We start from the raw sequence: 144,179 nt of genomic DNA on the forward strand, positions 1-144,179 counted from the left end.
TCAGTGATGAGTATAATATCTCACTTCTGTATCACCTTTTCAAATTCTGTGTTTGTCCCCGTCACTTTAACTGTCTCAGGTTGATTTTCTGTAAACAGCTTCCACTGGCTAAAATCCAGAAGATCAGAGCTGATCAACATGTTGAGACGCTCAGTTAGTTCCGTGCTCTCAGAGCAATAAATGTGATGAGGAGGTGCAATTAGGGCTTTGAGGACTTTTTTTGTCTTCAGGTTTTCACTCTCTGGCTTCATTCTGTGTGGCCTTCCTTTGTTGGGAGTTTGTTCTGGCAGTATGCATCCAAACATCAGAGGCTTCACAGGGCCTATGAAAGTGCTTCAAATATTTCATGTTTTTTTTTTTTTTTGGGGGGGGGGGGGGGTATATTTTCTTGTAATAAAAACATGAGAATTACAGTATTTATATTTATATTATTGTCATCATTATGCATCTATTTATTTCAATCTTGATTCATCAACATTTTACCATTATGTATTCTATTATCTATTTTTATTTCATTAACATTTTGCTAGAATCAGTTTATTGTGATTTTTAATGCTTGAGTATTAAAATACATTTTATTATGGTTTCTAATCCAAAAACTTCCTGCTTCTAAATTCAGACAAAATGGAAGTTATTGTACTTGGTCCTAAACACCTCAGAAACTCTTTCTGTAATCACTTAGTTACTCTAGATGATGTTGTCTTGGCCTCCAGCAAAACTGTGAGGAACCTTGGAGTCATATTTGATGAGGACTTGTCCTTTAGACACCATGTAAAGCAAATCTCCAGAACTGCCTTCTTTCATTTACATAATATTAATAAAATCAGGAAAATCCTTCCTCAGCGTGACGCAGAAAAACTCATTCATGCATGTTTTATCTTCTCCACTGGCTTCCTGTGAAATCAAGAATATAATTTTAAATTCTCTTGATGACTTACAAAGCCCGACATGACCAGGTCCCATCATATCTTAGAGATCTTATAGAACCATATAATCCTAGCAGAGCACTTCGCTCTCAGTACGCTGGTCTACTTGTGGTTCCTAGAGTTTCCAGAAGTAGAAGTAGGCAGAGCCTTTAGTTTTCAGGCTCCTCTCCTGTGGAACCAGAGAGGGATATGAATGGTCTCTAAGCTGGTGTGAACTATATAAGCACTGTGATATACATTAAAGGAATGAAAAAGAGTCTTGATCTCCACTGTTATCAATGGCGCACTAACTGATAATGAGTTTTTGCTTATTGTCTGTTGTCTCCATTAAGTTCCCTCGCTCGCGTAGTTTCTGTTTTTTCTTTTGCAGATGTCCCGTCATGGAGCTGCATGTCTCTGCCCTGCGCTTGTCGTCTCCACCAACAGTTCTTCTCTTCTATCTCAGCTCCTTTTCTCTCTCTGCTCTCCTATCACCCCAACCGGTCGAGGCAGATGGCCGTCCACCCCTGAGCCTGGTTCTGTCGGAGGTTTCTTCCTGTTAAGAGGGAGTTTTTCTTCCCTCTGTTGGAGGTTTTTCTCCTTTAAAGAGGAGTTTTTTTTTCCCTCCTAGCTTATGTAGGAATTGTTGAATTGTTGGGTTTCTCTGTATAATATTGTAAAGTCTTGCTGTAAGGACTTTAATGTGTTAAGTGCCATGAAATAACCTATGTTGTGATTTGGCGCTGTATAAATAAAGCTGAATTGAATTGAATTAATCCATTTTCAACATCTATTAAGTCAATAACTAATGACTCACTTTGAATTAAATTAAATTATTTTTGAAGGGTGCCACTTCCTGTGCAGAGGTGGCCTTACCTATGTTTCACCTGTTTCAAATGAAAGGGACCCCTCAGGGAGCCCCCAACCATCAGGGAGTCCCCAACCGCTGTGCAAAAAGTGATAACTGCACCCACTTTTGACCATTACAGTGATGATGACTCCGTTTTAAATCTGAATTTGTCTTTGTTGAAATATTCCAACATGTTTTATCAAAAAATGAAAGTAATTTCTAACATGGTTGCTTTATTCTTATAGGTTACGATGAACGGGGCGTGCTGGGTAATGACAGGGGAGGAGTACAAAGGGGACTGGGGGAGTTACCCAGCATTCTCTAAGATAATGCATTTGTGTTTAAATACACTGTTTCTGCCCTGTGATGGACTGGCAACCTGTCCAGGGTCTAGCCTGCCTTCGCCCTAGGTGAGCTGGGATAGGCTCCAGCCCCCCGTGACCATGTTCAGGATAAAGCAGGTATTGATAATGGATGGAATACACTGTTTCTAAACCACCACAGATGTTATGTGGAAAACAGTATTTAGTTTATTGGATCTCAAACTAACCACACTGAGTTTCTAGAGTTGCACTTTGAACCATTAGTGAAGTTAGTTGATTAATCATTTAAAAGATGGCACCAACCTTCTAAGTCAGTAGTTTTTGTGACTGTATAACGAAACATGTTCAAAAGAGCAACTTGGCAAAGAATGCTCTACATAAGATTGGGTGACAATAAAGCAAAACAGAGATTTTGAAATGGGGCCCCAGATGGTGCTGAGATCAGTTGGCACTATACAATACACTGTTAGAGTGTTTTGCACTCAGGAGGGAAAGTTCTACTGGCAGCCGTTCTCAAGTGCAACAGGTAGAAGTGTCGGAGAAAAGAAAAAGTCAAGAGTGACAAGTACCTGAAATTCCTGTTCAAGAGACCTAAGAAATGAGGCACTTGAACATAACCCAGCTGAACTGCACTCCACAGTGTACTGCACGTCTACTCAACAGGGTGGATGGGTTGGCAGGGTCGGGCCACTGTCATGTTCTCCTGACCTTTTGGAAAGTATCAAAAGCAGCTGGAATTCAAAAGCTGAAAAAAATGAACAACACACAAAGTGTTTCTGTCTATTTTCATCTCCGAGGGCACCAGAAGGATTTTTGTTGTACAAGATTTTGGACCTGTCCTTTTTTTCATCCCACTTGAGTTTGAAGGCCAGTGAGAAAAACAAAAAAAACATATTTTTTTTGTTTGTTTTCTCTTTTTTAACCAAACTCGACTACAGTTACAGCTTTCTATGAGGAAGATAAAATGCTGAATGGAACTAGCGGCATTTGTTTTGTATTCTTTGTATGTCTGAAGTACATCCTCTGAATGTCACTGGGAAACTTTCTGAGGGTCTGAACTGAAAATGTCTTTCTATTTCAAATCCAGACATGACAATCTTTGTGACAGTGCTGACAGCACCACCGGGACTGCAAAAGTACAGAGAAAGCAAACTAAATTTTTAAGCAACAATATAAGGCCTGTGGTCCTGGGTCACGTTTGCATTAAAAGCAGAGCAGACGGGTAATGAAATACATTGTTGAGGAAATGTGTGCTGTAAGATGTGGAAAGACAGTTTGAAAGCTGCTGATTATTTTATGGAATACCATGTCCTCGGCCAGTTTCCTGTTCTTCCCTCCGCTTGAGTTGCCATCTTACCTCTCACACTTCAGCTGCTCTCCCATTCATAGATTCTTTTTGATTGCAGTCTCATATTTTCATTTAAATGCTGATGGGCTGGTGGATCACTATAAATTGGAAACCCAAACTTATTCTGCGCTTTTCTTGTCCTTTTATTTTTTTTCTTGTGTTTTTGTGGAGGCGAATTGCAGGCACCATTTGTTTGCTGTTGTTCGATTCCCATGAATTTAAAGAAGGTTTGAAATTGCACTGAGCAGTATTAAAATTAACCATATTAATTCAGATGTCAAGTTGAAGTACAGCCCAGGCCGGTAAAGACGCCATACATTATACTTAAACTGTCAGTTAAATAAATGGGCTGGGCTGTGACATACTGTCAGATAAGGTGTGTGACCGCCACCGCTGTACAATCAAACCTTTACAGTTGGAAAATTGGACTGGTAATTACACAAAAAATGTTTTAACACAGAGCTGCTCCGGAGGTAGAAATAATCTTATAGGTTGTTACACCTCAGTGGGCAGAGACAAAACGGCTGTTTACATAGTGCAAGCTTCTTAAGTGGAGGCTACAAAGAAGAAACTATCTTGAAGGTATCCACACTAGATAAATTACAACATTGGTTGTTTGTTTAAGCTTCTTAAAACAACCTCATTTATATTCTGCAGCACAGCAAGTAGTAACTTCACATTTTATTCAAAAATCGATTAAGGGTGCTCCAGATGCTCCAGTGTCGCCCTTCCATAAGGCCTGGGACAGACTGTCTGAATGCATGTGCATGCAGGAATGTCTTGATTTTCATTTTGACACCCGTGTTAACAGGTTAGACGTTTTTGTCACGCTCGAGTCGTGCCTCGCGTCATCTTGACAACACGAGTCACCTTGTTTTCCGTGTGTCACGCGTGGTTCCCAGCAGAACTAGACAAGAAAAGTGATTACACGTGTGCTATCGAGTCACAGCAGAAACCCAGTGTAGGCTCTGATTATAATATGGCATTAATTTAACAGGTGAAGGTCAGTGTTTTTCTGCTGCGCTTTCCCTCCCGCTATCTCTCCATCTGCCTGTGTGTTCTGCTCTGAAAAAGGGGAAACAAATATTTTGTGACTGCTTTTCGGTTACAACTCTTCACTTGTCAATCCTCAAACATCCAATTACTGATATCCCGTCTTCACATCCAAGACACGCAAGCAAGCCGCAGCAGTATACAGCAGGTAGCTGTAACGCACCCGCCATGCAGGCAGGGTGTCCCAGATGTAAAGTCTTATGAGAGACCAGTTATAAGAGAACGGTCCAAGTTAAAACAGCAGAGCCACAAAATCCTTTTCGTCCCGATGGCTCCAGCTGCAAAATACTACGTTTCCCTTAATGCAACTCAGTAGTAGAAACTCCCATGTCCATGACTTTTCATGTCCTGACTACATAAAGCACAATCCCTGACATGCTGTTGAGACAATCTAACAATCTTTCATTTTTCAGTCAAACCAGATTTTAGGTAAAATGGTATTCCTATATATTAATTTTGTTGACATCTCTTAGCTTGATTTTCAAATCTGCTTTGTAAAGTCGTAATAAGTAGACGGTAGTGGAAAGAAGAGCATCCCCAAAAAGGCACATTCTGATTTACCCGCTGATTCAGTTTTATAGAAAAATTTACTTTTTCTTGAATTGTGTTGGTGTGACTCATATACTGCTTGAAAAAGTGCCAACTAAGACGCTGGGGTGGATAAAGGAGCATGTCCTGCAGGCACTGACTGTGAGATTTGTAAGACAAAGGAAGTCGAGACGTCTAGCTGAGATTTGGATGCCTGGTAGTTTTCTTTTTTGAAAAACCTTTGGTAGGGGGAGCGAGGTGTACAGATTACAACCAGTCGAAACTGATTAAAAAGTGTTCAGCTGTCTGGTCTACATCCAGTATAACATATTTCACTGACATTAGAAAATTAATCAGTATGCTCTTAAAGAATGTGAGCACCATTGAGGCCTTGTGCTGACAGAACCAATTCCCCTTTAATAAGCAAATACAGAATATGAAACTAAATGTGAAGTGAGCTGCACCAGCAAACTGCAAACTTAAATCTGTATGAGCAGAGCGTGAGACACCTGATGTTACACATATTTGCAGCAGATAATTCCATTTCACAGATGCAGGCCCCACTTTAGTGCTCTGCTTGTCCTAATATACTCTGTTTTCAGCAGGTTCATATATAGTTTATAAAATGCTGTGAAACTAATGATTACATGCAGTAAAAACATGGCAGATGTGATATGTACTTGTAGCACAATCGCTTTAAACACATTATTTTTTAGCTGCAAATAACCAATCAGTGGCAACAAGAAAGTAGCTGACTTTTGTCAGCTTGTTAACTAATAGTTTTCTTTCATTTACTTGAAACGAAGCAGTTTTAAGGTCATTTTGGAAGGCACTGAGCACCTCTTTTGCCATTTACTTTTAAGGACTGTTTATTGTTTCTGTGTCTGCTGCAGACTCACTAGGGTTTGTAAAATATGTCCTTCATCACCTTGAGCCTTATTTCAGAGTGATGAAATCAAGATATATGTTACCCAGGAAAACACCTTCTTTGGCTCTACATGCTGAAATTGAATTCAATCACGGAGGTTATTTGTGCCTCCGTTGCACACCTCACTTGACGAGCACTCGGCTTCAAGAAATACGACTTTAGAGCAGAAAGTCACAGCGATAATGTGGTGTATCAAATCTTTGAAGCAAATACACAACACAGACATCTCCCAAGAACAATGGTGCATGTTTAGAAAAATATGGATGGTTTATTTGACCCTACTTTGACAAGCATTATAATCCATTTCCATGATGTTCAAAGTCTTCTGATGTCAATGGAACACAGTCTACATCCAAATATGAACAGTGGTATATCTGTTATCAACAACACATTCATTCACTTCTCGTCCTACAAACATTTTTGCAAAGACACTCACAGTATAGTACTAATTTATCCTGTCAAATACTTGGTTAAGTGGGTTTCTATTCTGAACTCACGAAACAGTGATGATTTATAGTTGTTTTTTTAAGAATCTATTGAAAACAGACAGTCTAATACAAAGTCCATCCAGTACAGACTTCTCCATAATACTGCTTCTAGGATAGCTTATTTACAATCGTCTACTGGAAGCAACAAAAAGAAAAACCTGCCATTGCTTTAAGAACAAAACAAGCTAGCCGTCACTATTCAAAGTCAAAAATCAAATCAAAAACAGAACAGAATATTATTTTATTGATTGTGCTTGTAACCCACAAAACCACTTCATTTGTAGAAATGGAACATCAGTCAGAGGCACCAAATAGAAGTGCTGAAACCATCCATTTCAATTTCTCTCATTGAGATTCTTTAGAGATATGAGTAGAACAGGGCGTACAAATGATTGTTTTTTTGTATTCATTTATTTATATATTTATAAAGTTATTACAGGCTCATTCTAGCTCGTCACCTGTAGTGGAGTTGTGTTGCACAACAGAAATCACGCAGGAATTGGTTCTTGTGTTTAACCATGCAAAGCCCTTTAAGATTTGCCAGAAAAGGTCACAGAGTAGATTTGTTAAACAAAGGGGGCTGATAAAGGCTTAAACAGACACGATCAGTGTTTTCCCACTAAAACATACACAGAGTGAGGCAGTGGCCTGTAGATGAATAGGATAATCAAGACGGTGGAAAAAATAGTAGGCAAGTTAGCTGGATAATACTTCACCTCCCCCATCCACAACCCTCTCTGGCTTCAGATCTAGCTGGGCCTGTGTATGCAGTGTACAGTGTGGCTTGTTTCCCGGTCTCTCAAAGTAAGCTAGTGGATGTTCTTGGTCCTGGAATCTTTGACTTAGCCTCAGTCAAAGAATGTGAAATCGCCACAATCCCACTCTAAAAGAAGGCCAGTGTACCGACACACCTTGATCAACCCCAAACTCTGGCACACAGAAGTGCCTCTTTCTGTGCAGTTCAGGTAGACCCTGGCTATCGTTACACAGTCACCTCGGTCTTGCTGCCTGTGCGGTAGTGCTGTGGCTGTTGTTGCTGCTGGTGGTGCTGTGGGATGTAGTGGAGCTGTTCCACAGTGTGAGTCCGTCTGGAGGCAAACGCCTGCCTCTTATTCACTGTCTGGTTCATGGCTAAAGTATTGGAGTGCCCGGTTCCTCCTGCTCCCGTTGCCCCGCCACCACCGCCGCCGCCGCCGCCATTGTTAGAGGCACTGGGATGGGAGTGCATTTTGGTCATCTTGTAGCGATCCATAAGAGGCGTGGTTGGTATGAACACGTCTGTGTGTGAGATGGCACGCGACATCGACTTGTCGCTGCCGCGAAACCCACCAGAGGTGCTGCTGACCATGCTGCGCTTCAACGACATCACAAGCTTGTCTGGCGAGAGCAGAGGATCCTGGGATAGGAGGCGGTCTTGTGAGTAGAGGCGATCTTGTGAATAGAGGCGGTCTTGTGAGTAGTGGCGGTCTTTTGAGTAGAGGTGGTCCTGGGACAAGAGTCGGTCCTTGGAGTACATGCGGTCCTTGGAGTACAGGCGATCTTGGGAGGTGTGGCGGTCCTGTGGAAGAAGACGCTCCTGGGATCGAAGACGCTCCGCAGACAAGAGCTGTTCGTCTGAGAGGATCCGTCCTCCGTACGGAGACATACCATTAGAAGACATGCTGTAATCCTCTTCTGGGGCCCTTTGCGGGGACAGGACGCGGTCCTGGGACATGGCCCTCTGGACCCGACGGGGCCTCTGCCTTTGCTGAGACTGCTGCTGTGAGGACTGGGACTGGGGAGGGGCCTGGGCCATGGAGGACTGCGGGGGTTGGCTCTGGAGCTGCTGTGGCTGGTCCCGGTGCTGTTGAGCAAAAGATGAATGAGGTAAGTTTATTCACAAGCTGTAAAAACAGTAAAAGGCTTTGCCACCCACTACTGCAGAATGAGGTGAAAAAAAACCAGTTATAGCTTCGAACATATTCAAATCCGGAAACTCAGAGATAAGACTTACGCTTTGCCTCATAGATGCTGAAAATTGCAAAGAGCGTGACCTCGTTTTGAAACCTGCACACTTAAACTGAACACTTGTGTACCCACCTGGTCTTGGCTTATTTTAAGAACATGCAAGGGGAGAGTGCTTCTTGCTGCCAGGTCGGGCAGGTGACGCTTACGAGTGTAGTAGTCTTCGACTTCTTTATCTGCTGCAGAAGAGATGGAAATAAAAAATAAAAAAAAAACAGAAGCAAGAAGTGAGGAGGAGATTTAGGGAGCGAAAGAAAGAGAAAACACGGGTAGGTGTTAGAATGCAAGGGGAGAAATCGGATAAAATGGAATCAGAGAACATTGCACACAATGCAGAGAATGGTGTTGGCGGACCCATCTGTGTTTCACCTTTCCAAGCTCATGGAGGGGAATAGAAAACAGAGGCAGAGGATCACAGTCAGACCGTATTACATGCTAGGCACATAACATCCACATATCCAGGCTTCATCTGGAATTCTACAGGCAGCTCTGGCTGTGAGGGCAAACTTTCCAAAGGTCATGTGAAAGTCTACAAACAAACATCGTCATATCACATAGATATGGTGGGAAGCACGCAGGCACCTCATATACGCATGCTGGAAAACGCATCGTATTATTGCATAATCATGTCAACACGGAGAACAGCAAGTGTTTTAATATCCTTGAGTGGATGTTGGATTCTTATTCATGTGTGCAACCAAAGGAAATAAATAAATAAAACATGCATTCAGAAAAGGATCATAAATACAAGAATACATTTCCAGAGACAACAGAGTGTAAGAGTGAATGTAGCATAAAATTCATGCCACACAACACAAACCCATGCATAAAGAATTGTCTTTGAATAGTGATGCACATTTACAAAAAACTGTCAGACAACTTAAACCATTCAAATATGGAAACATTTAGAAGAATGAACATCTATGAATGAATGTTTACCCATCATATTAAGTTAGAGGTGAACACTAGTCATTTACATTATGGAGAGCAGACTTCTCCACCTTATCGAAAATTTGTAGATGACTTTTGCACGTGAGCCTGTCTCGTTCAATAATGGGGTGCAGCAGTGTTCACACTGCCTGTCCAGATCACACGCCACCAAAATCCCCTTCAGCAGCGAGCCACGGGTGCTTGCTGCAAATCGATTCATTATGAGAGATAATAAAAACAAGATGTTCCTCTCTCAAGCATAATAGTCTTCAAGCGCTGGGCAGGGCAATGCAAACTCATCAACCATATTACCATAGAGTGAATGAATAACTCTTGATGGATACTGTCCTGCACTGCAATGGGCTAAATGCTTTTTCTTCAGTTTGATACCAATTTGCATTAATAAGCAGTAGCATTCTTCCCTTTTATTATCTGAACAATGAAAACGCTGCTCTATCTTCCCTCCAGCACAATCCAGCATGATCTATCAGTGCAGACACTGGTTGAGCAACAAAAAGAAACAGAAGAGCCTTTTTGCTATTTTCTGTAACAAATAATTTGCTTTGGAAGCAAAAAACAAAGTTGGGGAGACTGAAGGACATTGCCTGAGGGTATTTTCCATTTTAACTCGTTGTCTATTTTGGGGGGCTTCTGTCTCTGACAATTTAAATCATTTGGTTTTATTTTACTGCCCATCAAAAACTAGTATATTAGTTCTTACAAGCGTTCTTCAATGAGAAAAAAAAGTAATGATTTTTTTTTTCTCTCTCCCAATACAACTGAGAACCGGTAAATAGCACTGCATCCTGAAAACCCATTTTACCATTTAGTTGGAAATGGTGCCTGACAGCTACAAGTGGGAGCCAGTGTAGAGGGAGCCTTGACAGGATGAGTTGTAGATCGTCATCGTTCACTTTGACTGCAAGCCAGCAGTGAAGTGGGGCAGTCATGATGAAATTACACAAGCCTTAGGGAATATTTGTGTTTCAGTCAGAGCTGCTGCTACGTACGTGGGCATCACGCACTGTGTGTAGAGCACCAAGTGCTGGAAGGGGCTCCAAAAGGGTCTAATTATCATCATAATAATTATAATGATGAATTATTTAAATTTAAAATGAAGCACAACTACAATAGGCACCATTAGACCATTATACCTACTGCATATTTGTTCAAAATAACCCGATAAATGATGGTGCCCGCGGTAACAAAATCAGAGAAGGTGCACAAAGGCAACAGGTCTCAGGGCACAGAGACGAGAAAATAGAGCAAACGGATGATGAATCACTTGAAAGTACGTTAAATACTGTTAATTCTTAAAATACTGGAGAATTTTCTCAAACCATGTAGCATAATATTAACAGCAGAAAACATCTTCAGTCAGTTAGTTGTTAGCAAGCTGGTGTTTGCATAAGCTATTATGATTATGTTGTGAGCAGAATGTAAAAAATGTATTCTCTAAATGCTCACGCTTGTTTTAGTGGGGTTTTTGTAAGGAGGGAGGGGGGGGATTATGTTTAGGGCACCTAAATGGTTACAGTAATTCCACTTAGAGAATATCATGAGAGGAGACCTCGTTACGCAGCAGATATCCACCGTAGCACCACTGAATCGATACCGAGCCGGTCCAGGCACAAGTAGCCGCTTTATACGCTCCAAGAGAAAGAGTGGCTGGAGCCTTTAAGTGGAGATCGGATGAATGGATACTTTCTCATTTTGATTCAAAGCTCTTTCCATCCACTCAGATGTTTCAAGCGCTACTAAATCTCCACAAAAAAGTGTCACTTCTTTTTTCTATGGTTTGGTGTCCTCAGTATGGCAGCCCCTCAATAATTCCCAGTCGGGAGGCAGGAAAGCAGACTTAATGCAGTATTTTTTTTTTTATCATGCAGGACATCAGGGCAGGGAGCCTACTCTTGCATTGGTGCGGTGAACTTAGACCTACTGAGTTTCTTCAGGGATGAGAATCGGTTGAGGTCGGCTTTGACGGCCGCCTCGTAGGAAGGCGGCAGGTGTGACAGGCTCTGGAAGGAGCGTGAGAATGACAGGTCGTAGGGCTCCGTCTGCGAGGTCAGGATGCCGCTTATCCGATTTTCTGGAGACACATAGGTACATGTACAGACACAGAAGAGGGAAGAGGAAATAATGGGCAGACTGGCGTCTCCTACCCCCCACCCCCTAAGAAAAAAAACGGGCAAAAATGAGACCCCAGGTAAGTATCAAAGAAGACCACCTGCTAAAGTAAAGAAAAAATAATACGCTGGAGTTTTAGTTAAGCAAATACTTCCTGGAGGCAGAGGTGCTCAAAACAAATCTCTGAAATAATCTCATCAGTATAAAGTAATCATCCATGGTTGGAAGCTTTTATTGTAGAAGTAAATTCAGTTGAACAGGGAGAGGTGTGACTCATTTATTGTTGTTACCAGGACTGTAGACGTTGGGGGTATGCTCTTTATATTGTCTCTGGGAATTTGGGGGTTGTAAGGAGAAATCTACTTTTGTACAAATACACGTAAACATTTAAATAGCTGATCTTGGTTTTGTTTTTTCACTAGATTGGGTCAGTTATCAGGATATTGTACTATGTCATCATGACATTTCAATATATGTAAATGTTGGAAGCTTCATGTGATGCAATAAGTTAGAGAAGTGGTTGTTCTGGCTGGTGGGCCCCATGGTGTGTCGTAGATAGGATACACAGGGGTGGCTTAATCAGTGCATAAATGAATATGACCAATATTGTGACCAAAACATACTCTGACACTTGTACCGTTATCTCACTCATCCAAATCTTTGTCTATTTCAACAAAATGTATCTTGTTTATATTAATAGTTGCCCTGGTATTTCCCCTGCGAATAACTGAGACATTTTCATTTTTATTTTTATTTTTTAAGTTTTAAGCTGCGGAAGAACCACATAGTTGTTTTCTTCTTTGCTTTTTAGAGTTTTAAGCTGCATTTCTACATGCAGAGATGAACTGTGTTCACAGACAAAGGTTTTCAGAAGTGTTCCTGAGCCCATGCTGTGATTTGTTCTCCAGAATTGTGGAATTTTAATGCAGTGCTGCCTGACGGCCCAAGTATCCTCGCCATCCGATATTGGTTTTCAGGATTTCCCTTGTATACAGAGATTTCTCTGGATTCTCTGAATACAATTATTTATCGTACATGTTGAAATACCCAAATTCTTTGCAATTTTACATTGAGAAATATTGATCTGAATTGTTGCACTATTTGCCCAAACAGTCTTTCACAGAGTGGTGAACTCCTCCCCAACTACACTACTAAGAGACCTTTCTGGCATGCTCTTTTTACACCCAATCATGTTACTGATCTGTTGCCAATTAACCTAATTAGTTGTGAGATGTTCCACCGGATGGTATTTTTTAGCGTTGTACAACTTTTCCAGTCTTTTGTTGACCTTGTCACAACTTTTTTTAAACATGTTGCTGCCATCAAATTCAAAATGAACTGAAATATCTGACCAGCGGACCAGTAATCACAAAAGCATGTGTCACTCAGGTGGTGGAGTTGATTAAGTGATGAAACTTGGGATACTTACTCACAAAGCTGTTCTCTGCTCCATGCACGTCACAGTGCAGCACACAAGAGGAGCAGTCTCCACCCATGTAAATTGAGAACGTAATGTGACAGTTAAATAAAAATATATAATGTGAATAAATAATTAAACATGTTATTGTTGGTTGGGCCTTGAGGAGATTACAATCAATATTTTAAAAATCCTTCTACAGCCCTGGTTTGTTGGCTTTTTTTTTTACAGTCAGTTAGTTTCACAAGCACCAAGACTCAGTGCTTATCATCTTCTCTCTTACCACTTGCCATTTAAGTTCTAAATAACTTATTTAAGAAAAACCACTCAGCCGATATGAGTTAAGAATCTGCCTTTGAGAAATGGTTGCATATCTAAAACTCCAACTTGCTTGTGGCAGTGATGGGAGAGTATAGGCACTCAGTGAGGGTTTTGTGTGGGACTGACTTGACAGGTGACGTGGTGGTTTGACGGGAGGAAACGGTGGTCCAAATAAGACAAGCAAAAAAACAAGACAACACGCCAAACAACAGATGTGTGCTGGAGAGTGACCCTGCACGTGACAGCGCATGATGTGATCTGGGACAGGGCAGGGAGCAGTGCCTGGACTGGCTGTTGTTGATGTGACCTGATATGATGCCAGGAAGGCACACGGGAGGGGGAAGGGGTGTATTTTATTCTCACTCTAGTCTTTCTCTTTATCTCTCTTTCTCACACATGGACGCACACAAACATCCTCAGTCTGTCCCATTCACCGCTGCCTTCCTCACCCTGTTAATCTTATCTGTACTACCATGCTGCCACCCACTTTCCTTCACTCCTTAATTCTTTCTTGTCCATTCAGTATTCCCCTCTCTCTCATTTTCTCCAGCTTGCTTTCCCCGGCGAGCTGTGAGTCTGTCACGCAGTGCAGAGCACTGGGCATGGGTGCGGCTCTAGACCAGCCTCCAACGGACAGATAAAAATAGGATTTGACAACTGCTGCAATACAGAGAGAAGGACAGGAAAGAGGAGAAGAGATGGGAAAAAAAGGAGAATCTGAAGGGGACAAACAGGAGAGTGAAATACAAGTAGGCCAAAAAAATAGAAGGTTGGAAAGGTGGAATCTCAAGAGAGAGAGAATAGGACGGAGGGGTGGCAGCAGGGCCGGACGACTGCAGGGGGTCCTGGGAGCTGCAGGGAGGGGGTTGGAAGGATGTGAACAATTTGTGAGTGGACTGTCTGCCACACTGCATCAATAAGGGGAGAATCAAGTCAGACTGTGGCATGCTGTTAGCAATCACATTGCACTTCCTCAGCACGATGGACATCACAACCTCACAGACCTGGCTCAAATAGTCACATAGTTGCAAAGTTTCCATTTTTACAGGACAAAAGAGCTGATATTATATATTTTTCTTTTTGCCAACAAATCCCAACAAAAGGCCAAAGTCAACAATTAATTGATCGTACTAACAAATATTACATTCTTTGATCATCAACAGGTAAACAAATTTCAATAACCTAAAGGTTATTGTGGCATTCTGTAATTTAAGAGGTCTGGGACAAAACTAGATTCCTCTACCTTCTTGTGACTCTGTATTCTGGCTCTTGAAAATCTAGCCTGTAATGGAGACTTTAGGCATATATGGCTTGTTTCAGAGAGAGGGGAGTCTCAATTGGCTGTTCTACAAATGCAGATGCATGTCCATATCCCTTCAGATATTAAGCCTGGCACCCCACTGAGGTTCCAAGTGGTGGACCAGGTGTTACAGGGACCGCACTCCAGCCTCCCAACTTCAACTTTGTCAGTCTTCGAAGCAGGCCACTCGGAGTGCTATGTGGTGGTTAAAAAGGACACAGGGTTGTCCTATGTTGTCACTAGTTGCATTATCCATTTTAACAGCTGGAAAAAAAAAATCAATATTACAATATAACTTTAAATATATCAGGGTATTTGAAAGTTATTTTAAGTCTCGATTCACAACATCCTCCGTTGTGTAAATCCCATTTGCACTTGTTGTCATTTTTGTGGCTGTTTTTCTGTCTTTACTTTTGTGGATGTATTGTAGCTGCATGGCAGGCCGGCAATGTGGGAAAATGACATCCCCATTCTTACTGCCACCAGCAAAGCTTCGACTTGGTAATTGTTTTCCCCAACCATCGGGAACAGCGTCTTGATGAAGTCAGGGTGCATAAAATTGGCCCAAGTTTCCCTGTTGCAGCTTTAATTTTGGGAGCCTTTACAAATGTAGCATAATACATTGTTGATTTGGTTTTGGTCTATTTGTGGTATTTGTTGACAAGAAAAATATATTTTGAAACAAATCATACTTTAACTTATCAGTTCACATCAGTTGACTTGCATATACTTTTCTTGGCTCCAAACAATTCTGGGACTGTTTAGCCCCACTTTAGAAACCACAAACTTTCTTATCAAAGCAGGATCAAACAACACTGCAAAAATACTACTTGCAAGATTGCTACTTAAATCAGGTCTGAAAACACACCAATTTTAGTGGAAAAAAGGAAGACACAAACGTAGAGGTTGGTTCGTGGTGTACGTGTACACAAATGTGTGTTAGAATGGAATGAATGAGTGTTCACACTAAATAAAACGTATGTATGTATGACTTACCACGTCTCAATGACCGGTGAGCTACCAAACCCAAATGAAAAACAAATATTTCAGAGACATGTTTGATGGTGAGAGAAACAGAACCTGCTGTACACAAACTCACTCCATATTCATCATGACAAGAAGAGAAAATCCCCCCTCAAAACATTATTCAAAAGAAATCAGCTTTTACTTCCGGAGGCATGTGATCTACACTTCTGTGTACAATTGTTCATTTTCTGTGTGATATGGAGCGATATCTCCTTATTTAGGTTGCAGACCGCTAGGAGGGTCTGGCAATGGGTTTTATCTAGAAAATGCACAGTGTGCTGAAATTTGAAGGATTTCAGGCAGCTTGTGATCAAAGTCTCTGTGTTAGATGTGTTGTTGAAATGGATTTTTCATGTTTCTCATAGATCTCCAAGGCATATCTTCCCAGTATGTGGCTTGCTTATCTGAGTGAGTGTGTTTCTATGTGTGTGTGTGTGTGTGTGTGTGTGTGTGTGTGTGTGTGTGTGTGTGTGTGGACCACATGGTCAACTAAGTCCACAAAGAAAGAGCATTTATGGCTTCAGCATTTCAAGTAGTTCAAGTAATTCAAAGCTAGTAAGTAATTTTTTTAATATTTGTGTTTAAAACAAACAGAATATAAATCAAATGGCAAGATCAGAGTGATTTAACAAGTACAGAAGGCAGTGAATATTCAGCTTATGGCCTCCTTTTCTATCCTTTTATCTCTGCTGTCTTTCCTCTCTCCAGCCTCCATGTTGCATCCTTACGCAACCACCACTCACACCAGCCGGTCTGTGACCCCAGGCCAGCCTTGACTCCCTCATAAGAACTATTGTGAACAAACGGCTGACTGACATCAGTAATAATAGCCGATTCACGGTGATGCTCCTCTGAGGCAGCATGAGGTTATGGTAATAACTTTTGTTACTCAGGATAACAGCAGGGAACGTTGCAGGTTCCACGCGGTACGTCAACCACAGAACTGGATGACCTTGATAGAACATTAAATTGATCCTCAGCCAATTGTATTCTCTTAAAAAAAATAAAAAAAAGAGATGGACAGCAACTGTGGCCTGATCCCGCTCACAGAAAAATGTTCATGACTGTGGGTTTTGACACTTCTATGATTCAATCTTCAACATAAAAGTCTAATTTTCAATAACAGAATGGATTCGCTTTGGGGCGAATTGAAAAGAGGACCAAATCAAGGGTTTTTTCACACATCCATGTCAAGCACTATATTCTGTCTGGATCCAGACTGCCTCTCAAACACTGAATTGAGCTGTGAAATATTCCACTTTCTCTCTAGTTTTTCTTACCATTCTTAGGTGTGCGTGTAGGGCTACCTAGAGCCACATGGTTATAGTTGTGCTGATGGGTACCTGCAATGACAAAAGCAATGAAAGATCCTTTGAGTGTCCACAAGGAACGTTCCGTAGCAGCTCAAATACAGATTGTTAGCAGTGTGAGTGTGACAATTAAAGAGATAACTCACTAAAAATGCTGACAATGTTGTCCTTTGGTGGCAGTTTGAGATATGCTTTTTATATAATTCACACAATACCGTTTTATGAAAAGAAATGTGTGCATTTTAAATTGACTTTTATTGTGTAAACAAGACTGGTTGCCACATCACCATTCTTCAAATGCTGGTAAATGTATTTAGTGGGTGAAATATCCCTTTAATTTTCTCAAATTAACACATTGGGCGTAAAACGAGATGAGAGAGATTGTGGGATGAGTGAGTCTAAGTGGAGTCCACTGTGACCTCAGTGTTACCCCGCAAAACATGTTCACATCAAACAGCATCCAGAAAGTCAGAGGTGACCTTAAAACATTCAGGAAGAAAAATGTAAGTATTTAAAAGAGGGTTGACACACAATATTTATCACATCCTGTTCTGGAATACGCAGACACTTGTGTTCTTTAGAAATTGTAGTGAAGGCACTGTGATTACATGAATCGACATTAAAAAAAGATAAATCAAATATAGAGTGGTCAATGCATTCCAATGCAATAAACCACCAGCAGATAAATGAGACTTGGAAACATCTTCACTTTGACAAAAGTGACATTGTATTTTGTAAAAAACACAAATATTTGAACACAAATAGCCTAGTTGAGAAACACATTCCGTAGTTCTATATCACATCGGCAGTATGCAGAAAAAACAGGAGGAAAGGTTTTTGGCAGATGCTACTAAATGCTAAGTCTATAGTGTTAACTTTTTAGTTTAAATACTGCAATGCTGAAATTGGATTTAAATCCTAATCTAAACCTAAATCTTTAATAAAGATTTCTTTAATTTGAGACTGATTACAGTGAACATTGTGCACATAGGTGAGCAAATAATTCTGTTATTTCGTGTTGCTCTGCTTCCTCTAGAGGTGATCGGCTTGATGAGGTGATGATGCGTAAATGTTTTGTTTCCTCCAAATAAAGCAGCCTTAAGTCAAGGTTCACTTTGTATCTTTTTCCAGAGCTTTCCACCAAAAAGTTGTCATGCGTTAAATACAACTTCCTCTGGTTAGTGTTTTACATAAACACAAACTAAACAATGACTCTGGCCAAAAGGATAACATTACGCAGCTGCATTATCATAACATTAGTGCGGCACACAGGGATTACGTTAGCGTATGACGGTTCTCTGCTCTGTTATTCATTTGTCTATGTAGCGCTAAGATTCATAGCTGAATCTGACACACCTCAAACTGATATCGTACAGACTCTCAGATTAAAACCAAAATGTTATCTTCTATCTTTTATCAACAAAGTTACAAGATTTTTGCCATTGCATTGTCTAAAAACACCTTAAATGACATAATAGCTGTAAACAAAACACACTTGTTGTTTGCATGATACATTTTTTTTTAAACAAAAGAATCTCATTAAGAGCTGCACAACTGTAAGGTCAAAGTGAACAGCATTTGGCTCTGTGGCTCCTGGGGAAAAAAAATTCAATTCAATATTCGAAACTGTAGCTCTAAAAGTCAATAACGGCCTTATAACAACGAAATAATGGCATCGATGTTATTGAACCGGTTCTAAGGCAACTCTCTGAAATTGAACGCAACAGAAATGAACCACAAAAAAAGTTACATCCATTTTAGTCTCACTAGTACCAGGGGGCTGTGCCATGCTCTGGAACCTCTAAAAATGAATGTCTGTCAGACACACTGGCATGGTCCTGCTAAAGGGACCAGGGGGAGAGTCTTAAGACTGAGATGTAGTTGAAAAGCTCTGAAAAAAGCTAGCGATTGGAACGTGAGAAAAGACGATCTTATCTAAAAGATATACTTTGCTAGCTCAGTTTTCAAATCAGACATGTTTTAGGGAGCACCTAAACCATTCTATTGTGTTATGCATGACTTGAATATTGGATCATTTGCTTGTGTCTTCTGTAGTTGTGCTGCACATCCTAATTATGAACATGTGTCGAAGTGGTGAATGTCTTTCTTCATTTGCTTGTATTGTCTCCCCTACATTTTTGAAGTTGCAGTCCTTTAAGCTCTCTCAGCTACGTTCACATACACCAGTACTCATCTTCTGGCAAGTGCCCTTCTTTCGTTTCTCTGTACGTACGAGAATGGTCCAGTCAGTGGTAAATCTTTGTGTTGCCATGTAGGTAAGCAGAGCCATTTCAATTTTCAACTCAGGGAATAAACAACAGTTTCACATCTATCCAGCCTACTGTGATGGAGTGTTTGCAGATGACGGAGAATGTGATGCAGTGGTACAGTGCTCAGCTGGGCACTGCACTGTGGAGGTGCTTTAGTTGAAAGATGGGACCTTTACTGAGCCCATTGTACTGAGAAAGCTGATGAATGACAGCTATTCTCAGCATTGTGTAGGGACGTGTGTGAGTGTGTGTGTGTGTGTGTGTGTGTGTGTGTGTGTGTGTGTGTGTGTGTGTGTGTGTGTGTGTGTGTGTGTGTGTGTGTGTGTGTGTGTGTGTGTGTGTGTGTGTTTGTGTGTGAGGAAGTGACAGCGATAGATAGAAACCCTGTGACAGAGACCCTGTGGTAGAGTGTTGCCGTCGTGACGCGTTCATTTGCTGTCTGCTGCTGTGCCTGTTTAAAAATGCATTAGAGCCAACTGCTGAAACATCCATTTACATCTGTCACAGAAGTGAAGGAGGAGAGCGAGGCCCAACACTCTCACATCATGGGTTTCAATATTTGCTCGAGCTATATAGATAGATGGGATGTGTCTCTGTGTGTTCCTCCACTGGCTTTCTCTTTTTTCATATCAATGCTTAACAGTAACTCACAGACGAGATCATTTGAGGGGCTAAATTCACACACATCAGAGACTATTTCCCCTTCATATATTAAATAAACAACATTGTAATATGAATCAATTTATGTCCGTTTAGCAACTATCTGTGGTGTAACAAGAGCAGATTTACCTATAGCTATATATTTATATCAATCTATTTATCTATATCTATATATACTGTATATATACAATCACAACTACTTTACTTTGTATTTCCAGAAAGTTATAGGATATATAGCTGCAAAATGCACTAATGCATCCATCTCAATTCAATTCAATTCACTTCAATTCAATTCAATTCAATTCAATTCAATTCAATTCAATTCAATTCAATTCAATTCAATTCAATTCAATTCAATTCAATTCAATTCAAGTCAATTCAATTTTATCTCAGGGCACTTAACATAGTGAAGTCTTTCTAACAGAACATTACATCATCATTATGTCTATCTAAATCCATCCTGTAGCCCTCATGTTGTTTGTAGGTATAGGTTTGCAAAAATCTTAGATAATAACAAAAACCTGCTTTGGTTGAAAATGAACACGTTTATTTCAGTCATGTGCTTCAAGCCAGTGTTGCCGTTGACAACTTTTAACCAAGACCACAATCCTTCCATGACCATAACCAAGAGCTTGAGTGACCCAAACATGACTATAAAATGTCATGCTTCAATTGCCAGGAGTACCTCCTGAAGTAAAATAAACAAAAAACACAAGTGAACATATTGCAGCAACAAATAATATGAACATTTCCTCATTATGGTGTTAAAAATACAAATTTGGGCAGCATCACATTTCCTCAATTTCAATACAGTTGATTATAAATGCTGAGTTTTTGTAGAATGAGTTGTTATTTCCACATTATCATTGCATAAATATAAAAGCTGACTAGAAGGCAGAAAATATGTCCAATTCTAATAAGCATGTATTTGGTGAAAATGGACATGTCATCAGTCCATCAGCAGTCATGTCTAAATACAGATGATACAGTATACTGTGTGCAATGTGTTTCTTCAGTACACAGTAATTCATTTCAAATCGCGGCAAATCACAAAACGGGTTATTTCAGGGCATTTAACACAACTCAACAATTCAACAATTCCCATGTAAGAAACTAGGAGGAAAAACTCTCCTTTAACAGGAAGAAACATCTGACAGAACCAGGCCCAGAGGTGGGGGCCATCTGCCATCCATGTACCCAACATGTTTCTAGTAAAATGTATATAATCCTTAAACCTATGACTTATATTTGTTCTCTTCAACTACAGAATACAGACTTTACTGTAACAGAACAGGCCACGCTCGCAAGTGAGCTCATCATTCATGGGTCATAGTTCTTGAAAATCAGTACAGCCGCCCGTCTTTCCCTTAAAAGTCCATTTAGAGAACCCAGACATGGACCAATACAATGCGATTTCCTCAAAGTTTTATCTCAATCTGGTGATTTCTACTAAAAGCTTGGTCTGAGAGGTCCAGAGAGACGGGCCGGGCCGAACGACCCACCGAGAAGAAGGAGAACACTGGAGCTCATTAAGAGCCCAGACAGCCGTGTTGAATGATCCCACCGTAATCTGGGGACCAATTAAGAGCGTTCAAGAAAGAGTCCCAGCACAATTAGCACCGCCAAACTCTCAGGGCCATGAGGCTGCTTATCAGCTCGGAACACCCCACCGAACTGTCACCCTCCTTGAGCTGACATCGCACAAACCATCTGCACACCGCGTTACTGGGAAGTAGCCCCACAAACCTGTGTTTGTCGATGATTAAGGGAGCTTACAGTAGAGGGCGAGACCTCCAGGATGCACTGCTGTCCATTAGTTATTGCCTTCATCTCCTTTAATTTGCATTTTAAAATAGATTCAAAGACAGTGCAGTCTAATCAATCAGTGGCTTGATTATTTGTGATTGACATGTGCTCCAGATTGCTGGGTTGAACTGAGTCCCTATCTAAATTGCTAAACGGCGGATTTGCTGTCAGTACGTTGATGACGCAGCTGTGTTTGTTAGATGATATCAGTCACTTTTAATGGCTGTATCAACCATATGCGCATTTCTATCATCAGTGGGACCAGTCTTAAATACTTTCTGGATACAGTCACCCTCAACTCCGGGAGAGGATTACTCACATTAGATTTCCCTTTGCTAATACAGTAAGTGATCTCCGGAGAATACCTTCTTGGCGAGTTGCATAATAACATCCAGATGGCACGCGAGTGAGTCAGTAATCTGACATTTGGCATGACATTTTGTTTCACATCACACTTTCAAGCACCACATACAGCACACAGGGGAGGTAAGAGAAGGGAGCCGACCACAAAACTCCTTGAACCCCTTGCCAAGGTTAAATAAGCATTTGCAGAATCGATTGTAGTCACAGACTCTGTGGTATCGTGGAAACCATCAGAACATTGATCTCTAAGAATTTGCATTCTGTCCAACAACTGAACAGCCAAGTCATGATGGGGTTTGGGGTTTGTGTGTGTATTTGGCCACAATCTGATGTATTTCTATGAATAGTGAAGACATGCTCAGAGAGGAGATGAGTGGAGCTCTGCCAAACACATCTATGTGAGGGAATGAAAGTGGACAAAAATAGCGAACAAACAAACAAGGTTATCGGAGTGCTCGCCTGAACAATTGTTCAACCTGCAGAGGTGAGATTCCCAAGCACCACGCTAAAAAAATAGACACTTTGAGGCACATTAAAGCAAAATGTTCAGACAGACGGCAAATTTAAGGAAACTACAGTTTATTTACTGTCATCTAAATTTTGCCTTAGCCTTTACCGTAGCCAAGTTTAGAATTGTTCAAAGAGTGAATTCTGAAAATATTGGCGCTGAACAAAAAGCGTAATACAGGATTTAGCATCCATCTAATATCATTGTTGTTGTCTGCTAATAGGCTGGGGCCCATTCATGGCCATTATAAAGATGCAGCATTCTTGAACACCAATGAGAAAAGCTAGAGTGATGCGTTAAACAACACGCTCCACTGTCATCAATGATACACCAAATGAGAGAATATCTTTGGAAAGAATAAGGCTGTTCATCCCTCCAATAGAGAATATATGAAAAACTTGCAGTTATAATGGTCCAACACTTTACTTAAGGCAAGAAAATGCTTTACCAAAAAACTAGTTCATACGACACGCCTTTTCATACCATAAAAAGGTGAGTTTTGCCCACACTTGAAGGTCTGTGATAACCGATTAAGACATTTTAAATTGTTCTTATCTAATTTGGCAATTGTTCCTTTCACTATGACAATTTTTGTTTTCTTCCTTTTGTCAGCATTATGTGTAACTTCCATTATCTATATCCGCTTCATCCTGAACAGGGTCACCGGAGGGCTGGAGCCTATCCCAGCTTACTTTGGATGAAGGCAGGGTGCACCCTGGACAGGTCGCCAGTCTATCACAGGGCTGACACTTATAGACAGACAGAAACAAAGACCATTCACTCACTCATTCACCCTGAAGGGCAATTTGTAGAATCACCTATTAGAGAGGCCACAGGCCGGGATCGAACCCAGAACCTCCTCAGTACCAACCACTGCACCACTGTGCCCCCCATTAGTTGTAACTAGAGCTTTGTAATTAAATTTGCAAGTCTGATTTCAGAAAAAGAAATCATTCATAAGTGAAGGCTTTATGCACCAGATGAGAAAAAGCACCTAAAAGCAGGAAACCCTTCCACTGCTTGAGCAGATATGGTACAATATAGAAATCATGGTGGACACAGACAGTCACTGTGATACAGACAGTCAAACACAACTTAATGGAAACCCTAAAGGCTTGGTATCTCTCAACAACACAGAGGAGGAGGGAGGGGAACGGGAGGAGGCGTAAGTAAAGAACGAGGGACACAGAAAAATAATGGAAACATGAAAAAGTGAGACTGAGCGTGGAGAAGAGGAGGAAAAGTATAAAAATGGACGATATGGTGATGTGCTGGGATAAAAAGAGGAGAGAAACAGGAACATGGGCCAGTGATCACAAGGCTTCCCTCCACCCCTCCACCATCGGACTTCACACCGTCTACCTCTGATATTAGAGAGCCAGCCGGAGCTCTCTGCTCCACTCTCCTCATGACATCCCTCTCTAAAACCAACAGCCCTGCCATCCCATTAGTCCTGCCATTTGGAGCTACAGGACTTATGAAAGGTCTCGAGGAGGTGGCCTTGGTGGCGGTGAGGGTGCAGAGTGCACTGTGTGTGTGTGTGTGTGTGTGTGTGTGTGTGTGTGTGTGTGTGTGTGTGTGTGTGTGTGTGTGTGTGTGTGTGTGTGTGTGTGTGTGTGTGTGTGTGTGTCTGTGCAGATATCTCTGTCCCACTGGCTTAGTTGACAGCCCGGTGCTACCAACACATCCCTCCTCTCTCGTCGCAGCAAAGGAAGCGGAGAAAAGGGAAGCCACGGTGGGCTTGACATTTAACAACTGACAAAGAGTGTTCACATTTAATCGTTAAATGTTAACTGCCATAATAGGTCCACTTCACTCGGATAGTAGGGGACAAAGCTTTAGGCCCCTGGATAGAAGTAGCTCCCACCTCCTCATTGATTTTACTGGCAGAGCAGGAAGCTTAACTCTGACCCAATTGCAGCACTGTTGATAATGCTTATTACTTATATTTATAGCACTTCTAGCTCTGCTAATTTTAGATTCCACCACTCTCTCTTAAGCGAATGGCTACTGTGAGTCAGAGTTTGGACTTTAACTAAAAGCATGATTTTAACTGACAAAAAACTTTGCATACATTTTTCAGTAAAAGTCCAAAAGAGCCAATACCATTAGAAGAAAAATAAGAAATGAAAACTTTATCAGCAGAAACAGCACAGGGAGAAACATCAATTCCATAAAAACAACTGAATTTAAAAGACAGCACAACATCTGTGTAATATAAATCTACTGTAGCAGTGCATTGCCTGCTGATAGCATCACTTTAATTCATCTGATGGTATTTCTTTTGTTTGCAGAAATATGAGACCATTTTCAATAAAACCCCAAAATCTGGAAAATCACAGTTGTAAAAATCTTCTAACTTCACAACAGTGTTATGTGCTGACAGGAAGAGCAGAAAAGCCAATGTTAACAAGACTGAAAATAATGAGCTACGTGGGCTGTCCATCTATCTCAGCTACTGATAGTTTGTCAAATTTCAGTTCAGCTCCCACACGTTCAAATCATGTTTTTTTCCACCATAGCTTATTTACAGCTTCAGTCATTACTTTTTTTGGGCAGAACATGGGGCAAAACTCCAGGGTGCCCCACCTAACAGTAATATGCTGCTTTTAAATGGAAGTTGTAAGCTCATGGTTACGAGATGGGAAATCGTTTGTATCAACGACCACAGACGCTAATAATTTAGGCCAGCGGGCGGGTACGTAATTTAGGAAATACAAAGTCATAATGGCAGAGGGAAAAGATGAAGCCTTGGGAATATTCACCCTTCATCCATCATTAAATAAACTCTGATGGCCTTTGCCATGTCTGGATATGTCCACAAACATGTCACAACTGAGCTTTCAGAAATTCTGAGGTCCAAAGTTATGCATGCCCAAAACATGAGCGTTCATTTGGACTCTTCTCTTGAACTTGGTAAACATGACCCCCTTTTGAAGGCAGCCTTTCTCACCTGTTTGACTTATTATGGCCTTGTAAAATCGATGGCGAACCGCTTTGTAAATCAAGTTTTCATCTAAGTATAGCCAAATCAACAAACATTTCCATCCGGTTAGTGAGACTAATTCTCCAATCTGTTGCTATGACATACTTTATTTAAGACATTTATTCGCTACAGAAACTTTTCCACCTCAGCCGAGTTAAAATATGTAATTGACTGTTTTCATTTCCAGCATATCCGCCATGTTTTTAATGTGCAAATTGAAAATCTGAATAAAGACGGGTGGATGGAGGTGCACTTAAAAAAAGCAACATTAGCTGAATGACCTGATCGTACCGAAATATTTGCTCCATTTTGGGCTTTCTTATTTAGCTTTTATAGCACTCCACTGTGTTCACAAGCTGACAGCCAGAGTTGTTCCTTGGCATGTGGTGCAGTGCACTGAAGAGCTGAGTGGAACTGAACAACCGTATAGGTGTGTTACTGCACCTTTTTCATTATAAACAGTTAGGTGACCTGTTATTCATGTAAGTATTGTGATTAATGCAACTTTTAATAATTCTAATTCTTATGTATAAAATTACAACTGATGTGAAAAAGTTGCATTTCTGTGGAATGTACGGGAAACACGACCAACAAGTACTGGAACCTAAAAACATGACAAACTGGATGACCTCAGTATATCTGCCATTCCCACTGCTTTACAATAGTATGCCGTCTCACAAATGTAGTTCTGCTTATCTGATTTTGTATCTCCGCTATAACCATCTGCAGACCTGAGGTCCTACAGATACAGTGTACTGCTAAATGGCTGTGCTTGTCAGTGGATCTCCATCTCATGTTGCCTAATGAGTGAAAACTAATTAACACGTGTTTTGAATTGGTCAAAATGAATAGCTACACTGAGATACTCCGATATCATTATGCATTCATAGATAAATCCATTAATGAGAATCACTTGAGCAGCAGATTGCAAAGTTCCTGTGTTCTTCCAAGTGCAATACAATCCCAGTCCAGACTGTTTCTATCCACACTTCCAGTAAGTATCGCTCTTTATCTCATAACTCACAATCGCCCCCAAGACACCAGAGGCCAAGTAGTTACTTGACATGTCACTGCCTCCCCTGCTTGATAAATGTGCCATGATATTCTCTGTGGGAACAGGGAAGGGCAAGAGGTTGAGATGGACTTCATATCCAGTTCATTTTGAGATGTGATAGACAGTGAACCCACTGTGGACTATTTTGACCCTGTGTGTTAAAAGGCAATAAGAGATCCATTTTATTGAAGAAGTGCTTCATGATGTTCCTGAGAGCTCTTCTGGTTTCTTTCTCTTTGCTCTCTCCCTACAAAGCAGAAGTGACTCTGTAGCTTTAAAGGTAATCTTTCCTGAAAATCAAACAGAATGGCATTTTCATTGCATGTCACATTGTAGGAATATTACTCCTATAAAAAAAACAAAAAAAACAAAGCCATTTCTCTTCTTCTCAACAATTGATTGACATACCAACCGACTCCATTTGCAGGCTGTTGAAAAGCAGACTTCCTTTGAGAGAAGACGGAGGGCGAGGAAGAGGTAGAGGAGGAAGAGGAGGGTCCGTATATTGCAAGCAAGGATAAGCACAGATTTATCTGATGTCTTCTTCAAATAAAAGAAGTAACATCATCAAAACTGCCTTTATCCATGCCTTTATAGACCAGCCCTCCTCTCCACTGAGACGGACAGTGTCGAAGAGCACGCACACCATACAGGTTAGGACATTAATTTCAATAAAGAGGACAGCACATAGAAAAATGAAACAGTTCAAAACATACATTTGAAAGGGTTAGGAATTAGAACAGAAGAGTGAAATGAGACCAGTCGGGTTTAAAGGCACAACACGTTCAAAAAGAGAATTAAATGTGGGCCAGCTGCAACAAACATCACGAGGTACACAATATTCTTGTTTACATACAGTATGTCCTACTTTGGTTTGTTTTGTTTTTCATTAATTAGACCCAAACTGTAATCATAGAATAGACTTTTTAGTAAAAAACAAGAACTGTGCTGTTGTAAAATCTCCTCTTTACAATGTTTCCTTGTAGGTGAGCCCACATTATCACACCAGTGATTTAAACAGAAACAGATAGGGGTGTTACGGTACGTGAATTTGACCTGCTACACAACATTGGGTTCATACTTTCAATTAGCTGACTACTGTCCACTTTAGTCCTAGGTTTTAGTGCAAGGCAAACATAAATGAAGGTTGAGAGTCCCACCTGTAAAGCTCTCGAGAACTATTTCTGTTAGTGAGACCATTTGAGGTGGTTAGACTCTGGATGTACAGCTCGTAACACAAATGAGAGACAGTTGTTAAAAGAGCTTATGTTCGTACGCATCACGGCTCAGCTATATCAACACTGGACAAAGATTGGTAGATCGGACTGAAACGATGCTCTAACAGACAGAATCAGTTGTACTTGGTTAATGTGATTATTTTTGACAGCACTGGATCTTCGGGGCTGCGGAGGGACATTTAACTGTGTAAAACTAGTGGGAGTTTTACTAGTTGCTGACAAATACAGTTCATTTCTCTTCCCAGCACCTCTATGTAGCATCTGCGCTAGTTTTCTGGCAACCTCACAGACAAAACTGCATATTCGTCATAACATTACGCTTATTTATAAAGTCCTTCACTCTCTCTATTTAAATCATTATTGATGACAATACCCCTAAATCCATCACATCCTTTGGCGTGTTGTCCTTCCAGTCAGCTGCTAAGTTTTGGATTCTGTTAAAAAAAAAAACACGAACTGGATAAATTTATCTCAATCAGTTTTTGCCTATTTGTGGACATTTTCATTGATTGTTTTAATTAATCAGTCATTCTCCTGTCTTTTCTTTGTCTTGTTCTTTTTTTTCTGTTCTGCCTCCCTCCCTCCTCCTCTACAAGTGTCTTCTGGCACCTGTCAGGCTGTCATTGTCATCTCAGTCTTTATGATTAGCTCGGCCAGTAACTTCCTGCTTCTCGCTCTGTACTTATCGGCCAGAAACCAGAGTGGGATTGATCCTTTAGGCAAGAAAGTGACATACCATATGTTCAATGTACATATGTACAATATGTCTTAGTCTTCCTTTAAGCTATTTATAAATGTCCTATAAATATGTCTGAATGGATTTTTTTTTTTTTTTTTTACTAAACCAATGAGTTTTTGTACCGTTACACCCCTAAAATCAGCACAAACCAGACTGCACATGTGTATTCATTACACAGACAGGATAGCTAAATGTCAAGGGGAGAAAACATGGGTTAGGTATATAGACAGGGAGAGGTCAACGGGAAGGCACTGCACTACGATTAACACTCCAGGTATAAGCTGCCTCCAAACACTGATCAGGAACTTGGTCTTTTTTTGTGTTACCATTGTTAATCCTTTTACAGGTTCATAAGACAAATACAGAAATCATTAGGAAGTGGTTAGAGGCAACTTTGACCCTTGAACAAAGAACAGCCATCCCTACCATGGTGACTCTGGGAGCGGACCGGCCAATGTTTTTCTCCTAGAAAACAAGACCGAGTGGTTATTTATTAGATTGTGCTTCTTGCATGGTAATATAACAGAAAATGCAATCACACTGAACAACCAGCAGTTACTGTTTTTGCATTGTAAAGTAGGGATCTGGTTAAATTCACAATATCCGTTTTGTTTATCAGTGAAATTGTCCATTTTTGTGAAAATTGGCATTATTTGTGCTGCAGCTTTCGACAGAAAAGCAGCACAACAGCTTAATTTCATGAAAACATCTCTTTATAAGTCAAACATTGCCCACATGTTACAGCAACAGAGATGGTTGACACGCAGTGTAGAAGGCTGCTGGAAATGAGGACAATTTTAGTGCTACGATATCGATTGTGTTGTATTTTATCTTACCATCACCTACTGGCTGATGCCACCTGACACCATGACACAAAGCATCAAGTCACCTCGCTCTCTCTTACGTACACACACACACACACACACACACATGTACCTAAGCGTAGATAGAAGAAAGAGAGGAGTCTGAGATTTCAAGATGAAAAGAGAGAATTTGGGGTAGGAGGAGAGGGGGAGAGGATAATGAGAAGACGGGAGGAGGTGTAAAAGTCACTGTTGTTCCCCACACCCTGACACCGCAGGGCTTCAGCCATGCGGAACTTTGATCCATCACTATCGATTTACCATCAGCTTCTCATCGCTGCTGCCTCCCACACAGCAACACACAGCTACGGGGAGAAGTTCCTCAGCTCGGGGTCTGAACGACCTTAAACCCACTGACCAAACGAACCGTTCTTGTGTGATAAGAGGTGGGATTGTTGCTACACTGTAGATACACTGATGAGCATGAATTGCAGATTTTTCCACAGAAGTGCACACTGATAACAGTAGGAGGTTTACATGAAATCCCCTATGAGAGGAATAAGCAAACAGCAGTTCTTAGTACTAAAATGCTAAAGTACACATACCCAGCAGGGTGAGGACACACACTGCAGACTGATGTGCTCTATCCAGTGTAGTACACACTGACTCTTTCCTGCATCCCCTCCCTCCTTAATTCAGAAATGTTATTCTCATACAAACAAGAAATTGGACCATATATTTAACTTCAAAGCAACTTTGCAATGAAGAAACGAATAATTTGTTCCGTTACAAATATAACTAACAAGGCAAAAGTACTACTGGGTCTGGTAAGATAAGTAGCTTATGGTTATTAATGTTAGCTAATGTTAGAAAGCTTGTTGTGTAACTGACATTACCGAGTTTACCTAACTTTGTGACTCTTCTTTACGGATGTTGCTGATTAGCCTACTCATAGCCAATGGTTTTGATGTTCAGCAAAATGTATACAGTCATTCTGTAAAGTTACTACAATGTGCAATATGCTTCATTCCTTTTTGTTTTATATAATTATATACCAATGAAATAACATTATTTTGTTATATATTCTGTGCAAGTGAGTATTTAGAATTTTAAGTGACTTGACCTGTTAATTTTTTTTTTTTGGTGTGTAAAGCACCTCGTCAACTTGTTTTTTAAAGTGCTGTTAAATGTAATCCTCATTTAATAAAATCTGTGAATGAACAAGAAATAGAAAACACATACAGCGGCTCACATATAGATGACATAAGCAATGTACTTGTATTTTCATAAAAATAGGAAATAAAGTAGTTGATTAGAGCAAACATCTGCCAAAATGGTCGATGAAAAGATAAGATATCACAATGACTAATATTAGAAGGGGATGGGAAGAATTTTATTGTGAAGGTTAAGACATATATTTTCATTTCAATTATTTTGTCATCTATTTCTACTAAATGATCTAATTTTAATATTAGCCGCCATAAGCTTCCATACAATGTTATTGATCATGATAACCCCTCTTACATTAATTATGGTTGTTTTTACCTTATAAGGCAGTTAAAGCTGTTGCACCTTAGAGGAACAAGAAACACCACTGACATTAACCTCTTCCTGTTACTGGACAATCCTACATGATGACCTTGAGCGTTTTTCCAGTCAATAACTAATCGGTGGATTGATAAGTCCATCAGACATGTCATGCAAGGCTGACGTATTGATGGTGGTGGATTGTTTCCTCAAAAGGACACACTTTGTCATCTGCTCCATCCTGATGCCCTATGTGGGGGGATAACGAGGGAGATGCAGACATATTCCTGTCCCGTGGGTCATGGTGGACCCAGTGAAGCATATTCATGGTTTAAAGCCTGGTAAGATTTGTAGCAGCTGTAAACCTCCATCTTTAGTAGTTGCAGGATCATATTTCCTTTGCTTTATTAGAGGTAATGCAGGTAATCCATCTCTTTGTGGCCCTGCTGTAAAAGCTGCAAAATACCAACCTGATCTATTCGTGGTCTTTCACACATCAATTTGCCGACCTTAGTTTTCCTATGCTGTTATTTAGAAGACAAAATGTGACAAGAACCCTTGATGCCCTCGCATTAGTTACATTTCTCCTGACTCAACAGTATGCAGTGTATTTTATGATGTGTGCAATGTTTTAGTCAACAGAAACTTGTAAGGCTTAGGAGTGCTACAGGAAGCCTTTCCCTTCAGCATTGCACAAGCAAACAATTGTCTCATTTTACAGCGTTGCCACGTAAAGCAGTCAGTGATTGTGACATGCAATTTTCTCGCAATACGGGAAGGGAAGATAAATCAAAAGGTTTAAAACTGCCTTTCAGTGGATGGATGGAATCTTTAAACATTAGACTTTTAAAGCAAGGTAGCAAACAGCATAAGAGTAGGTGGCAGCGCTACAGTAAACAGCACTGGTTATGCTCCATAATTGGGATATAACTGCCTTTACAGTCAACTGCTACACTTACATTTATTCAGCAGGGGTGATGACGGCGGTAACAGGCAGAAATTCCTGACTTTCTGCTGCATCTCCATTCAGGGCAAAGAAAATTGTGAGTGAAAGGCTGCAGAGAAGTGGGTGCACTGAGGAGACCTCCTTCCCAGGGCAAATGTACTTGCCAGCATGCTCACCATCAGCACTTAATAATGTTTGGTCAGATTTTCAGCCCAAGGTAACTCGTTCTACAAGGGCTCTGCTACATTTGCAGCCACCCCTACCCCAGCAGGCCTTGACATATCAGCGGGACTATCTCTGAAATCAATGATGTGGAGTCAGCCTGCTCAAATGTCAGCCGCAAACGTGGATGTGTTCATAATGTACACAGACCCAAGGTAAGAGGACTTTTGTGAGTTTTCAAAAGTCAAATTCAGCCAGATGAACTGAGGACAACACTTCACTCTTTTGTAGGAAACTCTTTTGTAAATACAATTTAAGTCACATTGACTTTCACTGATGAGTGTAGAATTTACACATTTGTGAAAGTAAATCCATTTTGCTAGAACTTCAATGAACGCTGGTAGTTTCATTGATAGTAATGTGCATTTTAGTGATATTGAAGCTACATGATGGGAATTCTGACTCCCCAGGCTGCTGCCGTACTGTGATGTATGTTTCAATAAAGCTAAATCGTTTTTTATGACTGCAAGACTTCGCATACTCTTGTATTTCATAATAACATACGATGTCGTGTATGTAATATCTCATAAACCATGTTTGCTAATGGTGCCATAGCAGCCTGGGAGCTGAAAACACACTCAAACAAGATGATCATTAATTCATTGCCACAAATGGATCATTGTAATATGCTAACTCAGAATTTTCTGTGTAGCACGCAACTTGGTTCAAGTTTGACACACTGTATTTTTGCTAACTGCTCACAGTTTCCTGTGTGGAATAAATACCACATTTGAGTGTGCTCACTTAATAAAATGTTTTAGATAGCATGACTAAACTGTAAGCTTGATGAAAAATTCAGTAAACCTGAATGATTAGCTGTTGGTGCTCTGGTCCCAGATCACAGCATTTCATTTGGTGATATTTTAAAACTGAATGATGGCTAAAACTACAAAAGCTCCTAGCAAGTTAATAAAGGTAATATTAGCTCAGCAATGTCTGTTTGCAAACTTGTTTATTAACAGTGTTTAGTCGCGACAGCGTGGAAACTACAAGGCAGTTCGCTTAAATTGAAGTTCTTTATTTCAGGATTTTTGAAGTGAATTCTAAATAGTAATTTATTTTGTACTCAGGACTAGTGTAGCACAAGCTAGTTGTGTTTATGTGTTTATGTATTGGTTCTCCCATACAACATTCTTTAAAGCAGTACTTCTTCATCTTTATTATTACAATCTTTTTTTTAACTATCATAACTGCTTTATTCATCCTTATTATAACAGCAGTTTGTTTAATTTCATTTCAACTTCATTCAGTTGCTGCTGAAATAAAATTAATTTAAATTGCAAACATGACTCATGGTATACAAGATATGTTTTCAAAAGACTGAACATTTTTAGAGTATTATGATGCAGGACAGCGGGGTAGAGGAGGAGGAGACACAGAAGAGGCACGCAGACGAAGCCTCCAAAATCCAGCTCGACAACGACAGCATACTTAAAACTACAGTATACTTAAAGCTACAGTATACTAAAAACTACAGTATACTTAAAACTACAGTATAATTAAAACCACAATGTTAAAAAAAAAAGGTCACTAAAATTTTAATAAGTGTGAATAACCTGTATTTAAAAGTGGCAATCTGTAGTGAATTGATGATAGTGTGGGGGAGATAAACATATCATCCCAGCCCTATAGGAAACAACCACATTATTTAACTAGCTCTGTCTGTTGAAGCTACATTAGCTTCTGCTACACTTTAGCAAAAGGACTTTGTCCATCATTTCCCAAAGTGTATTCACAACACGGAGATACTGCCTCATGGCCAGTATGGAGGACTTCAGTGGAGATATGACTTGTAATTATTGTTTTTAAAAGATGAAGTCTATTCTTGAAGTATCTTTGGTCTCTGATTACAAGAAAGAGTTCCAGTTTTGATTTCCAAAATGTGTTTTTTTATCTCTCATCCGCCACCCTGGTTGTTGATTTCTTTCAATCAACACCTCACTGAGCAAAGATGCGCTCAGTTTCTAGCTTTGCTAATCATAGTGCATTAGCATATTAACAACTCAATTGGCATGAAGGAGTGAATCTCTCTGTACCTGTGGCAAAACACTGGGTGCAATATTATGTAGCGTACTGAATGTGTGATTTGTTTCACACCCCCCACCCCTCACCCGACACACACACATACACACAAACACACACACGCCACTGCTCCCCTGCTGGGTGTGTTGGATTGCTATCAGTCCCTGAGAAAGCTGCTTACATAACCATGCTGCCAGCACCAGCCCACGTCAGCCTCCATATTAGATGATAGCATCTTAAATGGCTTTTTGACAATGTTGCAACTCACTTGCAGTTCATGAAGACAAGGCCACTTATGAGTGTGTGCGTGAGCATGAGGGTGTGTGTGACTGCTTTTTTTGTAAGTGATGTAAAATAAGACGGTGTGTCATGAAAAGGAAAAAAGGGGAGATGATGTCATCGGGATTGTTTCATGAAGAAAGACTGAAGCTGTGCTTTAGAAGCAAAAAACAGTTGATTCATTTGTACAGCAGCTCATACAATTGTTTAAGACATATTCTCGGGGGCTGAAAAATAACGATGTTAAATATTCATGCTTAACTGGTTCAAGGGTTGGGATTGTAAAGCGTGAAAGCCAATCGCGACGCGATTAACAAAAGCAGAGTACAAAGTTGCCGGAGTTTACCAGTCTTCTTGCAGGGGAGGAAAAAAAAAAGCTTTCTTCATTAACTCTCCATCTCATCCAGCAATCCCCCAAGCTCAGATAGAGCAGGGCGAGTGAGCATGTGAAAGATTAAGAGAGGGAGAGTAAGAGCGAAGATTTGATAAAGGGGAGAGTCTTATTTCAGTGCTTCACACACTGCAGGATGATCAAAGTGGAAAATGCTGTTTTAATTCCAAGAATCATATCTCATCTCTTGTCCACAAGCTCATTTTAGAGAATTATGATGCAGGACAGCGGGGGAGAGGAGGAGGAGACGCAGAAGAGGCACGCAGACGAAGCCTCCAAAATCCAGCTCGACAACTTTTAAATACTTAAAAATACATTATACTTAAAGCTACAGTATACTGAAAACTACAGTATACTTGAAACTACAAAATACTTAAAACTACAGTATACTTAAAAGTACAGTATATTTGAAACTACAATATACTTAAAACTACAATATACTTAAAACTACAAAATACTTAAAACTACAGTATATTTGAACCTACGATATACTTAAAACTACAGTATACTTAAAACTACAATATACTTAAAACTACAGTATAATTAAAAACTGCAACATACTTAAAACTATAGTATACTTAAAACTACAGTATACTTAAAACTACAATATACTTAAAAATGCAATATGCTTAAAACTAAAATATACTTAAAACTACAATATACCTAAAACTACAATATACTTAAAACTACAGTGTACTTTAAACTACAGTGTACTTTAAACTACAGTATACTTTAAATTATTTTTTCCTTCTCAGCACTGATGTACAGCTAGCAGTTCTTGACCTGTGATGAATATCGTAAAGGGGAGAGAGTGACCTTTGCTTCAGCAGTCAGGTAATTTTGAGTGATACAGATCCAGTAGGGCGTCAAACAGAGATAAAACATCCATGTTGGTTTCCAGTAATTCTGACGCCACTGGACACCCACAATCTACTTCTTCTGTAGGATGGACAGTGATACACTGATTTAAAGAGCTTGGGTTTGGAGGTGTGTATTATGTTGACCAGGCATTCGTTCAGGGATTTTCCCAGTGGGCTGCTCTTCTGAGGGTCAATCTTTATTTTACATTATATAACCTATGCACAGATATTCAATAGATCATCTTAGTGGCAGCAACATAGCTGGTGCAATCTGTAATAGCAGGTTGCAATTACCATCAAAGCTTAAAGTATACAGCAATTGTTTAATTTGTATCTTGGACTCGTTCAAAGATCTACCACTCGTGGAATTTGACAGCAAATTCCCAGACTGCTTTTTGTTGCCAGTTCGTTAATGACCATCAAAACAGAACGTTAGCATGCAAAGCAGCCATCAATCTTCACACACCCTCCAATTTATCCCTGAATGTTTGCTTGGCAGTGGTTAGCTAGAAACAATGGTAATAACACAACGAAGGAGTTTCTGGAAGCTCCTCATTAAGTAGACAATTCTACACTTCCAGCTCTGTCCCAGACCAGTTTACATTAAAAGCTGTGTGCTCAGCGACAGAGATTAAACTCCTGAAAAAATAAACCCCCAAAATAAGGAAATAATGTGAATTGACTGGAATAGAGTGAAGCAATGCTAAACTGGAAGACACGTCTTTTTCTTCTGTCCAGACTAAAACCGTGTCTACACTGAGGGTGCAGCGCGGGCAAAGCAGCAGCTCCAGTGCTCCATGCATCTGAGACATAATGTGTGCAGGACTGTGGTTCAGCCTCAGTATTAATACATCCATATAAAAAAAAAATTGACTTTTTAAAAATTCTTTCCACAGTGGATTAGTCTAACAACATGTTTCAGCGTAGATAAAGAAAGCTGAAAGAAAGTGGTAAAAGTAGGGATGATGACAATTTTTGTTGCTTTTTTAATCTGCTAATCTGCTTTTTAAATGACTTGGTCATCTTAAAACAGTGATGTGACCAATGTCCCTACACAGTAATTAATTAACCAAAGTCAAATCACGATTAAATGGTTTTTTTTGTTGTTGTTGTTGTCTGACAAGAGAAACAGAAAATGAGAAGTAGAAAGTTGTGTAAAAACACCCTGAAAATATTAATTCAGTTGCATGTTATTTTCGCTTGTGAACGAAATCAGTTGTATGTAAATGTTATCTGTAATCACTTCCTCTTCCATTCGTTACTGAATCGCTAACACAACAAGGAAAGAAATTGTCGGTCTACTCTCACGTCTATAATGTTTGAGTGCCAGGAAAATGTCTGTGAATGAACTACTAGCCCTAATTCAGAGTGTAATGAATTAGATTGGACAGTGTCTAATGTCCTTATGCCTGCCTGATATAAAAAAAATACCAATACCCTGAAGTAGATGAATGGCCACCAGATGACACATGACGTCAGGTTTTACAGCAGCGACGAGCGCTGATGCACAGACTTCCTAAAACCAGTGTTCTAGCAGCGATTGTATTCTAACCAGTGAGCCAGCGGTAGACACAGTTACCTGCGCACAGTGTGTGCACCTCCATCCATACATTACTCCTCCAGCTTCCCATTCAACGGTACAATCAGGCTCAGCAGGGGCTCCAGTCTCCAGTCATTACGGTCGGTTAATTCTAAACTCATTAACAATGGAGCCATAACAATAGCGCACACAAAAGCGAAGGTGTGGGTGGACTGCCTTCACGCAGGAGAAAAAAAAAAAAAAAAAAAGAAATGCTGGGTTTTTCATAATCAACTGTCAGTCATTTGCTAAGATAAAGGCTTCTTTAAGTCTGCATAAGGGACAGAAGCCCACTGTTGCAATTTAATTACCATTTTGCTGGAGTTCTACAAAGGAAACATAAGTATGCAGTGTCATGACTACGGAGGATTGGCTTCATGAATAGAAATGTGTTTCTACAAAAGACAGAGGAGAGAGTTGAATTAAAGCCCTGACATATTCATTGAAAGTTGCAATTTTTCTGTCTCCTCTGGCCTCCTGGTTGAATAAAGAATAAAATGACAAAAGATTTGAATGAATATTAACCAGTCTTCTCTGTACTGGGAGAACGTATTGGTCACCTTTCATGCCCTCCAGGATTTTTTTCGAACACTTTGTTTGGCTTTTAATTATTTCTTAGTGACCATAAATTAAAAAGTCCATTTTGTTTTCACCATTAAAAATTCAAACAAAACCGTCACAGGTGTCTCATCTTGCGAGCGTATATCCTGCTTCAACAGCAGCCTGAAGCGCACAAGCAGACAGCACTTGACAAGGCGTGCACATTTGGCTTCAGGCATGAGGTGTGAGTGAGACAAATCTGAATATTGACTGAGGCCATTTAATCCACCAAGGCACCTATTGATATGTCAATCATCCTGCTAAATCAAGTAAAGCGTAGCAGTCTTGCGAGCTGAAGAGTGGCCCAAGGACACCGCTCTTCTCTGTCGTGTTTTAATTGCTGTTAGCACTGCGCACCGAGACTCATGGTAATGAGTTAATGAAGTCATTGAGATTTAGTGAGCAGCCACAGGCGATGGACTTCCTGCAGAGAATAGTGTACCATTCAATATGGCTTTATTAACATTTCAGAAAAGTGCCACTGGTCACATCAGCTGCACTGATCACAGCAATAGTGATTAATTTCGTGGCCTGGCATATCAGACTGGAGGGAGCTAGGTGTGGTAGCTTGGGAAGAGATTTATGGCCATATGAAGGCATTTTAACATTATCATGATTGGATCTCACAAGGAAGTAAATCCTTTTCTCTTTAGGAGATTTTTTTCTTTACAATTAAAACACACCACACCATATGCAGTTCCTACAGAAGCACTCACCCCCATTTAGATGTAATAACGTCGAAGTATTGTGGCTTTTTATCCATGTCAGCAGCAAACTGTACTGATGGCAAAGTCAGAAATATGAAAAAAAATCTTCTGACCTCAGTGATTCCCTGATTTTAACCTTCGTATGAATGTTTCCAGTTTTTCTGTGAAATGCAGAATGTACTTCTTGGATTGGTACAAAACTTGGTACAGTTATCCATGATACCCGGATAATGTACCTTAATGACTTCGGTTGTTTCCCAGCTCATCGTAGCACCACCATGTCGCTGACACTGCTGGTTATGAATGAATTATTTCAACATCTATTGGCTGGACTGCTGTGATTCCCATGTGAAAAAGCATCTGTTGACAGTGGGGAGGTAAAACTTCCCTTTAATAGGAAGACACCTCTGACAGAGCTATACTCAGGTGGGCTACCATCTGCCCAAACCAGCATATTGAGGCAGATACGTTGAGAGCTTGGCAAACATTGTACCTGCTAAACAGCCTATTAGCATGTCAACATTGTGATTTATCTTAAGCCCCGGTGTGCTGCAGGTCGTACAAAAATGAATTCCAGGTATTTCTAGCATTTCCCTACCCCCTTGGGAGAAGGGCTTGGTGCTCAGAAGGCTGTTGCTTATGATTTGTCAAACACAAGTCATCACATTTCAGTTACAGCACGACTAGGTCAAAACCGATGGCTGGACTGTGTATCAAATGCTATAGAGGAATTTTAATTTGAAGCGTCAGTAACACTGCATTCAGTTGTTGAATCAGTCAGTCAGTCATTCACACTCACTCACTCACTCACTCACTCACTCACTCACTCAGTGACAGACATTAGATATTGTACGGCTGGTTTCTAGACAACAAACACACCATAACAGTGACCACCATTTCACCTCCGTGTGCTCATCAGTGAGGACAGTGAGACTGACAAACATCTAATCCTTCCCAATTTGAATAGTGAAATACAGTGGAAAAGCAAAGCAGAACCAACTATCTCTCCAAGTTCTTGTGAGGTTAGGGTTATGGGAAGCTCCAGGTTACATGTCATTAAGTTGCTGCTGTGGAAAAGCAGGTTAAATGCAGACTCACAGATGTGTGAGCATGGCTGTATGCTGGCATTTTAAATTAATCAACTAAAAAAGGTCCTTTCAAGTCCGAGAAAAACAAAATCTCAAACTAGAAAGTTTAAAACCAAATACAAGTTTTAATAAGTAGGACACACATAAGGTATCACTGTTGAAGCCACTGAAAAGCACTGAACGTCTCTTTGTGGCTTGTAAGAAGGAACACTAAGAGACCTGTGAGAACTGTGAGAGTTCCTAGCTCCAGAGGCTCCGGTTGAAGAGACTGTTCAGACAGCAGCAGCTGAATCTGGTGCTTCACCAGACTTGGATTTAAGGGAGGGGAGCAAAGGCAAAGCCACTTTTCAAAATGCTCACCATATGTCAGCTGTACGTAGTTTGAAAGATGATACGTAAGACTCTCTGAAGTCAGCAGGAAGAAGCTTCTATGGTTTGGTAAGACCAGAACTCAGCTTGAACTTGACATAGAAACTCCTCAGTGGGTTATTATAGGCACTATAGTTTCTATAAAAACTTGAATTTATTTTACACAGATAACGTGATAAAAGTTATGAACGACAAAAAACTTTTGTTTTAATTAGATTTTTTTTTTTTTCCTGGGATAAAGCTTTAAAGACTGTAAAATTCTGTTAATTCTGCCAGCACACAATCAGGACATCATGAGCATTGAAATGTAATGTAATGCAGTGGGAATCCTTCCTTTGTACAATATTTAGTTTTAATCATAATGCCATTTCAATTCAAATAAAGTTTGCTGTATTCTCTAATAAGCTGTAAAACTTGAAGATTAAAATTCCATCTAATCTTGAAAAACAGTGACTCAGCCAACAACAACACAGGCGGAAAATATAGTAGAAACAGGCTTTGTGGTTATGTACTCATGTACTCGTGTATTGTTTCAGATTTGATGTCAGGTAATTGGATAAAGCGTCTGCCAAGCGATCAGTATTCGACATGAGTGGCTGAGGTAAGGCGAGGCTCAGTCTGAGGCAGGGGAGATATCTGACAGAGCCTTCCTCCCATCTAATTAAGTAATAACCCTCACTGAGAGAAAACCAGAATAGGCTGAGAAGAAAATCCATACTATTCATTTCCAGAGATGCAGCTGCAATTTGTTTTAAAAGGACAAATATTGCATTTGTTAGATGTCCTAAACATAAATCATCTTCTGAATTTGAGTGAAAGACACCATTTGACATTGTTGGTCATGTTGCTTTGTTAAACTGGCACATTAGCACTCGTTGAAATAAAGTCTTCCTGTGTGTTCTTTTCATTCCAACTCTGCCTTGAGGTCGCCGACTAGCTTTAGTTTCCTCGTCTGGCAAAAGTGGGGCTCCATGTGCAAATATTTTGGACACTTGTTGAGACTAACAACATGCTGCGTATAGGTATTTTGGAGACGAGGGACAGAAGAGGCCAGCCTGCAGATTGCAAGGTGATGGGACCCAGGACTCCTGTGGTTGTAGTTCCCCACTGTGTAAAATCACATCTCCACAACCAAAACCTGTAACACAAGCAGGTTTAAAAAACAAAAAATCAGGGACTCTCTCTCTCCCGTTGATAAAGCAAACTGTCAAAAAGATCTGACTTTTGTTCCTTCCCGACAAATAGTTATTTGGTGGTGTCCAAGCCAGATATTTCTCTCTCCTTTCACCATTACTCAGTTGATATCATGTGGGGAAACAAATTGAAAGATGGCTGAAGTGGAAAATGACTGTTAGTATGGAGTATTGTAAGTGTATAAACTGTTGAAGCATTGTAATTATGCAGCGGAGCAAAGCATGAAATGTTTACCCAAGGAACCGCTTCAGAAATGCACAACACGTACATGTCAATAGATGAAATACAATGGGTCTTTATGGGTCTATTTAATTATTACATTCTGAAGCTCTGAAACCAATGCGCTCCCTCTGCCTTTGACAAAGCTTCATATTTCACATTGGCATGCGTTTCAGTCAAATGAGAGCGCGTCAGGTTGATAGATCGGGGGTCTGCAGAGATGATGCATTTCTACTGTGATTGCTTTCATAGCCATTACTCACAGCATAGGGTGATTAGTAGGCCTGTGTCTGACACCCCTGCTTGCGCCTGCGTGACAGAGCCGTCTCATAGGAGGGTCCAGTTACCTCTGCCACAACACTGATCTTTGATTGCAGGGCTCAATCAATGGGCCAAAATAATGGATTATGCACATTTCTATCAATCAGCCTGTCAGGGGAAGGAAGTCATGAAGGACAGACAGCAGTCGGGCTATTTATGAAACAGGCTGGAGGACTTTTAGAAGTATCACTCAAATGCTGTCACCTGGAAGTCATTATGTTACCTGTCAGAAGTATTTTGGGAGGAATATGTCTGTGCTGACCTTGACTAGCCTCTGCAAACAATGAGCAGAACAGAAACAGTGACAAACGGTGAGATGAACCCTCTGTATGAGGTGACATCAACTGACACTGGCCTGTTTCACTCCCATGACTGAAAGATTTTAGGCTGCTTGGCCGATGCACAGCCTGCTGTGTAAAGCCAGCACACTCTTAAACATATATCAAAATTTTAAACTCATTTTTATTTAATTTGTGTCATTAACAAACAAGTTCTCAACACTTTCTAAATTGTCACCTATTATGAATGCTTTGTAAGTTGTAATGAATGGATTTATTCATGAAAAATAAATAATTTACTTTATAAATCTGTTGTATGTCATTAATTAGAGCAACTTCTGTTTTATGAAGTGTCTCTTACTACTGAGTTAATAGTCAAGTCTTTTGTTTGTTACTTTCTAACACAATAATATAAGAAGGTTATATTAGTACGTTCACGTAGAAAATAATATATGAAAGACGCTGAATTTGTTTGTTTTGTCATTTCTTTATTGAGTGTCACTGCTTTAAACTAGATGGGTCCAGTTAGAAATGTTACATGTTGATGTTACATATTTCAGTGCGTCAGTCAGAATTGAGCAACATTTTCGATAGCTTCTTTTTTTGTTGAAAACATCGTAATTATTCAAAAAATGTGTCACTTTGATTTTTGATTATTTAGTCATGAATATTACATGTTATAGAGCTATAATGTCTTATAAGTGATTCTATAAGTAAGTTAATTACTCATTAACCCTTATTAAAGTTGTTTTTACAGCTTTAAAACTCTTCATAAAGAGTGCCTTTTCAGAGTTTGATATCCTATATGGAGATTTTCAATCTGAATAGTCACTCAAATGTGCAAATTATTGCAACCCATTCTGACGCTGATGCCTAAATTTTCTTGGATAAAACAAGAGATAGTTTTTCTTTGCACAAATGCATCTGCTCAAGTCAAACTGCAGAGTCAAATTAAATTAGAACAAATTAGAGTACATTAGTGATGCCCTATTAAATGATTAGGGGGGAGTTACTTCAAAGAACACTTACATAGGACCTGTTTATATATATATATATATATATATCCCTTAAATCTACTACCATGCAAATGTGTGAGCTATGAAATTGAGTAGATACATTTTTTTGTGAGTGGATTGGAAAAATGACATTTCCTTAATTAGTGTTCTAAAAATAAAGGCCAAGATGGCAGCCCAGAGGTTATTGCATTGGATAAAATCGTTAGCCAGCTCAGCTACATGCCCTCAGAAGTAGGCCATGCCCTTGGCTGGTCGCTTTCCTTAGTTGGCTCAGCTAAAACTACCAATTCAGACGCAAAGTCTTTCACGTGACCCTAACTCGGCATGAATCCCATTCGATGTCACAACAATTAAAATTGTGGATTTTGATGTCACCTTTCAGGACATTAATTAAAAGCAACGCCAGTATAACGTCAGCATAACCATAAAGCTACCGGAGTCTGCAAAATCAGTTATAGCCAAAAGGCTATGAGCTAGCTAAAATATTTTATGCCAATGAGCCGCCAGCGCTGTAGATATCATCCACTGGAAACACTTTCCATTTTTTACTAGATTTCCCATGGGGCATTGTGGCAGCTGCATGGCTGATTCCTCCTGGTTTAATTAAATATCTTCATGCTTCCCTAGATTGCTGTGTCTGCCAGACAGACCACTGTGGTCAGGAGAGAGATGGAGGAGGCAACAATGAAAAGTCCGATGGAGTTTGGGCCAAAATCTTGTCCAACTGGGTTCCTAAGGACATGAGCTGGACGCTGTGAATTCCCCGTGCTGCTCAGGTGGGTTTGAGCACTCAGGAGTAATCCTTGTGATACTTCAATTTAACTTCCTGCGAGCAAATATTGACTCACTCTCTTGTAAACATTTAACCTTCTTAGAACAGTCGATTCTGGGTGATGAAAGGACCAAATTCTAATTACCAGGATTACTAATTAGTATTTGAGGCGATTAATAATGTAACAAGTCACATTTGGCCTGTATCATTTCAAGACCTCACCTCTTGGCACTGTCTGAATTCTTCTCTCCTCTTATGTAAAAAATAAAGCTATAATGTGAGATCAGCCGACATGTGATTTGCTTCGCCTTGGGAAAGAAGACAGACTTGAATTTGATTACCTCTCCCCAGATGCACTGCAAAAAGAGTTCTGGGCTGTTTGGACTGAACCTGATGCAATATTGATGGTGCTGGTCAGGCTGGCAGAGACAATGCTCTGAGTAGATGGATCAAGGGAATAGAGGCAGTTTAGGGAAGGGAGCACAATTGAACTGGAGGCAGATCTACTTTGTTTGGTTTAAAAAGGGTGGAAACTGTACACATTAGGCAACAACGTAAAGCCTCAGCGGACCGTGTATTATCAGGGGAACAACATCCTCTGTGATGATGCCGAGCGGACATGATCAAGAACACTTCTTTGAAATCCAACACGAATCCACATATTTATGTGGACAACCGTGCTTTGCAGTGTCACAACATCTCCCATCAGTGCCATGTTGCTGCTGCATGGTTTACCCTCAATCAGCTGACTATTCTACTTAAAAGACTGAGCCAGCAAACACAGGCTTGGGTAGCAGAGTGTTTGTAGCTTGGATACTGGAACAGGTTTTTCACACGAAAACCTTGAGTGCCTCGCTGTCAGCCTTTACGGTTCATCGCCTGCGGCTGCCGGAGTCATCTCTCTCTGCAGGGTCCTTTTGTGCTTTTTCCACAATCAACTGACTGAGAAAACACTGGCTGGAAACTACTTGGGCATAAAACGTGCAAAGTAGTCTTTTATTTCAAGTTTCTACCTAAATGAGGTAATTAAATTGAATGGAGGATTTCTTAATTGTAAATACTCTGAATACTTTAAAATAACACCTAAGTGCTCTTAAGTGATTAGAGGCTTGAGGTGTCTCAACACCAGCAACAGGAAATATGTTTAATTCTCGCAACTGTGAACGGTCCAATGTTGATGGATGCAATCCTGTAGCAATTTAACAGCCAAAGCATGTTCGTTTTGAAGGTGAGTAAAATAAATATGGTGATACTACAGCTATTGCTGCATAATGCATAAAAGTAAAGATGGTAAACCACTATTGGGCTGCTATAGAATTTTTCTTTTAACATTTCAGGAACCTTTATGGTACTAAATTTGATGAGTGCGCTAGAAAGTCTTGCTTGCCAATGTTCACACTAATTGACATTACACATCTTATCGTTTGTATGGTGTTTCAACATTTGCTGAGTCATTGTTCTAGCTGCCGTGAGCTGCTTCTTTTAGCTGATGTAATAACAAACGTCAATGTCCTGTGATGTCAGCACTCCATCATTTGAATCGCAGAACGCAGAGAGCAATGTACAGTCAGAGACGAGCGTACATACTACTCTATCAAGTGCTTTAATCAACAGTTGGTAAACATTCTGTATGGCTGTTGGAATTGGGGTGATATGATTAACTGTTTCTAATACTAAACCACCAGGCTATTGCGCCAAATAAATTGTCATACCTGGATAAGGGTACCAACCTTTCCCCTGCCCTGGAGAACACACTTGTAAGGTTTGGTTGGGACGGGAGGACGAGTACAGGGCAGTAGTGGAGGACTTTGTGGAGTGGGCTGGTAGAAATCACCTCCTTCTGAACGTGGCCAAGACCAGAGAGATGGTGGTCGATTTCAGGAGGAAGACGACGGCTCCACAACCGCTGAGAGTTCTGGGAGAGGAGGTGGACATGGTTGAGGAGTACAAGTACCTGGTGTCTCCATGACAACAGACTGAACTGGAAGACCAACATCAACGCTGTCTACAAGAAGGGGATGAGTCGTCTCTTTTTCTTGAGGAAACTTCGATCCTTCAATGTGTGCAGCAAGATGTTGGAGATGTTCTACCAGTCTGTTGTGGCCAGTGCTTTGTACTTCGCTGGGGTCTGCTGGGGGAGCAGCATTGGAGCCGGTGACACCAACAGACTTAACAACTGGTTAAGAAGGCCAGCTCCATCACTGGCTGCAAACTGGACAGCCTGGAAAAGGTGGTGGAGAGGAGGACGCTGAGGAAACTATTATCCATATTGGATAATCCTGTCCACCCTCTCCACCACCTGCTGCAGGGACAGAGGAACACTTTCTCCAAAAGACTCCTCCAGCTCCGCTGTCACAAGGACAGATACAGGAGATCATTCCTGCCGACCGCAATAAGACTGTACAATAACTCACCTCTGGTAAAATCCATCACACAGCAATAACACCATTGGTTGTCTGTTTTCTTGTTTGTAAATCTTTGCACTATTGTTTAGTTAGTTTTAATTTAATTTAATTATTCTATTTTATTTTATTCTATTTATTGTATATACTGTGCATTTTTATATTTACTATTTTACTGTTGTTTTATTGCTTTCCTGTACCTATAATGCTGCTGTAGCGAAAAACATTTCCCTTGTGGGATTAATAAGGTAGGTAGGTATTTACTTTATTAATCCCCAAGGGGAAATTTTTTAATTTGACTTTCTAACTATCTATCTATCTATCTATCTATCTATCTATCTATCTATCTATCTATCTATCTATCTATCTATCTATCTATCTATCTATCTATCTATCTATCTATCTATCTATCTATCTATCTATCTATCTATCTTAATGTAGAGGAGTCATTTCAAATTTCTAATGACAAGTTTGCCAAGTTCAAAAGTCAAAACAACGAGGATAAATATATTGATTTTTTAGCAAAAATGAAATTTCATGCAGCTTTAATATAATACAAACATCCCTCTTGCTGTTCTGTCATAGACTACTATATATTCCTTAGCTCCAACCATGTACCGGCCATGACGTTGTTGTGTGGTGTTTCTGAAACATTCCTTTACAACTGTCAGCATTTCTTTCGGGATTTTGTGTTGTGTACAAAATAAAACATATGCGCCAGTATACAATATCTCCAAAGGATGAGAGACAGAGAGAAACACTGAATATCTTCTGTTTTGTGCCAGCATATGGATGTTTCAATTCTGCCATATGTGCCTGAGAGGTATTCTCCCTTGAGCTAGCTCTTCTTCTTTCTTCTGCTCCTCGTCGGGGATCTCTGGCCCCCTCCACCAACCGCTCCTGTCATCCCAGGCATGCTAGCTGGGAGCCTTTTCTCCACTGCGTCCTCCCCTGGCTTCTGTCACCAACCGCTGTTTGAGTGTCTCAGCTGAGTCCCTATCTCCCAGCGGCCCCCGCTAGCTCTGCAGTGCACTGTGCCAAATGTAAGGTAATTAAGACACAGAAAACTCCTCCACTCAGTTGGGGAAGAGGATTGAAAAGCTCATATCAGTCAGAAGCGGAAGCATGCGGCTAATTTTGCCTGATTTGAAAGCGCTTGAAGGGTATGCCGGTTACTATGTGCATAGACTATAGACAGTGACATGTGACTGGCATAGCAGGGAGGAGCAGGGATAGTTTAGGGAGAAGACAAGTTTGCTTATACTGTATCTTGATGATGTGCCTCCTCTGCCACAAAGTACCGTGGACTACATACAGGCTACAGATTGCTATTCATTTTAAATTTGAGATAGCAGACCGGTCATGATGTTAAATCGAAGATATCAGGCATCACATTGTCTTTGATTCCGCTTTGACAACAACTAAAAATCTGTAATGACATTTATAATTATAATTTCTATTCATGTAGCCCACAGATATGTCTAACAGACAACAGACGGGTTGGGTCACACAGCTTTATGTGTGTCGTAACCCCCGATGACATTTCTAGAGGATAGGTGTCCTTGGGTTTAATGTCAATTTAAGTAAATACCAGTGCAGAGGCTGTCCCACCGCAACAAAATTCAATTCTGAGGGAAAACGTCTTTAACCAGAAAAGAAGAAGTTTAGGTAACGAAAATATATTTTTGTTTACCAACCTCCTCAAAATCAATCTCTTGAAAATGTATTTCTAAATCCAAATATGTTGCATAGAACAGGCTATCTGATGTGAAATTAACAAATTTTAGCTTTTTAATTGCAAATCATACATACATTATAGTCTGAATGACCATTTTCAAATATAATGTAAGCTGTGCAGTGCCGATGTATGGATCTACTTTATTTTAATCTTTTCAGGCATCCATTGATCTCTGTTCATTTCAGTTTGTAATCCACCCATGAACAGCAAGTATGAGTTCGCTGGTAAATTTTGATACCATGAAAAGATTAACGGAAACCATGACTATTGATGCCACTGGTTTTAATGTATCTAACTTAGTCAGACATTGATTATTTAAAAAGTCGTCTGTGAATACCAGGAAATTATCATGTGCCTAACAACCACAATGCTTGATCCTCACATTGTGTGTCTCAAAATTAATAGACACCATTGGCCTCCTTTCTGTATAGTATGGAAAGCAATTATCAAGCTTTTGAACTTTGCTTGACTTCCATAATTCATTACAGTGAACATCAAGTCTGCAATAATTATAAACCACTGGCTGTAGCACTTTTTTACATTTATTTAGGAGAAGTCTGAAAGTTGTAAAACCTGCCACAGTGAAAACAGTCCTCTAACACATTTGTATTGCAGGATATTAAATGAAAACACATGAAATACTATCGCAAGCATTATTTTCCATTATGTTGCTTATAAAATAGGCACGTTCATTTATCTGAAAAAAAAAAAAATCATTTAGTGTGTACATTACATTCACTGTAATGGTATTAATAACTTAAGCAAGGTTAAATAGTATGGTCTGGATGGCAGAAAACAGATGAAAACTAACGACTGTCTGAAGTGGTGGCTATTTGTTTCAATTCAATTCAAAATCAATGATTGTGCTTTTGAAACTTTGCTTGACTTGTGGAATTCATTCCAGTGAACAATAAGTGCCTGGTACCATTTCCATTGGTTTTACATTTTAATACTATTTCATATTTATTTTGATATATGTAAACAAATTGTTGTCTGAAATGTTTGGAAAAATACACTCAAATTTTAAATAATACATTTTGAAAATATGTCAACTAACAACGTTTTGCAAAATGGTAAGCAGTCATGTTAGGCATGCAGTGGATGTACATGGGTTATAACATGTAAAACTGCAGGTATGGTCCTTTAATTGAAATTAGTAACCCACACCTCAGATAACAGTTACGTCATGCATAGACCTGTTGATTTATAATAAAGCAGTGTGAGTGACTCCCCCTCCTGTGTTTTCACACCCGCGTCATATTCCCTCCATGTCTCGCTCTGCAGGGGGTTAACAGGCTGACTCGATAAATGTGGGTACACCTTCCTCCATCCACCACACTCCCTTCCCCAACCCCTAATGGCCTCTGGGGAAACTTCATTATTTATTTCGATTGAAGGGACCTTTCAATTATAATACCTCAGCCCCGCTGTCTATTCTTCTCCAGTCTGGACTAGAAAATGTAATACCTATAGCCTCCATATGCCACAATTCAAGCACCCACCATGTGAAAAGCTCACAGAACCTACAAAATGTAGGCAAATTGGCCGTTCTCATTGGAGATGACCAGGAATGCTGTCCAGCTAATGGGATGGAGTCAGTGACAGCTATGAGATGTAGACACGGCTGCACTCTCTCTGTCTTCAACAAACAGCTCATGGGGTAGCTTTATCAGCCCAACAGAGCTCCTCTCAGCATGTCAAGTCTCTCACGTCTTGTGTGATTTTTTTCAAAATGGAGCCTAATGCCAAGCTTGACAGGGTGTTGATCCCTTGTCCCTCTAGCTTGTGTGTTGCGTGAACAATGGCGTGAAATGGATGCCCGGGAAAACACCACCTGCTTTATGAAGAGGCACGGAAACTCATCTCGTTGTTAAATACATTGCAGAGATAATAAAAAGGTAATTTTGGTCGACCCAGTTCAGCGAATTGTATCATCACTGCCCTAATTTGCTGATCTTAACAAGCCAAAGGTGCCTCATAATGGTTTATCTTCTGTGAATGCAAAATTAGCAAATTGTTTAAGGTGCTCAGTAAACAATTGCCCACTGCAAACTGATAATGATTACTGATTATCACAACAACAGGAGTCATTTATCAGCCTCTCAGACTCTAAGACTTAGACTGCTGGGTCTTGGTGTATTTACATGTAAATATGTCAATATGCATATGTATTACTAAAATTGTGGGATAAAAATAGCTTAATTGGGGGGCAAAAAGCTGGTCCCTTAAGGTCGGTGAGGTGAGGGTTTGAGTCCATCAGGTAGCAATTATGGTTGTTATAAATTAATGGATCCAAATAAAGCATTTGTGCATCTAGTAACGTAAGTGCTGTAATCAATTTACTACCTCTGCCTCAGCAGACAAACATTTTTTTTTTCTTGGAATTAGAAAAAAAAAAAAAAAAAAAAAAAAAAAAGAATGACAGCAAATTATCACCAAACTAGAAACATGTGCTCCCCTTTGCCTTTTCAATTTTTCATCTGCTGGAAATAGATTTGGAGATGGACACCAACCCTGAGCTAATACATTTTAATTTGATCCCTCTCATGCATCATTATTTGCACAATGCAACTGGCAGTTGTAGCTTATGTGCTCTGAATGGTAAGTCTACATTCAAATTCTGCACAGAATACCAAATTCCCCCCCTACTATAAAACAAAAGGCAATCACTGCATTTGTTTCCCCACACAATGGCCTCTGGATAATAGTAATAGGGAGGTGGGGGTGGATGGAAGAAGAAGCGATCAAGTTATGTGCCTTTCCTAGTCTCCGTTTCTGCCGCTTGGTTATGAATAATAGATTACAGATGAGAGAGGGAGTTTGCCTTGTAGGGAGGTGGGTATAAAGCTGCTTGAGGTCAACGCGGCAGAGCCTAGATCTGTCTTTTACCAGGCTTAACTAAAATACGTGTAGAAGTATCCTTAAGATGGCCTGAGCATGAGTATTTACAACTGCTGTTTGATCACCAAAAGACATGATGTGAAAGACATGGTTGTTCCATATATACAGTCATGCTTTTCAATCTGACAAACACCTTGGGCCAGCTGTTTTTGGTGCTTCTGTTGCCAAATATTTGGTACCCTGGGTGCTGAGAGCTTAGCTGTTGCACACGTAACACATGTTATCCCTCCTGTTCTCGGCTTAGCTGCCTTTACGCTTGCTATGTTCGATTCTGAGCCGGTGGGATGCGACAGCAGCTGATAAACAGGTTAGAGGTATTCAGAGCCAACAAAAACCCAAACAAATGCTGCTGTGTGTTTAATAAATGTAGTCAAGACTTAAAGAGGGAGTTTGAAAGACAAAGACCGTTTGATTCAAAGGCTCGACACTGTCCTTTTAACAGTGGATTAACAGCACTCAGATCTGCGCCCATGTCTCTAATGAGAGAGGTTGTTCCTTGCTCACGTTCCGTCATAAAAAAAATCAATTAAAACTACATGGATTCAATTCCCATCGCTTCTGCCTTGGAGCAGAAGAGGAAGGAAAACCCCCAGTGTAGAGAAGCTTGAAATTCAAAGACTGGGATGAGACCCAAACACAATTCAGCAGCTAATGGCAACCTCCTTTCATCTGCTAACATGTTCATGAGGGAGGCAGAGTTGTCCACAGGGCCTGATATTTGAGGTGAAGTTCACAAGTTCATTTTCTATCACAGCAGACCACGGCAGTTGAAGTCATCCTTTTAGTCTTGCACGGACATGTACAAGTGAGAGTGAAGGTGATGAAGCAGGAGGCAAAGAAGGTGTGGATTTAAAATTGTTTAAAGGTTCTTTTTATCAGGGAAATGCTCCAGGGGGAAAAGTTGGAGGGCAGATTCCTACACTCTGTTTGCTCTCCACTTTAACGGATGATAAATACTCCCTTGTAAAAATAAGTTATTGTTACCCCGCTTTAATTTGACTCAAAAGAAAAGTCTTGTTAAATAACTGAAGGAGGGTTTAAAATAATATAGTTTCATTAAGCATAAATAAAACTCCTGAGCTTGCTAAATAAACTTCAGCAACGGAGGCAATCCACAGATGTGATGCTTCAGCACATGGTGGATTCCAGATTCGTCAGGCGCAAAGCCTCCACTCCACTTTATTTGTGTACAGGACCCAGTTGATCAAAGATGATGAATAACGAATCTAAAGGAGGGAAATTAGCATGAAAAAGTCCTTGCATTCCTACTGATGCATAAAATATCTGCACTTACTTTAATGAGTGGCGATAAAAGTTGCCATGCTGTGCGGTGGGCTGCATTTTGATTGATGCTGCACATTAAGAGTACACTACCGTGCCCGAGCAAACATCACAGCAGCCCTGTCAGCCCATTGTCCCCCGACTACCTGCCTGCAAGAACTCTCTATCTCCTCTGCTGCCATTTTACCTGCCAAACTCCTGTTCTCAAAATCCCTTTTCTTTTTTTTGCTTGCTCGCCTTAAGCCACTCAGATATTCCGTCTTCACTACATTTCATGCTTATTCCCATTTCTCTCAAGAGATAAAAGCCTTCTCTTTCTTCCCCTCAAGCATACCTCATTGCCAGACAAATAGCTCCACTTGTTTCAAAGTGGCCACAACAGAAGGACAATGATAAGAGAGCTGTCTCCCAACTGTCATTTCCTCTGTCTGCCCCCACATCTCACATCACTGTAATTGACTGCAGTGTATCTAGAAGTGTTATTGTTCCTCAGGATACCCACAAGTCTTGTCAGGGATTGTAGGGTGGCTTGTCATTCACTTACCTCAAAATATATGTTCTCTGGTGGTATTTTAGAAAATGCTGCAAGGTGTTTGTCGTGTGTATTTATTTCTTAATACTTAAAGATAACTGTTAATTCATTCCTCGGCTAAAGGACACCAACAATTGCTGCTGAGTTATGTAGATTAAGATGAAGAAAAACTGCCATTGGCTGGTTGAATGACTTCAGAAACCTCTTCACATCTGTAACTGATGATTGAACATTCACATCCTGTTCAGGCTTTGATTTGTGGAGTTGAGAAGGTGACCAAAGATGAAACATCTCTCACTACCTAATTAGCTATTTGAGGTACTTTTCATGCCAACAACCAAGTGCAACCATACTAATGTGTTCAAGGAGTGACTGTACCCTCACTTAAACATGACAGCCGGATTTTCACTCAGCCTTCCATTCGGAACAACAGTAAACACATTTGATTCCTGACAAGGTCGGATAGCACATCTTCAGAGGTAGCTCTGACAGACCATAAAACCAAAAGAGTCGCTGAAACGCTCCGCAGGTCACTCGTTACCAACCAATTTCTTTTTCACTCCTCTCTGTTCAAGGTGAATAATAAAACAGGCATGTCATACACACTTTAATAACTTACAAACAGTTCACTCCAAATTGTACAGACATTAAATTTACCAGGAGCATACGTCTCCTTTTTGCTCATTACGTGTATACTAGTGCCGGACAATCCTGCATATTCAGAGGAAGAAGCTCCAAAGATGGAGACATCTGGTCATCTCTCCATATTGTGTGTAGCAGAAATAGTCTTGATCTCTTTTTCTGATAATGAGCAGCACGGTCCAAGTCCTGCTCCCTCCAAGACCTTATTAGCACTTCTTATTGGTTATTCTGCAGAGTGCTTAGCCAGCAGGTCAGTCGTGTCACCTCCCCTGAACCTGACCATCAATTTGTATGAGCAGAAACGCTTTGCCTCAATGGGGGAGCGCCGTCAATCAAAAACTGCTACAGAGCAAAAAGGGAACAGCAGAGCTGGATTTTCAGCCCCCTAAAACGGATTTGTGGTTCAGATGGCTCCTTGACTTGTGACCTGATTTTAAAGTGTTTAAAGGAGAATTTGTGTTGGTGAAGGAAAGAAAATAAGTTATTTTTGGGAAAGTAAACAGTGACGTCCATAAAGATTTAACCCTGGACTCCTTAAGAAACACAAATATATATTAAGATGATAAATTAATTGTATATTAATTGTAAAAGTTCCTTTTGAAGGACAATGATGTGATCAACGGGCCAAGGAGGCTGTAATTGTGGCAACTTGTATTTTAGTCGGGTAATCACATCTTTTTTTAATTTTGATTTATGAACTAGTTTTCAAGTCAAAAGGAAAATGTTTCTTTTGTTTCTCCTAAATTTAGGTTTTACATGAAAATCAGCAGCCTTTTTTAATGTGTTATAATCAAATGTAATCCTCAAGACAATACTCAAGCACAAAAGCAGCAATTACAAAAGAACAGAAACTATTATAGACTGAACAGGACTCCAAAATGTAACATTGTACCTTTTATGGATATTCTTGCTACAAAATTTCTTTAAAGCAGCTATAGCTGATATTTCTGTAATAACATAATGTTAAATTCCAATGTGAAAGACAATTATCTGCTGAATCTGCTGCTTTATAGCGATTTTTAAATCACTGTTTAGCTGATGTGTTTACAACTTTATTCCACTGGTTCAATCGCACTGCTCTATCATTTTTGCTTACAGCAGGCAGCTTTTCTTTTTCTTTTTTTAACATAAATCTCTACAAAGCTTCACTGCCTGCTCAGCAGTGTAAGAAGGAGCTACTTACATGTAACAGTTACATAATTACATTGCAAAATTAACATTCACATCTTCAAAATGTAAGTTTAAATAGGTTAAATCCAAATATATTCTTGTCAGCAAAATGCTTATATGGATACTATTCATTCTGTTACTTTGCATCTTTTCACTGCACAGGAAATATTTCTGAATGTTTTTGGACAAGCTCCATTCATTTGGCTTTATGCTTGTGTTTCCCCGGTATGCATTTTACAGTGGTGGTATAACTGTGCTGAAATTAGAATAGGGCTGCTGTTTTCATTTTTTTTTTCTTTATATGAGGAGAGGAGATAGAAAGTAAAGTTTGATTATTTTGCGCTACAGATGCTTTATGTCCAGATCAATTCACACACCTGTGAGTGAAGCATAACAATGACAAACTTGAGCTAATAAGCACAATGACTGGGACAACAAGCAGTGGGTAGATGTCAATGAAGCGAGAAAAGAAAAAAGTTCATGTAATTATCACAATAATGTTACAGCAAACACAATCATTTGATAGAACGAGGAAACTACAGTAAACACAACTTCAATAAAGTGGCAACTTTGAACCTTCTAATTCAGTAATGCATTAACTAAATATTGTGAAAACCCAAATAACTTTTCTATCCAACAGCGGGAAGATAAACAACAAACTACAACCTATTTTTTATCAAAATGAGCCATCATTGCTGCTGGACAAATTACATTAGTCTTTATATACAGACGATTGTGAAGCGTGTGCTCAGCAATTGTCTAAAAAGTTCAACACTGAAAAAAATGACATTTAAGAAGGAAGCCCTAGCAAAATGAATGACAGCTAATGAGCTGCAAGCCTTTGGATTTAGGATTTAGACATTTTTGTGCAGTGCAAAGCGCTTTTTTTCCACCCGTGCCATAGCAGGAGCCAATCTCAGCCATAAAATATAAAAGGCACTCAGGGTAACTACAAATAAATTGCAATTATATTATGCATCTTATTAACAATTCAAAAATCTACTCATCTGGTTTAGTTATCTAGCCAGCTGCGCAAAACCACAGAGTTGGACACGGCGACAAAAGGTGGGAGCAATTTAAGCATGGCATCATTACTGATTGGAAAGTATATGAATCACACTCAGAGCTCCCATTGCAGTTTTTTTATGAACACCAAAACATTAGTGCTTTGGAGCACCTTGTTCTTTATCTGTGTTGTTGACAAATGAATTGCATAGGGCGCTTTAAGTGTGTGTAATTTACACTCACTCTTTACCATTGTTGTAGATTTTAATATATAGGATGAGTGTTCTTCGCTCATTGTTTGATATTTAATTAATGCCAGTGTTTGGCATCTATTAGATGCAGGTTTTTACCCTTTATCATTGAACAACTTCCTACACTTGGCCACATTTCGTATAATACTAGGAGAAGAGGCATTTTAAGATATTAGCTTTGTCTGCCTAAGCAATCATCAGCCTGTAGAGGCTGACTCGTAGTACTCTAAATTCAGTGATTACAACCCTGAACCTCTCAGAAAAGTAAGTCATTTTCCTCCAGTGTAAAGTTTGGATGCCAGTGCCGGTCTGCTCCTTCTCCAGCCATTAGAAATTGAAAATCCACTGCACCACAGTGGATTTAAAGGGAATGAGAGGAGCTGATTTGATTGAAATCAGCTTGGACAGACCTTTTTATCCATTCCTCTATACTTCACCACTGCACTGCGCTGCGCCAGAGTTGCACCTGCACTTTGTGTTCACCAAAATACCAAACATGTTTGCCACACCTACTTGTGCCCTGGCACAGCATTTGCACTGCATCTAGGTGGATGAAAATAGGGCCCATAATGTTTTTATTTATATGGACCAATATGAGTTGTGGGCCAATATTGAGATATCATTTCAGTGACATTGTTTTACTTTAACAGCATTTGAAGGGCATTTTCCAATATGTGAATAAGCCCAGAAGATCATGTACAACCTGTCCTGGTACATATTGGAAAAAGTCTGTGAAAGGACATTGAAATAAAGCTTAAAAACCTATCAAGGAAAAGCAATCTTGTTTTAATAGATTGCTCGTTTTATCTGTAAGTAACTAAGCTCACTCTAGGCTGTACTATTCTGTTTTGGTGTCTAAAAAAGCAAAAGCTTGTTGGAAAAAAAATGAAGTAAATCCCAAACTTCTGCTAAATTAATCATTTATCTTCATGTATTAGTTGTTCTGTGTAAAACCAGATTTCACTGCCCAAAGTACCATCATCTGATTACAACACAAGAGAGTCATGGCTGGTAAGTTTCTTCATTTAGAATTATGAGCTAGCAAATACTGGCAGATGTACTTCCCTGCACTTTTACATTCATACTGTAGCAGTTTGATCACCACTTATAAACACTAATGTTTTTCATAATGAACAACTTTTACAATGACACAGGTTACACTGCCTGTGAGCATTGAGTTCAACTCTGCCATAACAGTAATGTCGACATCATATAAATCAGTCAACAGGTCAGTCTATATTCCACCAACTATGTTTAACATATGCAGCTAGAATAACTGACAATAAGGGTGCAGTTTAAAGGGAGAAAAAAAAAAAACACTAAACACTAAATCAGAAAATCATTTTAAAGGTTTACATTCACATGAAAAAGATGAAAAAGCTGTCATATACACATCCCTCCTGTCTATGGGATATAAAAACAGCCTGCAGTAATTGAGCTACTTATTAAAGATAATTATTAATTATAGAGCACAACTTAAAACCACTGCAAGGATGAAAGAATTCCAACAACAGGCTACAAACAATCACAGATCACGCCATACAGGTCCCTCGACTGCTGACATTGTAAATATGAAAAAGGGGCAAGCTGAATCAGTTGTCCATGCTGCAGAGTTCTGTATGGACAACAAATAATGACAAACTAGTCTAGTCATACAGCGCAAACAGCCCCCTTCAGGCAATCAATGCACATTTCATTGTATCAGTTACAAGCTGTGTTTGACTCACTGTCTATCCATTGACCTTCATGGTGGTAGGCGAAGTATTTCCCACAGGATTAAAGATTCTCCGCTACAGAGAACTCTGTTTATGTTTTAGTTAAGTGTCCAGTTCACTCCCATCCACAGGTGTTCTGACTTACTCCTCCTGGGCTCTGGTCCAGTTTTAGAGCGGCTCGTCTGCCCCAATCAACCTCAATAAGAAGTTGTTGTGTGCATTTGTTTCCCACAAAATCCACTCTAAAAGAGCTGTCAGATAACCAGTCTCACATAAAAACTAATAAAGCTAACTCTTCTCAATGACATGACTTTCTAAAAATTTCTCTCTTTTTTTGTGTCAGGAGAATACTAATCAAGAGGTGTAAACTTCTCCAAATTCTTCCTTGAAGGCACGACATGACTCCATCAATAGCAACATAATCTTTCACCACACGAGCTAACATTTACTGTACCTCACATTAGAATCCAGATGTTTCATGGGGCTCATTGGAAAAACTTCAGTATGGTTATTAGTATTAAGAATGCTGGCTCAGTCTGGGTGGTTCGCTGCTGCAGAATGTTAGAATTCTACCAGCTAAGTGGCACATTTCTTATACACAGGCACATTTTGTTAATAAAAATTGTTGCTGCTGTTTTGCTTTTCTTTCCTGGTGCTAGTGCTCGCTTGGCAACCAAGTCTCACCCACACTGTTATAGATCTGTCGAAAGAGGATAAAAAAGCTTTGAAAGTGTCTGTGATGCACCTTGAAAATTATACACAGCCTCATTCAGAGCTTGGAGAAATGAATAATCTATCATGAAGTCATCTGAAGCTGGAGTGAAAGCTGACGGAAGTAACTTCCAATGTTTGATTCACTGGAAAATGTGAATGTTGCATCAGAAATCTAATTTTACACCTTTAGCGTGGTCACCGTGTGAATCAGTTCCTGTCTTGGGTTGTTTGTCTTGTGTACCTTAAACAACACCGAAGGTTTTCACAGGCGGACTTTTGCAACTTCTGCCTCATCAGCCTGGAGTGTTGATTATACGGTCTGGAAATTATGTTGCTGCCTGTGGGCTTGTTTCACGGCATCTGATTCATTCGGAGGAACGGGAGCTGACTGTGTCACAATCAGAGGGAAGTACTGAAACACATAGAGGGGCGTTTTATACCCCGTCATCATGGACTTCAACAAAATGGTAAACAAAAAGGGAAAAATTTGCGTCATTGGAGATTGCTGTGTTAAACTTATCAATTTCCATAAGACCTCTCCCTCGACAGTCCCCACGGACTCTTAGTGCTGCTGTACAGTACAACTTGCAACATAAGGAGCACACCAATTAGTGACTCTTGCACTTGTTAATGAGCTGAAATGGCATTGTAAATAAAGGTTCTGTGATAACATTCCCCACTAATTCTGTCGCTACATCGCCACATCCACTATTCCAGACAAATCATATTCATAAAAACAATAATTGCCTGCCATGAAAACCAATTTGACTTCCTCCGCACGGCAAAATTAAAAGTTGGACTTAGCAAGGTAATGAAGTATGGCACACGCTAAGTAAAGGATAGAGGCTTTGTCTAAAGTAATCACTTCTCTGGATGCTGTGGTTTGGCTGCATTTCATATCAACAAGAGTGACATATGGAAAAATAATTAAAATGGACACATTCAACCAATAACAGCTGGCAAGCTGCATTTTTAAGACACTATCAAATGTCCATGCTGGCTGTCAATCCAGTCTCCTGTCTGAGGCAGCAAATTCCAATCAATCAAGGTGTTACTGTTGTAATCTAGCTCCATCAGTGGCAGGGATTCTCAATCTGCACGCTGGCACTCTGAGCTTTTCTCTTTAAACACACTCCAGTACAGAGAAAATATGTGCGACAGTGATTTACAGTGCAGAGTGTTGGTCTGTGACAGTGAGTGAATAGAAAAGTACACCACAGTTCTTCTGTGACAAAGTCAATTAATATAAGCCTGCAATTGCACGTCATTCAGCGTGTGGTGGCGAGGAGCGATGAAGTGGTGTAGCGTTGCATCACCACTGCCGGCAAACAACGTAAAGCAAAGTTGCTCCGGCTCCCTCTTATCTATCTTCTAAGATTATGTTTCCAGAGAACTTTCATACAATTACTGGCGACTCTCAGGCTTCAAAATGAGTTCTGCAGTTTTTACACCCAAGGCGGTGTAACAGTGCAGTCCCATCTGACAGCAGTGTACATACACAGACAACAGATCAGTGAGCATCCTCATTAGTTTAGCTCAATTTGACAGAAGCCTCAACCTCGCTGCCTTCTTATTTTGGACAAGAGTAGAGAAGAATACACAGGAGCAAAGGAATGTGTGAGGCAGTGCATCGACCTGGACAGATGGCTGAGGGGACAGGAGCAAGGTAAGCAGCTGTGCGTGCTATATAAAGTTTAGCACTAAAAGATTGTCACTGTGGGAAAAGACACAGCTTGTCTGCAAAATAATAAATGTTTTACTCTTCAAAGGGGAATGTTGCAACACATAAACGTAGCCCCGTGTGTGTAAGTCATTAAATCTTCCCCAAAAGAAGGAAAAAGAACAAAAAACATCAGTGTTTCCATCAAAATTCCAAAATATCAAAACCAGGTTTATCGTGAGTGTTTCTAGTGTGCATCAACCCGAGACGTTGAGCAAACAGAGATCATGCAGGGAACAGATGGCCACCCACCCTCATGCTACACCTGACTCTATACAGCAGCAGAAAGCTTCGAAAGGAGTTGTGAAATTGCATGATATGAAATGTTCTGACACAAAAAGCTTGTCTCTGCTGGTGGTTTGGCTGTTGGGACAAAATGTAGCACAACTTTCTATCTGAGAGGGATATGAATGGTCTCTAAGCTGGTGTGGACTATATAAGCACTGTGATATACATTAAAGGAATGAAAAAGAGTCTTGATCTCCACTGTTATCAATGGCGCACTAACTGATAATGAGTTTTTGCTTATTGTCTGTTGTCTCCATTAAGTTCCCTCGCTCACGTAGTTTCTGTTTTTTCTTTTGCAGATGTCCCGTCATGGAGCTGCATGTCTCTGCCCTGCGCTTGTCGTCTCCACCAACAGTTCTTCTCTTGTATATCTATGCTGTTCTTTTCTCTCTCTGCTCTCCTCTCATCCCAACCGGTCGAGGCAGATGGCTGCCCGCCCCTGAGCCTGGTTCTGTTGGAGGTTTCTTCCTGTTAAGAGGGAGTTTTTCTTCCTTCTGTTGGAGGTTTTTCTTCCTTACAGAGGAGTTTTTTCCCTCCTAGCTTATGTGGGAATTGTTGAATTGTTGGGTTTCTCTGTATAATATTGTAAAGTCTTGCTGTAAGGACTTTAATGTGTTAAGTGCCATGAAATAACCTGTGTTGTGATTTGGCGCTATATAAATAAAATTGAATTGAATTGAATTGAATTGAATTGAATTGAATTGAATTGAATTGAATTGAATTGAATTGAATTGAGTTCAGTCAGCCAACAGCAGAGGCTGCTGTACACTGGAATTTAGTTTTAGTTTTAAAATGTTTGATGACTGAAATCTTACATATCTTTTCAGTTCAAATATCATTGTTCCCTAAAACAAACATAGATTTGACTTCAGTGTATAATTGTTATTCCACAGAAGACATTGTTTTCACATATTTGTAAATCACATGTAAATTTTCCACTTATATATCCATACACCTAACGTTCTTGTAAATATGAATAAATATTTAAAAAAACATTATCAATACATATAATGATTAAAAACAGGAATTAATTATCTTTTCTTTTTTTTTACATTGCTACATTTAGACGAGAATCCAGTTTGTAAGATCTTCACAGCAGCACGTTTTTTTTCACCAAAATATCTCATCTTTTCTTGTGACTACAGCATTGTTAAACTGTTTTATGGCTTTGTTTTGACAGCGGCAGCACTTGGTTAAGTTCAGGGAAAGATCTTCGTCTACTTTAATTCACAAAAAGTCCACAGTGACTTCACACTTATTCATTTAACCATTTTTGGAACCACAGCCAAAAGGCTTTTCCTGCTTTAGCCTAACCACAGCTGGGACCACCTCACGGCTCAAATAGTGGCCTCATAAGTCCATGGCCCCACTCTGACGGTTGCTGAAAGGCATTTTGTGAAATGTGGGCCACCACTAACTGAAGCAGAATTACACAGGGTAAGCCGAGGGTAAGGTTGTGTACCAAAAAAGTGGATTACACTGGGTTACTCTCTGAGTTTGGATTTCAGCTTCCCTCCCCAGCGCTGATGGCTGATCTCATTTAGCACATGGTTGTTTTGTATCCTGCCACACAGATGTGAAGCATCCAGCTGCTCCGATGCTCAGCAACACCCTCTGACCTCACCTGTCCTCCCCAAGGGCTGCGCTGCAACACACACACACACACACACACACACACACACACACACACACACACACACACACACACACACACACACACACACACACACACACACACACACAACTTCCCATATAATTAAAAAACAAACACACTTTTTGCCTGTATAATTAAGCTCTAACAGACGCCCTGCTTATCCAAGCCAGAGGACTACATCATGACTCCTCAACCTTGTTCTTTTACTGTGGCAAAAAAACATATATCCTAAAAAACAACTGAGATGAAGCAGTGAAGACAACATCTGTTCAACATCTGAATAATTCCACCAACTGACCAGTGAATATGTATTTGTATTCTTTTTTTCCAGCTTTGTTCCTCTATGCCAAAGCAAACCAAGCTGTGCAAACCTCTTCAAAAGATAATAAAGCCTGGTATGATTTAAATTCAGCCGGACTGTTCACTTGCTGTTAACCTTAACGTGACTCATCTCACCACTGCGAGTTCACATCACCATCCACAGATTTTGGATAAATTCAAAGCTGAGTCAAGTGGCGGATAAAATTATTTTCTGACAGTTTGTAAATCATTAAACTGGAAACATAAATGTCTGTTGTCAAAAATATTGACTATCCTGTACATTGTAGCAATGTTTCCACTTTGATAGCAGTCAAATATTATATTGTGTCGCAAAAGCCATTCTGCTTTTGTGGATTTGAAGAGTACTCGTAAGAGATGATGAGAGAGCGGGGGAGGCTCGGTTAAACTGTTCCTTTCCCTCCACCACCCTGAAGTGATTGTACACTGGTGAAATGCTTAAGATAATACCAAGCAGCAACAATATCCAAACCAAACTTCAGACCTGTGTTTCATTTATTTTAGGCTTCAATCCACAGTAATACCTGCCTCGAGGCATGAGGCATCCAAACAAATGCTGGAAAGAAAACTACTGTTAAAGAACTGAGGCTTGCACATGCTTCACAGAATTTTTTTTTTGAGAATTTTTAGCGTCAGCAGACTTTTCCAAGATCTCAATCTGTCACGTTTCATTTGTTTTTTCAGCAGAGGAATCAAAGCCTACCCGCAGCAAAAAAAACACAGATTTGACTGCACAGATGTTGAACGCTAAACCATAGCCCATGCTGCTGTCCTTACAAATATATAGCCATGGATGCGGTAGTTCTGCTATTGTTATGTTTGCATGGATGGTAAAATCTATTTAAAAGAATCAGGATTCATAAAACCTAATAATTTTTTTCTCATTACTCATCTCTGGTAGAGAGGCGGAGGAGAGTGTGTGTGTGTGTGTGGGGGGGGGGGGGGGGTGGCTGCAGAGAATATCTGAGTTTTCAGTGTTGTTTTTTTCTATCTGCATATGAATGCCATTGTGAAACGGACCCCCTCTGGGGATGAAAACAAACGAAGCAAAAAGCAAGAAGAAAAACAGCCAATTTCATGTAAACATAAATACGATGGTTCCTCATTAAGAGAGGAGAAAACTTCCAGGACCCTGCAGTTTTGTGCACTTTTAAACAAAGCCATGATATTTAGTAAAAGAGGATCCGTTTCTGTAGGTGGAAAAGCTTCACATGTCTGCGTAGCACGCACAAATCTCAACTGCTATTTATTAAAGCAGGTCATCCGCTGCTGTAATTGTGATGATGAGCAGGAAATCAGCAGGTTTTGATAGCAAAGACGAAGAGTGGAATCACGTTAAAGTACACAGCAGAGAAATGTTATGTTTAAATCATGTCGTTTTTAGGAAAGTAGTCATCGGCCACGAAACAGAACAAGCATTCAATTAAACATTCGTAAGCAGTATCAGGAAAAGGAGGTTGCCTCGCTACCCCCACAAGGTTACACTCACACACACTGGGTCTGATTTGTTGGAGCTGAAGTGGATGGGAATAAATCACAAGAGCTCGGCCAACATAGCTGCATACTAATCAGTGTATTAACCATGGAAAAAAGCTGACCCCCTCCCCGACTAATGGCTGTATGTGTCTCGTGAATGTGTGTGCGAGTTCGGAGTCACCTTCTCCGCCCCGCCGTTGCCCATCAGCGGAGGTAAGTATGTGTTTGCTTGTGTTTAATTGCAAAATGCAGAGGCAGAAGTTCATGTGAATTGCACAGGGAGGGAAATTGAATCTGGAAACATTTCACCTCCGCCAAGTGTCTTGTTGTTGATTACCGGTGTTGCAAGTCTAACATTCCACGGGTCGCTTAAGCATTCAGCAGATATAGAGCACAATGTTGGCAGATAAGAAGAGTTAATTTAATCTCCTCTTTAAAGAAAAGAAAAGAAAAGAAAAGAAAAGAAAAGAAAAGAAAAGAAAAAAGGACAGAAAAGGTACTTTACCTTTTTGATGGCCTCGACCCAGTGTCACAAAGCCAGAGGAGATGAAGTTGTGAAGGTCAGCGCCACCACTGCTCCGGACGCTCTCCTTTCCATAGTGGAGACCTGGTCACACACAGAGGCAGGCATGCAGGGCCACCACACAGGAACATGGACACATACACATGTTCATGTAGGAACACACAGGGACACACGCACACATACAATCAGTCAGGCAGACATATAAACACAGTGTTAGGATTCTGATCGATTAAGCAGTATGATCATTAGCTATAACCAAGAGGCTGATACCCATTCAGGGTGTTGGGTCCAAAAAACACTTTTCTATTTTTTTCTTGTGAATCATGAGAAAGTTTAAGCTTGTCAGTTATATAAATGTTACTCAGATAAACACATGGAGGTAAGCAGCCAAACACAATAAGTCACAAATTTGCTTGTCACGTGTAGTTATATTATTGCCCTAAAACCAGCTTTATAATGTGTCTTTTAGCTTTTTCAAGTCTAGAAAAATAACCCTGAAGATGTCAGAGTGCGGAAATCAGGATGATCAAAGCCTCGTGTTGTAGACAAATTTTATAACTGAAATCCACACTAGATTTGTAGGTTTTGAAAGATGTCAGCCTTTAGGGAGGTACAACAAAAGTCCGATCAAGTCCGATTTTCCTTTTTTTTAATTTGAACTTTGCCTAACAAGAAAGCAAGCAGTCATTTAGATATTAAAAGTGTAATAACAATAACAATGAGGTGCAGACATATTTCAATTCCAATTCTATTTACACCTATATGGTGCCAAATCAAAAGATAATTCATCTCAGGGCAAAGAAACAAAACAATAAATTGGACAGATAGATAAAGAAAAGAGAAAACAATCTAAATTAAAAAATAAATGGGATTACAAAATTGTAGGTGACATTTCAGAAAAGCGAAAACAATATTAATGCCACCTCCAAATAACCCAAGATTTATTACCTCCAATCCAAAACATAACTTAATGAGACAGGAGCATCAAGACTGTAACATAAGCAGTCATTTTGAGCCGTATTAGGGACGAACGACTCAGTCACATACAAACTCCAGCCAAAATGTTTTAAAGGTTGTGCTTCATTCATACTGCATATCCTCTGGTACACACACAGCTTGGAGACAAGCAGCTGCACTTGTTTAACGCCCTTCAGAAATTTAAGGCACAGTTGTTTTTCTATTTCAGCTAAACTACATAAAACTTTCAAAAACATGAAGGAAAAGCTGTGTAGTTTTTAATCATGTAGTGGCTATTGGACAAAACAACTTCCCAATCAGAAAAGGGTCCGACACCCAATAACCTCAGCGTGGCACTTGGAGTGAGTGTGTGTGCAGTGGTTGTTACGGCCAGTCTCTCCCAGGCATTAGACTTTAGAACAATGATAATTTCATTTTTAACTCATCTACCCATTATATTGTTGATTTATTTTACAAAATCACCATGACGTCTTCATATGTTTTTGAACTTACTTGGTTCACAACTAAACTTTACTGACCACAGTTGGGTCGGAGGTTCAAATTGCTATTTACTTGAAAATGGCAATCAATGACTCATTACACATGACTCATGAGTTGAGAATTACTTATTACTCATCAGCGAAAGCAATGTGTTACATTAGTCATTACTTAATTTTCCTTCCAGCTCCGTCAGGTGCCTTAAAACAACTTCTCACCCCTCACCCTCTACACCCACAGCTGGCTGCTGGTATTCAAATGAGGCTTATCATGCTCACAGCTCTGCAGGTTGAAGAGACTGCTGACCATTCGGCAGCAGTTAGCTTAGCCCTAATGTGCAGGTTCACACACACCCTTGAAGTCTAATAAAACTAGGTGATTCCTGAACCTCCCCGTGGAAATAATAGTAAGCCAGCTAAAAAAACATACAGCATTTGAATAAGACAACTTTACAATTACTAGGAGTCATGTTTCCTCTCCTTCGATTGAGGCTAACCTCCCTCCCATTACACTATATCAGGTCTCCAACCTTTTACTACTTCTACTTTGACAAGTCTAAGTGTCAGAGAGCTATTCATGATTAGTAACATTTATTCACATAGCTGAGCTCCACCCGAACCAGCTGAATAAGCTTCTTTTATGTGAACAATAATGAACTGATAGTCAACACACACATTTTGTATCACAAATGCTTAAATTCAACATGCTTTTTTCTGTATGCAATTCTTTATGTTTTCAGTAGCTGGAGAGGGGCGGGGGGGTCTCTATCTACAATTACAATTACGCAGATGTGCTTTAAATGCTTAGTGTAGTGCATGCATGCAACACTTGTGTCACCAAACTGGTTTGAAAAGTGGCAAAAAAAACATTCCATTATAAGATTTAACAGGAAATTCCAGTATTTCCCCTTTGATTGGGACCCCTTGCCGCTCCTGAAAGAAACGCCATTCGAGGTAAAAACCTAGTATACCTAGTACCCTGTGTGAAAATGGAGGGCTTTTATTTTGAAAAGTCGCGGCATGTAGTCGAGCCTTTATATTGATCAAACCTTCCGCTATCTACTAAGTAATTTGTACAAATACAAAACATGGGTGGATGTATCACTTTGAAAAGTTTTCAATACTTAAATATAATGTTTACGCCTACAAACAGCTCAGAAATTACTGGACCTAGCCCGTGTTATTTGACTGTAAAAAAAACTATGTAACATGAGAACTGAACACGCACATTTGCACTATGGAAACTGCACTCACTTCGGCATCAAATTGTCAACAGAATAGAGAGAGAACAGACGAGTTTGGGTCTCTGCAGCAGAAGGGAAATGTAGTGTTGTCTGGTGCTAATTTTCACTGGGGGACAACAATTCAGCAAGGTGCATTATTTGTGACAGTAATATACCGGACAACAATATTTAGAGATAATGCATTCTAAAAATTATAAGGACGCTGAACAAAAACAAGAAGGTGCCCACAAATCTAAGTCCCCTGCACCACTGTCAGTCCAATATAAGACGTTTTGAGAAAAGAAAAGCAATGTCAGGTCATCAATATTATCAATCGTTATTACTGCTAAATAAAAAATAAAAAATTATTTAACTGTACTTATTTGCTTTTGTAATAAATTTGTTATCAATGGTCGGTGTATGGCTTGTGATTTGCCTTTAAGTGCAGAAAATCATCAAAAATCACATAACCTTTTAGGAAATGATGAGTATCAAAACTGGTGTCATTTCCTCAGGCACAGTGAAGGGGTAATGGTTGAAATATGAACCATGCAAGCAAATACCATGCCATGATCCTCAGAAAATAAAGATAAGTCAAAAAAGCAATATGTTTCCACCACCCACATACCAATGCACTTTGAACTCAATCACATCTCTCCCTGCACTTCTTTGGCTGCAGATAGACTCTCTGCTGAGGTTATTTTTTCCATTCAATCATACCGCCAATTCTGTGTGTGACACACACACACGCTATTGTTGTCTTCCTTTGTCACATTTGTCATTGGTAGGCCACTGCACAACCCACTGCGACAACCCTTGAATCTGAAAGACCCTTGAAAAGCAGCCAGCCTCCTTTTTTTTTTTTTCTCTCTTGCTCCCATTCCTAGCTCATTAAGGTGAGGTAGCATGAAGAGCCCACAGAGGGAAGGCTGCGCATTATGAATTTATCGTCCTTGACACAAAGAAAATCGTGACTTTCAGCTCAACGAAGTGCCATGGAAATTAATGAATGGCATCAGAGCTTTAGGCTGCTGAGGATTCATATGGTAAATCGTTTTTTAATCAAACTTCTTTACTGGACACTCACACCGCCGAATCTGCGAGTGGAAAAATGTGAATAATAACATAATAATATCATGAATCTGAGCTGGAAGTGGTACTCCGTGGCTGGTAACCAAGGTTGACTAAGCTTTAACCCAGCCAGGCAGAGGAATATACATGCTATGCCGATTCTACAGCATTATCAGATGTCGATCTGCTGAAGTGGACATGGAAATGTGTACATCATCTCTGTTAGGCTGTTCAGCTGGAGCTCTGCATCACATGAATCCATCTCTATACTTTCTTCTTGCGCTGTCTCTCAGTCTGATGCTGAAACCTCTTTAGAAAAATACCTTTTTAAAGCTTCTTTTCTTTTAAACCTGCTCCTGCCCTCTCGTGAAAGTAATGGTGCAGTGCAGTAAGTTCTGATCCACAACTGGGCCATAATTAACATGTACTGCTCCTGGGAAGAGATACAGATGGATCCCTGCCTTCACACCATGAAACACACACACACATGTACACCCAGAATGGCCAAAGGTCCAGCTGTATAATAAGTGGCAATAATGAGATCTAGGGCAGGGGACAATGAGGTGGGATCTCTCAGATGCGGAGGTTTAACACAGGTGCACTCAGGAGGAAGCTTCTATTAAACAGGTTGATGCAGTCAGCACAGAAATGTTGTTTTTGACCTGGGGGTGGTGATTATCTGGCCAATGGGGAGCCGGCGAGGTCACAGTGGAGAGACACGGGAAGGATTAATTGCAGGGAGGTTATGGGATGAGCGGGGAGGTGTTTTACATGTGTGTGCGTGTGGTAGTGTATGGGGCAGGACTGCCTACTGAATATGATTATAAAAGTGCTTGTTGGCAAAAGTAATTAAATCAGTGTTTTGTTATTTAGGCAAAATTTGTGGTTTGGGTAACTCATGGAGAGAAGCTGCTTCACAAAATGCGCGGTCCTTTAAAAATATCGGAAGGTCATGTCAAAGCTGCTAACGAGCTGGAAATATTATTCTATCATCACAACCTCTAATTGTCCACAGTCTAATTTTGACCTTTAAGCTCAAGAGTTTGCTCATCACAAACAAAATGAACTGACTTCTGAAATCCCTCGAGTGCTGTACACTGCAGGAACTCAGACATGTATAAATACTGACTGAAGGCGTTTCAACTTGCACATGGGCAACATTGTCACTGCTTATTCTGATAGTTGTGATGCAGTGAACATGGCTCTATAACCCTTAATCCAATTTGCCTGTTCTTTTGTGCAGAACTACTCTATGGAGTAAATGTTATTTTTTTAGTTTCTGTTGAGTAAACTGAGACAGAGAAAACAGCTATTCTCTGCACTACCTGAAAACTAAATTTCATCATTCTGCGTATTAAGAAATTGTCAGAAAGGAAACCGAGCAACACTTTTCAAAAACTAACAAAAATTCAAATCTTTGCCTGTGGTGTGCAGTAAACAAATCTACTTCATCTGCAGAGAGCTGTGGGCCAAACTGCATTACTCAGAGAAGCGGTTATTATTTACTTTAACCAACGGCAAACTCCTGTAAAGGTATCTCCTCCCTTTGTAGGTCTGCTCCTTGTTGTGGCTGCGGGGCGCTTTGTGTTTACACCCCAACCTAAAAGAGGATCTGAGCCCCACTACAATGCAGAGTGAAGTTGAATAAAAATAGCAGCACTTTGCGCTGGTATCATATTATGCTGTCTGTACTGTTTTTGCTTTAGGCCCTTTTTTTAAAAGGAATATGTTGTTCCAAAAATGTGGGGAAGTTTTGCAGTGCACCAAGGGTACCATGTCGCCATACAAAGCCTGAAACGTGAAAAAATAAATCAGCTTGTATTTTTAGAAGTGAGCCGAAACAAAGGTCCTGAGGAAAAACACTTTAGTATGAATGTGAATACTGCTGAGAGCGACTGGACACTGTTACATGCTGAGGATTGAAGGAGAAATGGATGTTATTCGCACACTTGACATAAGTTGATGAGATCCTCTTGGGCCCCTTAACCACTCGCTTTATGAGGTCCCTCCACCTGATTTAAGTGTCTCAAAAAGCCTTTGGATGTGAAGTGCCAAACTCAGCAGCAACAACTCCGCCCAAGAACCCTCTCCTTAAGAGGCTTGCCTCCCCGTTTCTGTGCCAAATGCCCATTTAGGTACACATGAACATACATTTTCTATGCGAGGGAGTGGGCTCCCTCTGTCGCTCCACGGAGCTCCCAATTTATATGCACACATTAACCACGCTTTCGCCCACGCTGTCATTGCCTTTCATGTCCAACCCCGTCAGGACTGCTGTGGTCCCTGATGTGGAGGGGTGGGGAGTGTGGGGGTTTGGGTAGAGTAGACTGAGCTGAGTTGGACCCAGTTTTATTCTCTATGCAGTGATTGTGTGCAGGGAGGCAAAATACTCGCAGCTAAGCAGAGCGACACATAGACAGATAAAGCGACGCATGACCTTTACTAAGTATAAATGCATGGAAGGTCGTAGCCTGCCACGTGCAGTTCGCGTATCAGCCACGTCCCCTACATGACTGGCCAGTGACCATTAGGAATGGACTGATACAGTGACTGAGCGGTTGAGACACTCAGTGAATGAATGCAGACGATGGTTGCAACAAACACTGAGCTTCAAGAAAAACATTCCCAGCATGTATTTGATAGAAATAATACATGTGGAAGTGGCAGAAAGAGGCAATGTTTATGTGAAATACAAGAGGCTGCAAACCTAAACAAAGCTGGGAGTTTGCACAATGTATTATTGAGACAAGTATGCAAAAAGATTGTTGCTGTTCGGCAGCACAAATCAACCATAACAACATGTACTATTTCGGGAGAACACACCAGCAGAGGTCAATGAAAGTCTCATTTTACATAATGCTCTGTTAACCTTAACTTTCTGAAGCAACAGAAAGTCAATTTGACCCTCCCAGTTTTAAAAATGTACATTTATATATATTTATATATATAGACTCTGATTTTCCATTTGGCAATGCTGTGCAGATACAGTTGGTTTCTTAACACCACGCCCAGTGATGGAGAAGCAAAATAATGTAAACTAATGGCCCTGGGCATTACTGGTCTGTAGGTGTGAAAGAAACTATGATCACCTGGTTTGGGCTCATTGAAAAAGTGAGGACAGTGAGAGAGAACAGATCCAGCAATCAGGTTTCAGGTTGTATGTATGAACATGTTTCTTATTTATTTATTTATTTGACCTTTATTTAACCAGGTGATATCAATTGAGAACCAATTATACAAATTATACAATCTTATACAAAGATTGCTGCTGTTGTGTCATCTATGAAAGAGCAGTCAGCATTTTACAAAGTGTAGGAGAGAATAGGGCCAGAGTTACGTAAAATACACATAAGGACAACAGTCCTGTTGTCAACTTTGTGACATTTACATTTTTTATATATCAACTTGGATTTTCAGTAATTTGTGTAATTTAAGGACTAATAAAGGACATGTTATTTCTTCAGCCAGTCTTAAAAGTTCAAACCACCAAATTTTGAGTTTCTTCATTTTCACTGCCATATGCATGACAGTGGCATATCTTTTAAATAATTGGGTGGGGATGGATGGATGGAAGGTGAGGGTGGTTTAAAGAAAAAAATCATGCCATGAGAGAATTTGTTTTTGTTTTTTTTTTGTTTTTTTAAAGGAAAAAGTCTGCTAGCATTAACAGCTGCAAAATCAACACCGACACTTTTTCACACTGTATATTTCTTTGCCTATCCGGCACACTGAGGCTTAACAGCTTTCTGCTTTTTCTTTCCATTCCAGTGACTCCTTTGTAATATCTCATTATTTTCCATCTGCGTCCCTGTCCCCAAATGTCTAAGCCTCCCTCCAACTGACAACACCTGCTTTGCCTGAGAACCTGCCAGCACTGACTGGCTTCCTGGACTTCTGTTTTTAACATGCAGTCTTGGAGCCGCATTACCGATTTAGGCTCCCTGTTTTTTCTCAGACTCGCGGGGTTAAATCACGCCGCGTGTGTTATATCTGATTCACCCGCTGACGGAGTGAGAGGTCATTACCTCCAGCCTATCAGAGTCTGCGGGGCTACACTTCCTTGCCAGTCTGTAACTGTCTCCACCAGCAGGCCCCTCGCACTCTCTTCCCTTTCACTCAAATCGGATGATTACAGGATGTCACCATTCCAGATTAAACTGCTGAAAGGGTGAACACAGCGGGAGCTCTTTGGAGGGGAGTGCAGAATTTTGCACAGCCATAATGAACATACACTGCAAAGGCAATACATAAGACACGCTGGGGAAGATGGCAAACGTTTAGACTGCTGAGATCTACCTTCAAGCTATTTTTGACCAACAGCCATGACACATAAACTAGTGGCTGCTTGTGAAGCTCTATAGCTGCAGTGTAGTGTGGACAGAAAGAAGAGCTCTTACCGTGGTTGGACTTAGAGGTGTGAACAGGGGTGTAGTGGTTCTTGGATGAGGTTCTGACTGGCGTGTTGTCTTTGGGTGAGCCATTCATCGCTGCAAAGTTCTCACAGTCATATTGCGATATGGGGATGGGCCCCTGCTGCCTCAGGATGTCTGCAAGGGCCCTGGAAAAAAAACAAAGAGCAACACTTAATAGTACACCAAAAGGATGGATTTCCTCCTTGAACAGTTTGTCTGTGTGAGTGTAGCTGAACTGAATTAAAAATGAAGTGATAGCATGTCTGTTTTCTGCTTGCCGAATGGCTGCTAATTGTTGAGACAGTGTTGTGCTATTATGGGTAATTCAGAGCAGCTCTGTTTTTTTCTTCTTCTCCCTCTCTATTTTTTTTTACTTCTGGGAACATGACGAATGTTCATTTGCAAGAGAAACAACGTTGAATGTGTGAGTATCTTGCCTAATTGGGTTGAAGTTGAATGTTTTTCAGACTGCACCAGGTGCATATGGAAGGATGAAGCCCTCGAGGGTGGGGGGGTGGGAGGGGTTTGCGTGTGTGGAAAAGAGGCAGAGAAGCAATCGTGATGAAAGAAAGTTCAAAAAGTGTTTGTTTGCTTTTTCTGGCATCACTTTAAAAAAAAAAAAAAGGAAATCAAATTACTCCTGCAACAGCGCTGCAGCAGCTCAAAGCTTTTGTACAACAAATGTATCACCGGTGTAACCTTTGCTTTTAAATTAATATTTTAGCTTCACCCCTCCGCCCCCCCCACCCCTCTTCCTGTTCCTTATTGAATGTGCAGCAGTGCATGCATGTCACACGACCTTGATACGGGCCCAACGTTAACACTATCCATTATTCACAGTCTTAAGATTGCTCAAGTGTTGAATAATGCATCAAATAGGGGAAATAAATCATTCAATCTTGAGGAAATAATGTGTCAGCATTGTTTCACCAATGAGGGTACGGTCTACATGAGGTCCACTCATGGTTGATGACTCTCATGTGGTAAAGCCCCAGAAGGAAGCAGGAGCCAGCTGAGGATGTGAGATGCTATCGTGCACCATGGTATCCCATCTCTACGATGCATTCGTGTAAAGAAAAAATACCTGAATACACCACATAGCCATGTACTGATGTGCAGAGGGTGGTTGGGGGAGGGGTGGGGTTGGAGGTGGGGGAGGGGGGTAGGTTGAGAGATACGATGTTTGACAGCTGGATGCCCCATGAGCCAAACATGTGAGCTAGTGTTAGATTCAAACCCGAGAGACGCCTTTTTTGTTATCTCAGAGATTATATCTGCAATATAAACTAACAAGCATCCAATATAAATGCTGGGCATTAGTCCTTCTCACTCCCACACATAGCAGATATACACACACAGAGACTCAGTTCATGAACACCAGCTTACCACAATCATTGTCGCTCTCTTTCAACTTTCCTGTAATTATTTCTGACTTTCATTCTTTGGGATTTAACATCTCTTGCAAATCTGATGGAATTGGATCTGAAAGGTGCTGGCTTTAGATAACAATCTCTCAATGAATTCAAACATTTTGCCTGCCTCATTTTTAATTCATATACATTTTTAATTCATATAAATTTCTCATATAAAGAACAACACAAGTTGTATAGTGCTACATTGAAAATGACTGAGTTTGACATCACTCTAGGCCTATTTGTTTGACTTTCGACCTGTGTCTGCAAACTGGGTCTGTGTGTCTATCTGAATCATGGTTTGTCCACTCACAGTCTATATGTACATCTAATAGTGCAAATTATGAGTTTTCATTGTGCGATTTTAATTCTTTATCTTGCTGAGGAGCAGGGGATATTTTCAGCACAAGAAAAGCTTCTACTGCAAACACAGCATGGATTCACGAGTCACTCTAACATGTCAGAATGCGGTATTAAACAGTCTTCCTCCCACTCACCTATGTATGTTCATTTCCTGAGGCGGCTCTGTGGCTTTGTCATACGCAACTTTGACCGACACTCCCAACACTATGATGAAGGCTATGATCCCACAGGTGATATAGACCGCTGTGTTGGTCTGATCCATGCTGGGATCGTAGGTTTCACCGGTCGGGATGGGCGATGGGGCGACCGTCTGCACCCACTCCGGCGTTTGGTAGTTCCTGCAGGCTTTCTGATCCAGCTTGTCTTTCTTATACTCGCAGCAGAAGCGCAGGAAGCACGTCCCGCAGCAGTACCGGTGGTCCGTGTTGTTGCACTCGAACAATTTGTCATACTGCCCGCTCACATCGTAATAACCGAGGCAGGTGTCGTGGTTGCTGGAGGGCGCCGGCTGCGGGGTCTTCGGCGGGACGACCGTGGGGATCACAGTGGCTTTGGCAGCCTTCCTGGGCACCGGTTTGTTTTTTTTACCGCCCGTAGCGGCGCTCAGGACGCTCAGCGGGTCCAGGTATATTAACAGCAACAAAAGATGCCTTATCCCCATGGTAGTGTGAAGAACTCTTCAAGTTTAATGTGTTGGCAAAGACACTTCAACTCTGGTTTAACATGCAAAGGTTCAGTTTTGTGTAAGTTTCGCCACCGAGTCTTCCCCTACTCTCTTAGTGTCCTGTGCAGCCGTCATACTGAATACAACTCTGTGTAGACTGTTGTCAAGGGCATTCTCTGCTGTTATGCAATGGACACACTAAAACTCATTGCGACCCATCGGGCAGCGGTGACAGGAGAACACCGTATCCTGACCGGGATGCAAGCTGAAGGATGCCCGTGCTCTGCGCGCTCCTCCCCGGGTGAGCTACGATCGAGAGTCGCGGTGCGTCTCTGTCCAAGGTGCTGATTCCTGGAGACCCCGTCAATTCTGCTGGAGTCAAAGTTAGGCTGGGAGAAGAAATAAGCCAAATGAGCTCATTAGGTATTACCCTCACGTCAGAGACACGTCATTAATTAATTAGTAGGCTTCTATGCGTCCAAATAACTTGACAGATTTTAGTCATGAATAGGAATTCATTCCTGCACGACACATTTAACTTGACAACGTGACACCCACACAGCACAATACCTTCCAAACAATGTGGTGTTATCTTTATGTTGAGCATTACACCCTACCATTGCAGTACTTAACTAGACGTGGCTACAAAACCATTGCTGTTAATGTTTTCAAAGAAAATTCATTTTAAGTTGATGCATTTGCTTTTTCTTGATATATTCAGTGCGCAATATTTAGAGTGGGAGTTCAGCCTACCTCTGTTGGGATACCCGCTGGGGAGTTGCTCTCTTTCTGGGTCTCCGAAAGTGAGGAGAATATCCGCTCTGAAGTCCTCTCCACCGTTACCTCTCTCTCTCTGTATCCCTCTCCTCTCTCTCTACTTCTTCTCTCCTCCCTCTCGGCTTTCTCCCTCCCTCCGTCTCTTACATCACTTCGGTGCTGGCGTCAGAACTCAGCCAAGTATCGGTAAATTGCACCCCTCCTCTTCCTCCTTCTATTCCTCCTCCTCCTCCAAGCCAGCACGAAAGCAAGCGAGCCTGGTTATTGGCAATTACACTTCCAAATTAAACGGTTGCGCAGACCTCTGTTTGCAGAACATGGTTGTCTCTGGCAGCTACCTCTGCTCCTTGCATGTTTATTTGCCTTTACAGTCTTCATAATTCCCTGACCTTTTGTACAACTGGTTGTTATCATGTTGCAGCTACGTGTCTGGAAACATGGAGCTGAAACAGTGCTGTCAGTTAACACTTTTATTAATATCAATAAATCCATTCCTGTTTGGTCTAAAGCCGAACAATGGCACCTGGGGGTTATGGAAAACTGACCTGAGCTTTTGTTTTTTTATCTGTAGCCATTTATCTACAGTCAGCAATGAAAAGCATGCATACACGTCTGTTGGTTTCCAAATAAAGACTTTCACTACTTATCACTTATAGTGAACCAGTCAAATCAGCAGGTAGAAAGTCTGGTTTGATGAGGACCTGCACACATTTCTCTCTTGGTTGGTGAGCACTGAGGTATATCGCACATCAGTTTTTGCATCCAACACTTTCTGATCACAAACTGCCGAGGGTGTCTTGACAACAGCAGCTACAGAGAGGTGTGGAAGCTGCGGGGTGAGAAGGGCCTTAAATCACAGTTATCTTCCTTGGTTGGGAACGCATACAACGTGATGAGAATACAGCACATTGTTAATGGAGGTGTTTTCTGGCATGCAGGAGGCCATAATGATGTGGGCCAAAGGAGCACTAGTAAAGATCAGAGAAGAGAGGAGTGTTGTGAGACTGTGGAGGGATAGAGGAAATTACAAATGTTTACTGTTACATTGTAGAGTAAGATTGTGTTTATAGCGTTTGATTGTATTTTCAGAAATTCATTCTCAGGCACAACATAAATCCCTGACGTTTTACAAGACTTTCCCCTCTGTAAGTCACAGTGACTGTACAGTGCAAAAGAGTAACATTTGCAGGTTTTTAGTAACAATCAACATAAAATGAAAACCAGTCAGAAGCAGTTTTGTGATATAGTTATGTTAGTATAGTTTTGTTTATATTTTTGCAATATTAAAACTAAATATATTGTTCATACATTGTGCAGTTGTTATAGTTTGTGATTTGGGTGGAAAGCAGAAGAAGGAGTAACTGCAGCATAAGTCAGGGATGCTCAGCAGCTAAAAATATATTTTTCCACAGACTTGGAAACTGTTCAAGTTTTGTATTATGATGAACAAATTGCTAAAATGTTGAGCCAAAGAAGTGGCTTTAATATTTCTTTTAAGTTGCACTAATAGATATTTATAACATAAAGAATCATTTAAATGACTGTGTAATGTGAAGGCAGACATTAATAGTAACAAATCCCCAGAAAATGTATCACCCAAGTCTACAGTTCTCTTTGGAGCGTTTTAATCTTATTTATCTCATTGTTTCTGTTTTTCAACCCGCAATTTTACTGACCAGTTAAAAATAAAAAGGAGACTGAATGTTGGACTTACATTTATCACAGCTACAAATAATTGAGAATGTTGATCAGTGTCTGCTGTATGTATCAGAACACCACAACTGGGTGATAATCAGTGGCATTCACATAAAGTATTTAATGGTGGTGGGGCAGATGGGACCAGTTAAAGTCTTGGGGTGGCACACTGAAAAAGCCATCAAGCACAGAAGAATTCCAGGATATGCAAGTTAATGCAAAAGAAAAACCCTACAGCGTGTAACAAATTGCATTATTTTTAATTTCCTGGACAGTCTTATGTGAATATCAGATAATGAATTAATTGGAGATCAGCCAAGGAATCATTAATTGGCCTATCAAATTGCAATTTGAATACACCATTACTAATAAATCAAAGGTGTGGGCTGCTTAAACATAAATCATGAGCTGATAACAAAGGTTTCATTGATGTCCAGCACATTATATTTTAATATTATTTTTTCAAACATGTCATTAATTCCTTAAATAATAGCCACAGACAGAAATTTTAATTCAAATATCAAAATCCTTGGTGGCCAAAAATTCTACAAGTGATCATACAGTAAGTCCAGGTGGACCTGTATTCTATGGAATAAAATAATGAATTATGGCTGCAGAGATGGTTGGCCTTAAGTTCTAATGCAATTACAAAAGACTACACACAAATTTCATACTTGATCACTTAATTACTGTTGTCAATTTGTATTATTTATTAAGAATCAACCTGGAATTTATATGGCTTTGTCTCCAAATCATGTAGTTACTGAACATAGCTCCAGATCTGTGTGAGCTACATGTGTAGCCCATTAGAGAGCGAGTATATACCAAATAGAATTGTAATTTCAATACAAACCAGCAATCACGCTCACACTCATGTCGAGTAAGAATACATGGGATGCTAAAATTAAAGACCCCCTCCATTCCCACAAATATTGTGATCCGAACGATCATGGGATGGCTGGAGGGGTCTTATTGACCTCAACGACTCTGGGTTAGAACCCCCACCAGTGAAAATCAGGTTTTTAGCCTTGTCAACATGTCAATGTGGATTTTTTTTTTTGTACGCTAAGACATATCCTGAATAAAAATAACCATGTCAATGATGAGTATTTCCACTTTGGAATTGCAGTGTACCAATTGTGAAGTAGAGCATTCCATATTATCGAGCCGCCAGCTTGAGTGGCAGGTGGGTGGCAATGGGGCGCTATTTGCATATCCATAGATCTGTGGCTACTGAATAAGGGCAAAGGTGTGGAGTACATCTAAGGCAATTTAAGGAATTGGGGGACTTTTTTCCTTAAAAAAAACTTCTAAAAATGTCACTTTGATGAACCAAATTGAGTTTTTAGAGCTTTAATCAATGCCAGGAGAGGGACTTAAAGTTTTCACAATTTGGATTCCTCTAACACAACCTGCTGCAAAAAGAGATTGCAAAGAGATTAGAGTGGCCCCTCTGGCCCCCTTTTAGAGGCACCCTTGGTGATAATTTGGCCAATGTTGTGTCACAGCTGGTTTTGCTGCCCTCAAGTGTCCAAAAAAATCAATTGATACAGCTTTCAGATCTCAGTTGTGGATAGTGAAAATTATTGTGAGAAACAAGGGTTTAGGAGAGGATTATGAAAAGACCTGTCCTGATCAAAACGAGACAGGTTTTAAGCCCACATAAAAGATTTGAGAGAAACTGTTGTTGCATTAACATACTTTAGACATTATTTACAGCCCAAGTAGCCTGAACTTTCAAATTGTTGTCACACTAGGTATGGTCTCCGTATGTGCTGAAGATTGGCCACATTTGAGCTGGAAATCCTGCTCTGAGTAGGTCAGGATGTAAAACCAGGCTCATAAAATCTGCTATGTACAAAATGTAAGTAATGACATGCCCTGTTTTTTTTTTCCAAATAAATTTAGAATTGCTACTGTGTTGCAACTCATTATGGCCAAATTTGAGCAATAGAGCACTAATTGTGTATTAACCCACAGCTGCAATTGTGTCCCAAAAATGTATTATTTGGTCTGGTTTTATGCAATATTTGCTAAAAAACTTGCTATTTATAAAGAATCCTAAGAAACCGCTGTTTTACAAAATTACTAAGCATGTATTAAAAACAAAACGTATGTATTTCTGACTGTTCTTTACAATAGTTGGTTTTGGTCTTTTCATGATATTTGTAGCTCCTCCTCTTAAAAAAAAGCCTTGTCGTAGCTTAATATGTTTGCAAAACTAATTCAGTCCATTATTCTTTCTAAGTGCTGATATAATTAAAAACCAAAGGAAATACATTATTACAGGAGCTTTAAAGTTTCACATCCACCTCCATCCTGTCAGGCTTCACAGGAGAAGTCAGTGGTGCCAGATCAGATATTTCTGCTGCAGATGGAGGTCACACAGCTGACTGACGCCCTGCAGTCTCCTGACATTGTTTATAAAACAGACAAATCTCCAGTCCGGGCATAACTTCTGTATAAGTAGAGAGCAGACTTTTCCTGACTGTGGCACTTTCACTACTGTCATCCCTCTGTCGCTAACCCTCCCTGCTTCTCCTCTGGAGGAAATACTGAAGGAAGGTGGAATGCCAGCTCTCATTAGAAAAGGGATTTCAAAAGCTCCCTGACAGGAACAGTAGGGGGGGAAAAAACGCTTTGCATAAGCATCTTTTTTTCACTATCGCCAGTGGTGTGACTGGCAGCAGGTTAAGGTACCAAAAAAAAAAAAAAAAAAAATCCTAATTTAAAGTCTAAGCCTCTCCTATAAAACTTACAGTATCTCCTGAATGGCTTATACACCTCCGGCACATCAGGCTGAAGTTATTAGACTGACTCAGGAGGGAGATTTGTCCCTCAGGAAGCTAAATTGAAAGACTTTTTGATCAAAAGCACTTTGTTTCTTCATTTGCGACGTTTCAAATTAATCCATTCAGTGTAGGTTGAGCACAATGATTGACATGCAGAGGAGGAAAAGAGAGAGTGACGACATTTGTGTCTGAATCTCAAACCAACAACGCCTCTGATTGGGAGGCTGAGAAGCAGTTGCTTGGTAACCACATTTTACGATGCCATCCATACTTGTTGTAATGAAAAATTTAAACTCCTCACTACTGAACTATTCTCTGGGACTTCAACATGAGATACAAATGGTGCAGCGAGACATATGGAGCAGGGCTGGGAGCCGAGTATCAAATAAAAAGCACACAGTAGTGCAAAGCATGCAAATTGACAGTAGGAAAACAAACCTTACTCATATGATTCATGATTCATATTATTGTATCACTAAATATATAAAGAGTATTAAGATGGTTAATAAGGAAAATGCAGGCAATGTTTTAACCCATCTTCTGCCTCTGTGTTGTGGTTTGTGACCAAATGGGATGAAGTCCTATTAATGATTCAGATCCATTTCTGGTCCTTCAATAAACATGATTAAGGCTGCATCCTGTTGTCTTTCTTACGTCTCTTTTTTCTTTTTGGTACATTATTTTCAGCATTGTGTGTTAAATTATTTTCTATTCTATGCAACTCTTTTTTTCCCCAACTTATTTAGCATTCATAAACATGAGATAAACAGCTTTACAGATTTTGTAACACCATAGTTGAAAATAAAAATATACAGATAGTTTAAAGAAAACCATTTCACTCTTTTAGAAATACATTCTCAAGTCAATACATTCAGGGGTTTTGCAGCTACAGCTTCATTTGGTCTGGTCATCTTATGGTGGCTGATGTTAGCTAATGTTTGCAGACCTATAAGAAATAATATTGTGTAACTGAGCAAAATTACTCTTTCTCCAGAGTTGAGCAATGTGATATGGCTCCAAGAGCCGTCCTGTAAAACAGTGGAATCAGGTTGCATTATTTTTAAACGTAACTTGAGAAGAAATATTCCCTCTCTCTCTTGTTCACTCTCTGACTTCACTATTTCTCTTCTCCACTTCCATTACTGTTACATTGTTTTCTAGCATTGATCACACACTATAACTCACATCTGTTGCCACAGTAGCTCCTGTTCAGCAAAATATAGCTGCATAGGTGATTCCCGAGTGTGAATACATTGTATTTAGAGTAGAATGGTGTGTGAACCTGCAGCTGCGGCTGTGAATTCTGGAGATTTGTGTGCAGCAAGGTTGGCTGAGTTAGCTGCTGCTGGATGGTCAGTAAATCCCTCTGAACTGTCCGGCCTCCTGCTTTCCAAACCACTGTCTTGTTTTCTATTCTATATGTTAAATTGTTTAAATACATATTTGACAGGTTTGGGCTGAGTAAAGAAAAAATACTTTTGCTGCTTAGTTGTTAGTAGTATAGTTATTTTTTTAATGCATAATGTGTAATGAGTCATTTGCTCAAAACTGTTCATTAAACCTATTTATGAACAGTCCCCCCCCCCCCTTTCTCTCATATATATGTATATATATATACATATATATGTGTGTGTGTGTGTGTGTGTGTGTGTGTTTGTGATTACATTTACATGTATATATACATGTATACTAATTTGCATTTCACATTTATGAGAACATATAGGCCACGGTTGTAGGACACATTAAAGACTGCTATAAAATAACACTAAACTGTTCATTTACTCCTTGATAGTGTTAAAGATTGAGGCTTTAATTGTTACCCATCTCCATTCTGTTCAATCTTTGACTCACGTGTTTGTCAGTGTTGCATTTTAAATACAGCCAGCCACTTCTAAGATTTGTTTATCATTATGTAGAAAAGCAAGATTCCAAACACTGCGGGAATATTTATAAAAGCCTCTGCATTTCTGTTTGTGTAGTCACAACTGCAAATTAAAAACATCACAGTGACCAGCGGAGCAGAATAAAGGCTTTTTAACAGATTTTTTTGAGTGCCTGGGATCTCACTCCCCTCTCTTTTTCTTCTCTAATTTTAAGCTTGCAATTATGACTAGCCATGCAGAATAAAGGCTTCAGACACATATTTCAAGTGCCTTGGATTTCTGAATGACCACCAAAGGACCTTTTTCATGAGGAAAAGCACTAAACTTTACAATCATTTTAGGCCAAGAAACTCTTTAAGCTTCTTATTTGTTTATGAACTGACCCCCGGATCAGCACCGTGCCCCCTATCTGCCCACATTACCTGAATGTGGGAAAAACGGAGAGGCGGGCTGGAGAATACCAGTTTTTCAGTGGACAGGATTTTGCTGTTACAGCACTGACAAAGCAATGAAGTGCATCCCTGTCTGAGCAGGCCACCATTGTTCTTGACTCCTCTTGCTCTCTCTCCAGGGGCCAATCCTTTATACATGCCATGTTCTTCTGCCATTACCATGCCCCAATTTCTTTTGAAAACTGTGTTTCCCAAATTGCAGAAAGAGCCGGGGCTGGTAGAAGAGCTTTTAAGAGAAACTGTCCCCTTGAGTTTAACTATGCGTGCTGCTGAGTCCTACTCCAGAAAGTGCTTTGTCAAGAATTGCTGATAATGCTTAGTTTTTTGCCCACAGGGCTACAAGTTTTAGCCATAAGCTTTGAGTTGGTGGAGTGTTGAACTGGGCAGCGAATTAAAACCCGGGCAGCTCCTCTAATTTAGAAACAGAGCACTTCCTGAGAAGGAGAAGATGAAGGGCTGTTTAACCTGTCATGTAAGGCTTCTTCATCCTCATATACTCTCAATAAAAGCGAATCATACATCCATTCTTTTTTCTGTATGAGTTTATGCCAAATGAAATCACATCAGTTTTGCAAGTGATTAAACATTTTACCCCTGTTGATATTTTTCTTAGCTTTTAGCTGTTTCCTGGGTGCCTCATGCAGATGAATAGTGTGTTAGGTGTAGAGTAATGGCACTTGCCAGCATGCTGTCATCACTTCTCCATAACTGTCTTGTTAGTCTAAAATCCAGCCTATGCTCCTGTCTCTGGCACCAGCACTGGCACCTTATAATGTACCACTAATTTACAGCAAGACTAACGAGAACGAGTCCGTTTGATGTTCAGTGTTGGCTTTTGATCAGGGCCGTATATTCAGAGCGCTCAGTGGTTGGGGTTATGAATGATTATTACTGAAGTGCCACTTTGTAGAATATATTGAATGGGAGTTGACAGTGTAGTGGAAGAACCGGGGGAACGGTGCCCTCATATAGAAATTGGAAGCTTTCTTTCAAAGTGTAATCAGTGACACACTATGATAATCTGCAGCTGACGTCAGCAGGGAATCTTGGGATATTCCAGCTATATGCTGTAAATCATCAGGAAAAATTGCACTTTTGACATCTTGAAGCCTTTATTTAAATTTGTGGACCTCGGGAGATCCCGCTGAAGCCTTGAGGGATATACAAGCAAGCAGCAGGCTCGTGCAAACCCACTGAAAATGATCACCCAGTCATCCTGCCGTTCCTCTGAGTTATTTTTTTTAACATTCTTCAACTCATTGTTTTGGTTTTATGGCTCACAAGGTTTTGGTTTACCAACCTTTTACTCAGTGCTCTCATTAGCACTGTTTCCAGTGAAGCGGGTTTCATAATCCCACAGTACAGTTCCCTGACAAGCACTGAATGGAAAACAAGGTCATAAGTTAACACTGTGGAGCCCTTAGCTGCTAAAGAGCCAGATCGTTTTGTAACATAGCTTACATGCACCAGGTAACAAGAAACACCAGTTTAATGCCAATGTTCCTTTTGACACAGACTCATAAGCATCCTTCATCCATTATCTATACCCGCTTTATCCGGAACAGGGTCACGGAGGGGGCTGGAGCCTATCCCAGCTTACTTTGGGCGAAGGCATGGTACACCCTGGACAGATCGTCAGTCCATCACAGGGCTTACATGCACCAGGTAACAATAAACACCAGTTTAATATCAACCTTATTAACCGGGGTGGACTGACCATCTGGACGTCCTGGAAAAGCCCAGAAGATAGTGATACAGACTGACTTCAACAGTCGACAGTAGAGGGCGCTACGGCAATAATTGATAGGCCTTGGTATGAAAAAACCTACTGAAACCATTGACTGTATATAAAAGTGGATGTAGCTTCCAGCTCTGAAAAATGAGGCCATTACGAAAGTGTCTGAAAACTGTAATACAACCAAGAGTCCCTAGAGGTTGGCTCCAAAAAGCCTCCTGTTCCATAGACTGCCATTCAACTTCTCATAAAATTCTCAGTCAATCAGAAATTTCCACAAGTTTCCTGTATTTCATTCGCTAAATTCACTCTTCCAGATTAGTGTACTGGCAGTCCATCTGAAAATATTCCCGTCATTAATTAAAAAATAAACTTCAAAAATCTATGTTGTTTTTTTTGGGGGGGGCATGTCTGTTTGATCGACAGGCCTGTTGTGCAGTCAGATTACGGCTATCGGTGGGCGGGACGTAGTATCGCTGGAGTTCCAATCAGATCGAATTGGCTTTGAACTAACAAGATGGCGCCGGACAAATTCCGAACTCGAGGCTTCATAACAGCTGTTCACAAACCAAAGGGTGACATCACTGCTGGTTGCCGCTTGACTGAAACAAATGCCAAAGAGTTCTTAGTGGGTTATCTTTGTTTCAGTGGTCATGGCAAGCATGAAGCAAAAGTAGAAAGATGGGTGGACAAAGTTAAATAAAAATAGCACAGTCAGTGATGGTCTGAAATGCAAAAAGCTGTTTGGCTGCAGTGCCATAGCCAGCCTCAGTCATGTAATTGCTAAATAACCAAACGAGAGTGTTTAGGGACAGTTGTGCATGAGCAACAATTGCAGGCAGCTTATGATGATGGAGAATAGACAGCAGAAGCATCGTCATATACAATCCTGAAGTTAATTTTCGATTCACAGCCTCCAGTTCAGCACTTAAGGGGAAAGTAAAGGGAAACTTAACTGACAGCGCTGACCGACCCATTTTCTGGTTTTTTTCATTTTCTATTATTTCTCTTAATCCTGTTTTATCAAGTTAGACATTTTAGGGAAAGTCTTTGCACTTTCTGAAACCGACTTTCAAATTTGTTTAACATCTAATCTGTTTGTGAAAACATGGACAAGCCTGATTTCACTGCATTTTTTCCCTTCCAGACCAGACTGGTCAAATTTGGACTACGTTATCCCAAACAGGCCAAACATTATTTACATCTGTGTACATTCACATCTGATCATATTGGAACTTATATATATTCACAACCTGTATACATAGATCGGTCTACTTTGGACTAGATTACTACAGATGGGCTGGGGACATTTCCCTGCTTTTTTTCTGCATCTTGACCACATTAGACTTCACCCAGATCTAAAGCCACCCTACTTAGAGAAATCTGGTCAAATCTGGGAAAGATTATCCCAGAGAGGCTAAAGATTCTGTAAAACACAGTTTCTGATGTGTGAAACCTCATTTTGTTTGTGAAACTGCAACAAGACTGCTGTAACTGCTTTTCTTCTATACAAATATTTTTTTTTTTTTTAAATCTACCTCTCTGTCATTCCTAATTTCAATGAACTCCTCTTTCTTAATTCAACAAAAATTATCAATTAATTATTAGGTTTTGAAATACAATCAAGACAAAGACAGTCATACAAAAACAATAACGCCACACTGTTTTTGCTCCCATTTTTCATGAGTTGATGCAAAAGATCTACGACTTCTTTATGCACAGAAATGTTATTAGTGAGCACTTCACTTCATAAATCCACCTGACAGTTGTGTCACATTAATATGCTGATTAAACAGCATGATTATTGCACTGGTTGCTTTGGACTGGTCACAATAAAAAGCCACTCTGAAATGGGCCGTTTTATCTTAGACCAAGTTTTCAGTATTAGGTGCAAATGGAAATAGATGTGGAGGGCAGAAAACCAGTCATATCTAGCATGACCACCATTTGTGTGAAATATATGTTGTTGGTTGTGCCCTGTGTAAAGCTGGTCCACTCCCCTGAGATGCCTGTATGAAGATGCTGGTTATTGGGAGGAATTGGAACACGTCCTATATCCAGAGTATCCCAAACATGCTCTATGGGTGACATGTCAAGAGATTAAATATGCAATGCAAGAACTGGGACGCTTTCAACTCCAAAGAATTCTGAACAGATCCTTGCATCATGGGACTGTCCAAATATTATGGTGCAACATGAGGCGATGGTGGCGATTAAATGGCACGAAAATGGGCCTCAGGGTCCCGTCACAATATCGATGTCTAATCAAATTAACTTCAATAAAATGCCCCTTTGCTCGTTGTCTATAAGTTATACCTGCTCATGCCATAACCTCACCACCACCATGAGCCATTCTGTCACAATATTCACATACACGCAGGCTGATCAATCATCTGATGAATGTGATTGTAAACAGTCACCATCCATCATAATAATATCACATTAATTTTACCAAATCATTTTTTAATATACTTTGGCCTAGAGCAGGTGAAGAGTCACTAAGAAATGGACAAGCAGTGAATACAGAGACAGAAAGAGAACAGAAATTGAAGACAGGGAGAAATGAACAGACTTTTTTTTATGTTGAAGACAGACAAGAGAAGATGAGAGAGAGGGAGCAGGTTATGGAAGGAGAGACACAGACATAGAGGCTGAGAGAAAGAAAGAGCATAGGCATCACAAACAGAAAAGACTGAGACCACACAGGTAGCGCAACACTGGAGGAGGCCAGGCTGGAGGGTTGGTGACAGGATGAGTGGAGAGAGATGAGAGGTGAGAGAGCTGATGTCACTCAAAGAGACGCATTTATACATGCATTTAATCCAGCCAAGTTTAAAAATAAACCACTATCAGATGGAGATAAGTGCTGCCTCCTCAAGAAAAAGTTCTCCAAACACAACCATAATTACCTTCAAACTAAATTTTGTGAAAAGTAATTACTCTATAATATGATAAGGGAGGAGAAATATAATGTGTATACCAAAAGCTTTCAGGGGGTAGAGGGAGGCATGCCCCTGAACCCAGGAGTGAGATCAATGTTTTGGACCTCCAGATTTCTTGAAGGAAGACAAGAAGGACAAATGGTGAGCAGGTGAAGAGGAGGGTCAGGAAATGAAGGCAAATGTTAGTGAATAGATAAACGATGTGAATTAACTTATTACTTAATCAAATGTGGACAAATACTGACAGAATTTTTTTTTTTTTATATATACAAACATCTTCACATATATCATGAAGAACAACCACAATAATGGCAGAATAAAGGTCACAGTATCGCCTTTGGAGAGTGAGAACAGTGACTTTGGCAGAAGTAGTGAGACAAGGCCGACTGCGGACATGACTGCGAGATAAAAAATGAGGAACAACAGTATTTTTTAGTTTGAAAGAAGAATTTGAACATTTTATTAACCAACTGACCAAACTATGAAGATGTCCTGATTGTATTTCAAAAACTAACTAGAATTGAAAGTATAATTCGTTAGAATTAAATCACATTTTACACCTTTTTCGGGGGCGATAGTGAGTCACTGTAATGTCCAGACACTCCCCCTCTTTAGTGTTACTGAGACTCTGTGACCTCCAGTGGTCTAGGCATTAATAATAATAGAGCAGGTCACAAAATCTGATGGATGACCGATTTCAGTGGTTGGCTCATTCTATATCTGATGATCGCTTCACACAGATTTAAAGTTTTCATCTGCTGCATCTATTTTTCGTCACTCGAGAAAACTTAATTGGAAGTTAAAGTCACATGACTCATACGATAGCCTCACCCTCCCCTGCAGCTGACACTTCGATGGTATAAAAAGCTCCACCTTGCAAGTTAAATGTTCTACACTTATATAATGTATTTTAAAGTTTTGCCATCCATTCAAACACATAATAGCAACAACTCGTGATTCTGTGTCTGTGGCATGTGGACAACTCTTGTCAGGGATTATTTTTTTCAGTCACCTGGTTGTGCAGTTTCAAAACAGAAAGGCTCAGCATTGGTACTGACTGCTTATTTCACCCATGATATAGCATATAAAAGACTTCACATGGACATGTTACCAAGGTTAAAAACTTAATTTTCACTGGAGGAGGTATTTAAGTAACAATAACCTGACATTGCAGTACATGTAAGGGAATACCAAAAAACATTGAAACAAGGCTATCGCATCTAAGATGACATTTGTGGACTCAGCTCCAGCTGAGACACGAGCAGCTTAAATGTTCCCCCTGACTCCCAAGGAGTCACTTAAACTAGAGTTAAACATTAATGTGTAATCATTCATACATCGTGTGGTCTCACATGCCTCCTTACAATATTTTAAAGTACATTCCTCAGCTCCTTATGCTGGCCTGCTAATGTGGTTGACCAGTTAGTTGTGCAGCCATCAGGTGCCACCACAAACACACTGGGAAGTCACCAAGCAGAGCGCTGCACTCCCAAAGTTATGGGCAAAGCAGTGAGCCTCTGCAAATCATGTCAATGCCTCCCAGAGGACGACTTTTCCAGATGCCTGTTTTCCCCTTCACTGATGCGTTACGACATGCAAAGGCGTGTGTGTGAGTGTGTGTTTGTGTGTATCATAGCTGGAGCATAAATGTGTAGAAGTGGGTCACAGCTGCCAATATAAGACCATTTTCTCAAAGCAGGGGCTTTCCTTGAGCAAGGAGGAGAAATGAAAAGAGGGCATAAAACTTATCATTCCCTCACCCTCATCCAACTGGTTTTTAACCCCATGTTCTGTCCCATTGAAGAGAGGGTAACACAGGGCCAATACTAAGGCATACATTTTCCAAATAGACTGTCATACTGATGCACATACCTCCCTCTTTGATATCTGCTCTGTCTCCCAAACTCAAGCAAAGCTTGTTTCCCAGGTTGGCCTTATCTTTGTTGTGGAGAAAAATCCATTTTAGAGTCTTGCATTTAACATTTTTGCGTAGACTGTGGGCTGACAATATTTTCTGAATATTTAGTTTTGTGTGTTTTTCTTCTCTTGCTAAAAAAAAACACAGGGCATTTTGTGTTTATATTGGAGGATTTCACCACATCAAGAGTGGATACCAAATTTAACTACCAAGCACCTCAGCTGTAGTGCTTCTTTTGATGAAAATGTTCTCTTTTTTGGTAAAACAAATTTTAAAAAATTGACATTGACATACATAAAATTGAAAAGCAAGTTAAATAACCCTCCTTTCTGTAGGTTCTCTCAATGTCTCTCATTTCCCCTCCCTCTTTAGCTATAACCTTACATAATTAAACAGCCACAGTGAGATATAGACCAGTGAAAGGGTCAGATAGGGGAGCATTCGCTAAATTGAGACCGCACCTCATACATAATATATTGAGCCTGACACAATCACATCAGTCTGGCGAGTGACAGTCAACATTATCAATGCAGTTTTCCAGCTCATTACCCAGAGTTCCTTCAAACCCCACGCCTCTCCTGAGAGATGTTTTCATGTGCTGCATCTCCAGAGCAACAGAGAAAGCCAACATGTGAATTTAGCAACATTGTGGACATTGATAATTGAACAAAGACAAAACAAACAGTGGCTGATGCTGAAAGCAAAAACCCCATACGTGTTATGGTTTGTACGATACTAATGAGCACTCCAGGCTCTTTATTTCTGCATCATCCATATGTCGAGGGCCATATTCACATGACGGAAACTGCCCCGGCTACTGTATTTCCCATCAACCGTTTCTGTCTCACTGTTGTGGGGATTGAAAGCTGCCTGAGGGCTGCCAGAAAAACAAACCTACTCCAAGTCTCATCTGCCTGTGAATGATGCACATTTTTCTGAGTTGAAATCTTTGCTTATCATTCAAAACAGACGAAACCTTTGTCCAACTTATTTCTGCTGCAACATACAGATCTGAAAATTACACATTCCTTTTTGAAGAGATTCCGTGTAAAATTAAATACATTTATAGTTCAAACTTTGTGTTTAATTGATGACGAACATTTTGTATGCAATGATCTATATAGTATATAAGACACTACTTCCTGCTATGCAAGAATTTGAATTAGCTCTGAGATGATGCAAAACAATTTGAAAGTTTCAAAAACTCAAGTTATTTCTCACTACAACAAAAAAATTATGGAGTATATCATGAATGAGTAGTGAAGACATGTAACCAACCAGATAGAAATTCAGAACAGTTCAATCTATATCTTCTATTCAACAGCCATAAAAAGTTCAATAGTGAGTATAAGCTAATTAGAGTAAGTGATACTTACCGAACTTAATTTTGTGAAAACATACTGTATATATATTGTCACATTTTTTTGCATTTACCACACTTGATGCCAATATAAATGAGATGAGATGTAATAATGTGCCAGTTTTTCAAGGAGGCTTTAGCAAAGTGAACATTTTTCAACTCTTGGCGATCATAAAACTACGCAGAACAAAATGACACTCATCGCCTCGACACACTGCTGACTTTTAAAAAACACGACACTCCTATTAACAGCCATTTTTTTAATGGCAATTTGTGCATAATCTTGTCCTTCCTTTAGTTAATAGTTGGCTTTTTGTTTTATACTGTATAGCTGACAGTAGTGAAGTTACTTGTATAGACCCAGTGGTTGATAAAAACAAATTATTTTATAGGTCATATTTTGCTTATCTCCATTTTTCCAAGACCATTATAGTGAAAGCAAAGCCAAGGCAAAACCATATATTAAGGTTAATTAATGTTTCTTGGTAGGTTTTGTGTTAGCTACACTAAGGATACATTTTGAATTGTTCAAACAAGGTCTATGCCTGGTTAGTTTGCTCCATAAAATTGCTTTAGTTTGGTAGATACTTAGATGACAAGCTAACTGATCTAGTTACATACTACTATTCTGACTAGTTTGAACCTCATATCAACAAACAGCTAACTTAGCATATCAATACTGTCAGTAACATTTTACAGAGGTGCATGTCCTCATGTGCACCCTGAATGATGGGCTCACAGAGGGGAATAGAAAAGAGACAGACAGGATCAGGTAAAAACGTTATGGACGTTTTAACTGTCCACAGGCTCACCAGTTCACCAACCACTGGGATTTATCCTGGCATTCCTGTTGGCCAGTACAGCACTGTTGGTCAACAATGAATTACCTTCAAAATCTTACATATTGCACCTCAGAGGGACCCAGAGTGAAGCACTAATCTACAAAATTTGAGAAAAGGTAGGTAGAATGAGGGAAAGAGAAAAAAGAGACAGATAGACAGAGACAGAGAGATCAAAGGTTGTACCCATGAGTGATGCTGGGAAACGACCTCTTCTGCCTGGATGACCGTGCAAGCATCCAACCTAGTCACAGCTGTGCTGAGTTAACTTTGTGTCACTGGGAGTGTGGATGTGTCTGCGTGAAGAACGAGTGTATGTAAGCATACTTTTATTGGTGTGTGTTTGGGAAAATATGTATTTGTGTGTCGTGTGTGGTAAGTGTGAGTTAGGTGTGTGTTTTCCTTTTATGTGTGTGACATGTCGAGGACAAGAAGTAGCTTCCCTGCTGAGCCTCAGGAGAATGAAGGCCTCTGTCATTAAGAGGACACATAAACAGGGTATCTGTTTGGTGACACTGCCTCTTATGGAGAAACAATGGAATGACAGGGGTCATGTTGCACAGTAGCACCACAGTCTGCACATCAGGATTTACAGAATAGGAAGAGCATTCATCAAAACAAATAATACATCTGATCTCTAAAGTGTTTTATGTTGCAATGCAAAGTCTATGTTGTCTTTTAAAAACACAAATAGTAATACAAATATTTATCTTGAGTCCTGTAAAGGAAGGAAGGAAGCAAAAGTAAATATTTACCTCTTTTAAGTTTTTGTTGTTTAATTTAAGCTCTTCATCCTAAAAGTTTTGAACAAGAGCTTCCAGTATTTTTAATCAAGTTTCAGTGTGTCAGATACATATTTCATTTAAAAAACATTCAGGTACATATAAGTATTGGATTGGACTCCGTATCATTATCAATACTAAAGGACTGTGACCAAAATAACTTGACTGGGAAAATACTATTACTATTTTTTGTAACTGCAAATTGTCCCTATATTACGAATGATTATCAGAAAAGGAGAAAGAAAATAACGAATGTCTTGTACAGCAATAATACAAGGAATATTACTGTGGGATGAATATGTCATACTAATTTTAATGGACTTAATGAACTCTGACAGACAAGTAAACAAGCAGACTGCAGTTTTAATTGCTTTTGACTGACTTATCCCCAAACTCATGCTGACAAAGATAAATGTTACCATAGTTAACAAATTACTCACATAAGTCTTCAGTATACACTTATACAGCTCATTTACAAGACCATGAACAATCCAAAGTTCAGAAATTGCAAGAAGAGAAGAAGTACATTTGATCTGGCTGGCTGATTGGATGATTGTTATTGATTGGTGCCATCATGACAATGAGACAGTGAGTCAGGTTGCAAAATGTCAGCATCTTGAAAATAAAGCAACTAAATGGAGTTCAGCCACTGCTCATTTTTTTTCATTTACACCCATTTTCTTTTTCCCCTGCTGTGACATGTCAAAACATCTTATGTGAAAAAGGCCTATTGTGATGGTTACAAAGAGCCATATGTTTTACTCTAATAGATGTGAAAGATAAATAAACTCAGTTACTTCAGTCCCCACATAATGCAAAACTGTTACTTGCTTCATGTAAAAAAAAAAAATAAAAAAAAAAAAATCATAAATAATCTGAGAAGCATTTGTATGCGGTAAAACAAACCTGCTGATAGTATGTATTAAATATTGCATCAGGTAAATACATTGTGATGAAATATTAACAGCTGCGCACACAAGTAAGGCTTTACAGAAAAGTGTGAGCAGATTTTAGAATAAAATTAAGGGTGGTTGGAGCATAATATGTCCCTGGAGTGACAGCGACGATGCATTGTGATTCAAGGCCTGGTAGAATATTGCACCAGGGGTCCTTGTCGGGAGCGAGGGGGGAGAGGGGAGGGGGGGTAACCGAGAGCGCCAAAGGGTCTTTTTTCAAATAATGACTACTTAACACAAAAAAATTGGCTTTTTCTCAGGTTCCCAACTTGCTCTGATATTGTTTCAAAACTGAAGGACAAAGAAATGGCTCACTCATCCCAAATGCCACCCAGCTCATCAAAATAGCCCTGAGACGTCTTGATGCTGGATCATAGCGCACTTTTCTTACCAGAATAAAAAATGCACATTTGGCCATCTCAGCAGTCTTATAGGCCGTTCTCAGCAATCAATGTCATTGGTATGTACAGTATACAGTGCCCCCCCCCCCCCAACCCATCTCGCTCTGTAAGCCTGCGGTCGTCATCTTCAGCACTTTTCAATAGATCAACGGAAATAAAAGAACATCTCCCAGCTTTTATTTAATCATTGTATTTCTGCATAAAAGATGAGTTAGGTGATAAAGACTTATTCCATTCTTCGCCCATCAGTGATTTTATCTTACCTCATCATTATTTTATCCAGCCTGAGCTTGGAATAATGTTATTTGTCGAGATACATCACAGGGCTTGGTTTGGATGTATTTGTGTGATGGATAAGGCCTTCAGTCCTGTCCTCAGATTAACTGCATTTTCATTCTAAAATTATCCTACTAAAAACTCTGATGCAGGACTTCAAGGAGGATGTTTTTTTAGTATAATTGCCTCGGTACGACGCAAACAATTGCCCTGGGTCTCTTCACTACACAAATAGAATGAATGAATTAAACTGGAAAACAAATTCTTTGCAAAGAAGGATGTGTTCCTCTCTTCTTCTTTTTTTTTTTCTTTTTTTTCCGGCGCAAATACAATTTCTTTCTCGCATTTAACAGATCTAAAAGGTTTATTTATTTTAAATCTCAATGTACTTCTGTCCTGGGTTGTGACAAACAGCTATGTCAATGTGAGGAAACTGAATTACATATTGCATGCGAGTTCATTTTAAATTAAATTATGATATGACCATAACTTGCCTCATACAACACAGCACATCTCCGTTGTATAAAGGTTGTTGATTGTAGCCTTTATAATGCCGGCCCACAACTCTTCAACTTCCGTGCGAAGTTGTTGGATAATGGCAGAAATTGGGACACGCTGCCGTAAATGCCAATCCAGAACATCCCGAACATGCTTAATGGTGTGAGCATACAGGACATATACGAGAACTGGGATGTTTTTAGCTTCTAGGTACTCTGTACCGATCCCTGCAACATGAGGCCATCCATTATCATGCTGCAACATAAGGCCATGGGGGCGAATGAATAGCACGACAAAAGGGCTCGGGCTCCTGTGTTTGCTGCCGTAGCTTATTCCTGCCCATACCATAATACCAGCGCCACCATGGGGTCACTCTGTCGGCTGTCTGCCATCTGGCTGGTACAGTGTAAACCAGGATCCACATGTAAAGACAACATTTCTCCAAAGTGCCAGACACCATTTAAGTTGAGCAGTTAAAACGATGAACTGCAGTCAGGTCAGAACCCCAGTGAGGATGACAAGCACTCAGGATGAACTTCGCTGAGAAGCTTTCTGACAGAAAATTCTCAGTTGTGCAAAGCAACTATTGTTGTTATGTCAGTTGGATGTACTACCAAATTCTCAGAAATTAAGCTTAGTGTAATTTCAATCAGGGAGACTATCCTTGTTTCATTCATCTTCAGTTGACTCTCTCCCACTTCTTCTATTCACCTGACTATGTGCCTTTTGGGTAAACCAATCAAACTTCACCATGATCTCAATTAGCCAAACACTCCATTGTTGTCAAACTTTAAATCCGGGTTCCCTTTACTGTGAACTGCCTCGAACCCTTTAAATCTGATGACATCACACTGGGCTCAAATTGTCAAAGATGCATGCATCCCTCATGCTTCTCTCAGTTCCTGAGCTCGACAACACTGTTTTGTTTGTGTTCTCTTAAATCAACTCTTTCCTGATTGAAATCATGTTAGAGAAGGCTTGTAGTAGAAGGTAGTGAAATGAACATTCAATTCAAAACAACATATCTGTTGGCTATTACTGCAGTCAACATGCCAATTGCACACTCCCTCTAAATGTGTGACATCTGTGGCATTGTGTTGCCTGATAAAACTGCACATTTTAGAGTTGCCTTTTATTGTGACCAGTCCAACACTTCAACTCATACTGTTTCATCAGCATATTTATGTGCCACCCCTCTCAGCTTTATAAATTATCTTGGAAAATGTGTGTTTGATATGTTACTTATCTCTTTAAACTTCTTAATTACATCCACTCTTTCTCGCTCATTAAAAATTCCACAATCTATAAATATGTCAAATGTACAAGTTCAAATGCTGGACATAAGATACCTCATACTTCACTTGTAGGGACACTGGAGGTGTTAAGTTAGCACATTATATTTTTGGTGGCTTCAAAGCAATTTGTGAGTTCACAAATCATACTCATAGGCCCAATCCTGAAAGCAATATTTTCAATTGGCACAGAGAAACATTTCTCCTTGAGCAGATGATTGTGTGGCAAGAGGAGGGTATGGTTAGAGTTCAGAAGGACATTAACCAATAGTATTGGTAAGAGCACGACAACGCCACCTGAGGAATTTCACCTAAAGAATAAGTTTTCCCCACAAACTCAGGTTTGTTATACTGATGAGCAGGAGACGTGGTTCCATTACAAACAATTAACCTTTATTATAACATTCAATATTCAAAACAGTGATTCAAGCAAAGATCTTTTTAAACACCAACTACTAATAAAAGAGCCCTATACAGTTATTTAAAAGAGATGTTCAGGGCTGCGACTTACCAGTAAAGGGGTAGACCACTAAATGTGAGGATCCCAAAAAAGAGGAGGCACCCCAGTCATACAAAATCACTCACACGCAAGCACACGTGAGGGTTCAGAACCAGGGGTGCACCAAACCACACAGCACAGGAAGGGAGACACCAACACCAGGAGGCACCAACCCCACCACCTTAGGTCCAGCAGCTCCTACAGAGACAGGGAGCAGAATTAACAAGGCTCCACTTCACAGAAAGAAAATTAACAAAATAGAAAACCAAACAACCAAAATAACTCAAGTTAGCTGATCATCCAGGAGGGATGATCAGATACCCAATAATTTAAAAAAAAAAAAAATCCCACAGTGGACCTAAACATCCTCCGTCAAAATACACGCACAGTAAAATGGCTCAGGCTAAAAGGAGTTTTCTCCATTAAAACAACAGTGTGACGGTGAAATGAAACGGCACTAAGCAGGGGCGCCGTGCTGACCAGAGCAAGCGAAGCCCGGTAGTTGAGCAGCATCAGGCACTGTAGACAAAAGCTGCTGCGCAGGGTAAGGCGAAGCCCGGTAGGCAAAACACCCGGTAGGCAAAGGGAAAACAGCAGCGTCCTTAAACGTGAGCAGGGTTAGCTGTAGCCACTTTCTGGCAAAGTTCCGCGCCAACCCGCCAAAAGTCCCCCGTGATACAGGATGAACATCAAATTAAAAAAAAATTAAACTAAAAAAAAAAATAACAATAATAAAAACAAATAATTATTATTATTAGTAGTATAATAATAACAATAATAATAAACACCAAAATACATGAACTAGCACCATAAAATCACCTACTGATCAGGGAACATTTGTCCGCTCCAGCCGAGGAGAGGAGGGCATGTAGCACTACTACCGGCAGCTCTGTAAACAAGACGTGACACCATAATAAAATAAAATCAGGAGTAATCGAGACCGACTGACACTGACCCGCAGGTGAGTCACCTGTGCAGGATGAGGGGAGCCTAAGAGATCGTCTACAAAAATCACAACCAGAAAATGTAACACCAGAAACGCACGACTGACTAAAACAATGGCAGCACTCGCATACCTGTAACAGCGGCGGAAGTCAGGCAGACCGGAAGTAGGGCACACGTTTGACGTCAGGTGGAGCTAAGGGAATCCTCTCTGCATTTATATGATGCCCGCCCATCGTGATTGGCTAGTGATGGCCTTGTAATTAAGGGATGACACGAAGGCCCAGAGAGGGATAAACACTCCCTTATGCCACAATTGTAAAAACAGTCTTCTAGTTCAATGCTCTGTACTTTCATCATTTTGCACAGTGAAGCTGTCTTTGAGTGGAGGAGGTCTGAAAGCATTTTTATATTATTGTGTTGGAATACGTTTTTGCTGGTAAAGTAGTTTTTTTTTTTGCAAATATCTCTGCCTATGTTAAGTATGTTTTGATACAACTGCTGGTGCACAATCACAATCCTTTGGGTTGAATTTTCATAGTTTTGATTATGTGGTGCCTTCAATCTATTAAAAGGCAGGACACGTTTCCAGGCAAACATGTTGCAGATAAAAAGTTATTCCAGTGAGTTTAGTTGCCATCCATCCCGGCTATAATGTCTTTAGAGCAGGCATGTCCAAAGTCCGGATTGGCCCGCGGTCAGATTTCGTACGGCCCGCAGCTTCGGTCTTATAATGTGTTAGTTATGGCTCGCTAGCTCTGTCAGAATAAATAAATCATACAAATGTAAAGATGTAATTCCTCCTTTCACCACAGCAGCACCGTTCTAATGCTATCTGGCTCTGCATCCGTGCCGCGAACCCTTCTCAAATCATTTCTGCCATGGCGACCGCAAAAAAAAAGAAAAGTTGACAGTGAGGGCCGCCGCTTTCAGGAGCGGTGGGAATTACAATACTTCTTCACTGAAAATCGAGACAATTGTGTTTGTCTAATTTGTAAAGAGGCGGTTGCCTTGTTTAAGGATTTCAACGTAAAGAGACACTACGAGACTAAACATGCTACAATGTACGGCAAGCTAACAGGGAGTGGCCGCGCTGAAAAAGTGAAGCAACTCCAAGCTGCTCCGGCATCACAACAGAGAGTCTTCACCGGCCTCTGAGTCAAAGGAAAACATAACAAAAGCCAGCTACAAAGTGGCCATGTTAATAGCTAAACATGGCAAACCTTTTACTGAAGGTGCGTTCATCAAAGACTGTGTCATAAAAATGGTGGAGAACATTTGCCCCGAGAAGAAGCAAGAATTTATGAATGTTTGCCTGGCACGCAACACTGTGGCACGGAGAGTTGAGGACATATCGTCAGATATTCAGAGACAACTGGGGGACAGGGGAGGGGCTTTTGATTATTTCTCATTAGCCTGCGATGAAAGCACCGATGCATCTGACACTGCACAACTACTTATTTTTTTAAGAGGAGCTGATGACAACATGAACGTGACAGAGGAGCTGCTTGACCTCAAAAGCCTTAAAGGGCAAACCAGAGGAACAGATTTATTCGTTTCTGTTTGTGAAGCTGTTGATGATATGAAACTACCGTGGCGTAAAGTTTCTGGGATCATTACCGATGGTGCGCCTGCCATGGCTGGTGAGCGAAGTGGATTGTCCACATTGATCTGCAATAAAGTCAGCGAAGAAGCAGGTAACGCTATCAAACTTCACTGTATCATTCACCAGCAGGCTCTCTGTGCCAAACATCTCAAATTTGACAATGTTATGAAACCAGTGGCAAAGGCAATCAATTCTATTCGCTCTAAAGCTCTAACCCACCGACAGTTTCAGCAGTTCTTGCGTGACATCCAGGCTGAATACGGTGACGTAATATATCACAACGATGTGAGGTGGCTAAGCCGGGGGTCCGCACTGCAGCGATTTTTCTCTCTCAAAGAGGAAATTGGACCCAAAAAAGGGTGAGAAGGGACAACCAATGGAAGAACTGTCCAATCCTGTATGGCTGGCAAATCTGGCTTTTTTGGTTGACATAACAAAGCATCTGAATGCGCTGAATGTTAATCTTCAAGGAAAAGATGCCGTGGTGAGCCAGCTGTACGCTCACATCAAGGCTTTTGGAACCAAACTGCAACTTTTCCAAAGACACTTGTCCCAAACCGAGCCCTGCACCGTGCACTTCCCAGCTTTGAAAGAGGTCATTGACAGTTTCCCACAGGACAACATCGGTGCGCAAATGAAGAGTTACGCAACAGCTATCGCATCTCTTTCTGTGGAATTTAACAAACGCTTTCGGGACTTTGCAGTTATTGAAAAGGACATGTTGCTGTTCTCTTCTCCCTTCTCCGTGGACCATAATGATGCTCCTCCACAGCTGCAGCTGGAGCTCATTGAGCTGCAGTGTGACGATGAGTGCTGCGGAAAACACCAGCAGTGTTCTCTTGTTGACTTTTACCGGCAGCTGGACAAAAGCAGGTTTCCAGAAATGTGGTCATTCGCTAAGAAAATGCTGAGCTTATTCGGCTCCACATATTTGTGTGAGCAAACATTCTCAGTCATGAACTTTAACAAGAACCGATTGAGGTCAAGGATGAGTGACTCCCACTTGCGTGACATTTTACGCATCTCAACCACTGCTCTCAAGCCAGACCTGGTCTCTTTACGTAAATCTAGATCTCAGTATCACCCTTCCCATTAGTGTCAGCAAGTTATCTGTTCAATGATCAATCTAAAATTGAGTGTTTTGAACGGTAACATCTGTCACTATTAACAGTGAAAAGCCTAAAGCACACTAATGCACTTGGACTTATGGCACTTATGTTATTAAACTCTTGAATAAGATATGTGTTATAACTGTTGATGTTATGTACCTGTAGATGTGACACAAACTATTGCTTTCTGAAAGATCTTGTAAAAGACAAAGGCAAAATTCACTTGTTTTAAAGTTTAATGGTAACAGACCACTTTGCATTACTTATAACTCCTGTTTAAAATGTTCATGAGGCAAAGATATTTAACTCATGGAAATTGAAGGTATTCTATACAGTTTGTTCAATGTTATCTGACTGAATGAAAGGCAGAATTGTGTTTTTAGAGTTGTTCACGTCTGCCTGAGTGGCTTATATTTGGTTACATTGTCATTTGAAAAATAAAGGTAATTGTGACAATGAAAATTGTTTTATAACAGTGTGTATTTTCATGTAACTTTTGTGGTTAAAAAAAATGTCAGAAGGAACTATTGGCCCCCGGGCATCTTCACTTTATCAAATTTGGCCCTCTTTGCAAAAAGTTTGGACACCCCTGCTTTAGAGCTTCTGCCCCTGTCCTTCTAAAGCCACGGGAGGTGTGTTGGGGTGCCGGCTTTATTTCAGACGCTGGCACACATCACTTTGCTCTGAGGGCCACTCCAACATGAGTGATCTCACACTTGAGATGGGATGCAATCTGTCTTCTCCCAGGGCTCTTTGTCTAATACTGCTAATTAGAGAAAGAAAGAAAAGGGTCAATCCTCTCTGTGTGTTCTCGGTACACACCCTCTCTCTCTCTCTCTCTCCCTCTCTCTCTCACTCTCTTGCTCATTCTCTCTACCAATTACTGGATTAGAAGACACACTACCAGGAGTCACTTAGAAACCCAGTCGTACATGCGCTGTCACTTCCAATATACGGAAAACAGTGACTGTAACACAGTCTTGAACAGCCCTGTGGTTTGTGACCAAAGTTGGCCATTAGCTGATTACTGCAGTTGATGCAGAACAGCAGGCAAATAAAGGCCTTTGTTTTTGATTCACATTCATATGGAACTATATCGCCACAATAACCACAAAAGGAAAGTACAGACTTAACAGGACTGTTTTTGTGAAAGGCCGGAATGGTAATCCTGACTACTCACCATCTCCAAGCTTTCTTGGAAGTGCAGTGAAACCTGAATAGTCAAATGAGCCATCCAGATGGTCTATAAGACATTGCATACATAGCAGAATATAATTTGGCTCTGCTTCTGTGCTTCTTTCACACTGTTTGCTCTCAACACATAGTTTTTAGACATGTGAAAGAATGGGCATCTCAATCAAAAGGGTGTTTTCCAGCCAACAAAATGCTGCCAAAACTCACCATCTGTTCCTACTTGGGGGCGGAGGCAGCAGAACAGTTTATTAAAGAAGCCCCAGCAACCTTTGCTTGGCTGATATCAGGAGCAGTTGCTCCCAGCCCCGATCTGTCAAAAGTCCTTGAGACCCCAATGTTAACCTTCTCTAGAGGAAATAACATTAGCACTCTTTCTGCAGGGATGTATAAAACACCTATAGGTAACAGATGGTTGAAAAATGTCATGGAATATACCAGGTGTGATAAATGCATAAGTGTGAAATGCAAGTTGCAGGTTGACACTTTAGGGGCGGCACGGTGGTGCAGTGGTTAGCACTGTCACCTCACAGCAAAAAAGGTTCCAGGTTCGAATCCGGTCCTGGGCCTTTCTGTGAGGAGTTTGCATGTTCTCCCTGTGCTTGCGTGGGTTCTCTCTGGGTTCTCCGGCTTCCTCCCATCATCCAAAAAAACATGCACCTTAGGTCAGGTTACCTGGCGCCGCGCTAGTGGCAGCCTGCTGCAGCATCTCCCCCTGAGAGCCCCCCTGCTGTAGTGAAGAAATTTCGCCTCGGGGATTAATAAAGTGTATAAAATCAAAACAAAAAAAAAATCACTCCTGTACACTCAGTCATGAAGTGGAGGGGAGATTCTGCATGTTTAATCACGCTGGCATCAACTGTTTAGATTTAAGAACTTCCGTCCTGAACCTTGCACAGTATCCAAATGCTGAGATGACGGAAGTATTTCCCTCTGTGATGATCGGAACCACAAAAAAAAAATAGGAGTAGACAGAATTTAGCTTTGAGAAGCAGACCAGACTCTCCGGTAGTTGCAACTGTAGTTATGCAAATTGGACACTCGTGGGCAAAGGCATGATGACTCCCGAATGAGGCAATTTTCACAAAGATGGCTCTCTGCTTGGTACTTCAGTAGAAAGATGTGTTGATTTTCTGGCTCTGAGGTTTTCAATGTTGTTTTCAGTCTGCTTTTGCAACAGAACAAACCTTAGAATTCCCCACAGTTCCGACAAAATGCACCCTAACTTTTGCCTGAATAAGTTGTGAGCTAAAATCACAGCAAATCAAGCCCCTTTTGAGGAAAGGCCTATCTTCGCAAACGCCACCCCCCAACCCCCAACCTCCCAACCCTTCATCCCCCACTCCTTCTGCTTGTTAGCCAGCCAGCAACTTGACAGTGTTTAATTGATTAAACTATGAATGCCTTTCGAAGTCTCAGCTCCACCAAGAGATGCAGTGCACAGACATTGTACGGATAGCAGGCAACAGCAGAGAGCCCAAACTCTCTAAAATGACTCACAAGTGCAAGAGAATATAGTGTTGATTATATAATTGTGTGCATGCCTACTCTCGTAAGACTCATTGACTCCAGCTTTTATGCAGCACTCCTATCGTCAAAAGCACATTTACGTCCCCACGACGTGTGTGCGGATGATTTGTGTGTCTTACTAACAGCCTCCTTCACATGAAACTTTTCTGTTTGTCTGCTCTCATTTGATCTGCCAACACTGTTGTGTTTATTAGTGCTCCACGCTGCCAGAGGAGGCTAATTAGTCAGCATTGTTTATTGCCCTTATGAGCCCAGTTTTGTCATTGTGTTTATTGACAGCTCATCAGCCAAGGAGTGGCTTTGCAATTATTTGACCTAAATTATGCACGGCTTTCTTTGGACGGTGCAAAGGGACCCTGACATCAAAATGATTGCTGGAGCTCCAGTACAGTTCAGTGCCTTTTAAAGGATTTACCTTCTATGAAACGTTTTACGTTTTTTTGCTTTACAAAATTTAATCAGGGTAAATTTAATTGGTATTTTTTTTAACTCTCAATAGAAAAATATTATTTAATATCAGAGGAAGCAGATTTCTACAGAGTTAATTACTTGCAAAACTAAATACATGTTTAACTACTTGGAGGAGTATTCACCCCTCCAAGTGAGTGTAATGAATTTCCAGCAGTGATTGTAGCAAAATTCTGTTTGGATGAACTTCCCAGCAACACCAACATGGAACACTGTCCAAGGAAATGAATACATCTGACATTCAAATTATACAAAGATATAAATATAGCAAGAATAAAAAAATTAAAAAATGGGTCAAGTTCATAACATTGTAGGACTGCAAAAATACTGTTTCATAGCCACTGATCCTAAAGTACACTTTGTATTACCAGGCTATGATTACAAGCAATACTTAATTGTAAGAATGCATATGAATATGGTCCATGTAAAATAAAAAACAACAAACAAACAAAAATGATCTAGTCTAGTCCAGGGTATCATAAATGTCTGTACTAAATTTCATCTGGATCCATCCAATAGTTGTTGAGCTATTTCAGTTAGGACCAAATGTAAGTGGGCACCAGTGGATGTTGAATGACTTGGAAATGATCTTTCACTCTGTGTGTTTTTCAGTACCTCCTTTGTGAAGTTGTTCAGAGTGTTTCTTTTTCCTCACGGGGGAGTTTTTTGTCACCATACTGACTCATGAAAAGTTCTTCATACATACGTTCTTCATAAAGTTCTACAACGTACAATCAATTAATGTTCTTTGACTTGGTACAACTGATCACTGTTTAACTAATTATTTGACATCTGAAAAAAAAGATTCCATTCTTTACTTCCCTTAGATTCATCGCAAATTGTAAAGCCTTTAGTCACAACTGTGATTTACACCAGGATAGAATGGCTTGATCTGGCAAACAACTGACTCAGAGCTATACGCTCACATACAATGAAATTATTGGGCTGCTCCCATCTTATCTATGTTCTTATGTCACACAGAAGTGCGATGGACTGTACTCTTTGTGGTCAACTGCCTTTCTATGTTAAACGTTTATACAGAGATTGGGAAAAGGGCATTTACGTACTCAGCACCGTCAGACTGGAATACAATTTAAAACTCCATGATTTGATTTTGTTGGATGCTTTTAAATCCATTTTAAAAGACCAGGAGATGGAGTTGTTGAGGTGTCGATGCTTTGACTGATGTTGTCATCCGACTTGTATTGGCTTGTATTACACTTTTATTTTTCTTGGGACCCCATATATTGTAATTCTGTTTGTCTAGTTTTTCACTGTTTAATTTGTCCATCTTAATTTGGGCTGCTGCTACCTTGACAAAAACCATTTTTAATCTCAAAGGGACTTCCAAGCAACACCAACATGGACCACTGTCCAAGAAAATGATTACATCTGCCATTCAAATTCTACAAAGATCTAAAGAACAGCAAGAATTAAAAAAAAAAAAAAAACGGGTCATGTTCATAACATTGTAGGGCTGCAAAAATACTGTTTCATAGCCACTGATCCTAAAGTACACTTTGTATGACCAGGCAGTGATTACAAGCAATACTTAAATGTAAGAATACATATGAATATGGCCCATGTACTATAAAAAAAAAATAATAATAATAAATCCAGGGATATTCTAGTTCTTATTGTAGAAACATTTGCCTCTTGCAGATTTAAGCCTTCCTTGAACAGTGGCCTAAAAGCTTCTAACAAAGTTGTCAACATGATGCTAAGAGCTTTGACGATTACATGTTATTGTACATCTGGTGTTGATCTAACAAGTTGTGTAGGCCTGAGATAGCATCAGTTTAATAGCCAGTCACGAGGAACACCTATTATTTATTTACCATTCTTTCCTGGCACCAAACTGTTCCTGATGACGGTTTCACTTAATAATAAAACCAAAAGCTTCAGTGTGGAATAGCGTCTGTCACTACCAGACTTTAAAAAATCTGTATCAAGTTTCAGAGAGATACATAATATATTAGCCAGAACATTTTTACCACTCACAGATGATTGTAATAACACAGGGAGGGAACCTTCAGAGGTCCTCTAGTCTTGTATTGCCAAAGGACCATAGGTCATTGAGTTTGGGCTCATTACTGTCGTTGCCAAAATACTTCAATGAAAACCACAAATGTCAGTCATGAGGATGCTAGAGGAAAATTCAGTGGTTCACCAAAGTTATTAAGTCTTATCTTCAGGGTATCATAAATGTCTGTACTAAATTTCATCTGGATCCATCCAATAGTTGTTGAGATATTTCAGTTAGGACCAACTGGAAGTGGGCACCAATGGATTGTTGAATGACTTGGAAATGATCTTTTACTCTGTGTATTCTTCAGTACCTCCTCTGTGAAGTTGTTCAGAGTGTTTCTTTTTCCTCACGGTGAAGGTTTTTGTCACCATACTGACTCATGAAAAATTCTTCATACAAATTCTTCAATCAGTTAATTTTCTTTGACTTGGTACAACTGATCACTGTTTAACTGATTATTGGACATTTTATTTTGTTGGATGCTTTTAAATCCATTTTAAAAGACCAAGAGATGGAGTTGTTGAGGTGTCGATGCTTTGACTGATGTTGTTGGATGCATGGCTTGTATTGCACTTTTATTTTTCTTGGGATCCCATATATTGTAATTCTCTTTGTCTAGGTTTTCACTGTTTAATGTTACCCCGTCTTAATTTGTGCTGCTGCTACCTTGAAAAAAAAAAAAATATATATATATATATTTATTTTTTATTTATTTATTTTTTTTTATCTCAAAAGGACTTTTCCCGGTTAAATAAAATGAAATAAAAATTGGCTGCACCAATGATTATTAACGTTAGGTTTAATAAAGAAAGGGAACACTTAAGTAAACATATACATCTTTTTATTTTATTCTGTTTTTGTGTTCATTGATTTCAAATATCCTTATTAAATCTACTTCGATTCCACTTGGCAAAGCACAAAAATATCTGCAGCTAGTGAATAATTTTTACAGGTAGTAGCTGATCCACGTCTCTGCGGGGAATCTTTCCGAGGGCCATGCTGGAATATTCTTGTACAGACACACATATGTTGACGAGGACAACCAGGATTTGATGAAGTATATACAGTATGCAGAACATTTACTTCCCTCTCATGACAGCCTGACTGCAGGGCTGAGTGTTGGAAAGATGCCACAGCAGAGAATATTTAGAGGGATTACCAAACACTACTTAATAAAGAATTTGGATAATTAGTTTCAACCATGGCAGTTGCCAATTGTTATTTATATAATTTCTGAGATGCTTGATTAACAGATGCAAATTCACCAAAATCCATATGTATGCACGCCAGTTGGTTTGAGAACTCCTGTTGGTAGTGTGACTCCTGGTTTATGTTTCTAATATTAACAGTGTGTCTCTTTTCTCAAAAGAGATCATGAAGGAGTCAACCCTCTGACAAAGCTGTTATGATTTCTTTATACAGGATGGGTTGCTAGCATATATTCTGCCAACAATTAAACTGCCCATTTGATAATGAATAACCAGTGTTTACTCTAATCCAAAAGTACAAATCCATCCAGTGTATGTTTATACCTAATTTATTTTCATTCTCCCTTCGTTCTCCCCAGTTTGAGCCTTCAAAGTTTATGATGCATGGCTGAGAGATTTTCTATTAGTCAACACGCCTGTAGATTTATCCTGCTCAGGTTGGAGCAGAGGCAGTTTGTGTTTGTGAAAAGGGCAGAAGAGAGAAGCTTTTCCCTGTTATAACAAGGTGCAAGGAGTGTGCAGTTCAGGGTGCAAAGTCCTGCAAGTTGAAGTGCATTCACACCTGCAAATTGTTCACTTTACACGGAACTATGGAAAAAGTTGACTGTACTGTACCTAGTTGTTGCAGTGTCACTGAAACCCAGTTTAAGCCTACAAGACTTACTAAACAACATAGTGTATATACTCACCAGTACTTCATGTATTGCTGATTAGATTACAATATCAAATCTAATGTTCCTGTAATGTCTGTATTGATCTTCTCTTGAGTTTATGGAAGATAACAAAACATGAATAATTTCTCCAGCTGCATTAGGCTATAGCAAAGTTTGAGCATCTGCAGGTTGCCCTCAGTTGATTTATTAAATTTGTTTTTCCTATGCTGGATGGATTCTACACTACACCCATGACATGTCTCTACTGTTATCTTTACTGAGGTACCTTGAGGCCAAAACAAATAAAGTGGAGAAATCAAACCTTTTAACATGGGCTTACTCAGGTGGGAACATATATAATGTATGTGCTGATGAAGGTCGTCTTGAGGGTAAGTAAGCAGAATTAAGGAAAAACAATCATGATGACACAGTGGTTTTAAAGAGAATGTCAAACAGTTCTTTAAAAGCCTGATGATAATGACCTAAAGCATCCCATGTGCTGTTGATGTTGTGTGTTATACGTTATATTAACAACTAGCTGGTTCATTATCATAACGCTTTGTGACTCTTACTCTTCTGTGACTTTGACATTCAAATTAATGATAAGATTATTTTCAAATGGACTGCCAGAAAACTAATCAAAAGGAGTGACTTTTGGAAAAAGTTTATTGACTTTGTATTTTTGCTAGATGTTGAATGGGACTATGGAGCCAGTGGAAGTCTCTGTTGTTTACTTTCCAGGTGAGTTTCGGTACACAACATTCATCATATGATGGTTAGATCTGAATGGTTAAAAGCTGCTCCAATAGTTTCAAAATTAACCATCTATTAGGATGCAAAGCTCCCCCTGAAAGTTTTTTGATTTTCCAGATCTAAATGTTCTACATGATGTAAGAGGATGTTTTCCTTCTCACATCATATAAAAGCATGATCGCTTTGAACCATGGTGGCACAGGGGTGCAGTGGTTAGCCGTCACCTCACAGCAAGAATGTCCCAGGTCTTTCTTTGTTGAGTTGGCATGTTGTGTTGCATGTTGCCTGCATGGATTTGCTCCAGCATCCTCCCACAATCCAAACACATTTTCTTGAGAAGGCAGTACTTAATTCATCTGATAGTGGTTTATTTAGAAAATTTGGCTGGTTGAAATTCATGTATAAATGTGTCTCTTTGACTGACATCAGCTCTCTCACTTCTCATCTCTCTCTCTCTCTCTCTCTCTACTTGTCCTGTCACCTCCCCTCTGGCCTGGTCTCCTCCAGTGTTGCTCTGATTGTGTGGTCTCTCAGAGTCTTTTCTCTTTGTGACTCCTGTGCTCTTCCTCTCAGCCTCCTTTTCTGTGTCTCTCTGTGGGTTCCCTAACCTGCTCCCTCTGTCTCATCTTCTCTTGTCTGTCTTCAAAATGGCATTCTTTCTTTTAATTTCTCTCTGTCTTCTACTCTTTGTTCTCTCCCTTCCTCTGTAGTCACTGCCAGTCCCTTCATCAGTAACTGCTCACTCTTCTTTCTGACAAAGTGTTTTGAAAATATTTTAGTCACATTATATGCACCTTTTTTTTCAGTTTGCGTCAGCGTCATTTTGGATTTTAATCATAGAAATGTGTCTCAAACATCCCACAAATGTAAGCAAAACATGTTTTATACAATAATACATTTAATTTTAATAATGAAAATATATTATGAAACTATAATTGTGTTATGTCTGTTGTTGTTTAATTGAGCCCTTGGGTTTACTGTAACTATCAAAGTATTGTATATTTCTGTTGGAACTTGAATCACATTATTTGAATGTGATCAGGTCAGTCTGTTTATGTTTGTTTTGAACAGCACAATGTCCTGCTGTATTTCTATTCTTATCCTGGGCACAGTGGGCAGTGGTCTGCTCTGCCTCTCTCATCTCCATAACCTTCTTTCTTTCCTTCAGTCTCCTCATCTCATCCTGTACCTCTTTACCTCCCAAAGCTGAGCCTTGATTGACGCAGTCTTTTCATTTACCTCTGTCTCACTGAAGAAAGCAAATGCAGGCTCAATTTCTATTCATATGCAAATGTTAATGGCCTCCGCTATGATAATCTTGTAACAATTAAAAAGATATAAGGGTACCTCAAGTTAGCGTGCATTTTAATCATTTAAACAAACTGAACAGAAAGAAAAACATTTCAACTTCCAGTGAAATTTTATATTGGACTTTGGAATAATGGAATAAATGTTAGTTACCTAGCTATCGAGTGAATTCACTCAAGTGAGACTAACTGGCTGCCGTCATGATTGAGGGTGACTGTTTAACAACCACATAGGAACCACCATCTTGAGTAAAGATTTTGTAGTAACAACAAGCTCATTCACTCCATCCATGGTAAAGCCATTATCATATGTCAAAGTATGTCGGGACTTTTTTTTTTTTTGCCATCTCAATCGTCGGTAGGCTATGGCTCTAAACCCAAAGTGTATTTTCTCAGGGATAGTTTTTAAATCAGCTCACATTACATCCTCCTTCCTAATAATCTGCATTTCAGTAGAGTCGGTAGGTGGTCACGACCATGCTTAATTTTTCAGCCATCTCTGTAAGGTTTTTATGTCATCTGGAAATTAAATGACACGTTCTGAACAAGCCAAACAGCCTAAAGTGAAAGGGGTAAACACTCCAGCGTGTGAAGAAATGCCAGAGTTAGTGCCATATATTTCAGAGTGATGAAATGCACAAGTAACTCCTCTGCCATGCTGATGAAAATGGTCCATGGATAAATACAGTTTCCATTCAATGATACACTGAAGACAGCAAGTCGTTTTCCTTATCTGAGAGCAGAGCTGATTCAGTGGAGCAGATGAGAGTTGAGCTGGTAGAAAGAGGAGTTAGATTCCACTCAGAGAAAGGTAGCCCTGGAGATTTAGGGGCGAGAATTTGCTGCACGCATCGTTTGCTTCTTTAATTTACGGATCCTAACAGGAAGAGTGGTGCTGTATGGCTGAGTGGTTCCATCCCTCATTATAAAATGGCTGCTTGTCTCAGTCCATAGGCTTGGTCCTATTACTTCCACTGTTGCAGCACAGGTTATTAGAAAGCCCTGCAACTCATTCACAACAGGAGTGTTGTTGGGGAGTGGCTTCTACTTTTATTATCTGAAACTTTCGATAAGCAGTAGATTCTTGAGTCTGTCTGTGTAGAAGTGGGCTGCCTTGATGTTAACCTGACTGAGTGGTAAAGCCAGTGCGTGGGCTATTCCAGGTAGCACTGTGTATTCCCTCATGAACTGCCATCCTACCAACAGCTCAGTCCATCATCCTAAATCATTTCAGTCTCAATTTCTGCACGCACTTATAAAGAATCTCTTCCCTTCTCCCACCTCCTGACATCCAAACGTAGTGAAACTGCTCTATTTCATCATATATTACTGGTTTCGGCTCACTAGCCATATGCCTGACTCCTCTTGCTTTTCAATCACTTTGCCCTGGGATCTGATCCAAGCTACGGCCCAAGCCAGAAGGAGATAATGCTACCAGATAATGCATCCAGACGGACAATTACTCTGATGGCCAGCACAATGATGCCTGTGAGATTTCTGAGCAATTTCAGGCTTTTATAAGTCCTCGTTTGTAATGTAGCCTTATAACCATGACAGTGGGAAAAAGGTGGGTATGTAAGTTTCCAAAAACAGGTGGGGACTACCTGTTTTGTTTCCAAGCAGTCAGCCTTTCAGCAGTTTGTTGCTGCTTGTTTTCATCAGCTCCTGATATCAATGACAAAACTACCAACATAACAGTCCTGCTTCTGTCCAGGTGACAGGCCATCCACATATTAGCATCACGTCCTCTCGCTCACTCATTTAGTTTAGTCTTCCTTGACCTCTTTTTGTCACTCCGTCCTCATTTTCATTACCTTCCCACATTAATCTTGCTGCCACTGTCGCTGTTCCTCCCACTGCCCAAACACTCCATGTCATTTTGAGACATATTTCATTCCAAACAAAAAAGTGGTTTTGACTGCCGGTGCTCCTACAGCAGGTCTGTAGGCTTAAAAGCTGTGTAATACCAAGGCAGCATGCACCACAATGCTAATTGGTTAGCCTAATAATTGGACTGAAATAGCTTTTTAGTTTTACTCCATAATTCAGGCTGATGTAGTGAGGACATGCTGTTTGAGAAGCTGTTCAGTTTTATTTTGCCCTTACCAATCAGTATGTATTTATGTAGTTATGCATTTCAATTATACAAAAGAAATATATGACTGGGTTGTTATTTATGCAAATTGTCTTAAATGGAATATCCCATACAACTTGGTCAATGTCATCCACACTTGTCGCCATTTTTGGGCCTCTTTCTACAAGCTCGCCAGCCAGCAACGCTTATCAACATCTACTAAGCTAAAATTTACAGTAGTTGGTCACTGAACCCTTAAAATCCCCATTTTTTTTTCCTATCCTCTGTTGCCATCTCATATGCCACTATGTACAAATCAACACACAGCCCAACCCAGTTGGGGAGGCTTGTTTCAACTTTATGTTTTGTTATTTTGACATGACAGAGGTGTCTAAATACCACATCACCCATGAGTCTCGAGCGTCATTGCTATGGAAAAAAGTCACAGGTGTGAACATCTGTGACTGATATTTGTGATTTACTCAGAAGCATAATCTGTGGCTCTCACCCGTTGTTAACAGTTCAAATTATAGAAATTAAGCATGGTGATTTGATGCTTGCCAAAGTGCAAGTTGGGTGTTGTAGTTCACCATAGTCTGTATATAAAAGTAAATGTAGCTTCTGGATCTGAAAACAGCTTACAGCTGCTGTAAGGTTTTAATCCTCTTTTTTCCTTGTCTTGCCCTAACCTCAGTTTTGTCTGCCTGCCTCAGCAACCTGTCAGCGTGCCTGCAGTCTGCCTGACCTGTCCCCTCGTCTTTCCTCGGACTTACCTGATGACCTATGGAGATCCTACTGATCATCTCACCTGCAACCTTCCAGCGTGCCTGCAGCCTGCCTGACCTGTCCCCTCGTCTGGCCTTGGACTTACCTGATGTCCCGCGGATATCCATAGAGATCCCACAGTCGACTCTCACCTGCTGTCCTTTGTTGGCCACGGAGGTCACCAGTCAGCTCTGGCGTGTAAGTCCTGAATCAATCCACGGATAATCAACGTTGAGTCTGCTGCTCTCGCTCTCCGGACCCCTGGACTCTGCATCACGGTTAAACCGTCACACACTCAGACTCGCCTTCAGCCTGGAAGACTTCCGGTCTTCACCTGCCTACACAGCCTCACGTCAGAAGAGACTGTGGATTATACATTCACGCTCCATCTACAACTCCTGTTTACTATAAAACATTCCATTTTATTCTCACCATCTACACCTCTGTGTCTGCTCTTGGGTCCTATCCTGCACTCCCATAACAGAACAGACTGATTGACCAGTATAGACCCAGCAGCCACAGACTTGGTACAGAAAACCCTTGGCTTTAAATCATCCCCTGTGACTGCTTTTATGTCAAGCCAACAAGCTACACCACTCTCTCCACTTCCCCCTGAGATTCACCCCGCAGATGACCTTTTGAGGACGAGGTCCTTCCTGGAAAAATTTGATCCTGATGTTCTGGAACCTGACATTAACTGCCAGTTGTTATGTCAGGAGCCCGGTTTTCCTCTGTTTTGCCCCCGACCTCTCTCTCGAAGACCTCTCTTCCTGTGTCCCCTCAGTCCCCTGTCTGCTTGTTCTGTGTCCTCCTCTCCTCACTTCCCATGGCCACGCCCCTCACCAGTCCCAGCAGCTGCAGCCACTCACCCCGGATCACCACCTGCAGGTGTGCTCCATGATCACCTCCCCGGACTATATGTACCCTGCCCCTGCACTCCTCTGGTGGTCGGTTCATTTGTTAGTCACCCGTCCGTCCGTCCCGTTCCTCCGGCTCCTGTTCCTCCGGCTCCTGTTCCTCCTGCGGAGCTCCCTGTCGAAGTCACCAGTCGGTGGAGTTGCCCTCCTGACTCGGAGGATTATAGACTCTGTTTTTTCCAGCGGTCCTGTCCGCTGGTCTGCCGGCTGTCCTGCCAGCCGTGTCTCCCTGGATCAGTCAGTTGAGTTGCCCTCCCGACTTGGAAGCAAGTGGACACTGTAGGTGCCACCTTTTGGTTCGTTTGTTTGTTTTTATTTATGGAAATAAAGACGGTATTTTGGAACCGATACCTGAGTCTGTGAGCCTGCATTTGGGTCCTGGTAAAACATCCACCACATAACATGCTAGGTTTCAGACTAATGGAGTCTGTCGTGACATCCAGGCCCTGGCTGGCTACTATTCCCTCTGTTTCTAAGACTTTGAATAACATGATCAAACTTAGGAAGTGCCCAGAGGTTTTTTTTTGGGAGACCCCTGTGGTTCTCAAGGGTGGCCCAGTCTTAACCTTGCTACTCTACTCCAATATCTGTGTCAAGCAGCTTCAGACCTAATTGCAACACTGCCCAAGTCAGCCTCAGTATCTCCAGTGTCTTCATCGGCTTCTGAATCAATGTCATCAGCCCCGGCAAGACCTCCAGACTCCATTAGGAGCAGGGAGCTGGCTAGCCTGCTCCTACAGGTCCAAGTTGAACCTGGGGAGGTTTTTGAAGGTACCCGCCTAGCTTTCAGAGGGCCCACCAGGAGGAGACGACATCATGCTCATCGGTCCAGCTGCCCTTCTGGCTCTTTTCTTGGCCCTGCAGCTTTCCTAGCCTCAGCCTTTGAGCACTCAACCTCCGAGCCTTCCACGGCAAAGTCTACAGAGTCTCCAGCCCCCTCAGCCGCCATGGACTCTCCTCCCATTCCTCTCTCCGGGCCAACGCCGTCCCTCCTGTTCCTGTCTCCGGGCGGGCCGCTGACGCCGGGCCACCAGCTTCTGGCCGGGTCAAGGCCACGCCTTCAGCTCCTGCCTCTAACTAGGTCAACACCATGCCTTCTGCCCCCCCCCCATTCCTTCCCATACTTGGCCAATAAAGGTGACATTAGCGAATGCCTCAAAAATATTGCTGCAAAAAAAAGATACCAATTTGAAAAACCTGTGTGTGGGTGCCTCACATTTACAATCACAGCACAGAATGTACAATCCCCACAGGTTGACAGTGGACACCTAGGATTTGTGTCACAAATTTAGTATCCAACTAAAGATGAAATAGGGTTATAATCTTTCCTTCTGCTCCAAAGTTGTGGCAGTGAATAAGCCGAAATGGGCGGAATGGTGCAACAGAGGGTGCATCAATCATGTTCAATTTTGGTCTCAATTCTGGGGTGAACTTACACCTGTGCCTCTGCCAGCTCAAACCAGGTTCAAACAAATAATTAAAACAAGATTTATTTATTTTTTTAAATGCAATGATTACAATTCAGGTGATGTAATAAAAAAAAATAAAGCTGACTCTTGTCTGTTGAAGTAGATGTAAATCAGGAAGTTGGTGTGCGTCATGATGTAGTAGTCAATCTCAGCAATAAAACATAAAAGGCACTCAGGTTAACTATAAAGAAAGAAATTTCCTCAAGAGGTTTTTGCATTATCATGTTTACAAGACTGACAGGTCACAGTGACCTTGACCTTTGATTCCCAACATATAATTAGTTCATCCTTGAGTCCTCGTGAGTGTTTGTATACTGTTTGAAATTCTCTACAGGCAGTCTTGAGTTACTATGTTTATGAGGATGGGACAGATATGTGGACAGACGACCAGAAAACATAATGCCTCCAGCTACGCCTGTCACCGGTGCAGAGGCCTGAAATGTTTAAAATGTGGTTGCTGTTTTCCAATCTTAGCTGACTCTTAAAACTTGTCTTCACTCTTGCTGCTTTTAACCCTCCTGTTCTTGTCATTAGGAATTAAGGGCACCCGTAGAGGACAGGCAGCATATGGCGGGTGGTCTGAGGAGAGTGTACACTGGAGATGTAGGGAAACATCAGCTATGACAGGCAGTACAGATAAATGCACTTAATGGTCAGCAGCTTGTGGACAATAGTCATTGATGGTCTTACTGTGGTCAGTTTTCATTGGACTGATTAAACAAGTCCAACAAAAGTCAAGAAAATGTGTAATCTTATGAGTACTCGTGTAAGTAATTAAGTACTTTCACATTAAGAACTCAAGTACTCATAAGCAATTAAGTATGTGGACTTCGGTATGGGTGACATGGGCAGGGTGGTATCTTGTCAGGTACCACAGAGCACCTGCACAAAACAAGTCAGAATGGTGACATTTAAGGAATCAGTTTTCTTTTAACTTCAATGATATCATGTCACGTGTGGATCAATTAACCTCGTCCGAGTAGGAACCCTGATAGTTTGTGAGTTATATACTTCCTGGCGATGTTTCCCACTCAGTGACTCAGTGACAAAGTTGCACTATTTTCTGAAACTTTCTGTATCCATTTCAAATTAAAAGTATTTGAAGCATTCTTAAGCATTTTTTTCAAGTTTCCAATGTGAACAAGAGGTAAAGCTAAAGTTAAAATGTCCAGTGACCTGACCTTGTTGTAACTATTGTGTTTAAATGAAACCAGAGCTAACTGGTAGTTTTTGCTGTAGAGTAGGGAGGGTTCACCCAGGTCATCATACAAGTTATAAATAAGAAATAATGCATCCATGTATTTTATAGTTACCTGTTCATAATTTGAAGTAATAGAAATCTCTCAGTTCAATGATAGCTCTCCTACAGCTATGTCAGGGTTGTGTTTGGTAAGTGCTAATAACGAATAACTGCAAGCTGTTGGGTGGCATACATACATACAAATATACAAATATACATACATACAAATATACATACATACATACATACAAATATACATACATACAAATTTACAAATATACATACATACATGGAAGTAAAAAACTATTTTTACCATACCTGTCTGCTGTATGGAAAACTGTCACCAGACTAAAGCGTGAGATGTGAACAATGTGGCCAGTCATGGTTTGGCATTGAAATTCATGTCAAAAGAATCTTCATAGACAGCTGGAAAACCTATTGGAAAAAAACTGGTTTGAAGAGAGATGGGGTGCGTTCGAAAAGTCAATTTTGTTTAGATAGGTTCCTAACTTAGTGAAATCCCCCAGAAGTATTTAAGTGGCAGCTATATAAAGAGCTGTTTGAGTTGATCAAATACCTGCAACCTCATACAGTAGCAGGATCTACAGCAGTAACTTCATGAATAACTATGTCCAACGTGGAGAGCTGATTGATCAGGACCTAATGGTAGGCTAAATTACAATGTGTAGCTACTCTTTTTACGTCAGATAGGTGAGCTGTCACAAAGACTAAAAGTTTGACCCTCGATCCAAAGCGTCCATTCTTGATGCTAAGTAGCCTACAAGTCACAGTTGTCAGGGTATTTTTTATTTTACTTTCAGTAAAAGTCTGATTTATAAAAGTCCAACATATTTTCCTGTCGTGTCAAGTGTTTTAATACAGAGGTTACTGTTTCACAGTCTCACAGCAGGATAATTGAAATAGCTATATTATTGCACATATAGTTGTGTTACCATAACTAAGGCCAGGACTACAAACACTTTTATCATTTAATGTGTTTTCTTTGCCGTTCCGACTTTCAAAAAATTATCCAGATGTCAGGATCTGCCCGTTTCTGGATTCCCCTCACCCTTTTGTTTTCTTGTGTATCCTGTCAGTCTGTGTATGTTTTTTTGTCTGCTCAGCACTGAGCTCCTCCCCCTTCAGATTACTCACGCAATCCACCTGCCGTTGATCACCTGCCACACACCTGGACTCAATCAGCCCATCTACTTCGTACTGCTAAAATACCCTGGATCTGGAGCAGCTGTGTCTGAACACAGCCTAAGTGTCAAAGATACACTTTTTGTAGTTCATATTCGGAAGATTGTAGTTTTACCAGGCAGATCCACGTCTATCGGATTCTCTGAACACAACAGATGTCTTTGAATTCTCCTTCTAATAATTCCTTGACCTCAAGACTTTTTCCAATGAGGTCAAGGAAAGGAGCTTAGGAATTGACTTGGGTGGTAACTTTTTTTTTTACTATTTGGACTATACAATTAAATGTAGACTATTAAATATTAGATCTCTCTCATATAAATCTCTGTAAATGATTTAAAAGTTTTGATCATTAAATTTTGTTTTGTTTGTGTCACAGAAACCTGAATGCAGCAGGACGAATGTCGATTTACTTCCCCCAGTCACATCAATTATTACATTCCTCGAATTTCTGTCCGCAGAGACGTGGCAGCAATCTTGCATTGAAGCGTGACTATCAATCCAAGACCATATGAAAGCCTCAGTCTCAGTTTTAGTCCCCAATGCCCAACCTGAAAAACACAAAAACAACCATGACGCTACAGTGAATCACTATTGCACCTTCAATACATTTTGAATTATAACATGGTTGTTTCTTTACATTAAAAAGAAAATTCCAACCATGATGAAGCTCGGTGCAATTATAACAAAGTAACCAGGCAAAAATGAAAACTGAGCTGACTAAACTTTTAAGGAAAAGGAAGTCTGTCTGAAATGATTGTGCGTATGACAAAAAAAAAAAAAAAAAAAGGTTCTCTGAATTTGTTTTGTGAAATTCACTTAACTCGGCTGGTTTTACATTTTCAAAACAAATGTACAAAGACAAAGTAGTTATTCAACCTTTACAAATTACTGCTGGAGAATAAATCTGTGTAATGATTAAAGGTTTAGTGAAGTTAAGGCACATTCTCTTACGTGATAGTGCTGTGTTGCTTCTCTGGATCCCCCCTTCGTTTCATGGGTTAGTGCTGCTAGGGACCTGCAGCCAGTCAGTCCAGCCAATTAGTCCACCAGGATATGAAGGCTGAGAAGCCGCACTTCTCCCTCTCTAGTTTCCTGCTTCCAAGTATGTAGAGAGCAATTTGTGACCACAAGCCTGTGACTTTGTGTTACCTTTGTGTCACGTTTCTGTCAGATTTTGTGGCATTTCAGTTATTTATCCTACATTTAAGTTATTGTTTCTATAAGTTCATGTTTAGTTAGTAATTCATGTCATAAAGTGCTGGAGGGAAGGTTATTATCGTAAACTTTTGCATTGCTGGTAGTTTTAGGATTGCAGGTTTCTAGTTGGGGAGTTTTGTTTGTTATTTTGGCCTGGGCTCTGCTTGATGTTTTGTGTGCTTGAAGATAAAAGACTGGAAAACTTAAACCAAATGACAGCTTAAATCCCTTATCCAGTCTTATGTTACTCCTCTTTCCGCTGGCCTGACAACAGTTGTCCATGAATGATAAAACATACAAACAAACGTGACATGAGATTTTCTCTATTTTCAAAATGTCTCTATATTTCTCTATTACTGTCAATCAAACAAACTATCTACACATGCAATGTAATGGCTTGCATTTTACTTGTGCTTTACAACTGTAAACAGTATTTTGTTGGTTTATCTATCCTCCATTGGCTTCTTACTCCTAAAAGAACATCGGACTTTCTTCGTTGTTCCTGTCATAATTACTACAGCCACAAGAGGGCGCTCTCACTTTAACGTAAACATTTCTTATGGTCTTCCAGTTTTCTTCTTCATTCCTTCTCTTCTACTTTGCTTTTTTCTTTTTCTCTTGTCTTTTCTCTATTTTGTTTCTTTGTCGCTTTGTTCAATGTGTCTTTTGTTACTTTTTTCTTTATTTCTTTTTTAACGTTCCTTTCCATTTGTCTGTTCCTACTTCACTCTTATTATATGTGTTCTGTCTTTCTTCATTTCTTCTCTTATTTTAATTACGCAGTAAGCACAAAATAACTCAAATCTGGAGATAACAGATTTCCACTCGGCAGCAAGTCTTAACTTCAACTCTTCTTCATAATGAGCACTTTTTCTTTGGAAACGTGTAGCCTATACAGTGCACGTCATTGGCCCAATGTATAAACTTGTAATTATTTTTTACGAATTAAGTCTACTTGTGACTGGACTGAACTGAACTTGTTATGGACCTCTAAATTGGGACCTTTTGACTCTGGATTGAAACCGGAGTTACAACTGCTTAAGAGTCGGGCGAGGATGACTCGGTCATATTGCTGGTGTCAGCACTCTGCCCACAAAAGTGTTTCAGGCATTCATGTAGTCCCAACTAATTGATATGTGTTAGAGAGCGGGATATGCTGATGTGCCAAAGTCATTAGCTGAAATGTGAGGAATAATCATTTTGTTTCAGGGCCATAGGCCAAAGCAAGACAGGGAGAGAGGCCTCATTTTGATTCTGCAGCCAGCTGAGACACAAAGTGAAGTAAGCTCACCTGGCTGGGATCCAAAAGTTGCTCTTGGAAGTCAAGCTCTCCTCAGTTTATCAGAGAAAGGCATCAATATCCCACAGGCTGTTTTCAATAGGTACACAGATCCTTAAGCAAGGTCCCAGGAGTGACTTCAAATGAGTCTACCATCAGTATGATAAAATGCTTAAAAAAACACATTGCCATCGGCCCATATGCTTTGCTCAGTTTTCCCTCCTGAAGATTGAAAGTATGACTATACATATGGCTCTCATGAGTTCATGTCCAAATGTCTTTGCAGAGCATGGACTGATGTAAATCCATATTTCTGTTCTGAAATGGAAAAATATTTGACTTTGTAAACTTTGTCCTCTCCGCAGTCAGTCATCACTTTTCTTTCCTTTACCTCATTTAGTGTGACTTGATGTAACTACACGTGCGGTAGGCTACAATACCTGAGAAATACAGCCACTGTGGATTACCATAATCAGCGCTTACACGATTGTATGATAGAACCAGGCTTAATTCACATGGTACTTGTGATTACATTACAGCAATTTTGTGACTCTTCTCCATTTGCACAATTTGTCTCATGAAAAAGGCTTTAAGCCCTGTGAAAAATTGCCTTTGTGCCTCATCTTTTTATGCTGCTTATACCAGGGAAAATTGGGTCACAGGGAAAATATGAATGAAACAGAGAGGGAGCTGATTTGGTTGCCAAGGAGTCCCTGTGATGTGTCGGCTCAGAGAGAAAAGCCAGCACGCACAGGGGGAAAGAGGTTTTACATGGAGGTAGGGGAGCATTCAAAAGCATGACCCAGACTTCATAATTGTAGACCATGAGGGATTTAGCCCTCATGTAGATGTCAGTGTGAAACATCTGGCTCTGATGCCTACATTCATTGTAGAGGGCTTGGATGAAAGCACTGGTGTAGGAAACACTCCAGGATATTAATTTGATCTGACCCATAGTGCCAAATAATCTGCTATTTTATTTCTTTGACATTTTTAAAAGAAATTTCAGGCTTATGTGATTTTTCTTTAAAAAAATGACAATAATTATAGCAGATTAACTCACCAAGGAGGCAAGGGGAAAATCTTCAAGCACTAACTGACCCTCTAATTATCTCAACTTCTTTTTTTGTTCGTTTTAACACAGCAAATTTTCCTACCCCTGTATTTCCAGACCCAAATTCATTCTGTAAATAGACCAGCCAGCCAACAGGATCTGGTAATGCTCCATTGGGGTTTTGTTTTCAGCCATTGCAGTCATAGACCTCAGGTTAATTTGAACCTATTGGAGAAGCCTTTAACACATTAGCTTTAACAACCATAGGACCTATGTTGTGCGCTTCAACTCTGCAAGAAAGAAAACAACAGGGACTCTCCCCCAATGTGAGAGTGCAATGACATGTTAGCAGATGACCACTGCAGACTTTTAATTTTTTTTTAAAATGCATGCATTGTTCTCATTCCAATTACGATTTCTTCATCTAGTTGTTCTACCAGTACCGCGATTGGTGGAACTACATATGGAAAAGTGTCATATGACTGTGTGACCCACAGTGGTTGTTGATTAGTCAAGCCTTCATCACAGCAAACACTGAAAGTATAAGCAATAGGCAAGCAGAGCAAGACTAATATTTCCCTGTGGCTATTGAGGCCATATGGGTCACGCTAAATTTGTACTCTCCACCTCCATTGTAGAGAACCAAAATTGCATACTATATATGGAGTGCAAAAAGTACATGGTCCCTTCAGTTTTCAAAAAAAAAAAGGTGCTCTAAAACTCTAAAATATGACATACCTGTCAGAAATATTTGTGCAAACATAACTTCTACTTAATGAAGTTTAAAAAAAATTAAATACTGTATCTATAGTTACAGTTGTAGAGCTCCAGCAGAAGCACTGGGCAGCATATTGGGGGGGTTGGAAGAGGGGGTGGTGGCTGGAGTCTTCCTTTTAAATGGCCCTGCTATCACTTAGCAGAGATTGTCTGCAGTGGCTTGATAAGTGAATGAATCCCTTTGATCTATTTTCATGTACCTCTGATCCTCTCACTGTCTGTTTCCAGTCTGCTGCCAATCACACATACACACACACACTTCCTGTTTCACTCACCGGAAAGCAACAAAGCAGGTGTAATTCTGGGATTGTAATGTTGCAGTACAGGAGTGAAGCCTTTTGGAAACAGAAGTAATAGATTTCCTGTAGTACATGTTGTATTTGATCCACTTTTTAAGACCAGAGAATCTCTGAAAATAGAACACAGTTTGTAGTGCATCTGAAAGATTTCAACTCTCTTTTACATACATTCATTGTTTTTTGTAAATAAAATTTGCCCCAATGTTATCTTTAATGACTCACATATTTTTTAGATTTAAACTATTCCATGAATCTTGAAATTACAGTTATAGTAAAGCAAAAGATAAAAGTTATTTTCCACAGCACAGGAAGCTTTTGGTGATCAGAATTTCCAGTGTATGACTGCAGGTCACTGAACAAGATTCCACAGTAAACCAATCATTAATTCATTTGTCCAAGAGTTTTACTTTCATATTTCTCATTAAAAAAAAAAAGGCCAACAAATAATACAATATAATAGCTTTTTGGTAACAAAATGAACACTGGCAGACTAACCCCCCATGGGGATCTTTTGCAAAAAGTGGTTTTGGGTCTCTAATGACCTCTTAACTTCCACTCTGTTTTTAGATATGCCAGGAGGGAAGAGCCACTGGTTCCATGGGGTTTCATTTCTCCATTCCGTATTGCCATCTCTGAATTTTCTTTACAAGGTGGTCTAAAATTACTTAACAATGAAACACAGGATTCTCCCAAATAACATAACTCCATAGGTTTATTCTAATGACCACCACTTTCAGCTTATTTCAACTTTATTTCTGAGAAGTCAAATATTTCCTGATCTTAGTGTGGCAAAATTTTAAAGAACACAACATTACCTATGAGCCGTGGCAGCTGCTGTTGTGGAGAAGTCAATCTGACCCAAAATTTAAATCTAATTCTCAATTTGTTTCTTGCCAAAATGCATCTTAGGGGTCGTAGTTCATTTCTGTCCAGAAATGTTTGTTCTTTTGACTTAACAAAAAACAGTATTTACATGACAGTTGTTCATCATTTAATGTACTGAGTTCCAAGTCATGCTCAAACTTTATATAATGTCCAATGTATGTAATGACATGTACCATATTTATATGAGAACCATTATTGCAATTTTGATTTCCTGAACCAGGGGCACCCACATCAGCTCTTCTCATTTCACAACTCTTGTTTTGCTTGTAACTTTTAAGAATCCATCAAACACAGGATTTTCTTTTTTTTTTTTTTTATTTCAAAAAATTTAATAGATTAACATAGTTGTTACTTAGTTGTAGTCCCTGTTATCTGTTAATCACTTCATAGCAGGTTCCAGTCTTGTGTATTCAATCATTTGGCTTAAAAAATTTCTTAAATCCAGAATAAATCCTTTTGACCTGAACATGTTTCTGTCCTCTCAGAGTTTCTCAGCTGACTCTTGGTCTGCTTCTGTGTCAGTTTTGGTCTCATTGAACTTTTTGCTCTTCTTGAATAAATAATTAATTATCTACATATTAAATTAATTTGAGTAGTAAGCATTTTTCATTCAATATTCATGTATTACTGAAATATTTAAATAAATATTTACTGCACTGTTGGACCAACACCAACTGATGAACAAGAGGAACTACCCCACTATTGTTGGTAAAATTGTGCCAGAAAATTTTCTGAATCTCATCCTTGATGCGGCTGTCGCCTCACAGCGAGGAGGTTCTGGGTTCGATCCCGGCCTGGGGCCTCTCTGTGTGGAGTTTGCAAGTGCTCCCTGTGCCTGCGTGGGTTCTCTCTGTGCACTGTCCAAAGACATGTATGTCAGGTTAATTGGTGGTTCTACAAATTGCCCTTCAGGGTGAGTGAGTGCGTGAATGGTCTTTGTTTCTGTCTGTCTTTAAGTGTTGGCCCCGTGATAGACTGGCTACCTGTTCAGGGTGCATCCTGCCTTCACCCAAAGTAAGCTGGGATAGGCTGCAGTGCTCCCGTGACCCTGTTCAGGATAAAGCAGGTATGGATGGATTGATCCTTGATGCAGATGCAGCAATGATGAGACACAGTCAACATCATGGGAGGATACAGTGGCATGTTGGAATCGAAGAGAGACAAGAGGCACCGCTCGACCTGCAGTTTAGGGTCCACTCAGAAACATCACATGCACAAGGTAAGGTTAGACAGCAGCCTACTGCTTTCCCCAGTCTCAAAAAAAAACATTTCTCACATATTCTCCTGTCCCAGCTGAGGAATGACTTTGCTGCAACAGCGAGACAATGATAAATAGAAGTGTTCAGGTGACTCATAGGGAAGCCTCTAACAGCTTAGAGCAGGGTGGAAGAGCAACAAAACCACTTCAAAGAGCCTTTCTTTGTTGGTCAGAGTTTGTAATGTGTCTCTAGGGCCTTTGTGGTTGTTTCTGAGTCATTCCAAACTGGAACAGAGCTAACAGATAAGTCCCTCAGTAAAGTAGTGGTCTCCAAGAATTACTAATGTTCTTCTTTGTCAAACAGTGTCTTAGCTTATAGAACTATTTCCCGTTCGAACAAGAGAAAGGCCCTGCAGAGAAAACTTTACCAGGTCCAGAGAGTGAGGAGTTAAGCGTTTGGAGTTATAATTAGGTAAAATAACCAATCACAGCATTGTTCACTGGCATCAGTGGGAATGGACTGAAAAGTTTGAAAAGTGAAGCCAATGCAGACATTAAAGTGCAACACCACCAAAGGCTGCGAGTTGCTGGCTTCAAAAAAACTCTCACTCAAGCAGACTCCCAATGAACCTCTGCTTCAATTAATTTTTCCCATCAGTCATTATGGTGTCAAATAAATTCACTCCTTCTGATTAGTGGTCAGGAGGTCCTTCAGAAAATAATTCCATCATTAAATAGATATTAGGCCTCAGAGAGAGGTATATTTTAGAGCATGTCTGGTTTGATTGACAGGCCTTGGGTGCAGTCAGGCTTGGTGGGCAAGCGTAGTGACTCTGGGTTCCCAGTCAGAATAAGTCTTTTGTGTGATTTGTGTTAGTTTGTCTTGATTTTAACATTACTTACTTTAAGCAATCCAGTTTTTTTCGAATGTATGACTGCTTATCTATGTGCAGCACTTTGTTGCACCTTTGTTGTGTGTTAAAATGTGCTATACAAATACATTTTGATTGATTGATTGAAGTCAAATCCACCGCTCGCTCCTCCCAACCTCCTCCAAATGTAGTCACTTCTGTATTGGTGTGGTCTGTGAGTAAGTATGATAACTGTGATATGGTCACATGCTTGTCCTTATGAAGACAAAGTATTCCATCATGTATTCCTATTCCTTGAGCTCTGAGCACGACGTGATTTTATGACAAGGAAGCATTCTTTTACAAAAATCAGAACTCCGCCTCCCTTACTTCTTTAATTACATAAAAATACCAAAAAACTAAAACTAAAAATGTTGTATACATCTAAAGTATTGTAATTATTATGGGATCTCAGGGGAGAGGCATATTTCCTATATAATAATGTGGATATTGTAAATTTGATAATGAATGTAGTCAGTTGTGTAACAAATTTCTATTTAAATTCCAGTAATAATATTACAGTGACCCATCATAAAGTACATAGTTACAACCAATCAGCTGGACGATTTTTAAAGAAATTGAACTGTTGCTTTGAACAGAAATAAACAGGCCTCAGTCACATTCCGCTCGTGACTTTAACTTTGGCCAATTAAGCCGATTCCTTCTGTTGAGCTTAAAAGTGCATGAACCTGCACATTTCTGCTTGTGGCTATATTTTTGGGATGTTCAGCTCAACCCAATACAGTGATGAGGTAAATTAAATTTAGTTAATGCTGCCCACAGCACTGAAAAAAAATCTAAGTAAAAACATTCCAAGAGAATTACTACTACTTAAAGTGATGGTTTCCATTTTAAAAGATTTAAAGCAAAGATTTGTAAGCAAAGATACAAGATGCAAGTTACTTAAGTTCAGATCCTTCAAGTGAAAAGAAGCACAGATATTAAATAGTTATGAGCAGAAGCCTACTTAACAGATCAGACTAGCAAACAGACTGTCAAGTGTGGATAAAGCCATCAATTGTACACTGTGCATTACTTGCAACAGCCTCTGAAGGCGGGTGCTTGCTCACTGAATGACCTGTCCCATATTTCACAATTTATCAGGTGGTCACACAAGATAGGAATAACAGCTGTGTGATCTGCTGCCATCATCTAGGCTATAAAACCATTACATTTTTGTGCAAACCATTTGATCATTCAGTGATACACTGATAAGCCAGCGACATGCTCGAGTAAAGTGCTGTTCCGATGAAGACATCTATTTACTGGCAGTAATGCCACCCTTTACACTGTGCTTTCAGGGAAACAGGGTCTAACTGGCTACCATAGTAACTAATGCCGACTTGCATCCTTTTTGAGCCTGACCTCCTACCTATTTACACCCACTGAGAGCGTCTGTGTGCTGTGGGGGATGGGCATTGCGGGGGGGAGAGGGGGTTGTATGTATGCCTACTTTTATGCATGTGCATGCATGTAGGTTATATACTGACAGAGAGTTTTTCACTGTAAAAGCCGCAGGGTACAAAATGTGCAAATGGTTTCCAACAAAACCCGCTTTTAGGGCGGATTGTCAAACAATAACGTCTGAGAATGGAAAAGCACTTGGTGGCCTTTCTGCAGCACAAACATGGGCAGCAAACCTTTCACTCCCAAACATCATGCTGGCACACAGTATAAATATATAAAGTGCACTCAAAATACAGAAAACAATATTAATCATTGATGTAACCTATGTTGGACAGGAGGAAAGCAGTTTCAACAAACCAAGGAATAAACAAATGTTTATTCCAGTCTGTACCATGCATATGTGCCCCTCAGCACATGTGAGCTGTTTCCTAAGTCCCATTGATTGTTCACTGCATTCTTTATGTGCTGGTAATGGCACTCTGGAGAAGCTTTTGGACTTCACTATTTGAGGATGTGAAGAAACACCCATAAGATTTGGCACAGAGATAATGTCTTATTACAAAGAGGGTCTCTCTTGCAGCTCTTATACATAATGTGGAATAATATACGGTAAAATAAAGAGAGAAATACATTTTCTGCTTTGATTTCTATTATGAGCTTCTAAGGCAGAGGTTGCGTAAGTATTTTTTTTATTTGTTTATGTATTTCATCCTAGGCTTTGGGCAGGATCCAGGCAACAAAACTCAGACTTGAGTCTTAATTTGCATGGGACTCATCACATATTTTTTTTTATTTATTTTTTTTTTATTAGGATTAGTGACGGCTGATGAATAATTTAGTCAGCTTTTCTACCTCGCCTCCAGGGTCAAACTGAAGGTCCACTTCCAAAAAACTGCCCATTATCTCCAGCTGACTGCATTAGTGCTGCCACAGTGGAGCCCCACGCTGAGAGCCTCCTGACCTTGCTGATGAAGGAGTTCTGGGGAGAAGTAGGGGACATCATCCGACGAGGACAGACTCCAGGCTTTTATTAAGAGCAGCACTCTTAGACTGCACTGAAAACTCACACATAAGTCTGAAGACAATTTTGTTTTTTTAATAGGTCAAATGTTCATCTTTTTGCTCCCTCATATATTTTGTTCCACAGCAGATTTGACTTATTCTTAATATTTCTGAGGACAGCAGCAGCCTCACCTAAACTGTATTCTTTTGATGGGAAAGATTAATTATTTCTGTCCATTAAAGTCACATAAAATTTGATTGGTACAATATATGATTTATCTATAGCTTAAATAGGCACTGTGTCTAATCATAGCATAGCATATGGGTTATTAATGAAATGTATTATGACATTCAAATGTCCTTTTACTGATAAGCCATATATAACACAAGTGTGACAGTGAGTGTAAAAAATAGACTGTTGTGAAAAAAGCCTATCATAGTGAATTCACAACTGTGTGGGGGGGGGGCTTAGCCATTGATTAGTTGTTGATTAGCTGTTGCTTAGCTGTTCATTCGTGCCATCTGTTCAAGCTTTCACACATGCACTAAAACCCTGAACTTATCTAGACGTTACCTTCAGGAGCTGTATGTGAGAATGTAAATGTCTGAATAGTTTGGGCATTTAACAGACTTCACCCTGCCAGAGCCCAATAGTACAAAGTCCATGTAGCATCTGATTAAGGCCTGGGACACACTGCCTGTGTAGCGTGTGTTACCTGTTGCTGCGGGGTGTGATTTCATTTCAGCGTCCATATTAACAGATTAGAGAAGCCACACCGCCTTGCTCATGTGTGCAGTGCATCATTTACAAAATAGACCCAGTGCCTTTTTTTCTCGGGAGCCACACGGTTTCCCATCTAAAATATACAGGGAAATGATCTGTTATCGCATGTGCACTGTATAATCAAAGCAAAAAAACAATGTTGGCTCCAATTATATCATGGTGACACTTTACCAGGTGAAGGGAAGTGTTTTTATCCACGGTTCTCTCTCTCCCTCCCTCTCTGTATCACTCTAGGTGTGATTGCCTGTGTGCGTCTGTGTGTCTCGCTCTGAACGAGGGTAAACAAAAATTCTGTGCCTGCTTTTTGGTTCCAACTCATCTCTTGTCGGACTTCAAAAATTTTACACTTATGGCCATTATCGAAGAGTTCAATGTTTATTCCATCTTTAATCTAATTTAAAAGATTAATTTAAATAAGTAAACAAACATGATGGGACCCTGAACCTGACATTTTGTTGTGCAACCTTTAGTGGCAACCACTACAAACAAATGACTTGTGTAGCTCTCAGTGAGACCTGTGACCTGTCAACCGGTCTTTTCCTCGACAAACTGTTCCAGCTGTCTCAGGTTAGAAGGATCTCTTCTCCAGACAGCATGTTTAAACTCTATCAATGAATATTTGATAGGATTCAGATCAAGATCATTCACAGATCATGGGTTCTCCACCAGGATAATGACCCAAAAAATAAAGCTAAAATCTCACAAGAATGGGTGAGTTTTCTGACATTAGGTGCACATTTCACTCCAAAATGCCTTGATAGTCTGACATTTCATTGTGCTCTGCACAGATGTAAGGCACCGATTTAAGGGCAGCTCTGCTGCAAAGAGAACCGGACCGCCTCCATTTGTCACAGAGGGTGTGAGTTTTTTGTGGGAAAAACTTAATCTTCTCTGCGAAATCGGAACTGGTGCAACTTGCCAAAAACACCAGATTTATTTCATCTAGCCAGGGACATTATCTCAGAAACATTGTGGCTTGTCAATATGGATTTGAGCAAATTTCTGCCTGCTTTTGTTGTCCTTTCAACAGTAGAGTCCTCCACTATGGAGCCAACTGTCGCCAAAATAGGGAGACATGGTGCAATCAGGCTTTGATGTATCGAGATTCTTGTATCATTTTGGAAGTTTGCCTTGACTCTGTTTTGTTTACCATTCGCAGTATACTTCTGTTCAATCTGGGGGTCCATTTTCCTCTTGTGGAATAGGTTGGCTTTATTCCCATGGACCCCTAAACTTCTCCTTAACCTTCTAAACTTAAACTGTAGTCAGACCATAGAAAGACCATTTCCAAGTAGCTATATGTCCCATATAGCTACTTGGAAATGGTCTTTCTGATCTTCTTAGACAATTCTCTGCTTTGCTATCGCCAGTCCATAGTTGCTGTGGTGCATGTGATGATAAACAGCAGAGTGGCCCCTTTTCTCTATTTAGAAAATATTGTAAAATATTGCTGAAATTCATAATTTTTAATCAAAGGAACAACCATTTAAATTTTTAGAGTAACAAGACTACTTCAAAACCTAATATATAGCTGGACCGTGTATGAAATTGTGGAGGGGTTTTAATTAAAAACATAAACAGGACGTCACGACTTCAGCGCACCAATCATGACTTCAGCTACTTTCTCAAATTAACCCTGTAATAAAAAAAAAAAAAAACAGTTAAGTTGTATTTTCTAAGTGATTATTTGATGGTGCCATAAATTCAGCAGGAACTAGACATTTTGGGGAAGACAATCAATGCTGTTATTAAAAATAAATAAGATGTTACATACAGAGTCTGTTTTGGAGTTATGCTGAAGTACAGTTGCACTTGTTTTGCTTATGCTTAAGTTAAATGTACCGGCTCTTTGTTGCTAGGAGTGGCGCTAACCTTAATGCTTTTACAACAAAACAACAAATCAAAGATAGACTCCCTCCCGCTGATCCTGCTGATTCTATCAAGCATCAGCAAAAAAACATTGGTAGTAAAGGTACTGGATACCGCATTTTCATGCAAAGTTGAAGTATTTTCTTATAAAATAGTGAGTGAAACTGTATGACAGGGGGTTATTTTTCTGAAGAAAAAAAAACAGAAATCCTTGATTTGTAATTTGTATTGATACCACTGTAGAAAGGCATTACATTCGGTGCCAATCACAAAATCAACAGCTGTGGTTCTGATAGAGTCTGTAAAAAATACAGTATCCCTGCAGTGGTTATTTTAATTCTTAAAAACAACCAAAAATCCATCTGTAAAATGTATTATTTTTTTATTTCTCGATTCATACGCAGGAGAGGGGAGGTATGGCTGCTTGTTTGGCAACCAGTTAGTTTTGTGAATTCAGCTTTGCTTTCAGTAGTGTTTTTGTTTTCTCTCATGTGACCACTGGGGTCCTGCTTATTACTCACTCTCCAGCATGTAAAGCTCCTTTTCCACTGCCTGTACCAGCTCAGCTTGGCTGTACTTCATTTTTTTGGTTTTCCACTGAGCAAAAGTTGTTCAGTGCCTGGTGTGTAGTACCATTTTTTGTTGTTCACCTCTGTTGAGGCTCCAAACGAGCTGAGCCAAAAATATAATGAGATGTGAAAACACTGCAGACCACTGATTGGTTAGAGTGAATGGTCACAATCACTGTGTCACTGCATGTGCCACACAGGACACCCTGCACAAACCCACAACAGTATAGCCAAGCTACAAGATAATTACCCAGAAAACCACAATGTGTTCAATTTAAGAGCTGCAGACATTCCTCGGTTTGGTTGCTGACAAAAGGATCCAGCGAGTGTGTGCCACATTGAAGACAACGTCAGAGTAGTTTCATGGTAGTAACGACATTACATTGAGAGGGTAGTATCTGCAGTGGAAAACAAAATCCAGAAAAGTAACTGTACCAAAAGTAGAGTACAGCCAGTGTCGTCATGGAAAAGAGATTTAACAGTGTGTGTGTGATGTCAGGAGAGGGGGAGTGTGATGGAGCATAGCTCTCCATAATAGCTGTGATTAATTGCTTAAATGACAGTTTGGATGTGAGGGTATATGATTTTTCGCACAGCCTGTCTTGTATAAAAATATTATATTTACTCTTCTATCTAAGTGTGTCTGACTCTACCTCCTTTACCATTTTCTTTTTTTCATGTCATTTATGAACTTGCACATCACACTCGTCCCATGTCTGCAGTTCTTTTGATTTTTTTTTTCTTTACTTCGTGATCAGTTTATATTTCACACACTGCCTGTTTTTTTCTCTCAGTCTATATCTGTCTGTAGTCTCAATCCTCAATTTGTTTGAACCTATTCACTCCCACTTACATTTCTCACCCCTGTCACTTTATTCCCTTCTGACTTGATACTGCTGTCATTTACATACTGTTATCTCATGTTTAAGCTTTATCATTTTCATTTGGTGTTGTCTGCGTTCAATCCAGTGGATTTTGTTGTTGCAACACGTGCTAATAACTAAATACAATATACAGCGGGTAAAATAAGTATTGAACATGTCACAATTTTTCTCAGTAAATATATTTCCAAAGCTGCTATTGAAATTAAATTTTCACCAGATGGAGCCCAACAGATAACAACCCAAGTAATCCATACATACAAAGAAACCAAAACAAATAAGTTCAGAAATTAAGTTATGTGTAATAATGTTAAATGACACAGGGAAAAAGTATTGAACATGCTTACTGATATTTATTCAATACTTTGTACAAAAGCCTTTGTTGGTAATGACAGCTTCAAGATGCCTCCTGTATGGAGAAACTAGTTGTATGCATTGCTCAGGTGTGATTTTGGCCCATTCTTCCACACAAACAGTCTTCAAATCTTGAAGGTTCCGTGGGCCTCTTCTATGAACTCTGATCTTCAGTTCTTTTCCATAGATTTTCAATTGGATTCAAGTCAGGTGATTGGCTGGGCCATTCTACCAGCTTTATTTTATTTTTCTGAAACCAATTGAGAGTTTCCTTGGCTGTGTGTTTGGGATCATTGTCTTGCTGAAATGTCCACCCTCGTTTCATCATCATCCTGGTAGATGGCAGCAGATTTTTATCAAGAATGTCTCTGTACATTTTTACAATTATCCTTCCTTCAATTATGTGAAGTTTGCCAGTACCGTATGCTGAAAAGCAGCCCCACACCATGATGTTCCCACCTCCAAGCTTCACTGTTAGTATGATGTTTTTAGGGTGATGTGCAGTGCCATTTGTCCTCCAAACATGGTGTATTATGGCATCCAAAGAGTTAAATTTTGGTCTCATCTGACCAGACTATATTCTCCTAGTATTTCACAAGCTTGTCCAAATGTTGTGCAGCAAACTTTAAACGAGCTTTAACATGCTTTTTCTTCAGCAATGGACTTTTGCGTGGTAAGCGTGCATTCAGGTCATGGTGGTTGAGTGCATTACTTATTGTTTTCTTTGAAACAATTGTACCTGCTCATTCCAGGTCTTTCTGAAGCTCTCCACAAGTGGTCCTTGGCTCTTGGACAACATGATGACATGTTCTGCTTGCTTTTATGTATTATAGCTGTGGGAGGTTTCAGTTTTGCTTGTACTCCCATGTGTCATTATGTGTGTATTTTTTAGGGATTGTCACTCAGCTACCAATCAGAGCAGTGTTGGCATACTGTGCCACAAATGTAGAAGTGTCTGAAAAGAATATTTCAAAATGAGGAAGCAATTCTTCAAAATAAACAGAAAAATGTTTTAAAATTGTCATTGATGCAGCACAACTGTGCTGTCGTTTCTGTGTCAAATCTTCCTCCAAGTAAAAATGGAAATGAGTCATCGAGGCAATGTCTGCATTGCACTGCAAGACATTACTGTTGGTAAGAAACAACTGACCTCATACTGAGCGTTAATAAGGTTCTCAATATGCTGGGAAGGTGTTACCGACTTTATAATGGATTTGTATCCGCCAATGCTCTCTAATACGAGTTTAAAAAAAAAAAATTTAACACTACCAGCTCCACAGGACTCGCAGTATAGTTATTCATACAAATACATTTTGTTTATTGATACAAAGTTCAAACCATCTGAACTGTATTTTAGAGAATCGTGTGTTTCTTTGAATTAATTATTTGATACAATAAGCCCAGAATGTTTTAGTTTACAGAACGGCAAATGCATTGCTTTATATTCTGTGGTGTTCTCGAAACTCACAATCAACTACATTACATAATGGTGTCCCCAAATGCTGCAACAAAAATCTTCTCATTCAAGACAGCTGAAAATGCCTTCTTTTATAAAACAAAGCATATCAAATTCTAAGAACATTCTTCGGTGATTGGTGATAAAAAAAAAAAAAAAAAGTCTTAAAATGATCAGTCTCATCACGTATGCTTTTAAATTCTCTTTGGTCAAATAAGTTGCATAGAAACAGATTGTTTGACAAATCTAATCCACCTCCAAATGCTGGATCAAACTCGACCATGCAAAGAATACATCATATAAATATGATCCAGAAATGCCTCCATCGGCACACCAGAGTTCATTAAAGATGGACTATGGGGAAATGATAAACTGTATGGTGCTCTGACGAATCACAGGATTGTGATTTTGGAAATTATGGATACTGCATTATCTGGGCTAAAGAGGAGAGGGACCATCCAGCTTGTTATCAGCGCAAGCTGGATGGGTAGTTTGCATATCTCAAGAGGCATTAACAATGCTGAACGATAAAGGTTTTGGAGCAACATGCTGCCATTCAGACAACACTGTTTTCAGGAAAGGGCCTTTCTTATTTTAGCAGAACAATGCCAAACCCCATTCTGTACCTATTACAACTGCATGACACCTTATGTACATTGATCTGACACCAATGGCTTTGACAACATGACATTATTTGATGCCATGGGAAGGAGAGGGTCCTCCTGTGATGACACTGTGAAGCTCGAAAACTTAAGAGTTCTGTGTAAGTGTGTGTGTGTGGGGGGGGCTGAGCATGAAGGTAATGCATCAAAAGGCCTTTGCTGTGCCGCTGATAACTGCGCTGCCTCAGGAATAATAGACCTGATTGAATTAGCCATCCATTTTTCTTAACGCTCATACATCTCACTGTGGCTTGATCACACTGGCACCCAAATGCTTGTGATTGAAGAGTCAGTGGAGGGGGTGGTGGACTAAAAAAGATGAGAAAGTCAAAAGGTGAGAGGACAAGTCTGAAAGATGAGAACAGAATGTGAAAAGGAGGACGGTCAGAATTTTAAGCCAGTCATTTAAATGTGTTTGAGTTGGGGTGGATAATGGACACCTAAGCTTCTCTTTTGTCTCTCGTCCTTCAGATCTTGTCCTTCAGCCTCTGAAACAACTGCATAACAGTTCTCTTCCTAACAGGAGCATTCAACTATCAAACGGAAGGGGCAATGATAGTTGAACGCTCCCGTTAGGAAGAGAACTATTATTCAGCTCTTGACAATTAGACATGCCCAACAAGAAAAAGTCCTTCACACACACAATTAGAGTGTGCGTCACATTAACCAATTGTGTATTGGTAAGATTTGTGCTGCAGCATGTTTGAAAGCGCCTCATCCAGAAACATGTGAGAGCTGGGGTATAAAAGAAACATGCTACGAGGTATCTTTGTATTCAGTTGGCCACACGCACCAGGAGAATATGAAACATGAAATGGTGACCCCTCGCACTGGAGAAAGAGGGAAGAGGTGTCACTCTGGATCATGTCAGATCCTACGGTCCTAAACTTTGAACGCCATGCTTATTAATATTCCGGTCTCACTGCATGCTTTCATGGAGGCTGAGATGGGATTGCAGCGATAACTGAAGTACATGGTGATAGATGCAATCCCCTGAATTACCTAGAACCTGACTGGCAAGCTAAGCTGCCCATAAGACTGCCTGGAAGTAAATCAATGCCTGTAATTAGTTTGTTTCCTTCGCTCTCGCATACTCTCACTCTCCCTTGCTCAACTTCTCATTATCATAGCGGACAAAGGCAAAATTTGTTGACTTTATTGCTGCTCATGAAAGGATAGAAAATAATACAGTGTATGTTGAAAAAATTAATTTAGGATAACTTGAACGTAAGCAGGTCCTATTCTTCTTCTTCCTCAAGAGGATCAATCAGCATGCAGATGCTGCTACCATCATACCCCCCCCCCCCCCACACACACACACACACACACACACCCCACCCCCCACACCCCCATCTGTCTTTGTTATAGTTATTGTCTAAAGATACAGACTTGCTCACCTTTATGGTTCTTTTCAGGGTTTACCCTCTCGTCAGAAAAAGTACGATTTTAGTAACTTCAGTGTAGCAGTGGAGGATTTTGCGCACTATACTGGTACTGTGCTAAACTGGAATACTAATGGTTGTATATCTTCAAAAAGCTGCAGAACTAAAAGCCAATTTGACACCTTGTATGTTCATAACATATTTATCAGTGTTGGTTTGCCACATCAAGATTCATCTTTATTGGGATTTGCTTGATCATGATTTTGAAACCGTGATGACAAATTGTCCTTATTGTTTAATGAAGCACTGGATTCATGTCAGACTGTTGATTGAGGACCGTCTTTTCCAATCTTTCACCTCTGAACTCAAAGCAGCATTCAAAGCAACTAACTGACCTCGGATCAGGGTTTGCAGGTTTGTCCATCCTCTGTCTGCAGGTCTGTTCACAGATTAATGACTCAACAAAGCTGCCATCATGCTGGGATGAAAAAGAGGAGGCTGATGCGCTCCTTCACCTCTACACCCTTCATTCCTGTTCCTCACATCTACCCTTTCTTACCTTCTCTCTGTTTGCCCCTGCTGCTCCTCTGCTCTTTGCTTGGCCTCCTAGATTTAACACCAGCTTACCCTTCCACCTCTGGGAAACTCTCTAGTCCCAGCATCTAGCAGAGAGGGCTACAATCCTCAAGAGCAACACCTTATTTCTGAATGATGTAGGAGGAGCTAGTGTTTAATGACATGAGTAAATGTGATTGCTCATGAAGTTAAACGATGATTACTTTGCAAGCAAACAAAAAACTCCGGCTGCAATCAAAATTTTGTTGTATTGCAGTGTTCATAATTGGTAATATCTACTATTATTACACATCTAAAATATTCATACCTGACGTTCAACCTGCGGATCCTAATGGGAAATGGCATTCATTAAAAGCAGCTAAAATTGGAAACAGAACGCAAAGATGTTATCACTGATTGTTTTTTTCAAAAACTATGATTTTGGTTCCACTCTTATCTAAGCTTTTTCAAGTTTTTTCAAAAGTCTTTACAAAGTCAACATAACAGAGTCCATGTGAACTAAACTCTGGATCACTTTATGTTGTTTTGACAAAAAAAGCATTCAATAAGCACAACTTTTAAAATTCATGAACTGCTTTCTCTAATAAATAAATCAAACCAACACCAAAACTCTGTGTATTTACACTGCTTTTGTACATGCTTACATACAACGCTAAAACTGAATAAAACACAAAATGACTGCACATTAGACTGACATTTTCTACATTCCTTCATATCAACACTGCACCTAAAAAGAGGTTTGAAAAATGATAATAATGAAATGTGAAACTTGTTTACTGGGATATTCAGAACTCTTTCATGGACAACTTGTTTCAATACTTCAATTCTATGGAGGATTTTTTTTTCTTCATGGAGGCAGAACATTTATCACCAGAAGCCACATGAACGATGTCTGATTGCTGGATGTATAAACACATTTGCTAGATTAGATCAGTCATGCAAAACTTTTCTTCCCCAGGTGTACTGCAGGAGACGTCATTGGGTGTGATGTCACTGGGAATTTGTGATCAAATGCTGATAACTGGCACTGTTGTATTTCTTAATCTGTAGCTGTATTGCATTAATTTAGTTGGGTTTTTTTTATATATGTGCAATTAAAATGGTAAAAATCAAGCCTACCCTTTCCACCATTGTGATTCAGACTAGTGTCTGTTATTAGAACGTAACCTGCTGACATTTTTCAAAGTTTGCAGAACATGGTGTATTCACCGAAGGTACGGCCTGGTACTAGTACTGTTAAAATGATTGTAGCATTGTACTTGATTTTTGCTGCTTCAGTTTCAGTTGAGAATTTTTGGAACAGGTTCAATAACATCAGTGTCACTGACACATTGTTATAAAACTGTTATTTACACTCTAATTCGCTGTTATAATTAGGGGTCTAAATGTCAGTGTTGGAATTTTCAGATCTCACTCTGACCTGGTGATCACGAGAAAGAGACTTAGTATTTCAGGTGATATGGATTACTTAATCATACTGCACAAAAACTGATGTGTTCAATTCAATTCAGTTGTTGCTAAACAATGACACATAACAAATGACTGTGATAATCCACAAATATCCAAAATGCAGATCAGTGCCAAGTTTGTAGAAATTCCCTAGAGGCATTTTTGAGATATTGTATTCTGAAGAATAGGACAGATGGACTGACGGACACGCAGCCCGAAAACATAATGTCTCCGGCTATGGCTGTCATCGGCATCTGAGTGACAAAGTGTTGGGAGACAAATGTAAGAAATGTCAGGTACCAGAGTGGATCCTGTGCTGAGCAGCATGTTAGTAAAGAGAACTCTGTGCTGTGAGTTTTGAGAAAGTGAACGCAGGTGGGATAATCAGGTGTGTTATCAAGAATTTTTAACACACATCAATTTTTGCAGACTGACTTTCTGGTTCAGCATAATAATGGTAGCTGTAACTTTTATGTCCAAATAACATAACTTAGACAATCGAGCTAAACTGTTGGCTCGTTTGACATCTGTTGACCGTCTGTTTGCTTATGTTACTAACATTTATTGTATTAGTATCCCCTGTTCCCAAACATTGGAAGTACTTGGTAAAAACAGCGTTATAATAACCATTTTACAACAAGTAGTTCTGACCCAGCAATCTGATTGGTTAACTGTACATTTGGAACGTGCTCAAATCAGCATAACAGCCCACCCTGCTCGTCACTAGAAATATCACTCCGCCTTCTCCTTGTCAATATATCTGGAATTGAATTTCATATAATATGCAATATAATGTTGTTTTTACGTGTTTTAGGTCTATTAAATGTGACCTATTTTGCGAAATTGGGTCTTTTTTGGTCATCATTTGCACCCGTACCGTAACATCACAGATAGTCACGCACTTAAAATCCTGGCAGCGGCTAGCTTGAACGGTTATGTTTCTAAAAAAATAATTTAAAAAATACGAGTCCATTGATATATTTTTTTCTGACTTACAACGAGATTGAGCGAGCTAAGCAGTTTAGTGTTTCTATGTGCTGTAGTTATTCAATTTGAGAAATGATCTCTCGAAAGCAATAAAATTAACTAGATCCCGTCTCTATTGCTAGGGTCGTTACTAAGGGTCGACTTACTTCTTGGAGTGGTAAACATGGCATACTTTACATCCGCGTCTACTGACACAACTGATTGTTTTCCAGTTGTAAACTTACCCTATGTATTACCATGGAAACGGAGATCACACTCAAAAAGGGTTTATATTTTGAGGGCGAATTGCCCCACAATATGAATATATTTTGATTATGTATTTTACTTAGATGGTGACTTGTTTATACTTGTTGTATAATCTCAATGTTACACTTGAGGTTGAATTTTCCAAAAAAGGCAGAATTGTCCTTTTCGGTGAGGATGAGGCTGAGACAAATCCATCGTATTGTCACATGCTCCTCTGTGCCAATTTCCGAGCCCAGGATAACATTTAGAGGTGGACAAGATGTCAGATAACCGTGCTTCTCTATTGATGAGTTTATTCTCAAATCTCTCAGATGTTCCCAGTCTCTCAAGCTTTGTGTATGTGTGTGTGTGGTGTGGATGTGACAGCAGTGTCAAGGACACAGCTACGAAGCAAGGGCCCCTGTCTCAGACAGGGACAGAGGTCTGATGTAATGAGGTCTCCCCAGGCACCACGTCAACCTGCCTGTCATACACACACGCACACACATACACACACACACATCAGAATCACATTAAGTCTGGCCACTGTGTTCCAGTCAAGTCATTCCATTTGTTTTGATCGATACATGGAAAGTGATCCGAGACCGGTCCACTGCCTTTGACTGACAAACAAGGAGTCCAATGGATGTCAACAGAGGGCCATGGATTGCATTTAGCGGGCAAGAGCTGGTCTCCCTGTCTCTCTGAGCAGTAATCAAATCCACACATACCTTTGACCCTTTTCTTAGCAGCTTTTTCCATGAGAAAACAGAAACATGTACACATGTTTAAAACACGCACCTTTCCCCACTCTTAGGCATAAATCAATCATCACGCTGATGCTTAGCAGAGTGTGCATGGCTGTATTTGTCCAGATTGTTCCAACAAGCATGGTAATGCTGAGAGCATAAAACAAGCTCAGTAACACCTCGGTGATAGCAGCAACAGAGGTACTGTCATCATGAGTACTGTAATCCAATATTCACATTATGCCAGGCAGATCATTGTTGCCAGGCAATAGTGTATTAATGCTTCGCTTAACTTCGCACGACGAGCTCCATCTGCATTCCTCTGTCGGTCTAATGACGGCAGAAGGCACTCCGTCGCCCTTTCTCGAACGTCTATGTTGCTAGTATTGTACAGAGCATTATAGAGAGCTGTATCCTCAGAGGGTCACTTAACATAAGCTGAGAACTGTACTCAAACAGTCCTTCGTATGAGTAAAAGCAATACAGACTAATTCAACAGTCAATACATGAAAAACTATCCTGTTTGAACTTCAGAAGAAACAGTTTATATTAATGGTGGGTGGTTATCTGAATATCAATATCTGAACTGAATACAGTACTACTTTTTTTCCACTTAGTATGAAGCAGCATTTGGGTCTCTACTAGAAATAAACACCGCCATCTAGTGTTGTTTGTGGCTGATGCCCGCAAGTATTCAAAAGCTGTTGCAAAGGTTGAAAGAATCATTGACAGAAACCCCATTCTGACTGCTAACTGTACGCTACACTGTCATCAGCAGCACCTCGTTCGCTCTCTGCTTTCTTATCTGGTCCACAGCCAGACAAACAGATGCACACAAGCACTGCAGAAATCCAGCAGCAGAGAGACTCATAGCACAGAACATCTAGCATCAATAGCTTTCTGGGACTGGAGCCAGAAACACTTGTATCATCCCTGCACTCACTACCTGTGTCACTTTACTCATGTTAACAGAGGAGTTGTATACTACCTAAGGCTCCATTCTCTTATTAGATGACAAGATCTCTCACAATACACAAATACTTTCAACCAGCTTTGCAGTGTCAGTCAGCTTCAAGTGAATCCTCACACGTCCCCATCTTCACAAGGAACAAAAAAAAATTCATCAAAAGTGTGGATTTCCTCTGTGATTTTTTTTTTTGTGCATTCTGTGTAAGTCTTGACCTGGAAGATGCCTGATAGAGGCAGCTGACAGAAGGCAGGAGGAGAAATTCCTCCAACAAAGATTGCAGAGGCATTTTTGTTGCTTGTGAGGATAATGATATGGGCTGTGTCGCAGAGAGGGGGCAGCGAAGGTGGAGTTTGAGCTGAGGAAACATGTCTGTAGTTTATTACTGCCTGCGGACACAGCGAATCTGTTGTGCCGGAGACAGATCTCACTGCCCCACCCTACCCACCCACCCCCCAGCCCTTCACCCCCCTTTAAAAAAAAAAAAGGGAGAAACAACAGCAGAAATAGTCCAGTTGATATGAGAATACCTTTGAAGAGAGGATAGCATCTATCCAGTCCCCAAACACATAAGCCATGATCTAATATAGCTGGTGTTGTCCTTTGCAAAATTGTCAGCGAAATCCAAGACTGCGGAGGACAATAAATACAAGAGCACAATCATTTAGAGGCAAAAGTAACACCTCTAACCAATTTCAAAGGGGTCATTTCTCTCTTTCTCTGAGATTTCTGATACCCACTCCCACAAAACTGGGTGTGGAGGGACTATTTCTTTGGTATGAAGTAGTTCCAATGAAAAATTATCATCGTGTCTTTAATGATAGAATATAGTTCCTTCTTTTCTTTTAGCTGGTTTGTAGTGGGCAGGGCTTATCATGAATTGGGTGGCTCAAGTGTAAAAAGGCTGCCAGGTTACCACACCAGGTCAGAGTGGACTTGATTGAGAGCAGCTGAGTAAAGCCAGGCAGCTGCCACCTGAACAGACTTTTGCCGGACCTTGAAGCCAGGACGGCAACTGCCTCCAATTTATTTTCTCTCATTTGCAACTACCACCTCCAATATAAAAAAAAACCTGAACAAACCAGTTGGGGACACGGATATTGGGCTCGCAACTCGTAAGAGCAGTTGGGCTGGATCTCACTGCTGGAGCTGACGCGAGGTAAGCCCCACACAGTCCACTGCCAACCAGCTTTCTTTTTCCAACATTATGTTAGAGGATGAACCTGACCTAGACCCAATACTTTGACCCGCCACTCATTCTCGTAACAATAGCGACATCTATAGATTACCTGAAGTTATTGAATCGGGCCAGTATTTATCGCGACAAGGAATATTGGCTTTCTATCCAATTACAAACCATGTGTATGTCCAAAAATCTGTGGAGTTTCTCTACACGCCACTCCATGGCCTTAATGTGCTTCTTCTTGAGCCACTCCTTTGTTGCCTTGGCCGTATGTTTTGGGTCATTGTCGTGCTGGAAGACCCAACCACGACCCATTTTCAGTGTCCTGGCTGAGGGAAGGAGGTTGTCGCCCAAGATTTCACGGTACATGGCAAACTTCAGACGGGCCTGTACATGTGCCTTCTTGGGCAGGGGGACCTTGCAGACGCTGCAGGATTTTAATCCATTACGGCATAGTGTGTTACCGATTTGGTTTTCTTGGTAACAGCTGTCTGGAGATCATTAACAGGTTCCTCCCGTGTAGTTCTGGGCTGATCCCTCACCTTTCTCATGATCATCGATACCCCACAAGACAAGATCTTACGTGAAGCCCCAGACTGAGGGCGATCGATGCTCATTTTGTGTTTCTTCCATTTCCGACTAATCGCACCAACAGTTTTCTCCTTCTCACCAAGCTGCTTGCCGATGGTTTTGTAGCCCATTCCAGCCTTGTGCAGGTCTACAATCTTGTCCTTGACATCCTTAGACAGCTCTTTGGTCTTGCCCATGGTGGAGAAGTTGGAATCTGATTGATTGATTCTGTGGACAAGTGTTCCTTTATACAGGTAATGAGTTGAGATTCTGAGTACTTTCTTAAAGCGAGAGGACTAATCTAACCGGTCTGTGGGAGCCAGAATTCTTGCTGGTTGGTAGGGGATCAAATACTTATTTCACACAATCAAATGCAAATCAATTTATAACTTTTATATGATATAATTTTCTGGATTTTTTTTTTTTTCTTTTTTTTTCTCGATATTCTGTCTCTGTTAAAATAAACCTATCATTACAATTATAGACCGTTAATTTCTTTGTCAGTGGGCAAACTTACAAAATCGGCAAGGGATCAAATAATTATTTCCTTCACTGTATAGAGAGAGCTACATGGTGACTAGGTTCTGGCTTTATCACTCCAGTCAAAGAAGTAAAGCAGGGAGCGACGATAATAACCTTCTTCTGCAGGGGACATAGAATCAGAGCTTATAGTTGGAGGCTAGCACTTTTGAGGTGCTACATTTAGAGCCACAATGGCAGCAAATGATATCTTAATTTTCAGGAAAGCAGCATGAGAGTAAGCAGAGCAGTTACAGCTTGAATTCAAAAAGTGGTTGTTGAATATACTGTTCAATGATGAGTGAAAACATCCTGACACTCCTTGCTTCAGGGTTTACGGTTAAAGTTTGCTGGTGGTCCTTAACGTGTTGCTAGGGCATCAGACGGTAGAGCGGGCTGTCCACTAATCATAAGGTTGGCAGTGCGATCTCCAGGTCCTTCTGTCCACATACTGAATCGACCCTGGGCAAGACACTGAACCCAAAACACTGAGAAGGTAGCACGGGGAAAGAGAATAGAAAGGGGAAAAGCACAGTCTACAGGAGAAAGGAGACATCAAGTTAATGATATGCAGCCAGCAGCCTTGGCCTGTGGCAGTATAACTACAAGCTCCATTAAAAGACAAAGCTGAAGCCGATTGCTAATTTTGACCCTCCTGTTTTCCAACTGTGACTGACTACATTTTTTATTAACTTTCATAAAAAAGTGTGGGGCTAAAGGGGTTAAAGTTATCCTCTCGAAAATTTGTTTTGTTCTCCTTGGTGGCACCCATGGTAAATAGGGGTAATTGCAGTTGGATTTTTGGACTTCACTTCCCATTGATCCAGATAGTGTTGCCTGTGTGACATCAGTCAGTGGCACACAAGTGAACTGAAGAGAGAACCTGTTGTGTTTGTGCCGCCCTCTGCTGGGAGATGGAAAATGCACCACTAAATAGGGGGCAATCAGTTTGTTAAATTTGTTATTCTCAACTTCTTTGCCTAAAAAATCTGGAGTACTTATTCACGAAGGTTACATCATCTCTGCGTTCCATTCACACACAAGACAAGCTGTCTTGGAACGTTTGATCACCCTAAAGAAATCAGGAACAATGTTGAGGAGATGGCAGAAGTAAATATAGCGCACAATTAATGTATTAACAACACTAATAGCAATGTGCTCCAAACATCACTGATGTTTTGTTGTAAATAATAAACTCCATCGATGCTTTGAGTGTGCCGTGCTTATTTTGCAATCATTAATTAAAATTGCTTTAATTTTTTGTGCAGTCTTGCATGCCTGGCTGGATTACTAAACCACATGAGTAGATGAGAATGCTTTTTAATTTTTAACCCCTTTGTGTATAATTTCATTGCAATTCATTTGTACTTAACCTGAGTTGCCTTTTATATTTTATGGCTGCCTCACAACGCGCCAACTGTCTGACTCACATGCAATTCAATAGACGAGTCAGCTTTATTTTTCATATGATTAACTAAATCGGAAGGATGCATTAAGAAAATATCTTGTTTTAATTATTTATGGAAGCGGGACCCAGCCCCACTTTACATCAGCAGGGACTATGTGGAGAAGGTTTCAACCCTTTAAATTCCTTGGAACTCACATCTCAGAGGACCTCTCCTGGTCTGCTGACACAACTCAGCAGAGACTGCATTTTCTGAGAGTGCTCCAATAAAACAGACTGGAGGAGAAGCTGCTGGTGGCCTCTTGCTGCTCCACCATTGGGAGTATGCTGCCGTACTGCATCACTGTGTGGTATGCTCAGCAGCAGACGGTCATCAAAACAGCACAGAAAATCGTCGGCTGTTCTGAACCCTACCTGGAAGACATCTGCAGCTCTCAGTGCCTCTGCAGAGCCAGAAATATAATCAAGGACCACTCTCATCTTGAACACCACCTCTTTAATGTACTGTACTCTGTAAGGTGCTGCAGGGGCATCAAAGGCTGGACTAATAAACTCAACAACCGTTTCTTTCCCCTGGCCATTAGGACTCTCAATTCCACCAAAATACAGATATGATGAGGAATGCTGTCATCTGCAAAGAATTTTTTTTACACCATTCTTTGAAGCAATAATCACTTGTGAAAAATAGACTATTCAGAAAAATATTTTGGTTTATTTTCACATTTTTAAGCATTTATTATATTTTTATATTTATAGGATGTGTCCTTTTAGTCTGTTTTAACTCTCCATTTGTCTTCAATTTGCACTGATCAAGTGTTGCACTCCTAATTCAGTTGGATTTTTGTACAATGACAGTAAAAGCGTTTTATTCTATTTTATTCTAAATAAGTAGGACATCCACCAAACCTGTCTGTGGGATTTTGGATAAATCTGTTCATGGTTGTCTTGTGCACTGAAGTCACCAAAAAAAGATCTTACACCAGGTCTAAGTCAAAGATCTATTCTAGGTCTGAACTAGCGCAGGTACAATTTCACCTCAGAATTGACACCAGAATAGCACCGCATCAGTCCATCCTCAACGACACACCTCCTGTAGCGCCTTGGTCTCGGAAAATTGCAGATGGAAGATGACAAGCGTGGAAAAAACCTTCTTGTGTCGCACCAAAATACCAATGCGCCAGGATTTGCGCCGATAACCTGCACCGAGGCAGATGAAGGGCCCCAAATGTCAGAGGCAGGTCTGAATTAACCCCTCAAAAGCTTGGAAGGAATAAGTGTCATGTTCAATGGCTCTCTATTTGATGCTGCTTGAGACCCCAAAAGGACATTGTTTCCACACTGATATAATATTTTTTTTTTTTATTATTTAGTCTTTTTACAAGTCTTGGGGAATT

General features: G+C 40.2%; 1 protein-coding gene across 12 annotated transcripts; it reads right to left on the reverse strand.

Annotated features, from left to right (window-relative positions):
* Positions 1 to 6,177: 6,177 nt before the first annotated feature.
* On the reverse strand, positions 6,178 to 75,497 carry shisa6 (shisa family member 6). 12 transcript variants are annotated; one of them, XM_069156244.1, is made up of 11 exons: positions 75,382 to 75,497; positions 74,099 to 75,017; positions 72,175 to 72,335; positions 64,012 to 64,113; positions 28,912 to 28,950; positions 16,832 to 16,894; positions 15,522 to 15,542; positions 12,917 to 12,973; positions 11,300 to 11,449; positions 8,503 to 8,603; positions 6,178 to 8,266 (listed from the first exon to the last, which is right to left on the reverse strand). In XM_069156244.1, exons 2-11 carry the CDS (start codon positions 74,623 to 74,625, stop codon positions 7,406 to 7,408), a joined length of 2,082 nt encoding a protein of 693 aa, XP_069012345.1. In that variant the 5' UTR covers positions 74,626 to 75,017; positions 75,382 to 75,497; the 3' UTR covers positions 6,178 to 7,405. The 12 variants fall into 12 exon arrangements, with proteins under 12 accessions (XP_069012345.1, XP_069012342.1, XP_069012346.1 ...); XM_069156241.1 differs by having other exon boundaries at positions 8,503 to 8,606; XM_069156245.1 differs by lacking the exon at positions 28,912 to 28,950 and having other exon boundaries at positions 8,503 to 8,606; positions 75,382 to 75,496.
* Between the last annotated feature and the right edge of the window lie 68,682 nt (positions 75,498 to 144,179).

This window comes from Embiotoca jacksoni, unplaced genomic scaffold, assembly GCF_022577435.1.
Source record: "Embiotoca jacksoni isolate LCO1_2020_lvr unplaced genomic scaffold, fEmbJac1.0.p SCAF_20, whole genome shotgun sequence".
Classification (NCBI taxonomy): domain Eukaryota; kingdom Metazoa; phylum Chordata; class Actinopteri; family Embiotocidae; genus Embiotoca; species Embiotoca jacksoni.

Coding starts and splice junctions, on each gene's coding strand:
- shisa6 (XM_069156241.1), bottom strand. CDS start 74,625: ATGGGGATAAGGCATCTTTTGTTGCTGTTAATATACCTGGACCCGCTG. Junction 16,895..28,911: donor CCGCTCCCAGAGTCACCATG/GTAGGGATGGCT, acceptor TTGTCATTGCAG/GTACCCATCAGCACAACTAT. Junction 15,543..16,831: donor TACACGCACACCTAAGAATG/GTAAGAAAAACT, acceptor TGGGTTTGGTAG/CTCACCGGTCATTGAGACGT.